A 124,831-nucleotide genomic window follows, 5' to 3' on the forward strand; every position below is an offset into this window, starting at 1 on the left:
CACAACTTGTAATTATATTGAACCTGTGCACTGTGGTTTACTTCAAGTCATCCCCCTTCTCTCTCTCTCTCTCACACACACACACACACACACACACACACACACTATTGTGCTGCTGTAAATCCTCGTTTGCAGATAGTCAGCAACAAAAAATATTTAATTCAATCAGCAGTTTCCAGAAATTAAGTCAATTAAAATGAATTAATTGAGTATTTCTGGTCTAATTTTGAAACATTTTCGCCCTCATTAGGAACCACAGTGCTTTTGACTCTGAGTGTCATAACAGAGAAATTGACTAACAAGCTTTTGGTTTCAGTGTTTCTCATTCTTTAAGAATCCCCGAAGAATCTGAGGTTGCTCTGTTGCTTTATCACAGCGCGGCTGCTCTGTTCCCTGCTTCAGTATGCTCTTCACAGAAAGTATCAGCAAATATCGAACTGCAACTAACAAATCCATAACATTATATTTATCTTCTACAGTCTGCCCGCCGATCACAACAGCCCCAACTTCACCCTGGATCTCATATTTTTGCAGAGACCTCTATAGCTGAGAGGAAAAATGAAACATATAGGAAAAAATGTTACCTGAATCATGGTGAAAGCAAAGCTTTCTTTGGAAACAATGACACTCCTATTGGGAGGAATGATTCCACATGCGGGAATGTGTTCTCACTCTTTAAATGATTCCAGACATGCTGCTCTCCCTATCGGCTTGTAGGCGGGTGCAAGGGCAACAAGCATGCACGTGCATGAGCGCGCGCACAAAAATACACACATGCGCTCCCACCCCTCCCCCCAATCCACCATAATCATACTGACTAGATATTTCAGCAGTCAGGGCTGAACTGATCTGGAGAAACTAGGAGGCTCTTAAGCGCAGCATCACTTTTCACAGAATTGTTATGACCAAGAGACAGTTACACTGAAAATGTAAACCCAGCTGTTCTGCCACCTCTGTGTCAGAAAGAAGTGCTGCCTAAGTGCCACCGCTGGAGAAGGCAATAGATCAACGTCACTCAAAAATGTTCTTTTATGTTATTATAGTCTACCAACAGCTTCCCTTCCTGAAAGCCAAGATTTGGTGTTGCTTAACAGCCAACTGCTGGGCCGAGGAGGAGAATAAAAAAAAGGGAGGGGGTTTCTGGGTGGTGCCAACTTCTTTTATTAAGAGCAGAATTTAGGAACTAAAACAGCTCAAATGGCTTGAGATGCAGACATGAGTACATGATGCCATTATATTTTATATTGGCGGTGGATGGCTGACTAACCCAAAGAAAATTATCACCCAATTCAGAAACTCTCAGCTCAAAAAGCGTTTTAGCATGACTAACTGATTACAACTAGCTTTATGACACAGTGAGTGTTTGGACTGACACCTAAAGAGCACGCTTCCTCAGGAGCTGGAGCCGGCGGGGGGGTTTATACATTTATACATTTATATATTTATTATTCCATTTATACATTGCTTGATGCAGAAAGTGAAATAAAAGGCGCAGGTGAAAGCTGTCGTAGAAACAATAAACGCAGTGAAGCAGATTATGGATGAGACGAACAGCTCCAATAAGTCATAACCATAATTACCAAGTTGTGTGTATATATATATATATATGTGTGTGTGTTTTGGGTTTTTTTTGTTAAATGTGGTTTGTATTTTCCAACCATAAATTCTGCACACGCGCAAAGTGGGGAAAAAAAAGCACCCCAGAGCTGCCTAAGAATGATCACCTTTTTAAGTTTTCTTCAGTATCACAGTGATCCAGATATATTTTTGTGGTGCCTGTTTGTTATAAAAGGGGGAAAAAAACAAAACAGTCTTGGCTCAAGTTTCAGCCCCCAGTGAGAACTGATTCCTAAACATGAAATATGATTACAAAGCTACAAATAATAGCAGTTTAGAAATCCATACATTTTAAGTTGAGTATCAACGCAGAATCTTGGGCTGAAGATTGTGTTTGCATGCTGCTCTTATGCAGGAGTGTGTAAAGATGCATTTGTCGGTTTTAAAAGTGCTGGTATGTGTTGTGTTTTCCGGCTCGATTCAGCTGACCTGATCAGACAAAACGATCAGTTACTGATCATGAAGGTGACGCCGACAGCTCATTTATCACTGCTGTTAAAGGTGTTATGAGTAGATCCCGGTGTGAGCCTGGTGCCCCGATGACCCAAAGGAAGGCAGTAGACCGGAACAAAATGATGATGTAAAACTGGTATGGTTTTCTACTTTCTTAAAGAATGATGGCTCTTGATCGGCTTGCTGCAGAAGCTTGTGGGCGGACGCATAGGCACCGCAGCTTACAGCAACATGGAAACAACGCTCCGTCCAGACGCTGGTTACTGTAACCCCAAATCAGCTCGCTGGAAACCGCCCAATTCATACAATGTGGGAGGTGATGAACGTGGAAAAGCAGCGAGCTACTGTACTGCTGATACAGCTCTTTACCTTTTCCACTTTAAAAGTTAGGCCGGTGGGAATATATAGCTCTTGGCCACAAAGATGAAGCGGTTCCATGTAGGATGTCTTCCAAAATTACTCATCAGCCGGATTTTATGGTTTTATTCAAGCGTTGCATTGTTGCAGTGCCATCAGTGGAAGACGTAGTCAGACTCGCTGCAAGTGGAACAAAATGGCCCATTCATATTCTCAGTGTTGTGAGTGATATAAGCGCAGTGCTCAGTAAACTATTTCATCTGTTTTTCCATATCTGCAGCCACAGTTCTCTCTTTGGTCCTCTGTGGAAGCACACACAGGCCTAATCAAGAAATTAAGTCAATATGGTTTGTATTTTAACCAATTTTTTTTTTTTTTATTGTTATTATTGCTTTGACGTAGAGTGACATTGTCTGCTGGCCCAACTCTCTTCCATTGCAACACATCGAGCTCTTTTGGCCTTGACTACGGTATACTACATTTTATAATCTCCGCCAGCGCACTTTATTTTTCATCAGCCTTATCCGTGTCAGACAAAGAAGATGAGATACGGAGAACAGCAGTCAACAGAAACAGTAAGATGAGTGGAACGAATTTGAGCCAGGATTGTTACGAAGTGCCAGTGTAATTTCAGCTATTTGATCTTTTTCCCTTCCATAGTGAGTGTGGAAAGAGATGTGACTAAGCAGAAAAACATGTATCCAGGATGAGTAATTTGGAAGCAAAGTCATGATTTGAATTCCTGATACATGAAAGATTTACCTCACACTGTTTTCTAATGTTTTTTTGTTTCTTTTTCATTCAGCTTTTCAACAGACAGTTGCTCTACATGGACGGTGACTCTGTTGAAAATCTTAAAAACCACAAAGTTGTAATTCAATTCTTTTGGCAACGGGGACACCTATATCAGTATTCATGGTACCCTCTCAACCTCGTGGTAAAAGTCGAGGGTCCTTTACTTGCTGGTGGCATCAACGAAAATTCAGTGGATCACCAAAGCCGGTACGGTTCATGTTCTGCGGACTGCGAGTGGGAATCCATCCAGTAGATTTGTGTTTTTCAATTTTGGATGCAGTTGTTGGTCGGTCGACACTCTGTCATTGTCAACCATAAAATGAAAGTGCATTAAAGTAGTTTGGTTTTCAGTTCCAGCAGTAAGTACATGATTGAGCTCAGAGGTTTTTCTAATTCTTTTTTCATACAGTGTCAATCATGGTCTTACTTTTTCGCCCTATTAAGTTTCTCTATATTCGGAGCAAAGTAAACCACATGTTCATGTTCATTCGCTGCGTCCAGCTGTCACACTGTGCCAGTTCAATCGATGGTCAGAAGTTGATTTATTAGCGTTTGTTCTGGGTCTGAATTGTTCGCATCATACTTTCCACTTATTTATATGCATAATAAAAAGCATGGCTATCCTTTCATGAGAAAACGTGTAACAAGCCAAGGCAGGTTTTGGGAAGACACCTGGAACTCAAATTCTTACTGTTTTATTCCCAGTACTGAGTCCAGTAATGTTAGAGTAGCCTTGAACAGCTCATCCAAACAGCTTCAAGAGCTGCTAAACACAAGCTGAAATTAGTTTAATACCAAGATGCCGTTCAGCACACAGCTGGACTCAATAAATATGCCAATATATATTTGGATGGAACTGTTATCTTAAAAGGGTGATGGCTGGTTGGAAAGGGAGTCTCCTGGGTGACTGTGTTTACGACTGGAAACCCCTGCTTGCCTACCCACTCATTAAGATGTCAGGAGAAATATACCTGTTACAATAAAAAGTTAGGCAGCAGTCCTATCTTCAACAACATATCCAACATATCAGTGGAAGAAAAAAACAAACCAAAACAGTGGAAGCTGTAGAAAAAAACTGTTTCTCTGTGTCAAAAATCTTTGCCAAACTTAAGGAACCTTAGAGGAAAGTTTATCGGAAAGCTGCCGTGGCTATTATCAGTATTTAGACGCACTGTCCCGGGGAGGAGATGCACAGTGCTGCTGCAGTTTGTGCTGTTATCCCCCCTAACTTGGTGCTAATACACCAAAAACTCTAAGCAATGTGACAGGAAAGGCAGAGGAGAACATGGGGGAGAACTCAGCAAGTGTCGAGATGTACTGAAAACAGACTCGCAAATGTTTAATGAGGAAGGAAGTGCATTAATGTTTGTTTTGCTGCAGGGATTCGTGTCTTCACTGCATTTTAGCGAGAAACTGAGAGTGTAAACTTGCAAGAAAACTCTTAAAAGAGTTTCTGTTTTACATTCGCATACTTCTACATAGAAGCTAGACGCCTCCTGGCACTGCTGAGCCGCAGTGAATGGATATCAGCACACAGAGGGAATTATGGACTAGAAGGATTGTTACTTTAGAAAATATCTGCTTGATTTGGCTGAGACTGTCACCGTCTAATCGCTGCGTTGGCTTTGGCTGAACTGCAGATGGGATTTTTTTTTTTTTTTTTGCACAGAACGATGCTGATTACAAGCCACATTTGTAGAGCCCTCAGAGGAGAGGAAGCCAAAAGTGCCTACTCAAACTTGACAAGGAACACCTTCTTCATCCAAGCGGAGTTGTGTTTCTGACCACCAACAATCCCTTTTTGTTGGTCTGCATCAACTCCTCGGAGAAATAGTTGCGTTTCTAACTTGCTAAGCGTCGGCCAACTTGATCTGGTTGCTTGATCTGCTAGCTGGGAAGTTGCTGTCTGCGTGACCTGTGGTGTCAGCAGCGGGCCTGCGGTCGATTCGTTAAAGGTGAAAGGCCGAATCCATTGGAGTTGGTAGATTGATTATCAAAACTGAGACGGGAGAGCTCAACAAAACGTTCCAGTTAGTTTTTATTTATGTTGTGTAGTGACTTAATTGTGTAAGGAATGCACATCAGTAAATCCGACTTTGTGCTGCATTGAGTTACACCCACATGTGATGACTTAAAGGCGCTGATTTACTGTTTACCTCCTTAAATGTAGCCTAATTCCCAGATCCCGTCCTAAAGATTGATCTTCTTCAGCACACACAATACCGAGAGTGTGTGAGAATTTCTCATGCGAAACAACTGCTATTGTATAAATGTCAGATTGAAACCGAATTCTCAATATAAACAATTTTTATGCAAAGCATCAAAGATGACACGGAGATTTATGCATGTCCGCAACAAACAAGAGTAATGAAAAACACTCTTGGCCTGTGAAAACAGCAACTCTCGAAGTGCTCCAAATCCAATAAGGTTCACGAGTTCAGGCATCTTCACTGCACAAGCCATGTGCCTTCCTCTGCCAAGGCCTCTGCTTTCCCTTCGGGCCCCCCCCTCATCCCTTTTGACAGTAATTTCTCGTCATCTCTCATCAGCTGCTCCTTCTCTGCAGCCACTCTTTGACTTCATGTCTCCTAATTGTCAATCTGCTTTAAAGCTGAAAGCCCGAAGTCAGTGGTTCTTCAGTAAGCTGCATTGTTTGGCATTCTTAATGTCCCCCCCCCCGCTCCTCTTCCTCCTCCTCCTCCCCCCTTCCAAGTATGATAACAGGACATAACTAAGTGAGTTTTGTCTGTGCCTGGCTGTTTGTCAGCCCCCCCACATTCAGTGTCAGCCAGTCCCTCTCTGCTATCAGTTTTTACTGCTGACGGCTGGAAAGAGGGCTCAGGGAGACTTTGGCTCATGAAATATGAGATGCTTTGGGCATGTTTAGATTATAACAGACCTCTCCACTTAACTGGCCGTAACACTGTTCACTGCTGAGAGGAAAGGCATTCATCAAAACGGCTTGACAAGAAACATGAAAATAGGATGGCCTCTTTTCATCTCTGTCACTTCCCTGTTACAGTCAGAGCCGGAGCACAGCGATATCTAATCTCTACGCTGGTAACTACCGTAGCCACGCTCTGAGGAACTCGCACCTTCGTTCAGAGCCTATAGAGATTATTCAGTAAATTAGTTTTGAAAATGTTGATTTATTGAGCCATACTAGCTGTGGGGATGGTAATGGGGTAATTACTGGCTGAAATTTGAACTCTTGCATGAATAGCCATGAAATTTGCCGCAGATCTTTGTTTCCAAGAAGAAGAATCCTAATAACTTGTGAAGTTTCTGCTCAGCGTTGCCACGATATTGATGTTTGTGGCTTTGTGTGAAAAGTCTCCAAACTGAACTGCCCTTCCCAATATTCAGCCTTTTATCACCCCATGGTAATATGCTGTTAAGACAACTTAAGGCTTATGTTGTGTAAGTTGGTTTTTCAGATAATTTTTTAGATTGCAGTGTCTGTTAAGTCTCAAACTGAATGCTACCTTTGTGTATTCTTGACTGACAATTTTCCCCAACCTGTTAATTTGGCTTTCAATAACCTGCATTTTACTTCCTTTGTGTGCCCTTGTTGATTACTTGTTGCCATTTTTGCCAGTCTGACAACAATTGGTGGTCCATCCCCCTTCTGCTCCACTGACATTGTTGAGGATGATAACCTTTTGACTGTTTATAGCCCAAAATCCACACGCCACATGCTGCCATGCTTAAAATAAATTTACTTACACACTCATTATAGCAAGCATGAGTATTGTGGTATGCAAATCAGGACACTTCATGTGTGTTTGACTTGTCAAAGCAGACAACAGCGCATTGTGAGGTATTGCATGGCTCGTTCAGACGTTTGTCTAGTTGTTGTTGTAATTCTGGAATAATGAAGTCGCTCTCCTCTCTGCTCAGCTGTGTTGAACGCTAAGGGATGACTTTGCCCCGTAGCGCCAGGTGACCTTACAAACTCTGAAAGTGAAAGCACACCTTTCCAGATCTTAACAATCACCCACTAGGTGAGGCTGTCTGGGCACCACATGCACTTATAATAAGCATGCCCAGACAAACATACATTCCACTCAGTGGTTATGCGGTCTGCTGTGTCTAGCGTACATCCCCCCCCCCCCCAACCTACCACATGCTGCCTTTTAGCTGGATAATTCATAGTAACTAGGAGATCTTGAGGTTGGGTCGAACTTGTGATTTAGCAGAGAACATAAGAGTTCAGTGGAGCTGGTAGATACTTTGCTCTTATTAAAGCACGTGAGGCATATTGAGTGGACCAGAAGACCTGGAGTCAAGGCCACTCTCACCACACCGAAGCAGCTTTGAGCCCCCCCTAAATTTCACTGAAGCAAAGTGAAAAAGGGTGCTTTCCCACATTGATAAGAGTTATGATGAAATACTGCTGTGCCTTCGGTTAAGAGGTTTCCTGGACACTGCACCATGTATCACATGCATCACAAACAATAACAGTTCTTTAGATGAGGTCCTGGAACAGGCGCCGAGGTACAACACTGAAAAAGCAAAGGCCTATAAATCTCCGGCGGAGTGTAGTAGTCTGCTGTTTGTTGAAAGCTGCAAGAAGAATTTTGTTCTGAGACTTGAAAGAATTCAGATTAAAAGCTGCCCCCACTAGAAAAATAAAGCGACGGGGTTTATAAGACATTCTTGTTTTTATAGCTGCATTGGGCTGAAGCATACATAGAGTAGATACTTATTATAGAATAATTATACAATGTCATCTTGGTGCACATTTGGCAGTAAATGCATCAGTCATAATCATATGCTTCCAACTACAAAGAAGACAGCTCAGGAGACAAGTCTTCCTGAAAATTGTAGACTGTCCGTGAAACAAGAATCTATAAGGAGCAGTTGGACGGCTGTCAGTACATTTTGTCAGCCGTCCAAGCCTCCACTTCAGTTTTCATCTCTACCACTTCAGCAGGGCTTGTCGAATTGAACCAAACATTTTGGGCCACGATCCCAGAAAGCAACATGGACAAGAGGGTCTGCCATTTTCTGCCAAACAATTGAACAAGGCGGGGGAAGAAAGAAAAAGTCTACCAACTTACAATATGCACAGCCAGGCAGTTTTTTTTCTCCTGCCGAGTATTCAGAGAGCCGTTAAACCAGGTCACAGATAAATCATGAGAATAACACACAGTATCACAAAATTAGCTGCAGGACTGATTCCACCCCAGTTAACATTTGAGTCATCCCGGTTGCTCATGTTTTGTCTTTAAGCATGGTTAAAGAGCACAATTAACTTTTTTTTTTTCTTTTAAAGATTAGCAGCCAATTTTCCACCCATTATTACTCTCTTTTTGTGTCTGTCTCAGTATTTTAGCCTCACTCCCTCAGTCATTTCTCCACTTTAGTGGACTGGCGGAACTCCAAGATTATTTAGTGTTCTGCCATGAAATTTCAGCCCCGGAGGATGAAGCTTAATGACTTCCCTGAGTTTTTCTGTCACACCACCAACAGGTTGAATTTGTCTTTTAGCCGGTGAAATATCTTAACTTCGACCAAATGGCTCCGGTTGTCCCCAACTTTTCCCCTTGGTGCCACCATGAGGTTAACATTTGTGTGAAATGTCTAAACAGCGATTGGTTCGGTTGCCATGAAACTTTGGCACAGATATTAATGAACCTCAAAGGATAAACTGCCAGCGATGTCCTGAATTTCCATCGAGCAACAGTCGAATTTTTATTTAATTTCTTTTTTTTTTTTTTTTTTTCAGCGCTTTAGTTCATAACCACGCAAAACTAATGACATTCACATGAGTCTTGGCTGCATTTTAGCATTGTTGCTGTGCAGTGTCTCAGAGCCATTAGCATAGCCGCTGACACTCAAGCAGTGCCCGAGTTCACAGAGATCTGTCAGCTCACCACAGCTGCTGCCAAAGTGCTCATGAGCAAAAGGTGGCCGACAGAAAACCGCGGTTTTGAAATCTGGCACCAGATGTGAATTTGTTTAAATGTACGGATTCTCAGCAAGTGTGCCAGAGTGAATAAATGTTTAATGATGAGTCAGACCACTGGGCCTGTACACCCTGCAGTCGAAAACAACTAATCAAACCCCCAGCTGTACACACAACCACCTGGAAAGGAGGTCCAGACACGTAGCCACTGATTTGCATTTTTTAAAATACTTGAACAGTATTCAATATGACTTTTACATCATTATAACATGATCCGATGTATTATTTAATTAGCCTCAACTGCACAGTGTTGCGCTGAAGCTTTATTTCAGCCTGCTGAGTAGCAGTTACTAATCCAGCTGCTGGTCTCTACCTTACGATAAAACACCGTGACCGTGGACAAATGTTCCAACGGGTCGTTTGGTGTTGTTTGACAATGGCTGCCGTCACAATGTGAAGTCCGCCTTTCATCGGCGCACATGGAAAACCAAACCAAGGGTTAGGGTTAGACTCTATAGCTACCACCTGTGCTTTCAATCATTTGTTCCAGTCATGTCAAGCCATTAATTATTTTCAGGCCTCAGGAGCCCTGCTATCCAAAAGAAGATGAAGAAAGAAAAAAAAAAAAAAAAAAAAAAAAAAGGACTTGAGGAAACTCCCAGAATCTGGAAAACATTTCCTTTTGGCCACTGAAACTTTTATATTAGCCATCGGGCCATGTAGGCTCAATCTTCTCATTCTTAGGCTTTCAGGAAACTTCTAAAATAACAGCTCCACCCGACTGCTTAATTTTCATTTAGCGTGTTGCATTTTGGTTTGAGCCCTCTCTCCCCCGTATTCCTCCTGCTCTGTTCTCTTTGTGGGAAAGTTTAGTAAACAGTGAAATTCCCTTTTTATCTATTGTCTTGTTCCGATATAAATATTTAATGCTTTTTTTTTTTTTTAAAGGCGTTTGAGGGTGTCTCTGGTTATGTATTTGGGGAAACTACACGGTGTCCTGTAATTAGGCTGCTGTGGGATGAAGTGATGCTCCGCTTGATGCCTCTTCCAAAGCGAGGAGGGGGGAGGGGGAGGAGGGGGGAGGGGGGAGGGAGGGGGGAGGCGGGTCCTCAGACAACTTTCCCGGCTGCTGATTTGATGAACGGAGGATTTTCCAGTGTCAGTATCTTTGCAGCCTCCTGTCGGTGCGCAGCGCAGTGGTTGGGTTTGCGCTTTTTTTTTTTTTTTTTCCTCTCCTCCTCATGAGCTCCTTTCACCTTCAGTCTGAGAGGAGCCGGGCTTGAGGGGGGAGCGAGCTGAAGGGCCCCAGTCTGGCTGTGCGATTGGCATCTTTTACAGCTTCACACATGGCGTTGTAGTATAAGCACACTTCTTCTTTTTTTTTTTTTTTTATTTCTTTCCTTTTGTGGACTGTGGAAGGGACCGTTTTTTTTTTTATTATTATTATTATTAGTAGTATTTTTTGAATCACAAAGTCGCCCGGTTTGTGTAGCTGCAGCTGCGGGCGCTCATCATGGAGATGCAAAGGTGGAGCACCAGGTGGAAAACGAAAAGGTGGCTATGGGACTCAACGCTAACCGCTTTGGTTACATTAACTTTACTACAAGCTGCCAGTGTCAGAGCAGGTAAGAAAAGCTCAGTGCCATCCCATCCCGAGGGGCTGCCCCCCCCCCCCCCCCCCCCCCCCATCCCATAGGTGTCAGTGAACTGAAGAGCCCCAGCTGGCAACTTTTATTCCAATTATCGTGAGGTAATTGAACGCACCATTGCGGACCCCTTCCCTGTTTTTATAGTAATATTAATTGGCTCCAGGTCACGTGACTGCAAACTTGCCTGTAACTTTTTTGAGTAGCTTTCGTTGTTGCCCCAGTTGTGTTTACATTTTTGTTGGGAAACTTCAAACTTTACAATTCGCCTAAAGATTTGCAATGTGTCCAAATTTACCAATGATTTATTGTAATATAAAATACATATTTATTATTTTTGGCCGACTGACTCAGATTCCCCTGGGTAGGTGAGGTCTGTCCTCCAGGAGAGAGAGGCTTTGTGGTGGTGAAAAAAATTATGAAATGAAGCGGCTGGTTAAAATGACTGTGTGGTTTTCACCTCACTGGAAACTATCCTTAGTTTGTTTGCATCTCACTTCATCACTTGGCAGTCTTTCTGGAAAGGTGTGATTAGTAGTGGATACTTTTTCTTTTCCTTTTTTTAACCACATGCCAGTGGAGTAAGAGCCCAATAATGCATTCATATTTACAAAAGCCATTAAAATTGGAACAAGATATTTCTTATTTGGCCTGAGAAGCTGCGAATTGTCTTTGTGACAGTCCATACAGACTCACAGTGTAATGGACATTTATATATATACAGACATATACACTTAATACTGTGGAATTCTGGGACTGAAATTCATATTGCGGCCTGAAGGATGACCATCTTTCCACATTATCTGGGCTCCCACGGGGTCCAAGAAGAGGCGTTGATGGAAAGAAGAAAAAAACCAAAAATCTGGAGTATTTTTTTCTACTTTCAAAGACATATGTGGGTCACATTAACTTTTATTTTTTCCTTTGACTGTGAAGGCACAGATGGATCCATACTGTGCTGTGGCTTCATTCAGGATAAATGTGTGTGTGTCAAAAGTTGGGTGTCTGTTATGATGCCTGCAACTTGGTTAAATTTGCGGTTTTGACGTCAGTTTATTGTTCAGCCCTCTGAATACTTAGAGCCACAGCTGTAATAGAAATGGCTTTTTTTTAAATGGCTTTATAAAAATCTTAATCCAAAACTGAAAAAGAATAGTTGGCTATTAGTGTCAAGTATTATATCCTGTGTAGACATTAACTATATTGATGTCCAACCCCATTTTGAACCATCATCATCCATTGATGAAAGTCCTCTGATGCTTTAGAAGAAATGCTGCAGCTGAGGACAAACTGCAAAGAGCTCCCCTTGAGTCAAAAGCTCATTAAAGCAAATACCATAGTGGTATGACTTGCCCACCGCCCATCTTACTTCACGCTGAGTGATACTTAAACAAACCATAATTGCATGATGTGCTAGCAAACATTTACAGGCTTTCCAGTGTATTTTAATTGGTGCCTATGCTGCCAACTCTCAGTAGATGGCAGTGACACGGAAAAGACCGACAAGACATCCCAAGATGCTGCTGCAAGACCGCAGAGCCGCAGAGGCATTAAGTCAGACTGTCACGGATTTAAAAGTTAATCACAAATCTAAACTGCGACATTAAGCTGTACGGCTCTGATGACTTATGAGATGGGGGAGACCTGGAAATTTAGCCCATGCAGGTGAAAATGGTATTTAAATGTGCGAGGGTCTGCCGGTGAGATTGCTTTAATGATTTTAACAGAGGCTTTCTCGTGTCACCACATGCCTCACCGCCTCGGGGGAAATCACTCTCCTTTGTCATGCTAGTAGCTTGTTAACATGGCAGATAGTATATCACAAGCCCCCAACAGCAGTCAGCAAGCTGTGTCATTAAAAATAAGAGAGGATGATGAATTACCCCTCAGACAAGACAGCGTCTGAGACGGCGCTGGTACCTTTCAGAGAGCTGTTCTCTCTCTTGTGGTTTTTATCCTTATGATTAAAATGAGTTTTGGTTGGAAAGATGGGAGTCAGGATGTGTTGAGTATATAGTACGCTGGCTCAAACTCCAGCTATTATAACTCCCTGCCTAGTCATTTGGGGTCTTTAATGGTTTGGGGATATTGCCTGTATTTTCGGGGCTTCTGTGAAGCGATGGCTGTGGAAGGAGTGGGGCCGAAGAGTTAGAGTGATGTGTGTGTGTGTCTGATGGTGGCGGGGGCGGGGGTGGGGGTGGGGGTCGGTCCAGGCCAATTCAGCACATCTGGAATATATGAGGCCTTGAGGTATGCAGTAATGCAGAAAGGCATTCTCAAACTCACAAAGAGACCTTTAGTCCAAGTTTTTTCTTTCTCTCTTTTTTTTTTTCAGAAACCAGTAGCTCTGTACTTGGGACAATATTCAGAAGAGGCACAGACTATTTTCCCTTTTATGAGGCATTCGGTGTAAGGTTTAAAACTTGGCATATGGCACTTCACATTTGTGTTTTATTCTGTCTTTCAGTCAGTCTGGAAGTCTTCAGGACAATTTTCTCAGTGTCAGTCAAAGCTTTTTTTTTTTAAATCCTTATCCCTCCCTCAATTAATAGAGGTTACTGTAGGAGTGAATTTAACAGAAATCAAAATAAAAAGACACTCAACTCTTGCTTGAGCTCTCTGTCATTCAGCTTGCTTGACGTTTGGGCCCTCAGCAGTTGAAATGGATTAACTGTGGCATCGGATGACTTTGAAAACTCGAGACAAAAGCCTTTACTATGTGCTTAAATCAAGTGAGTTTGATCCACCACTCAAGATGTTATTTCGCTCCTCAGAGGAGAAGTAGCTACAGGGAGGGGGCCTTCTTAGTTTAGTCTCATGTATGTTTTAGTTGGGGGGGGGGGGGGTGTAGTGCCAGTACCATAATGGGTTCAGCATGTGGACTTATAGCTCCACCCCTCAGACCCCCTCCTGGTCACGAAAAGTCAACAGGAACCGCACAATCAGCACTTCATGGCTTCACGTGCTGCACGACGTACAGAAATGGAAAATGCTAGCAGTCGCTTATTTTCTATCATAAAATTATTTTATATTGAATTAAAAATGCTTAGAGAAGTGCAGCTTTGTGGGAGTTATAGGAACATATGGTTCTTCCATTTATGTGCTAAGGGTTTTGTAACACACTATTTCTTTCCATCAGATTCCCCCAAGTTCTTTCTCACCACCGGTTCCTTATTTTCTGTCTCTGGGTCGTGTTTTTCTGCCGAGTCATACTGTTTAATTGAGTATTATAAGGCTGATAAAGAGATTTCCTGTGAAGCAGACTTCAAGAGCTTCTGTCTGATCCCTTGGAATAGTTTTTCCCACAATGCTTTCTTGCCGGTATCAAACGCATGAATCCACATTTTTTTTTTTTTTTATTCCAAGGGAGATTTTAACATTAAGCCCGTTATCAGCCAATTCTGAGAGCCCTTATCATCCCTGTGGGACTTTAAACTGACCGTTCAGACGTTGTTTATCATTCCTGGGCCTTTCAAAGGGACACATCCCACCTCTTGAATTACTGTAAAGTCAGTTGAGTAATTCAATGTCTGTACACGGCTGTGCCGGTTGCTGTGGGCGTTTTTTTTTTTTTTTTTTTTTTTTTTTTTTTGCTTTTATTTTTCACAATAAAACAAATAGCTTTTACTACTTTGGGTTGCACTGTGTTGCATTTGGAGTGCAAATATTAACCGTTAGCCATTTTGTTTTCTTTGCTCTGGACCTCTGCGCATTTGTTGTCTTTTTATATTCCCATTTCAGTTCAGTAGGAGAGTTTCTTGCCACTTTGTACGGGGTGTATTATAACAAAGAATTTTGTCTCCAGAGTATTAGAACATGGGGCAATGCCACTGAGTTACGAATGAAAAGTAGAATTCCTGAGTAATAATATGAATCCTTGCTCATGTTACCACGCTCGGTGGTTTTGTTGCCTTTGCCTTATTTGGTTTGGTATGACCAGTATGTAATGGAGGCTAACGTTAGCCGGTGTTTTATAACAAGTTATAAATGTAACTTTATATTCATTTAAACTTTAAATATGTATCTGCTGCTGTCCATCTTAGATAATTAGCTCATTTTGTGTCCACATGTAATTTCTTTCACAGTGTTATTTCTATATTTGAGCAGCTACCATTGTCCCGTAATTGTAAGTTTCGCACTTGGTGGCTAGTCCTCAGCTGAGATTACATACCTGCTTTAAAGCGCAGGGTTTGGAATACCTAAAGACTGCTTTTAAACCTTACAACTGGAAATTTAAGTGTACAAATGCAAACTAGGTTTGAGGTGTTGTAAGGCTGTGTTAGAATATTTTAATTGTGAAAATCAAACGGTGAGCAGTTTACCCTGTATCGGAAGAAGCAACAAGGAAATGCACTCTTTGGCCCCCGTTTCCTTCCCTTGTGCCATATAAGCCATTGGATATGCCTGGACAGGACCCAGTGAGCTGTCACATTGATGTGTACTGTCAAAAAGAAATCCATCCAATCCATGTTTATCATTCGGAGTGTGAACGAGCACAATGAATATGTTCCTCCAGCTGACAGTTGAGTCATTTTTTAAAAACCACATTGTCACATTCACTCACCAAAAGCCAGAATCAATTTATTCAAGCCTCCACTTTTGTCATGAACAATTCTGCATTCTGTCCATTTACCGTTGTATCCATTGCGGCACCTATGATGATGTTGAATTAACAGCGCAAACTCATTGTTAAAAAAGCAAATGCAGCCTGAGGCATGAGAGGCTGGCATGCTGTAAATCACAAGATGTTATCCTCTCTCTATACTGGCTTTAAATCACACATTGTCAGGCATTTTGAATTCCCCAAAATCACACTACAACTGCTCAAGTGCCTCAGGCATTGAGGGAGATAGGGGTTGGCAAGCAGAAGTGGTTACAGGAGGTTGGTGAAAGGCAGCAACGGGGTAAAGGGCAAAACTCTAAAGGATGATGACAGATTCTGACAATGGCTGGGGAGAGACCACGTGAGATGGAGTGTTTATTACTACACCACACTGTAGTTTCACCCCTGAATTACAGGCCCATTCATAGAAAAGTGTCCAGTAGTGTTAAGAAGCCTGTAAAGCGTCCCCCCCTCTGTGTTCTCCTTATTCCAAAGACCCAGTGATCAGGGGCAATGAGTTTTATCATCCCATAGATGCTGTAGCTTTTGGCTGTGTGTGAGTGTGGTGGTGGGGGGGGGGCTCCAATCATGCATGTTCAATGCTTCCATGGACATTTTTACCGTTCCTCTGCCAAGGTAGCTCATAAATGAACAACTGGTGGAACTGACAGATTTGGCCAGCAGGCCCCGAACAGACAAGGGCTGTAATGGGCGTAAATGTTGACTTGTAGTAAAATGCCAGGCCCTATTAGTTTCTGTGTTAACTGTTACAATATGTTTACAGCGTACTGTGATATTACAGCTTTTACAGCAGGTAAATTCATCATGGTTAGTTTGAAAAACTTTGCCTTCCATAAACTCATTGTTCACCTTCATTTAGTTTCATTAATTTATATTTGCAGCATTGATTACTTTTATTTATTTTATATTAAAGCAACATTCACATGATGCATTCCTGCCAAAAGATGGATTTACCTCTTTGTGTAAGAAATGACTACAGACTTTAATCATCTGATTTCTGATTAATGAAATCATTTTTCTAACTTGTACAACTTTATTTGAATGCAACAAACGGGAGTCTCTCCAAACAATCTGCTCTTGTAAAATACACCAAATAAAAACCCTTCCCAAATAGTTTGGTGCTTTGCAAATGTAACGAAGTTTTGCAGAATGATTTGTTAATTTAATCAATTCTTTCACTCCGCCTCTGCAGCTGAGCCAGTGGATGTACTGAAGGTGCTAGACTTCCAGAGCTCTCCCGAAGGAGTACGCAAAACAACAGGCTTCTGCACAGCCCGGAGAGGATCCAAACCCGATGTAGCTTACAGAGTCGGAAAACAGGCTCAGATCAGTGCTCCAACCAAACAACTCTTTCCAGGTAACACCTCACCTCCCAGTTTACTGGCATTTACAGAGATGCTGTCACTCCACACGGTTTACCTCATAAGACCCTGCATCCTCATATGAGGACACTACATTTTGGGTTCTCTTTGCCATTATACTTAATTTGGCTCAGCTTAGACCTGTGTGCCTTATTCGTGGACACTTGGGTCTATCATCCTGTGGCTGCCAAAGCACATTACAGTGATGCACAAGGGTTAGGGCATGCACAATTTTCAACAGGGTCATTTTCTGCACTGTTCAGGAGATAGTTAGCTTTTTTATTTTATGGCCTCTGTCAGGGTTTTGAAATAAGATGGCTTATTATAAGCACTTTTATCTAACATCTGAATTCCATTTGAGCACATTTTTTGGGAAATTAAAGGATCTCAGAGATGGGCATGTCAGTGTACTTTGTGGGGTTATGAATATGTTTTTGTTTAAAACCTTGCTGGTGCAGCTTTTACACAGGAACACTGACTTAATCTCACAATAAAAAGTCACCCTGTTTTTAAACAAGCTTACAGCTGCTCGAATCAACTCTGAGGTGTATGCGAAATGCTAATGTTGGCATGCGACATGCTCACGTTGCACAGATATATTATTTATCATCTTCTTAATCTCAGTTTAGCATGCTATGATAATTAGTGCAGCAGATTTTAAGAGGAATGTAAGAAGTTTTGTGTGTTGGGTCATAAACCCATTTTGACCCAGAGGTGTTGCTGCATCAAACGTGAAAAGATCACAAAATTTAGATCAATGCATCCGAAGAGGAATATAAATGTCTGTACAAAATTGTATGTAGTGGTTATGATATCTGACTCGAGGCCAAAGTGGTGAATTCAGTGCCTCAAAATCATGGCACTGACATGGTTAAAACTTCAAGTAAATCATTGTTTGGATGAAGCATCGCTGGCACATTTGTTTTCCCGTCTTGTAGACCGAACTGAATAAATAAATAAATAAATCTGCAATGTCTTAAATGAAACCTTCCCTCAAAGCACCTGTCCTTTGTACAATGCAGTGCAGACGTTCAGCAGTAATTTTCTAGAAGACACCCATGTCTACAATAGTGTTTCTGTCAGCTCCAAGAGCCCAAAGGGGATGAGGACCGCTTGGCACGCAGTGTCTGAACTCTCACGTAAACATATGACTCAAGTAAGAGGCGCAACAGCAGATTTTTATTTGATAATTTGGGGAAGGACTACAATTTATTATTAAAAAGAGATGTTTTGCAGAGCGATCTTGTCAAGAGAGTGTTTTACCTCAAGTTTCATGGCTGCTAGCCTCCAATCTGCCGTCTTTGGCTGATAGCTGTATCGAGCAGTGCTTTCATACTTAGCAGTGACTCAAAATCTGAAATCTCAGAATCTGAATCCTTATTTATTTTACCAGGCAAGAGCGCACTCGGAGAAACAAAAAAGCTATTTGACCACATAACCACTTTGTTTGCTACTTTCTGACCCTCTTTGCTACTCATCAGCCAATGCAAAGTTATATAATGAACCTCTGTCTCTACTGGCGGGTGTAGAAAAGCAGTGAGCCGCAGACCAATTCAAATTTTCTATTTGCTAGTTTCCAGTCTTGCCAGTTCCCTTTTTTCTCTCTTTTTTGTTTTTTAAATGTAATTATGAAAATTATTGTATTTAAGTACATCATAATAATTGTACTCACATTCATTGTTAGTTGTTAGTTCCTTATTTCTGAGGAAAAATGTCAAAAGAGCTCTCATGTTGTTTTGCTCACTTGATACTGATTTGGCAAGAAAGTTGTTTAGAAATGTATTATAAACAGAGCGTTGTTAAATAAAGTGTCCCAGTCCACTGAATGTGTTGGTCTTTTTGAATATGGCCTAATTTCAAAGAACTACAAGCAATACAAATTGGCCTGTGCGATTTTTGGCTTAAGCACTTTAAGCACTTTGAATCAGAGAAATTCTGAAGAATATAATTAAACTTGAGAAGCGAGGCGTTGTTGGTGCCATGGAGGCAGAGTTTCCCCAGAATGAGTCGACTTTTATTTGATCAGGATTAGTTTGCTTTTTTGTTTTCTCTTTTCATTCAACCAAAGTATTAGGGCGTTTTAAAAAAACATGATATTTGTTTGAGTTGTTGTCTTTACAGCTCTCGTAAAATTAATGAGGCTACATCACCACTGTTGAGTCTTTTTTAGGGAGTGCCAAGGTCTCTCTCAGCTTCCTTAATAAACACAGCTCTAGGTCAAGCTGTCTAGACGTTTGTGTTTAATGTGAGGACAGAAAGTTAGAGAGCTCATAAACGTGCCGTCAATCAATTTAGTCGTTACATTACAATTGCCCTCCTAATGACAGCAGTAGATTGATTTATAAACGGCAGGGCACAAGGTGAAATGGAGTCTGCATAAATATGGAGTACACTATATTAGAATTGGCTACTATATATTTGATACAGACTATTAAAAACGGTGGAAAATGCTATGTTTAAACTTTAGCTTAGCACAAAGTTAGAGCATGGTGTTGTTTAAAGGTAACAAACTTTTTCTACCAGCAGGACTATAACAGTCAGACCACTGTTCCTCCAACTTAAAGGAGGAACGCGAGGCAACCTTAGTCAGACGTTCCCACGTGTGTGATTCAGGGCCACAGTGTAAAACCTCGAAACGTCTTCAGCTCCATACGGTGTCTGTTAGCTGCTGCCCACGTACCAACCCAGCTCCCCGCTGCTTGTTCCATCTTCAGGGGGAGTCTTCCCAGAGGATTTCTCCATCCTGTTTACCGTCAAGCCCAAGGCTGGACTCCAGTCCTTCCTGCTGTCCGTGTACAACAAGCAAGGCATCCAGCAGCTTGGCGTGGAGGTGGGCCGTGCCCCCGTCTTCCTGTACGAGGACCAGCATGGCAAGCCCGCCCCAGAGGAGTACCCCTTGTTCCGCTCTGTCAACCTCGCTGATGGCAAGTAAGTGGCCGAGCGGATCCCGAGATGGTTTGGACATGTTGGAAGTCGGGTGTGAGTGGCAGATTTTTGTGTATTGATTTTTGGTGATGAATTTTAAAATCCCAACTCTGTTGTGACCCCCGTGGAACGGACCACAAAAAGAAAGCAGTATATTATATTAGTGAGTAGTATTGTGACTAATCTTGATAGCCGTATTCGACGAGAAAAAAAAACAGCTTAACGCATTTTCTCAAGATTTCAGACCATACTTAACTCTTCAAGCCTGGTAAACTGACACACAACCCTGAGGATTTATTATCAGCATCTGTTTGTTGGGTTATTAATGCCATATGAAACAAGCCAGACAGTCAAGGAAAATAAATTGACGACAGCAATTTGATGACAGCCTTTTCTTTTCCAGATTATTTACAGCAGTGGTGTACTGATACACAGTAAAAGGCAGGCTCCTCATAAATTTCTGTCTGATGATGTTGAGGGAATAGTAATTAAAAACCGCCCTCAGATAATTTTCACAAATGTGAAACAGTAATGTTGTGAAATGATTCCATATGGGGATGTTTGTCTCTCATAAATTAAACCAGGGAAAACAGTACAGTCATTACATTCAATTACAATCTTGCAAGATGTGTAGCGATAGTGCGCCTTGACACGTTGGACTTCAGGTTCAAGTTTACTGTCACAGGACTGTCTTAGGAACCCTGCTCTTGAATATATTATATATTCATAGGCATTCCCTGATTCTCTCTATCATTTAAATTCAACAGAATTTCTCTGCATACTCAAATGTATGGAACCTGTAGATAATCAAACTTGCTTGCTTGCCTCTCAGAGCCATATGGAGAAACTGGTACGGCTCTGCTCTATTTGAAGCTACAGCCAGCAGCTGGTTAGCTTAGCATTTGATAAAGACTTGAGCCAGCTGGCTTGGCTCTCAAAGTGGTAAAAAGCAAAAAGAAAATATGTCTGCCAACACCCTCAAGTTCAAAATTAACACGTCACGTCTAATTTGTTCTACTGGTTCAAAAAGTTTCATGTAGAAATGGCAGTTTGTGGTTTTTCAGTTTTCACTTTCTTGACAAACACACTAACTGCTGAAAGCATTTTTCATGAGATAGATTGTATTGATTATATTGATTGATTTTAGCCTTTAGCTTGAGAACAACTTTTTCCTCTTCATTTCTATCTTGTCCGTCGGTCTCCAAAGCTTTCAGAAGTCTCAGCTGCTCAGCTAAACTAAAACAATCCGTCTCTGGTGCAACACTTGGATTATATTTCTGACTTCCTACTGTATGTTGCTCCTGTGCTGCCCAGATGGCATCGCGTAGCTATCAGCGTGGAGGAGAAGAGCGTCACCATCATTGTGGACTGTAAGAAGAAGTTGACCAGGCCGCTCGGCAGGAGCGACCGGGCCGTCATCAACACAGAGGGCATTACTGTCTTTGGCACCCGGATCCTCGATGAGGAGGTCTTTGTGGTAAGACGGCTGTATTTAGTCCTTACACTTGCCTGGATTAACTTTTTTTTTTTTTTTTAACCCCATTTTTATCTAAAAAATAATGTACGTTTGCTGTAATACTTCCCCCAAATGTATCAGTGGAGACGGCTTCAATATGTTCAATACGTTGATATACTGACAGTGCCAATGTAAGTTTTACATCTTAATTTTTGCATATTTTCTTAATGTTAAAATGGCTTCAAGATATCTCCATCATTTACACAGGCGTGTCTTCCGCAAATAGCAGGCAGGCATTCACTACTAGACTGAAGTGATTATGTTCTGAGGGAGATTGGACAGCATACCTAGATGTGGGAGACTGCACCGCTCTGGTTAAGCAGGGGTGTAATTGAAAACATATTGTGTATCTAACTTTCAATGAATCTCATTTACCATTGTGGAAAAAGACAATTCTAGTGTCTAATGCTTCAAATTGATACGCTCTAAGGCCGACATTTTATTTGTCTTTCATTAACTTGTGCGTACAGTTAATGGTGAATTTTATTGGCCAGAACAACAACATTGGTTTTGTGTACTTGGCAGGAGCTGTGGGCAGTGTCGGTGGAAAGGCTACTTGCACAGTGCTTTTTTTTTTTTTTCTTCTTCATTCTCCTCCTCCTCCCTCAGCACTGGTTGGATTTGATTGAATAATTGACTTAATGAAAAAAAGAGAGACCCCCAAAATCTTCGGACACTGTTTTATTTAAGATGCATGAATTTCACTACTGTTTGCAAGCTCTTTTTTTCCTTCTTCTCCTGTACTGACACAGAATAAGGCCTGAGGTAGCGATTATCAACCACAGGCTGGCAGGTTTAGCCCAGGTAGCTTTGAGCTGAGTGGAAAATGTGAGCTGAATGTGAGCTCAGAAGACAATAGTGTCTCTTTGATGTCTGCATGTGGAATGCCTGCTAAGTAGAACAGGCTGCAAAATGTTTGCCTGCAGGTCAGAGATGACTTTCCACAGCGGAGCCACTTGGGTGCTGCTCTTCTTCACTGATTGAAGTTTTAAGTAACCAGATCATGTCTCTTGATTATAGAGGTTAAACCTGTGTATAATCAGATGCCGTGATTAGACAAGCTTATATTCACGTTCTATTTTAGTACATTGATATTTACTAACTGCATAACTAAAGCACAATGGGCACAATGTGAGCAAATTATTTTTATAGCAGCACGAACAGGAAGGAATCACAGTTAAAGCCACAGTGGTTAAAGTGTAGATTGTAATTAAGGTAATTAAGAGCTGAGGGGAAAGGATACAAGTAGCACATTCATGAAGCCTTTTCTATTTTTAATGCTGATTTGAGACCAGCCATTTGACTTTTTGGGAGGGCACTTTGTTTGAAGGTATATTACATTAAATGGTGTTGAATTGTGGAGTAATTTGTTTTGTTCTTTTCTTAACAACCTGGAGAAGAGAAAATGATTCTGTCTTGTTCCAAGACTCGAGGCTTTTTGCACATTGCAAGGTGGTTTTAATCACCATATTACACCATAATAATGCTGCAATGCTGTGGCGACTCAGATCTTAAGATGTAATTATTTCCATTCAGGTTTAATAATCTTTGAATTGGTTCTTGCAAACTGGCTACTTGTGTTTAGTGCTGCTAATGGAGGAAAACTATTACTTACTACCAGGGTGTTGGTTAATTACAGAAAAAAAAAGGCTTGTAAAGTAGATGCAGGACATATGTTTAGTGTGAAGTTTGCTTATACTTTGGCATCCATTTCAGAGAGGATATGGAAACTTTCGGGAGTCTGCTAGCTGGCTCTTCCTTATAAATCCAGCGAATTTGAAACATCTCTGCTAACAGGTCTTTGAGTCCGATTCATCCAAGGTCCAATTACCTTTAAAATTTGTATTTATGTCTAACTCTTACAGAGATACATCGAAGCTTTGGCTTGGATATAAAAATGTGAACTCAATTTATGTGCAATGGTGTATAGCAGAATGTCTTAACAATTGCTCAACTCAAAGAACAGAAGAAAGGAACGTTGGAGGAAGTTTAAGTCGTTGTTTTGGTTTTCTTGTCTGTGTATAGATTAAATAAATAAAATACATCATATTCCTTTGTGAACTTCTTGGGCGTGACCAGGTTCATTTTTGCACTTTGGAGAGTCAGGCAAGCTGTTTTCCCAAAACGGTTTCCTTAGACTTCCAGCGTGCAAGTTCAGAGTCATCAGAGGATGGACACCTGAAATCTTCATCCAACTCTCAGTTAAAAATTTACCTTTGACTAAAACATTGAACAAGGATGATGTAGAACTATCTCATGAGTTGTAAGCTTACTTGCTAAAGCTGCTTTGAGCTTTGAATACTCGGCTACCTTACTGCAGCAGAGTGCATTAGCAGGTGTCAAAGTTGGAAGCACAGAAAGAGTGAAGGCTAGGGGAAAATATGATCAGTGTGTGCTTAGTCTTGGCTCAGATTTCACAGCTGTTTAAGAGATATGCTCAGTGACTGGGCCTTCACATGCAGCACCCCCCCCCCCTCCTTTTTTTATTTTTCTCCCTTCCTTTTCTTCTTTCTTAATAAAAGCCACAAGACACCGAAGTGAAATCATCTCCCTCTCATTTTTATGCAAATCCAAACTGTAGACTTAAAAGGACGGTCTGTTATTCTCTGTTTGTGTTGCATCTCAGCACGTGTCTTTACATGTGTGTTGTTGTTGTGCGCCCATGAAAGTGTGTGCGTGCGCACGCCTGGGAGGAGGACATAAGGAGCAAGAGGCGAGGATAGTTTGTTTATGTGTCTGTCATTACTACATCGTGGATTGTTCCAAAATGCTGTCCCTCAAGCAGGATGAGTCTTTGGCAGAGCAAGCCGGCGAGGCTCTGATGGGCTCTAGGCCTTACAGTGAATCATTGTTTATGGTTGAGTTGGCAGGAAGGGAAAAACTCAGACTGTTTCTCATCTGCTACAGCCACTTTTCACTCTGCAATACCTGTCACAAAAGGTTTCGGTCAGGGTTGTGTAGCATAAATATAGTAATTAATTCATATTTGAAGGAGTCCATTTGATAGATTCAACATGTGTTTCAATGAGCATAAAGCCACTTTCCTGACTGTGGCGCATTGTTTTTATATCAAATTATACATGTATGTGACCTCCATGTGTCTTCGTGTGCTGCGGTGACCCCCCACCAACTGGTCTCAGCACAGCCACGAAGTAGCAGAGCCGAGGTGGTTCTTTTGTGAGGGGGAGCTGAAGCAAAGGCATGGAGAAAAAGAGAGAGAGAAGTAAAGCAAAGGTGTGCAGACAAGCAAGCAGATGGTTCAAACAGTTCAACAGCTTTTTGAGCTACTGGCAAGCAAAAATGTTTTCATATTCGGAGGGTGCGAGACGTTTGTGTGTGCCCCCAGTGCTTGAAACGAAACTTTATCCCTGCACTGACCACAAAGGCTGCATTTGATAAAATGCTGGAAGAAATCTGGACAGTATTATACATTCTCCCTCTTCTTTGGTTCTTGGTTAATTGTTGTCCTTGTAAAGTTTTGAAATTCCATCTGTCTATTTGTTCTTTTAAGATGTGTTCCCTTCCCAGAATTTAGAAAAGAAGAACATTTTTTTTTTTGTCAGGTTCTGTGCAGAGGTTGGAGATTAAATAAAGAAAATACAGAAAGTTATGGCTTCAAATATTTGGACAGTATACATTTGGACAATGAACATCTCTCCTGCCAAAACATCTGCAGGACTAACGCTTCTGATTTGAGCAGCCGCGGTCTGGCTGATAGTTCAGTGTCGCAGGCAGGTCACGGTGACAGCATTAAAGGTTTCCTTTGAACTTTTTCTTCATCGGAAAGTAGTTGCAATGAAAGATGTTTTCGAGGTGGTCAGCGCGATCGGGACATTGTTTATGAAAAGGTCGGCTGTATTCACACATCGATATTGTCATCACTTCAGAGAATTTCACATGTGGACACTTTCTCCTAAATAGAAGCAAGTCAAAAAATACAACTGAAGCATATAAAAATATGCTTTGTGGTCGTTGTGTCCTTTCTCTTCCTCCAGCCTCTGCCTGTGTACAATTGTGTCTTAGTGGGTCAGACTGCAGATGCTTTGAATATATTTCCAAGTGTGTGTTCTGGGTGGATTAATATCCTCCAGCTGTTCCTACAGGCAAAGTGACCTGCTGTACCTGGACTCAGCCAAGAACATCCCAACCAAACATCCAATTATGCACTTACACGTAATTCCGTGTGCATTTTTAAAACGAAGCATTGTTGGTGTATTATAACAATCATAATCAGACTGACGTCATCTTCATCATCATTTATTTGTCTGCAAGTTAATTGTTTTGCCTATAAAATCCCAGAAAGTAAAATGTCAACAAAAAAATAAAAAATTCCAAGTATAATTTTCCAGAGCCCAATTTGAGGTCTGAAAGTATTTAGTTTTGTCTGACAAACAGTCAGATACTCAGTTTTCAAGGCTATAAAACAAAAGCATATCTGGACATTTAAGATGAATTTTCTTGTCATGTAGATATGACACACGTTCACATCAGACATATGAAATTATCTTCAAGGAAGTGCAGATAGGCCTTAAATTTGCACAATAATATTACTACTTAAAAAAAAAAAACTGGCCGACTTGCCTCCAAGGATTTGTGCTCTTGAGAACATCAGTCAATTAAAGTCATTAGATGCGTTACATGCGAGAAGAACAGCGCTGAAACGAAGTCTCTGGATGGGCTTTTGCCAACTCGAGCAAGACAAGGGCGAATTTCAATGCAGCCTTGCGAGGACTATGATCGAAGTTGTTTCACTTCCAGAAAAATTACGCTTTGTCAAAAAAAAAAAAAAAAAAGCAGCACAGACTTGATTTTACAGAGCCAAACACAGATTATGTCTTTATTTACGGCCCCGTAATTAGTCCAACAAAAGCAGGATGGGGAAAGCCCCAGTGCTTCCTGTCATCACTGATCTCCGGCGGGCCTTATCTGCAACTCATCAAAGTTTTGACCTCATTTGTAAAGTCGGTCACGTGCCTGCTGCTGGTGGATGAGGTACTGCTCACCAGATCGCTCTCCCCTTCACAGTTTCTGAGCGACGTCCAGATGTCGGTATCTGATAGCCTGCTATTAATACAACACCAAAGACTTATTTCATGGTTCAGACTGTAAACTCCACCCAGTGTTTGGTGGCCATCCTTCTGCGGGTTATTTCCCTTAAGTGTGTTGTTTGGATGTCAGATGGGGGATGAAGGATGCTCCTCGCAGCCCAGGATAATCAAGTGGCATTTGAGGAAAAATAGCGGTGTGTTTATTTCTAGGACATTTATGTTACAGTATTTTCTGTCCTTGAGGAAAACGGCATGCATACTTGAATTGGTCTGGCTATGGGTGAAATGTAGTTGGATGAACGATTCCAGCTCCCTTTATTCAGTTTGATCAAACAGTCTCATCATTTTATGTACTTTTTTTTTTTTAAGCTACAGTGTGAGATGAAGGTCAACATGTGTATTTAGGCACACATGCACGTTGGACACAGGCCGTATGAATAGTGGGCCAGACAGATGAGTCCCATTGTGTCTGTGCCGGGTCTGAGTAGAGCCAGGACATCGTCGTAGATCATGACAGGAGTTTTGTGCAGAGGAGGAACGTCGGCAGATGCCAGAGAAATGCTCAGCACAATGCAGACAATAACATCAACAAAAGCACCGAGATGGAGATGCAGTCCAGGAAGACACCGACTGTAAAAGAGGAAGAAAATAACTGCCTGGCTTTATGAGCGGGCTAAGTGTGTGTGGTCTCCCAACGATCCCTGTGTGATGTTGTCTTATTCATTGTTGTTTTACACACTTAGTAATGACTGAACGCACACTTAAACTAATAAGGGACACTGAAATGCAGACAGAGGAGGAAGCAGACAGTGGCCTTGCCAAAGTTCAGTGTCTTTAACTGTCCTCTGTTTCTGGCTCTGGCTTTGGATTCCACTTAAACGCTCTAAATTGTAAGAAGAATACACACTATGTGGAGGCTTTGGTGCAGTCGGTAACTTGGGACTTTCTGTTTGTCATTGTAGTTTGTGTTAATTGAAGTTGAGGTTCAGATAGTACAGGGTGAACTCAGATGGATATTTCCCCCCCCCCCCACCTCTGAGAGTTGGCTTCAATAACCAAAAAAACCCAAAAAACTCCCCGCTCATTCACACCTGATCTTGTTGGCTCTTCCTGGGAATTGATTGCCTTTTTCAACGGTGGAGGAAGAGCTGCTTTTGCTCCGCTCACCCAATTTATTCTGCAATCAGGGGATTGTACTGGCGACCGATCATTTCTGCCACAACCATGTTTCGTTTTCAGTCACGTGGTATTATGCTGCTTTCCTTTAAAATTCCCGAATCAGACAAGCGTTGCTAAAGATTGTGATTGTGGATATGTCCATTTGAACAATATGCACTGTTCATATTATAGTTTGAACTACTCGGTGGGATTCTGCGACCATTTCACACGCCTGGTACCTCGCAGACTGGTGGACGGGAAAAAAATACTCACGCAGTGTAAACTGCGAGGTGATGTCAAAATCTATAACATTCGTTTACTTCTTTGTTTTCTGGCTCCTCCGAATGGAACTCATTAAAGCGTGAACAGCTGATTACTTTCCTGTGCTGTTATTCCACGTGTTGAATGTATTTCTCTTTGTTAGGGTTGTTTGCGTTGTTCAATACCCTGCTGGGATCTGCTGGTCACAAATGACTGGAGTGCACGGCCGTGGATATCAAATGCGTTCCAGAGGTCTAAGCTTGTACAGATGTTGCTTCCTGTAATTTAATGCAATCTTGATGTATGTGCTGCCTCTTTAGGGGCCACCTTGATTTTACCCCTTCACCTTTGCTTTCCAATCCACCCAGCAGTGAGGGATATTTTTCCCATTTTATTTGCCCTCTGAAAAAGGTCATCTGAGGTGCCCATACGGTCGGTGGGTATAGATAGCATTCCCCACATCAGTGGCATAGCAGTTCCAGGTTTAGAAATTCCTTCAGAGATGATCATGGAAAAAGAGCCTTTGGCTGATGGACGGGTTTGGAGCAGGGATCTAATTTCCTTTTCCAAAAGCTCATGAAAAACAGACGGCCTGAGATAAGTAGAGACTTTGGTTATTTATCTGCTGTGTAAGGCGACTTGCCGTCCCTAATGGCTGAGGGAGGGGGGGGTGCTGTGCTAGAGGTCTTTCTTAAAGCTTCCAGACTCCCTCAAAGCATTGATTTATTTCATAAAACTATATGAAATTAACAGTCAAGAGACTACTGCCTCTGGCACTCTGCAGCATCTGCCTTATTGTTTTATTGTCACATTATATTTTCACCACGTTGATGCATCAGGCGAGGATGAATCTGTGAATTCTTTATGGACGTTAAACATTTGGTTCCTATTTGTAGTCACCAAAGAGAAAGAAAAAAAAAAAAGAACAGATTGTGTGGAGAAGGGCTTTCTGAGTATAAGTGAAATGGATGTATTTTGGATGTAGAGGTGAAGGAAGCTCGGTCATGTCCACTTTTTGCAGACAATTACCAGTGATTGACTGCTGAATCTGCCGAAGACTGGGGGATGGGGTGGGGGAATAAAACAACTGTGAGTTAAACTGCAAGTACAAAAGATTAACAGCTGTGTCATCAAATATAGGTAACTGTGATTGTAAAATGATAAGTCCCATGGAGAATATGCAGTCTAATTCATTTCACTGTCTGATTAGATTTTGAAAGAATTTGACAGCTACATTGTGGTTGTTTTGCTTACAAATTGCGAGGCAGAGGGGTCAGATTTGCTTTGATTCGAGCCTCTGACTAACTTTTGAGGCCATGACTTTTGGGTATTGGAGCTGTTTGCCAAACCAAACTGGAAAGAATTTGATTGCGCCGAAATGACGCTGAATCACACAAAAATGAGGGTCACAACGTACATCTATAGCATGATACATTTTTCATCAGACACTCAGATTTGATGCTGAATGAAATTGAGAGGAAAAGAAGACTCCGGTTTGGGGAATTCGCAGCGGTGATAAACAATTCCCCATCCTTGACTGTGTAGTCTGTGAAATTTGTTGACATGATTTCTGCTGACATGGCTGATTTTCTTTTCCTCCTTCCTCTTCTCTTCTTCCAGGGCGACATCCAGCAGCTGCTGATAGTGGCAGACCCCAGGGCAGCCTACGACTACTGTGAACACTACAGCCCCGACTGTGAAACCCCCAACCACCAAGACACCCCCCAGGCTCAGGAACCTGAGGGGGTCAGTATCTGCAGGAAGGGGGATGGGAGTATGAGGTGTGCATGGGAAAGTACGGAGCGTTTTAGCGATAGCTGGATTTAGAGAGGAGGGAGTGAAGTGGGGGAGGAAGAGTTCATATGAGATAGAGCGTAAGAATTAGAAAGGATGATAACAGCAGTTTGGAAAGAGGCCTTTGGAATTGGGTGGTGTTGTAAAAGTAAGAAAATAGTAAGCAAAAGATATCAACCCAACAGAAGGCTTGAATGGATGAATGTGACTGAGGACAGACTGTGGTTTGCCAACATGTAAGAACCCGTAAACTAAAATGCTACTGTGCTGATTTTTTAGATACATATTTCAGGGTTTAGGGTTAGGGTTAGGGTTCTCAGCCCCATTTTGAACAGAAACCATACATCATCATCTGTGACATGTCACATAGTCATAGATAACTCTCTGTACTGTCTGGTTTGCTGGTGGAAACATGCTGACCAGTCAAAAATAGTGTTTTCTTTGAATCTGTTTGAAATGTAACTTTAATTGCCAAAGTTTCCAAAGCATCACTTGTAGCCTCTTTAGCCAAATATAGTCCTTTATGTCAGGTCTTCTTTCTTTCTTTTTTTTGGTCACACTTTTTTGTGTGTGTGTGTGACTTTGCTGGTTCAAGACTTTCTGTCAGCTGACATTTTCCTTCAGTATTTCACTAAATAACTGATGAGCTCACTCTGGAAACTTTTCCTTTCTCCCTGCCACAAAGTCTGAGCCCGCTTTGGAGTGGCCCAGTGATTTATATCACTAACGAGTTCTGCAGGCTCTGCCCAGACTCCCAGGAAAATTTAAGCTTTCCCTTCCCAAGCTAGACTTCCAGTACCTGGAAAAGTAGACTTTAAATCCCTGGTTAAAAAACTAACAGGGAAAAAAAAAATCAAGAACCCGTACTCTTGAATTTGAAAATATTGGCTGCACAGTTGGTACCATGTACTGGAAAATATTGTTTCATCATCAAGTTCTTGTTCAGCGCCAAGACAAGGAACTTGTCAATTCTAAATAGACAGCAGGGAGAAGGATGAATTCAAGAACATTGTAAACCTGGTTGACTTCTGTACACTTAGAACAGGATTTTTTTTTTTTTTTTTTTTTTTCAACTCAGTATTTTTAAGAATTTATGTCCTCCTGCGCAACTGAAAAACATCCCTTCCTTGGAACAAATTGCTGTTGTAGAAATTTAAGTCTCAACAGAGAGCTTTGGTGGTTTAAAAAAAAAAAAAAAAAGTGTTTTGAACTTCAATGCAACAAACCTTTCACTTCTTTAAAAGCCCGGAGCACGACTTTGACCTTTACCTCAGAAGATGCTCTTTGACCTGAAGCACGCTGGCGCTGCAGTTGTGAGCCATATGTCCCCAGCTGGATTAAAAGAGGAAGATGAAGTGCTACAAGTGAAGGAAGAGGGAGCTTTTTTTTTTTTTTTTTTTTTTTTTTTATAAGCACACTTTAGTATTTATGCCTTTCATCCAAGCCAGTGGTGAAGACCTTCAGCTTAGCCAACCTCTTCAGCACCGTAAATCTAAATAAATCCTATTTTTCTCTGTACTTCTCTTTGACCTTCCCCCTGTCAGTCAATCTATTTGCTCTTGCCAGGGCTCTTCTCCTCTATGGCCCCTTTCACTCACTCTATCGTGGCCACTGAATACAGGCCAGGTCATCGTTGCAGTAGGCTGCCAATCTTGTATTATTTTTATGAGTTTAGCAGCTACCCAGGGACTAATATTTTTCCCTGCGCTTGTACAGCATTGCATATCAGGGCCTAGTCTGTTAACTTAATCCATTTCTCCTCTGTTTTGACAGTAGGAGAACAAAATGGAGAAAAAAAAAAACTGCAACCACTTTATGGCAAAGGGTAAAACTGGTTAATTGGCAAAAATACATAATATGTTGAGGGAAGTGTAGAAATCGTTGTCTGAGGGATTTGGGTATTTGAAAGAACAGTCTGACAGTTTGGGAAGCAACCAAGCACCCCCCTGCCTCTGTATTTTCTCTGCTCCCCATAATTTATCAGCATGCAATGAATCAGGAGAGCTTAAGCTTTCTGTTTTTAAAGGGTCCATTAATGAAACCCTGGGGCCATCGTAGGCGTAAAGAATTAACCAGGAAGAGAGAGATACGTTTTCACTGGCATCACAGTAACGCTCCAGCATCCTGTTGTAACCAGACAACCATAATTTCTTTTATGACAGCCATGGAGCTGTGAAGGTGCGTGTGTGTGTGTGTGTGTTGTGTTTTGTAATGTTATTAAATGTATGCTATTTAAAATGTGGGAATGTGGAAATGACATGCTCTTACATGCCATGTAAATAATTTACAACATGTACAACATTTACATGAAGAAACTAGTGAACAGATTGCCCCCCCCACCCCCCCCAAACCTTTCTTCCTTACAGTACACTACTGAATATGATGATTTCTATGACTACGGTGAAGAAGAGGTAACCAGCGACGCTCCCCCGACTGAAAAAGCCAAGACTGAGGTGACGAACACTGTTATCATGGCTCCTCTCATGAATAACAAATACAACTGCATCATTCCTTCCTGCCAACACTTTTTTCTTCAATGTCAGTCTGTCACCGCCTCTGTCTTTGCCTCTCTTTCAATGTTGACATTTACTTTTTAGCTAAATATACGCTCACTAAATCGACTACATGCCTAAATTAACATCGGCATAAAAATGTATGAAGAGCAATAAGTCAGTCTTTTACTTCATTGAGCTCTTTAATGCAATCATTACGTGTTGAATTTAACCATGTTTAAATGCATAATGCCTCACTTTGTGCTTTGCCCGCTCTCATTTCAGTCAAATGTCGATGCACACTACTACACGGGTGAGTATGACTACACCACAGTGGACGGAAGTCAGCCTGAAACGCCAACTGACACTGGAGCACAGGTAACTGAGAACAGATTTAGTTGTCTCTGTCCATGTTTATGAACCATGTAACCATTTTATAACTTGTTCTGACAAACAAGGTAGATTACAGTAGAAGAGATTGATCATTTCAGCAGCGGTTCAGAGAAACAGACAAAACAGTGTGCTACACAGGAAGTATCAAAATTGCCGTGTCACAGGATGTATAAAATATTTGGAAAAACAACACAGTCAATACAACAGATGGTCAGGATATTTGGGAAATTGAGAGCTGTACTTAGTACTTGGACTATATACCCAGTTTCTAGAAAAAAAAATCTAACAGCTGTTAATAATTGGCAGTTGGTTAACAGCCGCATTTGGTACTAAAAAGAAGAGTTAACTTCTTTCATTTTATAGTATAATTACTTCAAACTTTCCCCAGTTGGATGGACTTTTTATTGTGTGAAATTCTCCACGACTTGACTCATCAGCTTGACAGTTAACATCCAGATTCCTGTTTTTAGATTGCTGCTTTACTGTGTTAAAATCGGTTTGAAATTTCAGTAACACTGTAGGGAAATCAACATTATATTGATTTATATTTTTTTTTTTTTACGATTCCTCTTGGAGGCTGAAACCCAACAAGGCATTACTAACATCAAGCAGCTCACGCTCCTCAACTTCCACGTAAAACCATGTCCATCAAATGGAGTCTGGATAAAGACTGAAGGAGAAAAACTTTGTCAGTTAATGAAGCATAACCGATGGAAAATCGGTAGACAGACGCATCCCCCCTGTTTCTGCCATATTCTGAATTTGGCAGATCCCGTCTTAATTTGTGCAAAACCATCACATAAAACGCAACGTAATGGGGAACATCCGGGGGTTAAACTAAAACAATACGGCTGGGTGCTCCGCCAGCCAAATGCCTGCCAAACACATTGTGATGTACCTTGAGGTGGACAACTCGGCCTCACTCGGTTTGAGACGTTACAGTACATTCATTCAAAACGACAAGCTGCAAGGCTAACCACAGAAACATGTGCTGAACCATGTTGGATCACTTGTCTGATGACTGATAACTGTGATGTACTGGAAAAACTTTCAGACAGTATCACAGGGTCAGATTGCCTCGAGACCAAAGTACAGTTGGTGGATGCTTTGGTTAAATATGTGGTGGTATTTAGTTCTTCTAGTTCAGTTAGAAAAAACAACAAGGTTTTCAATCTTACTGTGATTTAATGGGGAAACATTGCTCCTTTTTTACATCGGGTCTCTGATGATTTGGCAGAAGATGTTTGTGCATGTGTAACATTTGCATTTGAGCTTTGACTAAGACTCCGGCCTCTAAGATTCAGACGTGTGAAGGACCTCGTGGTCTTAGAGCACAAATATGTCAGTGTATGTTAAACATATTGTGCCATATTTCGCTGATTACTTTGTTCAAACACCTCCAGTTCCTATTCCTTAACAAAACAAAAAAACAAAAAAATCCTCAAAAAAAAATTTAGTCTAAAATTTGTCGTTCATTTTAATGTTAACGTGAGTGCGTCATGACAAAACATATGTATGTTTTCTCTGTGTGGTCAAACTAAACTAAACATTCCGATTTCACCTAGTTGGTGATCATTGTTTTACTTCAGTCACTGTTCACATGGTTTCATTTCACTAACCAAACCTTCATGTTCCCTCCCATCATAACAACCCCTGCCACCTCCTGTGCTGTCTGGACTGATCCCAGAACTACGATGGTGAAATCGTGGATGATTACATCACCGGTGTGGAACAGGTCGGGGCTGATCCGACGGTGGCTGTGGAAGCTGCTGCCCCAGTGGACGCCCAAGAGAAGGCCGAACCTGCCACTGACATATATGAGTTTAAGGAGTACGACCTGAAGGAATACGACAACAAGCAGTTTGTAGAAAAGCCCTACGACTACGGCGACTATGGCGATTACGGCCACGTCGACGCAAAGCCTACATCTGCAACTTATGACGAAGACATTGTCGTCGGCGCTCCAGCTGAGACAGAAATCGGAGAGAGCAGTGTAAGTGCTGATGTTGTCCACTAGAACGGTATGGGGATGGTGGGGAGAGATACAGAGGTGGTGGTCAGGAATGTGGGAAGATGGAGGTGATGCTGATGGGCTGTTTACCCTTTTTGTTTGTTGTTTCTAATGGGATCGGGTCGTAGCCTGCAGCGTTCAGGACGCACATTCGCTGGACACAAACAAAACCTGGAAACCGCAACCGCACACCTTGTCTGTCTAAGCCTCCTGGTGTTAAACAGATCTTGACCCCGCTGTCAGCACAGACATGTCACCTCCATGACCTTTTGGTCTCACTGACCTCTTTTATTTATCAAAGACATACTTCTCCCTGGTTATCACATCACCGATCTGTGTGGATTACCAGATGACAAACCAAGTCTGAGAACTTTTTTCTTTTCTTTTTTTTTTTTTAAATCTCATCCAGATAAATGTCCAAAAAACCAGACAGCCATATTTGCTGAGCCAGTGTCTATCATGGCTGGTTTCCAACCTCCTTCCTTGCCTCAGGATCCAGATCCTCAGAAGCAGGAAGTGACATGGTCTCTGAGTGTTGGCTTGAGATCTGTCTGCTTCGGGGTAATCTAAGCTGGTCCATTAGTGCTCTCAACTCTACCATCTCAGGACACCACAGTCCTCAAAAAGAGTTTCATCTTCAGGCTTAACTGTATGATCTGGTGGGTTTTGGACTCACTGCTGTAGGTGGTTTGGGAATTCTTCACATGTGAAGTCATTGTATGGATAGTGTCAGGTAACGACCTCTGCATTTGTGCACAGTTGGGGTCTTTTTTCCTTTTTTTTCTTCACTCCCTGGCTTTTAGGAAGCTTAATAAATAGGACTCAGACCATCTAAATTATAGCGTCTTGCAAAATTATTCTTGAGGTTTATTTTTCCAGCATGCAGAAGAAGAAGAGAAAAAACGTTCTGCCTTGGAAGCTACCTAAATCCTTCTAAGCATGCCCACCCGTCAGCATTTTGCCGAGGTTTTTTCTGGAGTTAGGTAACTTTTTTTTTTTTTTTTAGGAGAAGACATCCAGAGCATCACACAGGGCATCTGTTGCTCATTGATTCCACATTTTTCCATTTTGTGCCTAAAAGCCCTTGGGTGTGCCTCCTTTGCGTGAATGTTGGCCTGATACTCTGGGGGGGAAAAAAAAAACCTCACCTGGTCTATGTTATTTCCACAGGTGAGTGGAAGCCAGAGTTACCTGGGAGAAAAAGGAGAAAAGGGGGAACCTGCTGTCATTGAACCTGTACGTGACGTATACAACCACATGTGTCTTCAACCTCACAATTTAAAGTTTCAAGTATTACAAACAAAATTATCCAATACCTTGTTTACTACTAGCTCAGTATTAAACCAGCTAACGTATTCCCTATAGGACATATTTATAGTGAACAAATGTTCAAATATGCAGGATTTTTTTTAAAAACTGGCATTGACTGGTTTTCATATTATCTAAGAGTTTCCAACTGTTGCACACAAAGATTTATGAGTCCACAAAAGTCTGAATGTGATTCCCTGCATATTTTCTGAAGAATCTGGTTTCTTTTATCAGTAATTTTGAGCAAATATTCCACTGTAAATTGATTTTGGCTCACATTTACTTTGTGTCCATTTCACATCTCAATGCAACTCAACTTTAGGATTTGTTTACTTTACTGAGGCTCTTACAACCAATATAAGCTGCCGCTTCTGATGAGAACTCTCATCTTTGGTCAACAGACAAAATTACCGCTGGCTTCACAAAAGGCCACAGTACATATGATCGTTTGAGGCCCATCCTATACGGTTTACCACCAAAGTCTAAACAAAGGCTAAAATAGCAGCTTCACTTAATGTCTGTCCTCCCATACCATCTGTACCACCACAGGCTCCCATCCAAATCTCTGACCACACACACATTATAGACTAGAGCATCAGATAGTGAAGCACTGCGAACATCTTGAGATTGAAGCTATGAGTAAACTCTCCAACCTTAAACCCGGAGCATCCACAGAATCTCCTTTCTTCCACATATTCTTCATTGGATGTGGATTTACAGGCTGCCCTATAATGCTACTGTATCCACATTTTCCTTTTTCAGGGGATGCTTGTAGAAGGACCCCAAGGAGCCCCCGGCCAAGCAGTGAGTATCACGTTCTCCCGCACTCCTGTCTGCTTTCCACAGATGGAGAACAGCTAAAGAGGGAAAAAATGTCTTTATGGAAAGAGCGTCAGTCCTGATCGCCAGTGAAGCTTGAGTTGGGGGGGGGGGGGGGGCGAGAGAGAGTCAAAATGTGAATATGTGCATGAATGTGTGTATGCCTGTGTCTGTGTATGTGTGAGCACAAAAGGAGGGGGGTTGGGGGTGCTTTTTTTAATTTGAGACTTGTTTCTTTTTGAACCCATGTCTTTTCTTCTGTCTTTGTTGGCCTATGCATCTGAAGTATTGGATAGACTGACTGTGGTGGGAATGCTGGCTAGCAGCAGTTTGGGAGATAATATGCTAAGTGTATGTATGTCTGTGTGCGGTTTCAGGGTGCTCCTGGTACCCCAGGACTGCAGGGTCCCCCAGGTCCCCCAGGAGATCCTGGTGAGAGGGTGAGTGAAAGCAGGCCTCTTTTCACAGCAGAGTAGAGATGTTTTTGAGGAAACCTGCTTCCCATTCTCTCTTTATCATAAATATGAAAAATTAACAATGGTTATATGTCTGAAGAAGAAAAATTGCAATTATACTAACGTCTTATCAGTTGTGTATCAGCCAAAACCCATTTTCACTCTAAAACTGACATGGAATTGAAACACTAGCCTCAACCTGTGGACTTGATGTGAGGAAATATATGTGTATATGTACATTCAAATTCAATGGCATCGATCAATCTATCCGCCCATCCATCCATCCATCCAGCACGTATCGATTGATATATGCCACTGAATTTGTTATCCTGCTGCCTTACCCTTTAATGGCACGTTAGCTGTGAAATACTGTTCCGGTGCAGGGGAATAAATAATACAATTAGACACAGCTTGCTACTGCAGCAGTTGGGGGAGATTAGTGGGGAGTGGTGCAAGGAAAGGGGATGCCTATAAAGCGTCAATATACACGGTTCTGACAAACAGCTGTATTGTTTTGCTGCCGGAGTTACGAGAAGTTCAAGGAGTTTGCTGTATAATGTATAAAAGTCCAAACTTTTTCCCTCAGCACTGTGTGTGAATCCACTCATTTATGTGACTGAATGGGTGACACAGTGTAAGTGCCCGTCCCCTCTAGAAAACTGAACCTCAGCTTGTTTTTTCTCCCCAAATGTGCCGACTGCCATGCACCCTTCTTCCATCACACTTTTAGAAGCTCTATTGTGTCTGTGCTGGTTTTAACCCTCTCTTTGCCAGCTACAAAACACGCCTCCTCCAGCACGGCCAGCAGTACAAAAGCCTCATTGTTCCACAGTCAAAGTGATCAAAAAAAGCATTTTTTGTCGTCCAAAAGTCTAACCCCTCCCTTCATTTCCTCCCATGAGAAATAGCTTAACTGAGGAGCGACAGGGGAATTAAAAGTGACTTGTCTCTCTAGTCTTGTGGTTTTCCGTTGCGTCGTATCCGTCTGGACTCAACGGTTGATTGGCCCATTTCTTTCATGATCACCATCTCTCTCCTTTCCCCTGAAATACCCCTTTCGTAGCCATGCAGGATCATCATTAACGCTAGGTGCCGCTATGGTTGCTGTAACAGCAGTGGATGGGGGAGTATTTCCCACCTCTAGGAAAAGGCAGATGGGAACACATGGCATCAATTTGAGCCAGCAGTCTGGGATTGTGGCACATGACAAGAATGCTAAATAGATCCCAGTTTCTTTGAAAACACGAGGTACCATTTGATCTGAGTGATGATAAGGTTTTGTCTTTATGAAATCAAACTCAATCATATCAGATTATTATAATTTAACACTCTTTTCTTGCTGTCATTATTCAGTATGAGTAACATCAACGCAGCAGATTTGTTTGTAAAGATTATTTATCCACATGGTTGAAAGAATACTAGTCACACAGCAGGCCCAAGTGCCCCCCACAATGCAACCCAGATGTTTATGTTGAATGACGGTGTGAACGGCACAAATCACACGGAATTTGATCAGATTTTTTAAAAACGTGTTCAACGTCTGAAAAGCCACGCAACCCGTAATTTCTGTCATAATTGCGTGCAGGTGGGAGTCACAAAACAAAAACAAACATGGCAGAATGTAGGTGGTCAGTGGAGGCACAGTGAAATATTAGACCTCATTAAATTGAATTAATAATTTAATTTATTCAGCCTTTAATTAGACCGATGATGCTCACATCTGTGGCCCCCACGTCTGTTATTTCTGACCTCTTTTTGTTTATTTTCCTACACAGAGCGATGCAGCTTTTGCTCTTCTGGGAATGCAGGTCACATCATGGCCAGGATCAGTTCGCAATGGAGATTTAAGAGATTTAAAAGACAATGTGAACATCTACATAAAAAAAGATCTAATTTAGAGGAAGTCCAAATCGAGCCCTAAGGCTTGCGGCCGGAACGTCATCGAAGTGAATTATCTTCACCACTTAATAATAGATTGCCATGAAATTCGTGGTCCACAGAGGATAAATCCTAATCACATTTAGCTTGGACTTCTTCTGCGCTTTAGTTCCTAACAATGTCCTTTAAAGATCACGGCATAACCTGGCATGATGTGACTGAAGTCTCACCAATCAGATCTCAATGGACACAAATTACAGTTAAAAAACAAAAACAAAAAAGAAACTTTTTATTTTACTTAATCTCCCCTCTGGTCCGACACTAAGGCCAAACATCTTGTCCCCCATTTTGTGGTTAGGAGCCAAGAATAAGAGAAGTCATCAAACTGTTTTATTTTCTGGAAGCTAATGAGCATTATAATCTCAGAGGGTCTTGTCTGTGGATTTTTAGCCTTGTTATAAAGCCAGTACTCACCGCAGGCGATATCTGCGGGCCAGCTTAATGGAAATACACGCTTTGTCTTTGCTTGTGATTGAATTCCCACTCGTATTCTTCTCAACAGGATTAGTCAATTATCTGCTACAGTTTGCTTTGTTTTCACTTATTCCACAGAAAGGACCTTTCTACTGAAATTACTGCTGTAGATAAATAAGGGCTTTACTGTGTGTAGATTAGTTTGTCATTCTCTGCCCCAGTGCTGCTGTTGCTGCTGCCCTTGTCACTTATTTTTCTTTCTTTCATTTTACACAGCTCCTCCAGGGTATTATAGAGGGAAAGGCAAATAATCTTGTTATCGTATGGGAAAATATTCCACTCGCTTATTAACCACGTCTAATTAATTGCTGATATTATGTAAACACTGTGGGCTGATATTCCTGTCAGCCAAATGGTAGCTGATTTAAATGAAAGCAAGTCCTTTTGAACAGGATTTTCTGAGATAATGGGAATTTTATAGCCCTTGGTTTGGTTGTTGACCTCAGCTCCAGCTGTTTTAGACGTTCACACTGAGGCTGCATGTATTTGTGTTCAGAACAAAAACCAACCCTTTCTCCACCCTCTGTCTTTCCAGGGTCCTCCAGGGCGTCCTGGTATTCCTGGCTCAGACGGTGTCCCTGGGCCTCCAGGTACCATTCTGATGCTTCCAGTAAGTCCTGCTGTTCTCCTCGTGCCCGCTGGGTTGTGTTGAATTTCCCTCACATACTGTGCACCCTCCATCACAGGCATTAGCCCGTGAACTCACTTCATTTAGTCCATTTACCTCACAGCATCGCCACTGGGCCAAAGGATCACAACCTTATTTTCTTTGGGTTACAAATCACTTAACTTGTAAATGTCAGCCAGTGCAATGGAGTGGAACCAGTGACTGTGGCTTTGAAAGGCTTGGTGACACATTTGTGTGTGTGTGTGTGTGTGTGTGAAAGCTGCTGCCTGTGCTTTTGTGCGATTGCATGTATATGTATAAATGTGCGTTTGCGTGCGTGGCATGGTGACAGCTTTAAAGGTTTAACAGAGCACAGCGTAGATTTGAGCACACGCCGGGGGAGGCCGTTAGATGCCTCGTTCTGTTAAAAGACACGAGCCTCTTTTGGTTTTAACTGTGTTTTTTTTGTGGTTGACAGTTCCGTGCAGGCGGCGAGGCACACAAGGGACCTGTGGTTACAGCCCAGGAGGCTCAGGCTCAGGCCATCCTATCTCAGGCTAGAGTGAGTATCAACGGCAAATGTGACCCCAGCGCACCCTTCTCAATTTATATGACACTTTAAATATGATTTTGTATCTCTTGGGTTATTCTAAATAGCTGCACGGGGCAAATTGTTTAAAAAAAAAAAGTGTTTGTAAAAGAATATGTTTAAATGCTCCAGGCACTTTAGTGGCAAAGAAAAAAAGAGAATCATGATTCAAAAGTCCCCCTCATCCTACAAACTGTCCAAATTCCAAATTATGGACCTATGTCATCTTAGCTAGTATATAAACCCACAACAGATGTTCACACCCACTCAGGGGTTCTAATATCCAATGTGGTGTTGAGAAACAGGTTGAAACACACAGTGTTATGCACAGTATGACCTATAGCAGAACACGTGGAGATGATTAAGTGGGGCACAAACACTAGATATTCACACATTCACAACACTCGGTGGAGCTGGATGACTGCCATAACTGGCGTTAAGTAATGTCTAGAAAGCACTTGTCACCTTCCTGTATTTGTTTTATGTTAGAGGGTTGGCACCAAGGAGGAAAAGTAGAAAACAAAAAGATCAGGAATGTGCCGAAAGTGAATTATAGGGAAACGTTGTAATTTTTTATTTTATATATATATTCATATTTTCAAACTCCCAAAGCTCCGTATTAATTGGCTTACCACGATGAACATATGCTAATGTGTGAGTTTAGTTTTAGTGTAACATAGAGCATGAGTTGCTTCAGTGATCGGGCTGCAAATATGTTCCAGACAACTTTTTGGCAGCAACACGCTGTGGTCAACCATGAACAGAAACAAAGACGAGAGTGGTAAACTGCGAACAAGAACAAAGTGAAGTTTGCACACTTTAAGCCTCCATGCTTTACAAAAGCTGAAGAGGATGCTTTTTATTAGCCTTTTCTTTATTATTTGCAGACCCTTATTGGTGTTCAGTCTAGTTAGATTGAATGAATGTTGAATCAATTAAAATAACAGAAATTTTAACTTCATTAGAGGGAATATATTTAATATTAGAATATCAAAACCAAATACAGACAAATTCTGGTCTTCATATTCATCACCAGCAAATAAGACAAAAACACCTTTATCAATCAGACCACTAAGAACATAAACAGATGGCTTCATAATGTCTTTACTGGAACGCAAAACATATTTGCTAAAGCCTTGAGGAAGAAACGTTGGTTTTGGATCCGTCCATTTGTATCAACGCTGTTCGTCAATCAGTGTTTAATGAGCTGTTTCTGTCTGAACCACAGCTGGCTATGAGGGGCCCTCCAGGGCCAGCGGGCATGACAGGAAGATCTGGTCCTGTGGTGAGTGGCTTCTTACACACACCACTGATCTCCTTACCATCCCTTCCTTTCATAAGAGATGAGAAACACAGAGGTTGAGATTTATTTTTATGTATGGCCTCATTGAAGACGTGCTGATTTTCTAAACATGTCTGTCCGCGTTTGAAAGGGAAGTCCTGGTGCCGCCGGACTGAAAGGTGACAGTGGTGACTCTGGACCACAGGTGAGAAGGCTAAACAAGTCTGTGTTTTCAGATGTAATGATACATCCTAGTTGTTCTTCCTTGGGTTAACTTCTGTTTTTCCACTTTTATTCTGTAATGCTGTACTTTGATATTTTTTCTCCGTAGGGACCCAGAGGTCTTCAAGGTGGAACTGGGCCTCCAGGAAAAGCAGGAAAGAGGGTGAGAGTACTTTAAACTTTATTACAGTCATAAATGAATCTCATCCAAGGAACAACTGCGTTCCAACAGAACAAATAAGTTTAAATTCCAAAATTTCTCATATTTCCAAGTTCATGGATAAATGCTACAATGCCCCAAAAAGAAGAGCTAGTTTAGTTTAAAACATGGCCTTTTTTCAAATAAGTCAGCTGCTCTCAATTCTTGTGTTGAGTCAATCCATAAAGTCATGTTTATTTAAACATGAGCCATTTAGAAAAGGGCTAGCTTCCCTTTGTTTACTCTACACAACCATTCAATATCATCGACTATTTTTCTGCTAATGTGTTTTCCATGTGGCCCGTCGTGATACATGCGTGCTCTTCAGGGTCGCAATGGAGCTGATGGTGCTCGTGGAATGCCAGGAGAGGCAGGACCCAAGGTAAAAGATGCACCAGGTTTCAGAATAAAATGAAAAAAATCTGTGGAATTGATTTGACAAGTGTATTTTGAAATCAAGCGGACTGATCGATGGAGCTAACTCTTTGTTACTGCGCTCCTTCAGGGTGACCGAGGGTTTGACGGACTCCCTGGTCTTCCTGGAGAGAAGGGGCATCGAGTAAGTATTAAGGCAGTGAATTTTTGGGTCTAGCACAAGAAACAAGGTCAAAGTACAAACATCCCAAAAAAAGATCCTGCAGTCTCTTTTTTTCTAGTCCAAGATCCTCATTGATCACAGGCTTTGCTGCTCTGTACCCAGTCCTTACAGCTGCATCAAGGCTGATTGGTAGTTCAAACGCCACCTCCCATCCGTCTCATGTGAACTCCAATGTTGACAGATATGAATTCTGAAGCAGTGCAACTCATTAGGGTGCTTGACCCAGTTTCAAGAGGTGGGACTAACTCTTTGGCTGCCAAAGAACCACTTTGGCTGCCTTTAACCAGGCTGGGAGGAAGAGTGCTGAGTTTGGTGTTTGCGGAATTTGGGCCTACGTAGAGAGTCAAATGAGAGTGGAAAGAGATCACACAGGGGTATTTCTGGACAAGCTTGTGTGCCTTATCCTATACTGACTAATTACAGGGCCACCAGGGGTACACCCGTGCTTATAGAGCACTATAAATAGTGGAAGTCATATAGGTCCATGCCAATTGTGGTGGCCATGCGTACTGTAGATGAAAGGCAGCTTTGATGCCCATTTTTGTTGCTCTTTTTTCAGGATCATCTGTACGTTGTCTGAATTTTTAACCCACCTTTTTTTTTTTCCCAATAAGTGAAAATTAGGAGGCTCTTTTTCTGACTTAGCTGCAGAGACCAAGCTTTTGCCCCGCCACTCCCAGTCTTTGTTGATATTCCTTTTCCTGTGATTTTATTTTTTTCCTCCTCTCTCTCCAGGGAGAACACGGTCCTACAGGACCTCCAGGACCTCCAGGAGATGATGGTCCAAGAGTGAGTGGTCCCTTACAACTTAACCTAGTTATCAAAAATCCTTTGCCATCCCTAATAAATCACTGTTTTCCTTTCCAAAGGGAGAAGATGGCCAGGTTGGACAGAGAGGTGTGGCTGGAGAGAGTGTGAGTACACTTATTATCTGATAATAACACAGTAAGATTGGACAGTTAAACCACAGCTTGTGGTAAAAGACAAGAATACACTGAAATATATGACCATCATGTCACACCTATCCTTCCCTACCACAGACCTCACCCGCTCATTCCTTCCGTTATGTTAATTCTGGCAATTTTTTAAGCACATAACTTCGCCCGCCTCTCCTCTTGCAGTTGTAATGACATTCCTGTCTGGAAGGGCCATTGCGTTTGTAATGTCGGCCTTGCCAAGATGGAATGGCTCTGAATAATAGATCAGAAAATAGAACAGGGAAATGTGTTGTTCTGTCATTACCCGTGAGAAACTGCCATATGCTGCCTACTTCTGTCTAAATGGACCATAGAGCTGCATGAAGAATTGCTTGCTTCGTCATATCCAAAACAACGCCGTCCTTTTTAAAGAAATAGTTGCATGCTATTTCATCACTCAGTCCCTCTAAGATAAAAGAGCTCAGTAAGTACACTGATTTCAATTGCAAGACATAAGAATTTAAGATAAGACACAACATAATTGCTCATTCCCTGACTTGCACCTGCAATTACCACACATGGCCTCGTGAGGTCAGTATTTTACATACCCAGGTCCATCCACCCAAAGGAGTCAGCCCTTTAGATATTTCCATCTTTCAAGACACAATGCACAGTTTGAGTCATATTTTTGTATGGACTCATGTTCATTTATTATCCAATACATTTTCTTTACTTGTGTTATACAGGGTCCTCGAGGTTTGCTTGGCCCCAGAGGGTCTCCGGGTCCTGCAGGACAGCGTGTAAATACACATCCTATATTATTTCATGTTCAATACTACCTCTGCTTAGTGTTGTAATGTAAGAGATGGTAACTGCTCATGACACATTTTGATCTCCTCAGGGTCTCCCTGGTCTTGATGGACAAGCTGGTCCCAAAGGAAACATGGTGAGACTTCATGCTTTGGTTTTTTTTAGACCACCCAAGCAATCACTGCGTGATTTGACCTGCCCGAGACTGACTACAGGTCAGTGACATTTAACCCCAATGTAACATCCTAAGAATGGAAGTCATGGGTGGATTAAAGATGGCGAATGGTAACAGCAGTGTGTCATCCTCCTTTTCCGTTCTCAGACCTCCCCCTTAAAAAGTAGCACGCTGAACTGAGTAGACTGTGATTGAGGGGCGTTAAGAGTTTAAGGAGTGAAACAGAGGAGGCTGTCCGCCCAATGTCCCATCACGCATTGGGCTTCCTGGAGGGTCCCAGTGGGATGTTTTAGATGAGGGCAACTGATTAACTGGTCAGGACAGTTGGACGAGCCCACACATCGTCTGTGGTCACTGAGTCACCAAGCCAGAGGAATAAACAGCTGTTGAAAAGGACTCAACACAATAGAAAGTTGTTGTGCCTCTCATTAATTTCTCTGGGCTTAGTATTGATTTCAGCCTTGTCTTAAAAAAAAAAAAAATAATAATAAACTAAACATCAAGGTAAACCCAAAAGTAGCCGAGCTTCCTCTATGCTAAAGCCTGTAATATATAGATATTTTTAAGGCACTCCCTGCAAGTGAATGATTTTACTGACTACATCTGTATCCTCAGTTTTGAAACTCAGACTAAAGATTGCTAAACCAAGCAGCCTATTATTCCCTAAATGCCGCATTTGTATTTAGTGTTTGTTGTAACAGCTGCAGTGGGTTGCTTCATAAGTGTCTTGTGTGTTTTTGTATATGTTTAGTTTGTAGCACACTAAATCTCAGCAGGAACACCAAACGGCTCAACCAAACCATTTCCAGCCAGTCCCATTACTGTCGGCCTGTGCCCAGATGTCTCTGTAGCTTCACAGCATGCATTTACAGAAAGTAATTCATCACCAAACTACAATTCCCACCGGTCATCAGATTTAAGGGATGGCTCTGATGGGGAGTACGCATAACTTTGGATAAGGCCAGATAACAACAGCTCTGCTTTGTCAGTCAGTGGATCACATTCCTGCCTTTCCACCTTTATTGTTTTACAATCCTGACACATATTGGATAAAGACAATCCATCCAGTCTGTCCAAACAAGGTGAACCAGTGTTCCCCCTTAGCCTAACACCACTGATTAGACATTTACATTTGAATTCACATAAATTCACTGAAAGACGCACCAAAAAGTTTTACCATTAACTGGCTCTAAAGATAAATTGAGAGGCTTTTTTTGTTGTTGTTATTGTTGTCGTTTTGTTTTTTGCTGTTTTGCTGCATTCATTAAATTTGTCACGCAGTGCTGTTTTTTAGCAGCTGTTTAAATTTAAAGCAGTTGAAAAAATACTTAAGAATAAGTTAAAGCAAATCGTGTCTTGCTTTCCTCATCTGCCTTTCTGTTTCTCTTTGTGCAGGGTCCACAAGGAGAGCCAGGACCTCCTGGGCAACAGGGCATGCCTGGTCCACATGTAAGTTTGTTTTTGTTGAATTTTTTTCTCTCGCTCTCTTCTCTCTTTCGCTATCTTGTCTATCTTTCTGATCCTTCTATCTCTCTTGCTGTGCCTCCCTCTCTCTCGCCAAACCCCCTCCTTTTCTTTTCTTTTTTTTTTTAAATCCCCTCTTTCCTTTTTTTCATACTCCTTTTTGCTACGACCAGTTACTGTGAATTCAGGCCTGGTACATAATTCACACCAAATTAGAGCATAGACTTTTCATTACTGTTGTTTCTCTGCTGCCATGAAAAAGAAAAATATCATCTCTGTCCTGCTGAGATTAGGCATATTGTGCTCATTTGATTGCATTTAACCAGATTATACGCAGCAGGCGGTAGTGAAGTGAAAAATATTCCATTTTATAGTCATCTTTAATATAAAACAGCACACCCAATATTGCAGCCAGGGGTAAATGACCACTGCCAGGTGAGAATTTCAGCCCTGCTGACGCTTACCGCCTGGACAGGATGCCGTCATTCCCCTGGAAAGTATTAGTAGGAACCTTTTCTGATGTTATACAGGTTGAATAAATAACTTTTTCTTTTTAGTTATACCTGGCCCGAGACGGATCGATGCCTTCCAGTGAAGGCACTGAACCGTAGGAAAATAACACAGCTCTCTTATTTTAAGAGTTAATAACTTTTTTCCCCTTTTTTATTCTTCATTAGTTGAACTTTCTAAACAACTGTTAGATGTGCGACTTTAAAATGAGTCCTAGAAAATAATGAACCAGCCTTTGTGCGGTCGAATGAACAGATATTATGAGACAGCTTGAAGTAGCCAACCAACAATAAAAAAAGGTTGGAGTTTTAGGGAAAGAAGAGGAATGCTTTACAAAATTGGCATTTTCCAGAAACAGTCTAAAACAACCCCTCTGCCTTCATTATAAGAATAACAACACATATATATCTCTTTCAGGGTCTTATTGGTCCTCAAGGTCCAATTGGGCCTCCTGGTGAAAAAGTAAGTAAAAATGGAACCAGAGTCATCACTTCAGCCTCACTGCAGCTCTGCTGTCCCGATAAGTGAATGTTTCAGTCAAAACCTCATAAGTGATTCTGCAGATTCACTGCTGTCAGAGCTGCAGGCCCTTTTTGCCTCCTCTGCACAGTATTGATGGCTAAAACACACACAAACACAAATTCCACAGATATACACACACACTATATACTTTTTAATATATGAGTGCTCCTGCATAAACACTTATTTTCGGTAATGGAAAGTGTTAGTGGTTTTATCGATCCATCGTCTCACATGTCAGCTATTCTGTCTTTGTAGGGACCTCAAGGTAAACAAGGTTTGGCTGGCCTGCCTGGTGCTGATGGCCCTCCTGTAAGTAACTCACACCACTCCTTTTTCATTGTTACTTCATTTAGACAAAAAACACACAAGCACAATTGCCACCATATGCACTTGCTGATAGATTATCTCTCTCACTGCTCCAGGGTCACCCTGGGAAAGAAGGTCCTCCAGGCGAGAAAGGAACAGCTGTAAGTAGAACACATTTAAGCTTTTCATTTGGAGTTTAGAGTTTATAATTATCACAAGTTCATAATTACATTTTGTTCTCAAAGGCTCACAGGCAGTTTCTATCAATAATTATATGTAGCATTTATAGCGTGCCAAGGGAGCCAGGTTTAATATGACTTTAAAATGAAGATAGCATCAGGTTAATGGTCTCAGAAATGAAATACAATATAATGATTTCTTTTTTTTTCTCTGGTGTGAGATTTTACTGTGAAGAATCTTGTTCCATACTTAAAAACCCAGTTTCAAAAAACGGCCATCACAATTTATCATTGGCATTCGGAAAACATATGCTTAAGACAAATTATTAAAACTGTGTCACTGCTACATTTAGCAGCAGGGGCCCTTTGCCAAATTCCCAGTGCAGGCAAAGCTAGAGCAGCCTATAATGCTGTTGGGTCCTACCTGGGATATGGATGTACTTTGAACCATCTGTCTGTTGGTTTTGTTTTTTTTACTGTCCCCAGTATTTGTGACATGTGAAACATTTTACACGATCAGACAGAGCAATATAAAGTTTTCAGTGGTAACTTCAAAATCATTTGAATTCTGCTGAAAATCCTCAGTGAACGTTACCTAGCACAGTAAAGATCCTAACTTCACTAATCACAAAACCATTTTCTTCACCCTTTTAGGGTCCTCCTGGTCCTATGGGATCCATCGGCTACCCTGGGCCCCGTGGTGTGAAAGTAAGCACTATCTCGGGCATGCATTACCACTCTGCCATGATAAATTTCCACTTTCTCCCTGAATGTCATCTTGACTATTTTTCTCCCTCTGTAGGGTGCTGAGGGTATCAGAGGCCTTAAAGGTGGCAAAGGAGAAAAGGTAAACACCTCTCCGGTCTCCTCTTTTTCTTTGACATGGCTGACAAAATGTCATTCCTCCAACTATGGACCGATCAGAGTCGTAATTCTCTCTCAAATGAAGCTTCCTTTTGAATCCAGCAAGTGGAAAATCTCTTGAAAGGCCCATCAGGCTGGCAGTTAAATCATCATGCCACTGAGCCGTAATGGAGTGTGGAACATTAAACTAGAATGAGGCTGTTTGTAGGATGGTTTCAGTAGAGATTGATCTGGTGCCATTGTTTTCTTGGATTGCCGGGGTTGAGCATAGCCTGTTGATAGCTCTGTGCCAATGTATGGAGTTTTCCTCAATTGTCAGAAAATTTGAGCTCATTGAAGATGATCTGGAAAAATTCTGAATATGCTGTTAAAAGATACGATGAGATTAGCGTTTCTTCCTTTCCTGTCCTGTTCCGTTCAATTATCTGAGTGGTTTCAGTACACTAAGTGTGAGTAGTTTAATATAATTCAAGAGACCATGTGTATGTGAATAAAGAGAGAATTTTCTTGAAACTGTGAGGGGAGCAATTTAGAATATATCAGAAACTGCATTCTCAATTTCAACCACCAGATGTCAAGAGAATAGCATACAGGGTGGAATAACTTCAGGTCTGCTACTGTGATTGAGTCGCTGAAGTGGCCAGTAGATGTCAGTATTAATCTGCCCCACTGTATCTGCATACCGGTATCAGCAGGAGAGTAAAACACTTATTAAAACTCCTTATCACTACTACTGTTACTTTGTTTCTGAAGCAATCAGGGTTACGTGTTTTTGGTGTGAAGAGATTAAGACCTATTTTTGTCTCTGTGATACCGAACAACATGCTCATATCAAACAGTAATACTTGTTGTCTCTTTCATCTTCAGGGAGAGGATGGTTTCCCTGGCTTCAAAGGAGATATGGGTCTGAAGGGTGACAAGGTGAATCATCACGTCTAAAGGCAAAAATGATGCTGGTGGAGAAAAAAGCAAAGGTAGACTGGTAAAGACTCGTTTCTTGTGGGTACATTTATTTTCTTTGCATCCAGGGTGAAGTTGGCGTACAAGGATCGAGAGGAGAGGACGGTCCTGAGGGCCCCAAAGGGAAGTCGGGACCTGGTGGAGAAGCTGGCCCCATCGGATTAGCTGGAGAGAAGGTATACAATAAAAACCAATATTCACCTTATTTTCCTCATCAGTTTAACTAACCTATTAAAGTTTGAATAAAATGTCTGACAAATGTGCTTTAAAGAGTAATTAAGTTCGAATTTATACATGTAGATATTCACTGATTTTTCTGTATAGCTGTAGGAAAACAATGGCTGCATGAGGCTGGTGGGGTGAGAAAAACAGACCAGAAGAAGGACTGTTCTTTTCCTACAGTAATGGGGATGTCTTAAATGAACTGAACTGGAAAGACACGGGTCCGGGGAGAACTGTTCACCACAGTTTTGTAGCTAGTTTAATCATTTGAAGTTTTGATTTTCTCTTCCTCCCCTCAGCTCTACAGCATTCCAATTTTAATTGGCTTATGCTGACAGTGTTTTTCCACCGAGGCTATCTCGCCACAAAGTATCTTCCTTTTGTTGTGCAGCAGTATTTATGCCGTAACAAATTTATATTAAAGGTTACACCAAGATCTCTGTGGATCAAGCCACATCATAAAAGTACAGCTACGATGGCAGGCAGGAATAATGTTGACAGTTATTGGACTCATTTTGCTCTCATTCAATTCAACATTTTCCAGGCAGATGAGCTAATCTCACCTGTTGCAAACACAAAATTTAAGTTCCTTTCCATCTCAGCTCCACATTAGCTGCTACATATCAATTATATTTTTAATTTCTGTTGACATCTTTCTCTGGAGTTCTTTAAAACGAGACCAACAGTAAAGCAGAAGTATAAATTACCTGCAATAGAGTGGGAAGTAATGGAATCATAATCAGATCTGTATAAAAATATGACTTGGCCTTTTGTTTAAAAGCACAAAGGACAGTTACATCGGAGTTCTGTCTAAAGTGGCTTCAGTGGACCAATATGAATCAGATTTTGGGTGAAAAGCAGAAAAACCTTTGCATGGATGATGTCATGTTAATAAATGTGGCATTAAAATAGAAGTAAAACTTGGTTGTTATAAATGTATTGCTTTTTGCAAGGCTTGTGAACTTTGCTGCAGCCACAAGTGACAAAATCCCAATTCAATGTCTTTATGTTCTCTGTCTTTGCTCCTTTTTAGGGAAAACTTGGAGTCCCTGGTTTGCCTGGGTACCCTGGAAGGCAAGGGCCTAAGGTATGTGATGCACAGGCTTCCTCTATGTTCAATGAGGAGAAATTCTTGCAGTGTATGCTCCTATTCACTGGAAAATCAGAGATCAGGGCCAGCAGAATGCAGGCCCATTGTGTTGGTCACGGGCATTTCAGAACAGAAGCTTTTTGCCGCCATATTAAAGGAAGGGCCATGTTTGTTTGCAATACAAACTAAGAAAGGAGACATCAGCGTGTGTGTGTGTGTGTGTGGCATGTGCATACATGCCTGAATGTCTGCTGTTTTTCTGTATCGATCCTCTTACTGACTCTCTCGTCTTTTGAAGAGGTCTGGCTGATCAGCATTCACTCATATCTGAATTCTTCCCCCTTGTGCCTTTCTAAAACTTGCTGATTTGCTGACTAACCCTGATGCACGCAAACTCAAACCCAAGCGGACATCCTCTTCACTCCGTCTCCCCAATTCTTATAAGAAGCTTAACTTGCACAGTCACCTGCTGGAGTCATCAGTTGTCCTCCTCCCTTAAACTCATCCCGACATTATCCAACGGTTTGGCATTCTTTATGCTGTAGCGCTTTATGCCGTCGTGCCTCGGCTCCACTATCAAGATGTGCTGCTGCAGCTGGTTCCTCTCTGCTGCTGTCAGCACTGACAGCTTGGCACCGATATGACGGGTCAGATACACCTACTCACAACATCCAGATAGGCAAGTCTCCAGCTCTGTGTGTTAATGTCAGCAGGATCTGAGCTGAGCGTGGCACACACATTAATAATAGACTCAGGCAAATGACACAAAGTCGGGGAAACACTGACGAACTGAGGTGAGACAATCTCCATCCATTTGGATCAGAATCAGAAATACTATATTAATCCCTGGGGGGAAATTCTGCAGTGGTTTGAAATGACTTGTTCCGCATTGTTGAATTACTACATATTTCATAATTGAATGAAGCAATTTACAAGTGGAATCAGCATAATGAATATGTAGCTATGGCTTGCTGGAAAAGGAGAGATAGCAAAAACACAAAGGATACTCTTGTGTTTGTCTCCATAAACAATTCTCAACAAAGGCTGCCCGCAAAAGTTACAGATGGAGTCTTAAGTCGTACTTTGAGACCAAATATACTTCAAAGAAGTGTTTTTGGAGAGCAAGAAGGGGATGCAGGCATCTTGACTCTGGCATGGTACAAACAATGCTGTAGTTTCTGCTTTTCCTCAGCAAAAAGGCATATAAAGACCAAATCCTCTGCAATTTCAAAGGTCTCTACAGTTTGGTTGACCTTCAGGGAGTCGTGCTATTTAAGAGATGAAGAGCTGTTGATTCCATTGCATTGCAAGTGTATGATCTTAATGCGAGGTATCATAAGTGCGGAACATTTGAATGAACTCATTTAGATGTTGCAGGTGAGGGACAATGCTAAAAGGTCGTACTGTCCCCACGAGCAGGTTCAGGGTCAAAGCCCTGGCTTGTTTGCCGCCTTTATCCCCGGCCTATGCATGAATCCCTCCACTGGCTGTGTTTTTGGCTGCTACACCCCATCACTCTCGGTTAACAGCTTTCCCACACCGTTAATTCTGGATGCCATTTGCAATAGCTTCAGTGGACTGTCTTATCTCTGTGGCACAAGTCAGGCTTGTCCAGCACCGGCTCTCCTTTCAGTTTACCATAACTGCACCTCTGTGGAAAACAAATTAAGCAGCATAGATCTCTCATTCCTGCTGTCTCACCGTGATAGGCTGTTTACCTCTTGCAATTCTGCCCACATCACCTTGTAGAGTTGCCCTTGCTTCGACGGCACACTGTTATGCCGTGTATACATATGCATGTGAGCAGTAACGAGCGCTACAGTTGTGCATTGCATTAGGGAATGTTCGAAAGACAAAACACAGAGACAAAGAAAGATTTAACTTAAATCGGCTGAATAAATACGGAATTTATCAAAACTAATGTTGCATAAAGTGCGGCCATATTTGTAAGCTGCTTGCTCCCTCTTTTGTTCATCCAGTAGTGATTGCCATCCTAATATTTATTTGACTGGCTCCATCATGACTATCAGACGGCGCAGCCTGCAAAAGCCCAATCACTAAATTGCTGATGGGTATCGAAGAGGAGCTGCTGTTTCCACCTCCTTTGTCTTTATTTGCCGCCTGCCCCCGCCACTGCCTTTTCTAACTTCCTGCTTTGCCTTATAACTGTGCAAACAAGCTAACAGCACCTCTGTGTGCCTCTCTATGTGTCAGAAAGTCTCAGGGGCACGAGGAGGGGAACTATCCCTTTCACTTCATTTGAGACATTTAAGAATGCTCATTTATCTTTAGGAACTCACAAACTATAAAGTGGAACATGATAAGAATTTGCTGGCTGGTATGGCACTACTTAAAGGATGTTAGCGCCTTTAATTGGTTGTGGTCAGTAAAGCACGAAAAAACATTTCTAAGTCCTCCTCAACTTTGAAAACATTGTAACTGCAGGCGTCTCTTTATTTCATTCCCTCCAGGTCCTTAATGTAATGCCCAATCCTTCGCTTCTTTCTCGCTCGCTCACTTTTCCTTTTATTTCCTCTCACAGGGCTCCAATGGCTTCCCTGGATTCCCCGGAGCGAATGGCGAGAAGGGAGCAAGGGTGAGCAGCAAAATTCATTATCCTCTCCCCCTGTTACAGCCATATACACTCAGGCACTATTTCCTATTTACCACAAATCAGGTTGGAGATAGATTAGAATACCGAAGCACATGATGGCCAGTGAGTATAAGACTCACATATTGTATTTAGACATTACTGTTTTGAGTCTAACTGGTGACCCAAAGGTAAAAAAAAAAATAATAATAATAATAATTGTGCAATGGAAGGGTCTGGTCTAGTCTAGGGGGGTCTGCTTTTCCGTGCTGTAGCCCAGTCCATCATTCACTCTACGGACAATTTACAGTCACCAATCAACCAGTTGACCTAGATGTGTTTGGGCCGGGAACTGAACCTGCACACTTCTTGTTGTGGGGCGACAGCGCTAAATTGGTAGATCAGCAAACCTCCATCTGTATTTTCTGGATCACCCCAGAGACTAGACAAGACCCCCCTACAGAGTCTGGATCCCCACAGAGACTAGACCGGATCCCTCCAGAGACCGGTTCTTGTAGGGCCTCTTTAACTGAAGGTATCTTTTTAAGTAATCTTTTGACGAAGCTACTTTTACTTGTATTGGAGTAATATTTGAGAAGTATATGTACTTTTACTCAAGTACTGAAGTTGTGTGCTCTGTCCACTTATGTGTGTGTGTAGGTTACAGCAGCATAATGTTGCCAATATTTTTGGAATAATTAACCATCACAAACTTGGGTATTGTCATATTTTGTCTGCACTCTTTTGGGAAGACTGGCTGCAGGGATTGTCTCCTTTTAGCCACTATAGAATTAGTGAGGCCTGGTGAGTATAAAGGCCTCTCATTTCCAAAGAAATTGGACGGAGCTGAATTCAGGGCTCTGTGCAGACCAGGTTTTTCAACAATAATCTGGAAGAACCATGTATATATTGTGCCCGCTAGGAAAGGCCACCATTGTCTGAAAGCTGTGGTTGGCTGTTTCCCTTAATTAGAACCAATGAGCCAAGCCTAAATCACGAAAAGCCACCCAAAAAAAAACAAAACAAAACAAAACACGAGAAAACAGAGATGTCAGGTGTCTTGTGGGTTACTGACAACTCGGACAGCTCTGTGAATGTTGCCACTCACTGGGTCCAGTTGAAAAGGGTTAAAAATGAAAAGGATGAGACAGACAGTTCCACGGTGGTGAGGAGCGTTATTACTGATGAGATGAGCTCTTCTCTGCTCTCAGACAGACGATGAGAGACAGACACCCCTGGCCCCATAGTGCTAGACCTGACAGGTAGTTCAGGCTGTCAAGTGCCTGTGGGCAACCACTTACTGGCTTAATTTGATTATTTATTTTTGTCCAGATAAGTTCAGATGGTTCTATTTCATCTCGCACTCGACACTCCTTTGCTACAGTGTCTGCCTCTTGTTTGAGTCTATTTTATTATCATTGAACTGCCTTTGCGCAAACTTCTTTAGAGACAAAAAAAATCAAAAAACAAAACAGTAGTCATATTGGCTGATGGTACAAGGAATGATTTTGTTCTAAATCAAAGCTTTCATTTTTCTTTTTCAGGGAATTGCTGGCAAAGCTGGCCCAAGAGGGCAACGTGGCCCAACGGTAGGCAATTCAACTGTCTGCCAAGACTGAGCCATCCATATAAATGATTTATTGTGCTCAAATGAAAATTTCTTCCTTTGTGTTGTTCCTTTGTGTTGTTGTATATTGGCTGTATTTTCCAGGAAATATGCACTGGATGGCAAATTGTAGAGCCAGACAGAGAAGGCACTAAACACTGATTATCTGCCCTTTGTGTTATTACTTTCAGTTTTGGTTTTTATTGGTGTGTTATTTATTTTTGTTTTGTTTGTTTGGTTTTTTTTTTTGGAGCAGAGAATGGCACCTTTTTGTGTTCCTGCTGATGTACTGACTTATATACTGTGCATCTAGGGTCCACGTGGTGGGCGTGGGGCCAGAGGACCAACAGGAAAACCAGGCGCAAAGGTGAGCACAAGGATCATTTAGTCAATATGGAGCAGTGGGCGACATCACTGTCGAAAAAAGTGTACGTTTATTTAATAGTGAGGTGTGGTGTGCCTCAAAGAATCAGTTTAGGGCCACATATATTTTCAGTGTTGACTAGTGTGCTCTAGTTGCTAAGGTGCAGCTACAGTATGAAGCATTATTGCACCAGTGACTGTTTCTAGTAAAATAATGTTGAACTGGCGGGTAGATCAGTTTTAATGTTAAAAAAAAAAAAAAAAAAAAAGAAAATAGTAAAAGCAGACACAGAGTAACTCTAAACTGTGATATTGATGGGAAAAACCAGCCATTTCTCATTTATCTGTGATCAGAGAACTTAAGTGACTTTATTGATTATTTCAGTTCTCTAAGAGGCAGTGCTCGACAAGATTCTGAGTTACTACTGTATGTTGTTTTTGGGATTGTATCGTAAGGTGTGTGTGGATGCCAGATGTTATCTGCTGGGCCTTCCTCCGCTAATATTGTTACAGTAGCTAATCAGGATCGAAACAAGTGAGCACACACCTGCTGCGAGAACGAACAGAATCCATGATAGTGAACAGATTTATTCGCTTACCAGCAGACGAAAAAGCAGCCGAAAGCATGAAATCTCAAATCTTTCTGCTGTTTATCACAGGAAACGTGACAGTCATATACTATATAATTCCTGAGTGTCAGACCTTTTAGAAACATGTCCAAATACACTTTCTGTAAAATTTCTCTCTGGGTGCCTCAGTTATATTTTATTCACTCTTCGTATTCTGACGGTTTTGACACGTTTTCTTTGTGCCTCCTCTCCTTCCTCAGGGCACCTCAGGCAATGACGGACCCCCCGGCCCACCAGGAGAGAGGGTTAGTATCAGATATTCTTTGATTACTGCCTTTTGAAATCTTGTGACAGTGAAGGTGCATCAGGTCCGCTCTAGTTGAATTTTAACTCAAAGTGCATTGCGGCTGTTTGTCACATCCAAAATCCCCCTGCTCCAGCTGCTGACTCCACTAATTTCATAGCTAATTTGTGCAGTTAAAATCCTAAACATCTATAATGAAAAGGTAATGAAAGTTATTTCTCCATTACAATGGCAAGAAAGCAAGAATTGCCACCTAAAATCCAATCAAATTTCAATTCCAAGTTAAGGCCATGTTGTGTTTCTCATCTCTTCTCTCGGCTCACTCCATTAATTTTCGGCTCATTTAAGGGACCACAAGGACCGCAGGGACCTGTCGGTTTCCCTGGACCCAAAGGACCCAATGTAAGTACCTGGTGTCAAATAGTCTGTGAGTTAGCACCATCCACGACAGGCCAGCGCTGACACTTTTCGCATAAGCTTTTCAAATATTAATGTACACTTAAAACATTGTGTCTTGATTTTATTGAACACCTTCCTCTTTCCTCCCCAGGGCCCACCAGGCAAAGATGGACTGCCTGGTCACCCTGGACAGAGGGGGGAGACGGTGAGTGGGGAGGTTCATCTGGGAATGTATTGTGTTGAGCCATTTGACCCTGAAAATCAAGCATCAGCGCTCGCTCTCTCCCGTCTCCGCCTTTCGCCCTCTCAGATGTGTTATACAAAAAGCAAAGTTTGGTCAGAGAGAGTCAATCTATCATACGAAATGTGTTCGTTGGGTGGAAATGAAGCAAGTGTAATGGAAAACAGAATATAGGCAACAAAGTACAGCTGAGCAGACTTTGAAGATTGTCACAACAGGTCGTGCCACCAAAAAAAAATTCAATATCAACAGGATATTTTGGCTATTATTTCTCCCAAAAATAAAATTTTATCCAGTGTAGATAATCTTGATTCCGATATGTCATTCATACTTCTCCTCTGTATGACCTACACCCTGTACATTATGTATAGTACGGTGCATACTGTCAACAATATCTCAATTTTCACCCTCAGGGCTTCCAAGGAAAGACGGGACCTCCAGGACCTGGAGGAGTGGTTGGACCTCAGGTACAAATACAGAAGACGTGCTTGTAGTCGTGCTTGTGCTCTCGTGCCTGTTGTTGGGCAGACACTGAGATTTAAGTGTGTACCATAACAAGTGAATTAAAAAAACAAAACAAAACAAAAAAAAAAAAAAGCAGGAATGTACGCACAGGTGGTGCGTATTGAGCTGCATCAAAAGCTCTGTGTAGATCTTTTATGCCTTAGGTGGTATTGAAAGTGCCTTTAGAAAGTAATGAAGCATGGCCTGAAAATAAATTGTGCTATCTCATTAAGATTCATCTCATTACATCACTAAGTCAAAAAAAAAAAAGAAGTTTACTATCATCACCTCCAATCCTAAACTTTGCTTCTGTAGACGGAGGTTTATAGTTCTCTCTGTGCTCCCATACAGGGTCCAACTGGAGAGACTGGACCCAGCGGAGAGCGAGGACACCCAGGCTCTCCCGGTCCACCCGGTGAGCAAGGTCTACCTGGAGCTGCTGGAAAAGAGGGTGGAAAGGTAAATGAGCGCGCATGTTATGTGTGCTGCAAGAGACAAAGTTCACCAGTGATGACTGCTCACACGTGTTCAACTGGATGCATTTATTTATTTTTTTTTTTTTTTGACCACGGCAGAGATAAATGTCCAGCCTTCGTTTTTGTCCTTGGCGGCTTTTGTATTCATGTGTTTCAACTACTACAGTTTTCTAACCGTTTGCTGCATATTAATGTGAAAGATGTATTTTAATGTTATCCACGAAGAAAAGACTGAGCTGCAACAGCTGATGTCTTGAACAATGTGCTTGTGTTTAATTCTATTATTATTTTTATGACTTAGATCAGCATTAAACATTTCCAAAGTCTTATTGAGGTTTTATACACTCTTCCTGTCAAAAAAACAAATGGTTCCAAAAGATTAAAAGTTAGTTCTTTTTCCTTAAAGAACAGTGGGCATTAGTTAACGGTATAATTGTGTTTTGGAAAAACTCAAGTACAGTGGAACCGGCACTAAAAAGGAGACTTTGTTGAGTATCCGGTTTATTCCAATCTTTATTATTCCTTCGGTGGTTGTCTGTTGAAAACTGGCACATCCCTCCCAGTTCGTCCATTACTTCTTATTCCCTCATTATTTTCACACATAATTAGGTATAATTTCAGCTTTTATCAAGCTACGTTTTATTTCTCTCGTTGATTCAGCTCCCCCAATTGTTTTCTCCCAAAGCCGTTCTGCGTTTTATGATTGCATGTCTGTGACGTGAGAATGTTTCCTCTGCAGGGTGATCCAGGTCCCCAGGGTCCTGGCGGCAAGGCAGGACCTGCTGGTCTGAGGGGTTTCCAGGGGGCAAGAGGTCTTCCAGGGGCCATGGTAACACACAGACCACCCACACGTCAACATGGGCACTTAGAAGTGTTTCATCCCACATCCTGAGCACACACCCGGTTGAATTTAGCTCCAAACTCCAATTACCAGACTAACAACCTGCTGTTAAGCCAAATGTCAGGCTTGGCAGTAGGCCTGACTAGAAGGTGCAGAACTGGCTGACACAGAAGTGACGGAGAGGACTAATCCAGACACAATATTAACGCACTTTGTTAGCATTTATCTCAGCAAGGTTGAAGTAGGTTATAGAGATTTCTAAACGGAGGATCTTGAAGCATTTTAGCTTGTAAATCTCTCCGTTATCAGCTGTAATCTGCAGTTCACTTCCCAGGCCCTTTGCTAAAGGGTTTCCTGTTTTGATTTAGATAACAAAAATCAAGCCCTTCGAATCTGATTCAAAGCCCAAAAAGAACTTTTAGAGCATGCAGAGCAGCCCTGCTGAGTAACCCAAATTAATTTTCAGAAGGAGCGGGTGTGGTTGAGAGAAAGTTCAAGGTGAGACGAGGAAGAAAGGAGGCGAGTGGGGCTTTTAGAGGCTGACAGAGGATCAACTCGAGGGACTGTTGAAGCTGGAGCTCATTTCAAGGCTGACCATTAAGAGAGCGCACGACAGCACTGGCCAGACTTATTACCACCGTTATGTTTGTCCCGTGTGTGCAGAGGGATGGCTTTCTCTTCATAACAGCACACTCACACACACTCACACACACACACACACACACACACAGGCAGAGTGCAGGCAAGCAAGCAAGCGAGCAAACACACACAGAGCACACATCCTCCCACTCTCTTACAAAATGATCCCATCCAGTGACACACAGATACAAACATATGTGAACCTTTTGTATGAGCAAGAGAATAACAAATGAGCTCACAGTGTTTGTTGACAGGATGCAATGCAGATTCAAAGAGTTTGTTTTCTTGGATCAGCACAGAGCAGTGCGCACACATTCATACACACATAATTTAACCCATCTCAGAGTCTTGAAGAAGGGCACAGTAGCGATATACAAGCCAATAAATAACTTTTTGTGCGTCCAGCAACGAAAGCTCCTTCCAGCCTTCCAACACACACTGTGGTAAAATCTGGAGGCCAAAGTGGAGATTCTGCTTGGCAGCTTCCGCACCTCCTGGCTCCATTGGAGCCCGTAAATTAGTTATTGTAATGAAAGTTCCTACTGCCTCTGGTGAACTGTGTTTTCCATACGCAGCTCAGCTTCAGGTGCTGTGAGGGTTAGCAGCACAGGTAGCATTGCCATTCAAGGGCAGGGATCTGGCGGATCCCAGTCATAGTCGTCCAGAGAGGGATGGACCAAACCTGAACTCGTGGCCCACCGTCGGCTTCATCCCCTCTTATTTTCATCTCCATTTAAGCTCATTTAATGTCACCTTGCGTATTAATAATATAAATATGCCTACAGATAAGGCTATGTCCTGACTTATTAAGAAGGGGCCGTTTTCCCACATTTGAAACTGAGCTGCAGTGAAAAGACGCAGTTTTTCAAGCTTACTATTCTGTTGATTATTTCTGTGCAGTGGCACCAAATCTCAATTATTATTGTTATTTTGACATTTCTTGTCTGAATTTGAGGATGTAAGACAGACAAAATTTTTGAATTTCCATCCACCAAACTAATTTGCACAATGTGACCAACATTGCCTGACTGCTGTAAGAGCTTGGTTCACCCAATATTTCCTCATTCTTAACCTGAAAGGGCCAATCAATGATTTAAGCAGTTAATTGCCACAAACACTTGATTAAAAAAAAGATAACCCAAACCCTAGGCAATAAAGTGTTGCCTTTCTTTTAAAGGCTAAAATTCTAGAAAAGTCAAACATTTGTTGGTTCCATCTTCTCAAATGTTTAATTCATCCTTTTCTTTGCTGTATAATAAACAGCGTTAGTTAGTCAAAACAAGACATTTAAAGACCTTGCCCTTAGGTTTTCTGAAAGCCGATGGACATTTTGATATTTTTATAGACAAACAACTAATTAATTAGGAAGGCATTCAGCAGATTCATAAATAATAATAAACAAAATAAAAATAAGCCAAGTTATAGGCATCCTCACCCATCCAGTGGCACTTGACTGTGAATATGGATTTGGCTTTATGTGCTCAGGTTCCAAGTTGCATCTGGTGAATGGGATTTGATTTGCGGTGCTCACAGTGTTGAAATATTACACTTAAAAAATTTAGCAACGGCATCTCTTTCCAGTGAAAGCGTCTGCTGGCGGGATAATCCAAAGACCTCACAGTCTCTTTGAGAGAAGTAGTGGATGAATGGACTGCTGCTAGATATTTTAAATGTTTTGGGGGTGTTTTTTTTTTTTTTTTGCAAGATAGCAGCACAACCAAAAATCCTCTCAAGTCTATGTGAAGGGTATAATTTGCCTAAACTAATATAGCAAACCCTGACAAATAAAACCAAAGATAGGATGTGGTCTATATTTTGTACGTGTGTGTATGTTTTGGGTGGACGGACCTTTAACTGACCTGCTGCCTCAGTAGAGCTCTGATAAGGTCGGTCGTGAGCACAAATTCAGAAAATAGGCACATCTTTTCTCAGGATGAATCTAGAAGCTATGCTCGTAGCAGAGTTTAAAAAAACTTTACTTGAGCGTCTTGACATCTGATTGGAAATAAATTCAATCAGCGCTCATTGTATGTTTTTGTAGTGTTCACAGGATCACTCATGTTTAAGTGGAAAGATCATTTCTTAATCATGTATAGATCCCAAATTGCTACTTACGCCCTTCTCTTTTTCTGCATCCCAACCTGCCACGCACATGCCCATATACCAGGATACACATATCCACACACACAGGTTCATACAACCATGCGCATGGCAACAATTAAAGGCTCATTTGACAGCTGTGATTAGCACTCTTTGAGCGGAATTGATCTGCAGCCTGCGGTGAGTGAGATCTAACCCTGTCATGTGCTCTGCTTTCAGGGTCCAGCTGGCTTAAAGGGTGGAGAAGGGCCTCAGGGTCCACCCGGCCCCATCGTAAGTACCCTGTTGCTATGGTTACCTCATCTCTCCTGCCACAGTGCTTGCAGTGAAAAAGTGACTTGTGCTTTTTGAAAACGGAGTTGCACATGCTCTGCTCTGCTCTCCTGTGATTCAGCTGCACGTGCAATGTAAACTGTAGCGTAGAGGTGGCAAAGCAGAGCACGGTGCCCCCCCACAAAATAACATCTTTACTCATTTTCAGTTGAGATCTCATATCTCATGGACATTATAATGCCTTAAGCACTCACAGGCAATATAAGAACATCTGTGATCACACATCTCACCTCTCATTCTGATGTTTCTTTTCATGATGCCGTGCAGACGATAAAGATTTTAGTTTCATAGTGATGAACTTGCAGCCGTTTAAACTCAGTGGCGTGCGAATGTGTGTGCTATAGGTTGATGAAATATGTAATATGCCGCTTGAGTTTTTACGCCAGCTAAGACGTATTCTGTGGAATAAAATAAAAAAGGAACGTCCCCAACAACATCACCTTGAAGCATGAGCTAATCACAGTTTAACTGCCTAATTGAACAACAACTCGTTTCATCCCAGTTAGTTGATGTTTTCTGCTCATATTTAGTTGTTACTATAGCAACTGCTGGTGGGACAGATGGCGGAAGGTAGTGTGTTATTGTCAGCCTTTATTATTTTTGTATGAGCACTACTTTTAGAGAAACTTTTCACTTAGTTGATAGAACGCTTGGGATTTTTCTTCTCTGTAGTTAAAGGTACTTGTATCGCATCTTCTGCTTCACTGATTAACTCCAGCTCAGACTGATGGCAACCCTTTTAGATGCTTTAGCTGCATTCATACATAGTGCGATGTCACATCTGACTCACTTTAACATAGTTTAGGACACTGAAAAGGCTGAGGGGTGGCAGGGTAATCCATAAATAAGTGGGGCACTTTTTTCCTGCCTTTGTCTCTCAACCCAGCCTCACGAGCTCTGGCAGTGAATCTGTACAGAAAGCTGACTGACAGGCAGCTTTGAACTGTCTGACATTTTGTTCAAGCGTTAACGCAGGCTCCCGATAATTGCCCCTGCTCACCAGTGACAGAGCATCACCAGATTAGATGACAGCGGATATGCAGAGCACGGATGAAAAGATGATGAAAGTGAAAAGAGGGGCTTTCTCTGAAAGAATGCAACCCTTTCCACTGCGAAATGAGATAGTTTTCTTAAATTGGCTTGAAACCGAGCCATTGGCTGAAAACATGTGATAGACTGTTTTGGTGGGGTTTTAGAAAAACTCTTAAAAAAAAAAAAAAAAAAGCCAATGCACAGTGCCCACGCACACAAGAGATCTGATATTTTCCTCCATCGATTTCCTGCCAGATATTGAGCTGCTGTTGTGCTGTGAGAAAGTCTGTGAGCGCTGGGTGTGCGCCGCAGCTTCGAAGTCTTTTCAGGGGGTTGTGTATATGTGTTTGAAGAGAAAGAGAAAAAAAAAGCAACAGAACAGAAAAGATGACTGAGAAAAGTTAAGTGGCGGACTTTGTGTGTCTGCATGTTTTGTGTTGCAGTTTTTGTTTTCTAGCCACAGAATCACATATGTTGGAGAAGAGGAACTGGGTGAATTAAGGAGGTTAGAAACAGAAAAGAAACGTGTGTGTGTGTGTGTCCGTGTCTGTCCTGGGGAGCAGGTTGGCAAGCTGGGCTTGACAGTTTGGAGCTTGAGGTGTGTGTGTGTTGTCTGTTGTGTGTCACCAGGAATGTCTGCCTGTCATGAAATGGGCCAGGCACATGAGTGCCAGGTGGCAGCTCTGTGTGTGTGTGTATGTGTGTGAGAGAGAGAAATTCAGGGTGACTCTCTGGCCTGGTAGGATGATGTCATAATGACATGCTGATCAAAAATGTAGTCACATTTTATGTGACCTAAGCTATCGGGATGGATGTGAGCAGCCACCTGGGCAGAGAGAAGAGCCGGGTAATAAGACGTGCTAATGTGGGGGAAAAAATGGCGAGACCTTCCACGAGGCCTTGGCAGAGGAAAGCAGCTGAATCATATTAGCTAGATAAGAGTTTACTCATCAGCAGTTTTCATTCGAGTAATGCGGTGATGCTGGCAACTACTGTCTGATTTTATTTCTCTGAAATCATGGTTTTCATTATTGCTGTTGCAGCTTCTTGGATTTAATCGAAACTTCTGCAAGAAAAAAAATGTTTGTAAGCAGATCAAATATTTTTCTAAATCTGGGTGTTCTGTAGAAATTGCAAATAAAAAAACCTAACTGAAGGCAATGAAACCTATTTATTCAGTTGTGCTTGTGCCTTAAACATAACTGACAATTTAGAGGCTGTAGTCTCTGGAAAAGCTTTTTTCTTGAAAAGGTTCTTAATTAATGCAGCCTCGCTAATGAATTCGAACGTTTCATGGTTCATTTTAGACCAAGCACACTTCCCGTGGCTTTCATCTGCTCCACACTGTTCGCCCTCTGCAGGAAAATTGACTTTTAAAGTTAGCTGCCGCGTAATGCTGCAGTGAGTGATAGGTCTTTGTTCTTTGGTGACAGGGTTCTCCTGGAGAGAGAGGTGCTGCTGGCCCTGGAGGTCCAATTGGTCTGACAGGACGCAACGGCCCCCAAGGACCACCAGGCCCAGCCGGAGAAAAGGGAGCACCCGTGAGTTTTTCTTTGCAACACCCACTCAGTCAAACACTTCTTTCATTCTGCATGCACTGTGAAGTTCAGGACAGCGACGATTTGACTGCCAATTATGTGACACTGCTTTATTTTATTTTTGTGGCATGTTTAGGGGGAGAAAGGTCCCATGGGCCCTGCTGGCCGTGATGGTATTCAAGGTCCTGTTGGTCTCCCTGGTCCAGCTGGTCCTCAGGGTCCCCCCGGAGAGGACGGTGACAAGGTGAAACAAAATTGCATTGACTAAAATACTAGAAATTACAAGTGAATTGAGAGAAGGGGACATCTTTCACGACGGGGGCAGATACAAAGATAAGAAACAGATGTAGACTTTTTATTCTCTTTACAAAAATAAAATAAAACCCTGCTAATATCAAAGAAGAGATAACCTGTCTACCACTGGCAGCGTCTGATCACAGATGTAAGGGTGCATATCTCTTTATTTCTATCTTGTTAGTTAGTTTCAAAGAAACTATATTTGGCACACTAAGGTGATTTCAGAGAAGCATCTCTTTTAATCCTATATAATTATATATATATATATATTAAGACAAGCAGTATATATAGAACATTTTCACTTGTACAGCTTTCTGTATCAGTGAAAAAATTTCCTGCCTTTGCTATGTGCAGCCATTAGACATTCACAGTGAACGGCGGAAAAAGGGAGCGAACCCTTGGATTTAGTAACTCCGGTTGCAGATCAGATCTGCTTAAAGTCTAGGAAGAAGTCTTTCTGTAGATCTTCTTCAGCTTTTGCTTTTGAGATGTCGGCTATTGAGCACTGCCTGCAGCAGGTGTGTCCTCTTTATCTGAGGTCATCCTGTTGTAGATTTGCTTTCAAGTTTAGTGTTGCTGGTCTGCAGTCACCCTCTATTGTGCTTCAGCGGGTGGACAGCCACCCTGATGATATCCTGTCAGACAGCTTGACACACTTGAGAATGAACTTTTCCATCAATAATGGCGACCTGCCCAGTCCCAGAGGTAGCCAAGGTATAAATCACTATGTACCGTATACTGTACTTCCATGCTGGGAAAAAAATGCCCTTTTACGCCACACTTGGTGCTGCATGCTCTTTACAAAAAAAAAAAAAACATTGCTTGAAAACATTCACTCATCGACTTGTGAATATATATGCTAACCAGCTCCAGTAATTCCTTTAAGCCTTAAGCGTTTACTGGACTTCTTCTTTATTGCAATCATCACTCTGCTTTAAGTCTTTGTTGTTGTCTTAGCTTGACACCCCCTTCTTGGGAGAGTAGCCAGAAAACTAAATCATCTATATTTATAGAAACTTTGTGTGACTGTGGACTGAATATCTAACCTCTTTCAGATTGTAAACCTTTCAACTTTACAGAAGTATTCTGAGACTTCACTTCTCTTTTTTTTTTAAGTTTCTTGTGAATGTTTGAGAGGGTTTGTAAGTCAGAGCGCCTCCAACCCCCAACTCCAGCCTGCTTTTTGCTGATATTTGGCCACCCCTGTCTCCAAATAGCTTTTGTGGCTGTCATTAACCAAAGGGTTCTCAAACTGTCTCCACCCAACACAGTGAATGTTTGAATGATTTAATACGGGCAAGCACAGTAATATCCCTGTAGATAGGAAACCAGCTATGCACTTAGTGAGGCATTAGTCACCACAGCTTGTCCACCCCCGGATAACTCACATCTACAGTTGATACACAAAGTTCTGCATCTTTAGATTTGTAATCATCACACCTCTCCGATCACAGTCACATCCTCCATCGCGCCACTTCGTCAATCACAGTGCCGATGAGGTTAGAGAGAAAGCCAATCAATTAATTGCAAACACTTGCCAGGACTCTTTGTGGGCCAATCAAATTAGAGTCTCTCTGGGAATACTTACTGCCTAGTCATGGTAAAGGTGACGCTTTAAGATATTGGACTTTGACTAAACATGGGAGCCAAGAGCCTTTTAAGATTGAGAGCAGGGATGTGAGCTCTGTTGTTTGTATTGCACCACAGGGAGAAGTTGGTGGACCCGGACAGAAGGGAAGCAAAGGAGATAAGGGTGAACTTGTGAGTCATGGTTTTCTCTCTTAATTATTTTTTATGTAACGTTTTTTCAATGTAAGACACTGACTTTTGAATCCAAATCCTTGGTAAACAAATAATGAGCATGAATCTTAGGTACTGAATTCTCTAGTGGACTGAATAATTTGAATAAACATAGGTTAGTAGGCAATCTTAGGTTACCTTGCCCTAAACAGTCTGCAGGATGTAAGAAATTAACTGAATTGGTGTTGTGTTTTCTAAATCATTGCTTGGTTTCTAATGAAAATACCACAGAGTTCATACATTTTTGACTGACTTAGCCTCTAGTCACAAACTGTAAATATTGAAATCTATTTTTCTCCTGTCCTTCAGTTAGACAGCCTGTCAGAGGATGAACAGATATATTGTCAGGTCTGTGCTTTGTCAGACTGCAGAGCTCATTCTTCATTGTGTTTTCAGGGTCCACCGGGTCCGAGTGGTCTCCAGGGTGTGGTTGGAGCGCCTGGCCCAGCTGTGAGTATCACTTTCTCCATCACTGCCATCTGATGTAGACTTTTTCCCTGATGAAATATTATCATGCCCTTTTTACAAAAGAATGCCTTTTTCAGAAATAAAACATGAAATGAAAAGAGGTGCCCCTACTTGGAAAGCAGTGCACATCAATGTCCTTTCCAAATGCCAATGTCAAGGCATTCTCTAACCTTTATTGGGCCAATAGTGATATTTTTTTAGTCTCACTTCCTTTGTGTCAGATGCTGTCAAAATGTAATTGTTATTTCTTTAATTTTAGCCCCAGGCATGTTATTAGTCATGACAATGAAACTGCAAATGAAGTTTGAAATATTTACTCAACTTCAAGGCTTCATGAAGTCAGATAAGGTGGAGATGATTGTAAGCATGAAATGTACCAAAAGCTTGTGGAGACTTACCCATCCGACAGTCTTATGACGCAATGACACAATCATCTCTCTTTTGGCCAAACTAGACTCTGCATTGTGTCGCGTCTGCAGGTTTTTATTCATGGCGATGGCGTGACAGCCAGTTAAGTGACCTGTTAGGGTGTTAAGATAGACCAGGAAAACTGCACACTCTGCTCTTATTGGTGCATAGTTGGTGCATAGTTGGAGACCCCTGTTGTAATAAAGCAACTTTATTTATATATATATATAAAAAAAAAGCGATGTTTTATTCGTCAGATGGGTAGACATTAAGAACCGTTCTAGCCAGGTCAGAGATACATTATGCAAGCAGTATTGCTTTTTTTTATTGTTACCTCTGCTGTCCAAAAATCCTTGGCTACATTCCTTACTCATTTAAAAAATCCCCTGCTCCAACATTGCACCAATTCCATCTTAAGCTTTTCCTTGAGTAGAGAAGAATGAGTAATGTAACATAATAATATAATTAATTCCAATGCAGTAAAAAGTATTGATTGTCTTCTTTTTTTTAATTGCTTTGCCATATATGTATGTATATATATATATATATATATATTTTTTTTTTTTTTTTTTTTTTTTTACATAGGATTAAATCCACCTTTTCCAAAACAATGGCAATGGCACCCAAACCTGCCAATCATTTTAAAGTATTACCTCACATGGCACCAGACCGCGCTGAAAAGACCACGTTGTACGATACAGAGCGTCATCTACTCATCCATCTCATTAACACAACGGGATAAGCCCTGCCTCTACAATAGCTGATGGCCTTGGGGCAACTAGCAGCTCATTGCTGTAAATTATCAGGCCTTAACAACCATTCTAGCAAAAATTCAGCATCTGCACGCCTCTGTGGGGGCTAGAGTAGACCTGGTGAGACGGATTGCCTAGAGCAGGTAGTGCACCCAAGCTGAATAACAAATTATTTAACAGTTGTTTGTCCTGGGGAGTCAGTCTGCTCATGTGTATTCATATCTTCATAACGACTCGTGCTGCATAGTTTCAACATTAGCTGCCCTCTTTTATATTTCCGCATGTCCCAGTGTTGTTAACACTTCTGGGCATATGTAGTTCAACTCTCAGTCCAGGAGAAATGTTGGTGTTTGTAGGGAAAACAAATTATCTCATTTTCTTTTTCAGCCAAGGCCTAACAAAGTTTAAAACAGCCCAGTCTCTAGTGCTTTTCTTTTCAAGATGCAGCTGTGTTGCATTGGTTAGAAAGTCTGTAGGAGGTTAGAATTGATCTTCATCTGGGTGTGGTGATTGTCATTTTCTACAAATCAAGTTGTTTTTTTTATTTAGTAACATCTAATTGTATTTAGAATCATTTCTAAACTATCACTTGGCTGGAGGAAAATTTATACCTCTGACGTAAACCGTTGTGTCCAACGTAACTTGAGGCAAACAAAACTCCTAAAATAGCCTGTTATATATTTTTTTTTCCTGGACAATTGGAAGATATATTGAGTTAGATGCTGTTCAAGTGACTCATAGATTACGCCTGCCTGGGCACATGTGTGGTGCCTCCGGGCCCGAGCATCTCTCATACCCACAGGTCTGATGGAAGTGTTAGTGCTGAATCATATCTCATCCTATTAAATCAGCTGCACTTCAGATTTCAGAGAACAGTGAGCCAGTTTTTCAAAGTATATTCCTTTTTTTAGAAATGGAACTTTTACTTTCATGACTTTCATTGCATGCTTAGCTTCACACATTGTCAGCCCATTAGATTAAGGATAAAACTTAAACTGAAACAAAATATATTGTGATATTATTTAGTACACACTTATAACTTCTTCCTTATATTTTCTTTCAACTAAGTCTGGGGCCATATGAGGTTTGGCCTCCTAATAATAAACAATGCAACATCCCACATAAAAAAGACAAAAGAACATTCCCACCATATAATTGACATTCTACGTTGTTGGACCATTTGACTGAGTTACACAAGCCAGGATTCATGTATCAGTGATAACTGGTCAGGGATGTCATCAGTCAGCCAAAATAGTGGCACGGCAGTTGTGCACAGCTCTGTTGGGGCAGTCAGGTATTTTTGTTGTTGTTGTTGAACACCTCTCTAAACCTAAGTCCACTTTGTCTCCAACACTTTCAAAGTCGTACACACGCTACCAGTAATCACCAAACACTTCCATCTAAACTCTTCTGTAGTCAGTGCCAGCACCTGAGGCTGCCAACATGTCCCAGGGCTCAGCTAGAGCTCCTCTAGCTCTTTCAACTGCTGACATGCATTTGAACTGAAAACTCCCAGTTTGTCAGCACTTCACTCTTTCCCTGTAGTCTTCCCTTTCTCTCCTCTGAAGCCCTGTGCACCCCTCACTTCACAGATGAAGTCAGCATCTTTCACATACACTGCCTACCATAACCCCGGGGGTGTACTATACTTCTTTCTGCTTCCCCAGATGAGAAGCTTTGGTAGGACGGCTGCTTCTTTCTCCAGGTGGCCTAGTAATACGGTGCACCAGTGGCTCGTGCTGGTGCCTCGACCCTTTTTCCTTTTAAATCTCTCCCACGGGTTCTCAGATCAAAAGGTTTACGGGCTGAATCTAATCTCTAAATGGTCTGAAAATCTAAATGAGTGTCACTGGCTGAGATGTGCACTATTGGCCTGTGCAGAGTTCATGGTGAGAAAAGCCCGACATGGAGGAATGTGTGGGTATAGAGAATTGATTGGTGGATGGATGAAATATGCCATAAAATGACCTTCAGAAAAGGCAGTAAGGTAATTGTCCATCCGCAACCAGTGCTAAATAGGGGCATCAACCCACACACTGACATGTGAACTTGAATATCCTCAACAACCTTGAGCATGATAAAGGGGGCAAAGAAATCCCATAAGAGAGGACAAAAAAACCCCAACATACAAGTGTTTGTTGACTTGCATTTGCTAAACCTCCAGCCAGTGAAGATAAGGATAAAGATGTTTGGGTTGTCCTCCCACAGGGCAGCGACGGTGAGGCTGGACCGAGGGGACAGCAGGGTATGTTTGGCCAGAAAGGAGATGAAGGACCCAGAGGATTCCCAGGTCTGCCGGGACCCATCGGGCTGCAGGTTAGTCGCAGTATTCATCCTCCAGATCGTCACACAAGACATGGACCATGTCGAATGCAGCGCAACAGGCACACACTGTTAAACCCAGCCAGAGAAAGAACAAGCTCCTCCATACCCCATAAACCAACATTTCATTTCTCCTCACATCATTTACATCAAAACAGCGCATAATTTATTAATGCAGCCTTGGCTCCTAATAACATTTTGTATTGTGCCTGGGCAAATAATGCTTTTCCCCCTCAAGGACTGTCCTTAGCATAGACAGTGCAAAATAAATAAATAAATAAATCCATCACCATTGCTAATATTTTGCATTTGGCATTTTGCCGCAGCGTTAATGGTGGAGAGGAGATTGCCGTCGGTTTTTCCTCTCAGTCTGCATCATTATCATGCAGTAAACTGCTCCCCTGCAGTGCTCCAAATAAGAGAGCAGCTGCTGTGGCAGCTGATATTTGATCAAATATTTTAATCAATGTATAGAATAAATGTGTTAATCTTTTACAAATATGCCTCACATTACACATATTAAAATATACATATGGTGTGCATAAATACAGTATGAGCATGCTGTATTCATTGGCTAAATGACTTAGAGAAAAGAGGCCGCACTTCTCATGCAACTCGAAAGTCCCGACGTAGTTAAAAGTTGATTCGGATATTAAAATAGACCAATCGCTCTCCTGTTATACTGCAAATATTCAGTCAAGTCACGAGGTCTCCCTGTGAACAGATCAAAGTAAATAAATAAAATTGACCTATAATTATTTTCTCCTGCCTCAGCACACATTGATCTATGGCTCTTTATCTCATATTCAATGATCGAGGTTCACTGATTCATAGATCTGTGATTTTCTCAAAAAAAAATTTTTTTTTGTTAGTTTGGGGAGCGAGGGAGGAAATAACTTCTTCCTTTTCTTCCCCTCTTTTTCTCCTTTGTCTTTTACTTTTTCTTTTCTCATAAAAAGTTGCAATAACAAACAATTAAACACAACTTTCCTCAGCTCAATACATGCACCATTTTTTAAATGCAGATTCATTACTTAGTGAGGTGTGATATGACATTTATGGTGGCTAATGTAAGAGACAGGTTGGTGCATATTGCTGTTTTACTGCCATTATGGAGGCAGTTCATTGAGGGCTCTTGTGCTGCTGCTGCCACATTTTCTGTTATAGTATCTGTGTGTCTTGCTGGCTCAGTTATCCCTTGAGGTTACAGTGATTGTTGTTCAGTAAAAGTTACAAAGCCTTGCTTTTATTTTCTGTTTACTTTAACCATACGTCAGGTTTCCACTTTCTTTCCAAATGATGTGACAATAGCACTAAAGCGTACTTTTAGAGCAATTCTCCCCCATTGTGCTGCTCCATTCATCTCTCCCTTCTTCAAGACTGTAACCGAGTGAAAGAGGAGCAAAAGGCAAGAGCATAAAAGCAAATGAGCTTGAGTTGAAGAAACTTGCTTGCCACCGAGGCAATGAATAAAGAAACAGCATACTTGAGAATATCTCAAAGTCAATTATCCAAGGACTCACTGAGGATGAAATTAGAGCAAAACCCCACTGGTCAATACGGCCAGATAACAGAGTTATTAAGTGCAATTGGCTTTTAATTGGGCGTAATGCACTCCATCTCCACTCTTTTAATTATGTTTGGCTAAGCTGCCCTTCAGTAGATGGCAGCAGCCACTGCAAGCTCAGCTATTCAATGCAATTATCTGTAGCATTAATGATTTTTGACTGTGGGGACTGAATGGCTTTGTTTTGAAAGCCCTCTGTCATTTGGGGCTGTGTTTGCTGTGGAATATAAGAGCGCTCTCTGCGAGGGTGAATGCTCTATAGTGAGGGGATTAAACGCCTACGTATCGATCTGAGTACTCCAAGTTGCCCAAAGCTTCTGTGAGACATCAGGCGAAATGCAAAGTCATGAGTACGCAATGATTGGTTTGCTCTGACATGTATGAGAGTTGCATATGTACTCGGACTGGTGAAATTTTACCCACCATACACTTCCACACTTTCCAGCCTTCCTATCCATTAGTTCATAAAGTTTACAAAGAAAGCCAACAATTCCAGCACTGATTAAGCGCCTGTCACATCCAGACTTTATACATGAAATAAGTTGATGCTTCATTTATTTTCCATTCTTTGTACCCGCATGGTTTATTACTGGGAGTAAAGTCCCTGTCAGAGAATGTTATAAATTATCTTTCTCTGCCATTGCAGGTACAGTAAATCAACAAAACAGACGGAAGCTACACATATGTGACCTCAATGATCGATACCCATGTCATTTCAGTTTTACAGTGACTTATCATTACCGCCGCTTTCCACCCACCTATTGATTATGCATGCTCCATCATTGGGGTTAAACTAACACGGCAAACAATAACTCCAATTATGCCGACAGACAATAAGCCACAATCCCGAGTGAGAGCTCCTTCATTTTCTTTGCACCTTCCCAAGTTGTATTCAAACTGTTTTAGTCAAGCTTGATTGAATCCTAGAACTGGATAATATGCACTGCCTGCACTGTCCCCTTTGTTTCCATTTTCCCGTGGACATAGATGGATCGAGCGTCCACCCAGTAATTTACACAGGCTGATTATACCCAAGCCTCCCATACCCTTTAATTACAATAAGTGTCCTGTTTGACTAATTGTGTGTTTACACTCAAAGGCTCTGCTCATATTAATGCATTCTTCATTACATTGCATTCTAAAGCCCACTATTGAATACACATCATGTGAAAGTACCTGTTAATGAGCATCGGAGATGCGTTTGTGCTCCTGTGTGTGGGTTTTCTAATGTGTCGTCTCAGGTGCTACCTCATACGGCCTCTTTTTCTTTTTCCCCTCCCCCCCTGCTCTAACAAATATTTGTCCTCTTCTCAGGGTTTGCCCGGCCCCCCTGGTGAGAAGGGAGAGAATGGAGATGTCGGACCAATGGTGAGCGCAAATCTTTGTTATTTTCCTCCGTTACTCCAATTTGCATTGTTTTCACGTACAGCCCAGTGAGGTGGGAAATTGTTCTGAAGTTTTGGCTGGTGGCGGAGTAGTCTGGCAAATCCACCAGTGACTTCACAGATGTTTCTGAAGTCTGTGGAAGATGTTTTACACATACACACACACAAAAAAAGGAAATATATAAATAAAAAATTCAGCTGGTGAAAACTTTGCATCCCCTGTATCCTGTCCCAAAGAATTTTTATTTATTTATTTGTACTGCTGCTTATTAATTTTGTTTTGTAAACTTCAACAACAACAAAAGTTCTGCCAGTGTAGCATGGAGGTGCAAATATTATGTACAGATATTGTATAGGGGTTTGATTTTCTTTTGACATACCTTCAGACCACCACTGAAGTGCGACAGACGCAGACACACAAGCCTGTATTTCTGCACGCATCTGTGTCTGACTGTGTTGCCGTCGTGTTTGCTATGCTCAGCCACGTCTGAGTATTGTGTTCTCGTCTCAGGCTTCATGTGTTGACAAGAAACACACAGTTTGTCATTCACAGACCCAGTTTCTATAACACAGCAAGTGTCGTCAAACAGCCCGTCTCTCAACAAAATCAAATCTGGACTTTCTTACTTCGGACTACTAATGCTGCTCTCCCTTGCGTAGCTGCTGTTTTTGTTTTGTTATTTTAAATCAATATAACTTCAAAAGGAAGGCATAATCAGAATATGAAAAGAGCTGCATGGTCAAACCTGTTAAAAAAAAAATACTATTACAGCTTCATTTGAATTTGTTTGTATGGCGACGTGTACCTTGGTGTAATTTGTGTTTTCCTTGACAGGGCCCACCTGGTCCTCCCGGCCCTCGAGGTCCTCAAGGTCCCAGTGGGGCCAATGTAAGTTTGATTATAGTTATTAGTTCCAAAAAGAAGAAAGAAGGAAATGAAATTGTTTATTTACTCAGAATAAAAAAAAAAAAAAAATCATATTTTCTATGATTCTTATTTCTCCGGACAATCTAATGAACTAATGCCGCTATGATCGATCCGCAGGGTGCACAAGGTCCCCCCGGTGGTATTGGTTCAATGGGAGGTGTGGGTGAGAAGGTAAGAACCTCACCTAACCTGCACAGTGATTTCACATCCACTCAGTTCACACTTCCCAGCGTTGGCAGATAAATCTTCGGATAAATTTCTTTCCTCAAAATAAGCAAAAATGATTATCTTTCTGCCTGAGGAGGAGGTTTTTAGTATCATGTAATACAAAGTTCTGGATTGTTTACCGCTGGATTGTTTCACTGTGCCATCACAGGGAGAAAACGGAGAGGCCGGAAACCCAGGACCTCCCGGAGAGCCTGGTATTGGGGTAAGTAGTCCTATCATCACTGAGAGGTGAATACAAAGGAACTGATTTATACATGCGTGGGCAATAATTAGAATTCATGGCAGCCAACAGTCTAACACTATCCAGCAGTGTGCACTTGTGTACAATTGTTCCAGTATGCAATTGTAACTGTGGGGTTTGTTCCACCTCTGAGTGTTTTACCTCTGATTACTGTTGGCTGATGCGCAGAAGTGCTCCCAACCTGAGGGCTTTTCAGCCAATAATTAGCTCAGCCGCATTTGGATATGTCCACTGTTGGTGGTGTCATGAAACTAACCTCCTGTTATGAGATGCTGAAGCCAGGATATTTCACAAGTTATAAGTTACAAAGTCCCCCAAAGCGCCGCAACAGTGTCCAACAGTTTTATTCTTTGATGTCTCCAAACAATCGTGTTAAAGGCCACAAAATTCACTTTCTAATTTAACTTCATTTTCACTGGGCATTGCATGCGTCAATATGCATAATAAAAGGCACAAAATCAAAATCAGGATTTAACATATTGTGTTTGCCTGCAAACTGCCTCTGTTTTTTTTTTTTTTTTTACTCTTCTGCGGTAATATTTAGGGCGGGAGAAAGTATTCACAGTCGGCATCCCAATGTTGAATGTCTCAGAGCAGAGTAGTGCCATCAATCCTGGCTAAGCAGGAAAAATCTGCTGTGTACACCAGAGAGACTTTACCTGAGTTATAATGCTGCTAATAATAATAAACTTTATCTATACAGCGCCTTTCATAGCATGAAATGTAGCTCAACAAGCTTTAATGGAGGAGGCACTAAATCAAGACACCAGATGCTTAAAGACAGGAGATATTAAAGCAATAAAAGACAATAAAGCAATAAAATGCTGAACAAAATAAGAGCAGAGAGCATCATGGAGAGATTAAGGGTGTGGGCCAGTCTTCCTGCCTGAGTCTGAGCCCATCAGGCTGATGTATCCTTCTGCTGCTGCACAGCAGTCTACAGTGACGGATGGCGCGGCCGTTGCATGTCACATCGAGGTCACTCTCAAAGGTGCCATGCTGGCATCAGCCAAAGAAGTGCTCAGCTCTAATAGGCCAAGCAACGGTTCAGGGCTTATAATTATATTTCAGCTGCCGCTCTGAGTCACAGCCAACACCTTAAGGTTCCATGTCTGTTATTATTCGACTCTTTGTGTAGTGCAGGATTAGGGTTTTAAAATGAAACTGTAGGAACAGATGAGCTTGGAGGTTCACTTCAGCTCTTCCAGCTACACTTTGAGCTCTTAGAGGTTTGTTGGATGCTCAAATGTTGAGACAGCAGATGTGATAATAACTCTGCTGCTGGCGTCAAAGCCGGTCTCTACAGTCCTCAGTCGTCGTGGTGACAAGCCAGATATCCGTTTCCTCCTCAGGGCCCCAGAGGAGAGACCGGAGAGAAGGGAGAAACCGGCCCACCAGGAGCTGCAGGACCCGCCGGTGCCCGCGGGCCCCCCGGAGATGACGGCCCCAAGGGTAACCCTGTACGTCGGCTCCACTGACCCGTATACACACACACACTGCTGTCTGCTGTTGTTTACACGCTGTCAAATATTTAAGTGAAGATCAGCCCCTTGAGTGTCTCAATCTGTCTGCAGGGTCCTGTTGGATTCCCAGGAGACCCCGGTCCCCCTGGTGAGCCTGGTACTGCTGTAAGTGCTCCATTAATCCCTCAATCACTTTAATATTGTTGCATCACATTTAAGGTATTATACCACCAGTAATTTTTCTTGCATGTCATTAGCTGTGACGAGAAACTATTAGCACTTTTAGAATGAAGGAAACTATAGTTATATATGTGTTATATTCCTATGTTGTGGTTAGAGTTTATTTTTTGAGTTTTATGATCTTTTGATTTGATTTGAGTTAAATCATTCCAAGTTCGTCTCATTCGTGTATTTTTATTTTAGGGTGTTGACGGTTTACCAGGTGACAAAGGAGATGATGGAGAGGCCGGTCAACCTGTAAGTCTGATCATGAAATTAAATTCTAAAAACTTGCAAAGTAGGCACATTGAAATCGTCAGCTAGTGACATTCTGCGCCGAACGCTTGGCGTTTCTTTTCATACTTTTTTTTTTAGCTTGGCACATGATAATTTGAATTAGCGACATTCTGCCAATCTTTTCATTTCAGGTTTTCGCAAAAATTTTAAATCAACGGGGGAAAAAAATGCAGGATAAGAGAAAATGAACAAACACTTTGCATTTTACTGCAAAACTTAAATGCTGAGCTACTGAAATGTGCAACGCTTGCAGTGAAACAAACGTAGAGTCTGCAGAGTCTAATAGGGTCCAGTCTGTGAAATCACTCTTTGTAAATGAGGAGATGTCTCATTATATAACAAAGCTCTTCAGTTTGTGTGAAGTGTTCTATCTATTCAACTTTAGGGCCCTCCGGGTCCATCTGGCGAGGCTGGAGTACCAGGACCTCCTGGCAAAAGGGTGAGTACACGTCCAAAATGATGTATGAGATGATACTTTTGTTCAGCTCTCAGCATTTTCTCTATATTTAAACTCACGGTGCTTTTAAAGACCCCAATATATTAACCACTGTAAGGTGGAGCGCATTTCTGACTGTATGTGCTCGTACGTATGAATTGATCTCCCAGTTCTAGGAGGGTAATGATGTCCAATAATGACATACTGAGAGCTTGACTGGCAGTAATGTGAAAGCGGTGGGACTGCTACTGCTGCTAATGTCAGGAAATTATCCTGTCATTTCATATTCTGGCACTCTGTGCCCTTTCCGTCACATCAGACTTCAGCTGAGATGATTTCATTTCACGACTGTAGCATTTTTTTCAATGCCCTCCATTTCCAGTCATAATGTTGAACAGTTTGCAATAAAGCATGGCATTAATGTAGTTTATGAAAGGTTGGCACAACATGGCGATTAAGAGCAGAGATTGATATCCAGTGAATTCATCCTGTTTGGTGCTTCAGCAGAGATGATGATGTGGAACAACATCAATAAACTTTACTGCCATATCTGCATATTAATGCATACAATGCATTTAGTACGTAGATAATGCATATCTATATGTTATTAAGGATAATAAACAGATTTTCTGCTTGGGATCATGAACATCTATGGTGAAATACATCAACTGTAGGCGTTCTACTGACAAATACACAAATAATCCTGTTTATATTCATACTTAAATGCCCATATATTTACATTTTACGTGACTTTTTATCTTAAACTACCTCATTACATATTTTATTTGTTAAGATGTTGTTATATTCTATTTACTGCTTATATTCTTATAATGATTTCACTTTAATAAAAACATGACATTCTTATGTAAGTATAAAGAGTTATAAATGCTAATATATCTAAATTGATTGCAAAGGATTAAATTTGCTTGAAACCCTTTAGAACAGAACAGATGGGAAAAAAAAAGGAAAAGTAAAAAAAATAAATAAATAAAAATAACTAAACCACTTGACCACCTACAGACTAATGAGGCATCGATACGTCGAGATGAATGCCATCTGTAATAACATAACTCACTGTTGCAGCATGAATCTTTAAACTGATATATTCTTACATTGTGTTGGCAGTCATGCTTGCAGTAAGCAGAGGATGTGAGTAATTCTTCCAGCTCTGTGAGTCAGGAATCAGCCACACGCTGACATACCCTCACCGTGGAGTGAAATGTAACTATAATAGCTTGTCGTGACCACGCTGTCTGTGTGACGATGTAGTCCTGCAGAGGAGGATTTACCTGAGATAAAAAGATTATCTGTCTCGCCTAGATTTTGTCTTACCAGCCCAAAAAAAAAAAGTTCTCTTTCAGGCATACGATAGCCTTGTTTTTCATGTGTTGAATGCAGTTTGGATTTTTAAAAAACCGCTGGTAAGCACTCTTTAGCCTCGGAATTTATATGCGGAGGGGCAGAATCCAGGTGAATGCGGCTACAGAACAAATTAGACCCCAGTTCCATGTCCATTTTAATGGACCTTGTGATATGATTTTTCATCCACTCTGCGTTAGTCTCTTTCTCAATCTCTCTTCAAAATTGACTCGGGTTTTGTGTTCATTGATGCGTGTGGCTACTCAACCACATTAGCACGCATGCACACACGGGTGCACACAAGCACACTGCATACACATACACACACACACATTCAGGTCACATCCGCTAATGCACATACGCAGTTGCCAGCGTTCCTAACCTACATTGAAGACCGGTGGCTTTTGTTTGGCCTGTTTGAATATGGTTTCTAATGGCAAATGACAGCCCGCTTACAAGGTTTTGACCAGAGGCTGTTTGGTGAAAATTCTGATGTGCTTTTAGCACAGTATGTCTGAAATGTAGAACAATTTGCTCACACTGATGTTGCGTGGCCCCGAATAACCTCCTCTTTTTAAAAATGTTCAAGGTGAGAGGTTCAGCCGGGTCAGTTTCCACCTACATGAAGCTGAAATGTTTCCATTTCAGACTAATTCCCTGTTTTGTTCCTTTTGAATTGGTTGCAAACATGAGTGTGTTGGTAACAATGACACATTTGTTGAAGTGTTTTTGCACGAACTTTTAATCGCATGCAGTTTTTCTTCTTTTTAGGGACCTGTTGGACGAGCAGGTCAAGAGGGGAGACAAGGCGAAAAGGGATCCAAGGTGAGTAATGTGATCTGTTTACATTATGCTCTTCAACTCAGAAATATTAAGGTGAAACTGTCTGAAATGTGATCCAACTAAACAAAGTTTGGATGAGTGATACTAACATTTTCTTCTTCAATTATTTACACTCTTCAAATCATTTGAGAATTTCAAGGAGTGTAATTCAGACCAAGTAAACCACTTAGCTGGCCCTCAAAGTGAAAGGTGTATAATTTATACCCATCTGATTATAGCTGTGATCTCTTCTTTGCATAACTCTGACCTTGCATAGCAGGTTAGCTGAACAGGACAAGGTATGAAATTTGCCTTCAGGCAACATAAAATCTTGAATTTTTCACTTGAGAATGAATAAAATTACATGGACCTTAACTGGGCAGGGTTTTATTTCCCCCCTTCCCACTTGTATTCCAGTAATGAATACTGAAATTGATGAAAAAATATTCTGGGCCATATTTAAGGGTAACATTTTTAATGTGAACATATTTCATCGCACCTTTATTTGCGTCTACATTTTAACTTTAAGTGTTAAGTAGTGGACTTTAGAATTTGTTAAATAGTTGGTTGTAAGACTTCTTTGTGCTTTCATTAACGGTTTCAAAATTCTCTGCCCGAAGCTGTTTTCATTTATTTTTTTTTTAAATACACATAAATGTCCAATGAAACATAAAAAAAATGCACCTGATAACAGATGTCAGGTTGATAATCTAAAGGAGACAAGACCGCCCATTCAAACAATTTTCCCCCTCCTCCGCTTAGGTGTTTTACTATCGACCATTGAGCCCAACAGACATAGCAGTTGTGCTTCTTGAGGCAAAAGGCGGTTTTGATTGCTTTGTTAAAATCCATAATATGTTTGTGTCTTTGTAAGCCGTGAAGCGATTGTTTGTCTCCGGATCAGATGGGTGGAAGGAATGCAGACAGATAACCTGACAAATGTCTGACGAATGATTGAGTCTTTGTTCTGTTCCCTGTCACTCGGCATCTTTTTGTTTCTCGTCTCTGCGAGCACACAGTCGGACAGACGCACGCACACACACACACACACACGTGAGCTTCGCGTTGTATCCACATTGAGGTAAAGGATTAGAGTTGAGTTGATGGAGATGAGACAAAGCCTGCGTGGTGATTCTTGAGTGACATCTCCAGGAACTAATTGGATGTCAGAGCAATTTAATCCCCCCCCCCCACCATCACCTCCTCTCATCCGAGGCATTGTGACATCTCTGGAACTTCAATACATGAAAACCACTGTCAGACAATAGATTAAGTTTGATCTGTGTGGATATTACAAATCCTTCAGTCCTTCCAGTCTGAGGTTTTGAGGAAAGAAAGCTTTGCCGAAGAGTGAGCAAAGTGAATCTCAGAGGTGACTTTGCTGTAATTACCAAATGTATGAAATTCCTGCTCTCATTATTATCAGACACATTTTACTTGTGCATTAACACACATGGGAGAAGGATCACAGCCTTTGTGGAGTCATGGAAAACAGTGATTGTATATATGATTTAGTTTCCTCCTGTAGGTGTTCTGTAAACCACGAAAAAGGGACTAACAATGTTTCTTTTCTGTTTTCAGGGAGAAGCTGGAGCAGAGGGGCCCGTTGGAAAAACTGGACCTGTGGGACCTCAGGGTCCTCCTGGAAAGTCTGGTCCTGAGGGTCTTCGTGGAATCCCAGGCCCTGTTGTAAGTAGACTTTGGTGGCAGTATATATATAAAGTAAACATAATTACCTGCTCAGTATTAAAAATACCATTCCAAGAATGATCTTATTATCAGTCAAATGCTGTAATTATTCTTTCTTTTTTTTTTTCAGGGTGAACAAGGACTCCCTGGTGCCTCCGGTCAGGATGGCCCTCCTGGACCTCTTGTAAGACACAAACTAAAATTCTTCTTAATAGACAGACTTACAGCGTAGATGTAAAATATACAGTACAGCAGGAATGTGCCTGTCGGTTGTTTTGTAGGCGTTATATGGCCTAGTATTGTTTCCAGCAGTTGTTTCAGTAGCTCTGCAGGATAGATGCAGACTAGTCACTTGGAAGAGAGCGGCGCTCTTTGCCGGCTGTCACTGTAAAATAATATGAATTTATATTTGTGCGATTCATGCTTGACAAACTGATTCTGTCCCTCCGCAGGGACCCCCTGGACTTCCTGGTATGAAAGGTGACTCTGGATTCAAGGGAGAAAAGGCAAGACATTATTATGATGCTAATCTCAAATTGCTTTACTGTGTATTTCTCATATCTCCTTATGCGCCTTATCTAAGGCTTCCAAAGTAAGCAAACATCTAGGCCTGTTGCCTCTATCTCATTGTTCGCGATGATGAAAGACTCTGCTCCGCGAGGAGCTTTCACACACTGATTTAATGCCCTGAATGAATATGTATGACTCCAATGATATCGTTTTTGTAATGGTCATTGGTTTTAATCCCAGCATGCGGCAGTCAGAAGCAGATGGTCATAACTCTGCTCAACAGCAGGTGTGGAGACAGACCTCCATTGCTAAATATGACGACCACAACGAACACACAATTATTTACTGGCAGAAATAGGACAGAACCCGGGTTGTCTGTCCCGGCGTTGGGTATAAACATGCAGGGGAGTAAGCATATTTATTTTAATTTTGTTTCAAAGGACAGCCTTTATTTTCTGCAGGTGATGAACGGACAAAGATCCAACTTTTGTGGATATGGAAATTAATTCTTGTCAAATAGATAATTAGTATAAATACTGTTTTGTAGTCTGAATTCATTTCACTGCTAATTTTGTTTCACTTTTCGTTCTTTATTTTCCTCTCTTCCAACCCCAGGGTCACCCAGGTTTAATCGGTCTGATCGGACCCCCCGGTGAGCCTGGAGAGAAGGGAGACCGAGGTCTTCCTGGACCTCAGGGTACTGGAGGTGGCAAGGGCGACGCTGTAAGTCAACCTCCAAAGCAATGAATGAATTTGAATATATTGATGAATGTGCACCAATACATATATAAAAGCTTTCAGAAGGGCTAGCATTAAGAGCATGTAATGGTCACATGAAACCCTCATTGTATTACAAATAATTTTAAGTTGAATTTACAATTTAAATAAAAGTTCAGACAATAGTTTGTCCCAAATTATTGGAAGAGCTTTATCTTTTGTAATCCAATTTAAAAAAAAAAAAAAAGATTTTATATGGAGCGTAAAATGAAGTTGTTCTAACTGTGAAACATTTTGGACAAACACAGCCATCAAATATCATCGTATACCTTAAATAGGATTGCCATTAACATCACCTGTCGTCTGTTCTCAGGGTCTCGGTGGTCCCCAAGGTCCTCTCGGCCCTCCTGGTCCCCCTGGTATTCCTGTAAGTGCAAATTTTAGCCAGCCTAACTTAGAATTGTTCACTTTTTTTGTTTTTTAACATCGTGGCTGTTGTTCATCATCCTGTATGTGCTTGTCAACAGGGCGCTCAGGGACAGAAGGGATCCAAGGGATCAACTGTAAGTCATGTTTCCATCTTTCACAGTGTGTTCGTGGATCTTGCTAAGAACGGATTTCCTCGTAATCATGTCAGCAACTCTTGGTTTTTGTTTTGTTTTGTTCTCAGGGTTCAGCTGGTCAGAAGGGAGACCCTGGAATGATTGGACCTCCTGGACCTCCTGTAAGTCCCCTATTTACTCTCTTTTTCAACTTGATAGGTATCGCAGGGATGGATCGAAATGGGCAACAGTAACTTCATTATCTCACAGTCAAACTGTGTACTCGTCAGTGCTAGAATGATTAGTAAATCATGAAAAAGTACTTTCAATTTTTCAAGGAACAATATTTGCTGGTTAAGGTCCGTGAAAATTTGCACCTTTCTGTTTTATCACTGTAAATGATGAAACTGTAGACTGTCGCTCAGACAGAATAACCCAACCAAAGCAGTCCCCTTGGAGAGTTTTTGATGACTGCCAACTGGCCACTAATTTTATGATATCTGAATAGATACTTAATGAAAATAGTAGTTCTTTTTAGTTCTTCAGGATTTCGTTTGATAAACACAGAAAAATCAGTTCGACTTCTTACCTTCATGTGTCAGGGTCCACCTGGTGACGTCATCCAGCCACTGCCGATCCAGCAGTCCGCCAGGAAGACCAGACGGCAGGCTGAGATGCAGGGAGATGAGGCGCTGGCCGACTACGGCGTTGACGGCCTGGGCATGGAGGGAATGGAGGATGTCTTTGGATCCCTCAACAATCTCAAACAAGACATTGAGCGCATGAAGTTCCCCTTGGGCACCCAAGACAATCCCGCCAGGACCTGCAACGACCTGCGCCTCAGCCAGCCTGACTTCCCAGATGGTAAGACTGAGAGATAACAGGGACGACAGATTTCTATCTGTCCAACTGAAAAAAAAAAAAAAAATCCAGAAAGAAAGAGTAGCTGGAAAAAATTTTCCTTTACTCATCTGAGTCACCGTTATTTCGAATGAGCTCACAGCAATTAAACTTTGAAAGCGACAGCAAATCATTTTGCAAATGCGTTCTTGTACCTCCCAAACTAGACACAAGCTGCTCTGTCAAGATATTCACTTCATCATAATGTAAGACCAAGAAAAGAAGCCAATTCTTTCATTTTCCATCAAATGTTTGCTTATATAATGATGAATCAAATTTCAAAACCATTGTATTAATTGCAGTCCAATCCACTAATGGATTTGAAAAGTTCTTAACAGCTATAAGCCAAAGCTACAGCCTCGATAGGAATAAATAACACTCTTAACTTCCCTGTTGACGTCCTCCCAAGTAACAACCCCAACAATCTTACCAGAGACGATGTGAACGCTAAATAACTGCAGCAGTCTGAACTCTCTGGAAGGCCGGAGCTGTGCCTCGTGCCGCCGCCTTGTTTGTGTCTTAAACTGTGTTTCTCTCTCAGGTGAATACTGGATTGATCCAAATCAGGGCTGCATAGGAGACTCCATCAAAGTGTTCTGTAATTTCACCGCAGGAGGAGAAACGTGCATCAATCCAGATAAGAAATCCACAGGAGTAAGTCCTAGACACCGCTAACATCTGATTATTACAACACCAGCCTTGTCAAATGGGGTTTTGTGGTAAAGGCAATTAAAAGAGACATGAATGTGGCAGTTTTTTAATTTGCCAGTTTGAGAAAATTAGAAAAAGGATTCCTTCTTTTTGAATTGCCGTCAGCACTGTTCAGAGTGCTGTACAGCAGTTGTCATAAACTCACTGAATTATGTATTTTTATTTTTATTTTTTGCGATCATTTTTGCAGGTTAGAATATCCAACTGGCCCAAGGAGTCTCCAGGTTCATGGTTCAGTGAATTCAAACGTGGCAAAATCGTGAGTCATCCCTGACAACTTTTTCTTTTCCATTTCCTCCCAGTCGACACTCACATCCATTTCAGAAAGTGTTCTATTTTGCAGCTTTATCACTTTGTCTCATTACTAGTAACTCTTTCCCACCAATCTGTCTTCTCGTACATCTTATCCGTTTCATCGCTTCTATTCTTAATTTCCTTTCACTCCGACCTTCCATGCAACCATACCTCTCTGCATCCTTTTGATTGCTTATAACCCTTCTTTCTTTTAACGCTTGTTTGTATCGTTTCCTCTTCTGTCTTTTCATCATCTAGTTGAACTACGTCGACGTGGCAGAAAACACCATCAACACAGTGCAGATGACCTTCCTGAAGCTGCTGAGCTCCTCAGCACGGCAGAACTTCACTTATATATGCCATCAGTCTGTGGCCTGGTACGATGCCAAGGCTGACAACTATGACAAGGCTCTGCGCTTCCTGGGCTCCAATGATGAGGAGATGTCTTACGACAATAATCCCTTCATCAAGCCGCTGACGGATGGCTGCTCGGTAAATATTCATTTTCTAACTTTCACTTGGCAATTAAACTTTTTGCTATAACCCGTGAAATCCCAGTAATCCTAACAAATGTGTAAACTCTTCTCAAAAAAATGTTGTACAGTAATGTTTACACAGACACAAACCTGAAGAAATGAAGGGATCAAAAGAAGTAGAATCTGATTTTTAGCGTTTGCAGGTTGTTATTAACCGTTATTTAACGGTTTGTCATTGGTGTGGAAACTAGAGCTCAAATGATGAGATGATTAACTGGTTGGTCGATCAACAGAAAATTAATCTGCAACTTCTCCACCCTCTGGAATGGTAATATTGGCTTTAGCGCTTAGTCACTTTGTATTGTGAAATTAAAAATCTTTCATTTTGATTTTTTTTTTTTTTTTTTTTTTTTTTTTGGGAATTAATCTAGAAAATAATATGCAAATTAGGAAAATGTGAAATTGTATGTTATTCTTTTTCTTACAATGAAACAACAGCTGTAGAAAGAATTTCTTAAATTAAATCTCGACAGTATGCTCACGCTTTGCCTGAAATGTGACCACAAAAACGAACAAATGAATACTAATCAACTAAATACAGCAGGACACGAAACACTACACTGAGTATGTAATTTCTTGGATTCATGGATGATACTACTCTTTTTTACTTATAAAATATTAAATCCACGCTGAAGAATTATTTTCCAGTCCTTAAAGAACATGTTCCAGTAAAAGCCTGTCCTCTCATTTGTCCTCTGTGCCTGTAGCTGAAGCAGGGCTATTCGAAGACCGTGATGGAGATCAACACTCCCCGCATCGACCAGTTGCCCATCATTGACGTCATGCTGAATGACTTTGGGGAATCCAACCAGAGGTTTGGCTTCGAGGTCGGCCCCGTCTGTTTCCTCGGCTAGACACGCCCCTACTCCCCGCTGAAGGACAGGGTCAGAGGGTACATATTAACACCCACACGCTGAGATCCGACAACCTTTACCTTCTCTCCCTGCCAAGCAAAAAAACCCTGTGTTTTTCTTTTGTTGCCGAGAAGATTCCACTCAAGCCCGTAGGAGAAGGAGAAGAAGAAGAAGAAGAAGAAGAGTGCCCCCAGGCCCTGTCATGAAAGCGCCAACCAGGGGAATCTACTCCTCGCCCTTGTAGGGCCAGAATCACATGACTTTAACGTAGTAAATGGGAGTGACATCAGGAAAAGGACATTTGATGCCGTGGCGGACAGTGGCGCACTTTCAGCAACAGAGAGAGGATCCACTCACCCCGAGCCCCACCCTCCCTCGTCCTCCCCCTCCCCTCCACGCCTCCCTCTCTGGATGCTCCAGGTGCTGCTCTGAATACAACCACAGAGGTGCTTTTGTGCAGAATCACAAAACACTCAAGGTGCTAAAAAAAAGTGCTTTTTGATAAAACTGTAATTATTATTATTATTTTGTACAATATTGTTCCTTTACGAATCCACTCCAAAAACTTGCATGTGACCCCAGCTCTTAAAGTTTAAGTCAATATTTGGTTAACTATATTACAAATAAATCCTATAAATATATTTGATGTTTCCCAAGAGCAATTTTGAAGAGAGATATTATGTCTTGTGAAAACATTCATGACATAATTTGACAAAAGCTCCAATTTGTAAGTATAAATTAATCATTTTGTAAATAATACACCTTTCATTATTTGACTTTCATGAGAATAAACTAAACTGGAATGTGACACTTAAACTCAAAAAGCATTTTGTCTTTTCTTCATAACATACCCATTTATTAGGAAATGAAGCCATAATAATAAGATGAGATAATAATATAAATATTGTAAGAAAGGGCTTTTTCCTCCAGACAGACTTTATTCACCCAGATGTTATACCTCATTTTTGTTTTCTTTTTTTTTTAGTTCGTTTAATTTGTTTTTAATGTGGACATATTTGGCTCCTCAACCATGTTAATATGATAACACAATCAAGTCTGAACATTGCTTGCGGTGGCTAACAAAGGGCAAAGATATTTTTTGTGTAGTTTAATTCATCCAGTTGATTTTCTTCTTTGTAACAATGAACAAAATGTTTTCATGTGCCTTGAATCAAAAATATTAAAACTGGATTCTGAAAAGTGTTGGGTTGAACGTCTGTATTGTTGGCTGAGTGCTAAAAAAAAAAGGTTATTGCTCTTTTTTTTTTTTTTTTGTGATTCTGCGCTGCCTTATACATATTACCTTCCTTCGGCATGATAATTTAAGATTAAGAGGATTAGTGGTTTCAAGTGTTTGGGCTCATGTGACTGAATCTGCTGAGCCCAGACGCTGTGATCTCCTCCAGTTTCTTTCTCTGACTCAGATTTGACTTTGATCAGGATCTGTCTGCCATTTCCACCTCCTCAGCTTACAGCTATGATAGCCTAGACTTCAGAGCCGCTTACGAACCTGTGTAATTACAGTATGTTTACATCCTATGTATACCTGAAATAAATGTTTGGTGCTTTGCCAAATGCACATTGCAATGGTTTGCATTCACTTACAGATTATCCTTTATAGTGAGGGAATGAGATTAATACAATTGATGGATTAAGCCAAAGGAAGGGTTTGTTTTTTGTTTTTTTTTTACACCATCTATGTATTTTGAACTATTGAGCCAACACGGCATGACAACAACACTCCTTAGGATTCCTAATTGCACCACCAACTCCAGTCAAGCCACATGTCAAACAGACTCCACAGTTGCAGCCCTGCCTCAAAAAATGCCATTATTGAAGGCCAATTAGCCAGCGTTGGTGATACTCTGCTCAGCCTTTTGAGTGGCTGCAGTCAACTATCTGCGCCACCTGTGAGAGTAAGCAACCCCATCAATAATAAATTCCAATTAAAAAACAAAACCTCAACACAAATTGTCACTTTTCTGTGGACTACCACTGAATCGGTTCATTTTATGATGTTTTCATGAGATTCATTCACATATTCATACTGTTTGAAAAAAAGAGAATTTACAACCATAATACACACAATAGCAGCTCACACTGGTTTTGTCTATTCTACAGAGTCCCCAGAAATGATTATCATTCCTTATCCTTTGAGTTTCTTGCTCTAGCTGTGGCAAGTATGAAAGAACAGATAAATGCGCACCAGTAAAGCACACAACGCATCATGTTTTGCGAAACAGATGTGACAGAATGGTCGCAATATGAATTTTCCTCGTATCAAAAAGTGGCAGGTTTCTTGTGCATGTTTTCTGATAGAAATGCTGAAAGCCTCACGTGGTGAATGTACAGTTCAAGGATTAGATCACAATGAAGAAGAATCTAATAAATAAATGTTTGTACTTAGAAGGAATTCTTTTTATATATATATGTGCCAATTAATTTCCCAGCTGCAGACAAAATTGGCTTCAAGCACTTAATTTCTGACACATCTATGACAACAACGGCAGAACTCTGGCAGCACAATAATCCCTCTGTGTCCACATATTTCCTAAATGTTTCCAACAACTGTGTGTCAGTCGACACTTCTCCACGTCACACCCGACTGAATAAAACATGTAATGACAGACTGGATAATAAACCACACTGTCGAAAAACCAACAACATATTGTTAAATATTTATATAGCCTGTAATGCCATGTTGTCAGAGAGTCATCAACGTACAGCATGTTAAAATTGTTGTCGTGACATTTCATGTAGTGCCACCACCGTTCCTTTTACATTATTCAGACAACAGACAAACAACTCGACACCTTAAATGAAGTTTCTGTTTTAAATTTGAGATCTATGAGTAAAAAAACAAAACAAGAAAGACAGCAGTGTTTGCAACATGCACATTAGCCAACCTTAAACTCATCACGTTCATCTGCCAGATTTCAGCAACGCTTAACTGAAAAAAAAAAATAAAAAAAAAATGTGTTGACTCTCGTGAGGTCTGTTGAGGTTTTGCCGTCAAAATCTAGAACTGTTTTCATTCTGCTCCATGAACCAGTACATCTGTTAGTGCAGTCTCTGTGCACTCCTTAAACCTGCATGCTGGCATGCATGAATCCTGTTCAGTCAGGGAAAGCACATATGGTGATGAGTATTCACAACGTCTGTGCCCCTCACAATTTTTGCTTGGGCCGATGGCCACTTTGGATGGTCATCATTTTCTTTTTCTTTTTTTTTTTTTTGCCTCCTCATTTTGAAATTAATATGGGGCCACCTGTCTGAAGGCAGAGCAACATGGTTCACTGTTCGCTGAAACTGCTTGCCGAATCCAAACAAGGAAAGGCAACGCAAGCTGGAGTTGAGTGAGAGTATGCTGCTGGGGTAAGAGGCTGCTCGCTAACGCTGAAGCTATCCACTCTCAGCTGGTCTGCAAGTCATAGCCGATCTGCTGGGACACCCACTTTGGTCAACATGGTAAAGATGTTCTGTCAAAATCTGCCATAGGCTGCACAAACATGTGAAGAGAGAAGAAGAAGAGAGAGAGGTTTTTTTTGTGTTTTTGTGTGTGTGTGTGTGTGTGTGTGTGTGTGTGTGTGCAGGGGGGGTCTCCACTATTCTTACCCATTTCTCTAACCACTTAATCTTTTTCAGGGTCAAAAAGGTCTGAACCATATCGCAATCTGATCTAAGCCACAGGACCAACATGAAGACACAGATATCATGTTTAAGGTAATTCATTAAAGTTCCTGATATTCAAGGAAAAACAAAAATCAAAAAGTTCTGCAAATTAGATTTTGAGCAAAATATGGCAGCGAGCAGCTATTTTCTCTTCTCAGTTCTTCGTTATGGTCCCTGATCGGGTCCTTGTCTGGGCCATATCCCTCCTGTTCAACCACAAAGGCACCACCCCACAGGTGAGATCGTACGAGCCACTCAAAATTAGCGTTTACGCAAAACTCACACTGCAATTTTTGCCAGTTCCCGCAATGTTAATGCAACAATAAGAAAACTATTTAAAAGAAATCACATTAAAAAAAATCTCACTGTTTTTCTTGTTTTCAGCTAAAACATTTGCCCTCCAACTGCTCTTCACCAAAATGCACAGGGACCAAGAGTGGGGAAACTGGACAATAGATAATGGCTGTAAACGTTTATTCAAGCAAGAGAAGATAGAGAAGATCATAAAGAAAACTTGTTCAAAATAGCCAATGTTGTTCTCAGCTTTGCAGAGAGGAACATCAAAAACAGCTTGTATTGATTGCCGTCTCTTTTGTAGCAAGATAATTGCTTGTTATCTCGGTTTCCTGGAAGCACAGAATTCCTACGGACACAAAACGTCTGCTCTGTGTACAGCATTAACTTTTTTCAGTGGCCTGTTGATTTCTTTGTGTCTCTCCGGTAAATACATTTTGGAAGCAATTTTTCAAGTCTATTTAAACTGCAAATGATACCCCAGGCTCATCATATGTCACATCCAGTTGGAAGTGGAAGGAGCCACAAAGCAAGCAGAAGCCACTGTCGGCGCTGGAGAGATATTAATCAGTAATGCAGGTCATGGCTTACAAAAAGCCTTTGTTCGAGTGAGCCAAGAAACTTCTGCCTCCTCCTGTCAAAGACACTTCTGGAGTTCAAGTATTCCCTGTTCAAACAGTTTCGGTGGGAAGCTCTCCAACAGCACGGTGCCTCTTCGCCCAACCCATCACTTCATCCTAACCTGCCGCTGACTGCTGATCTGGAGAGGCCATGGGAACACTTCTCCCTCGCAGGTCTCCATTTTGTTCTGGCTGCTCTTACATGGGCATTTCCCAGAATACGCTTAAACAATGACTTCCCCCCCACCTGATCTGTGAAACCATGTGTGCCCCCAACTCACCTAACACACCACAGCTTTTCATCTTCTTGTATCCTCACTGCTTTTTAGCGATCTGAGCAAACACAAAAAGAACAATCTTGCGGGTGATTGGCATTCCAAAGCGGATGGTTTCTCACCAGGGGGAAGGTGACTTCTTCAGTCAAGGACATGCTCCGGCTGCGGTCTCTGAACAGCCTCTTGGGGGAAATCTGAATAGTAATCTGTGCACAGAACCTACGGCTCAGGCCCAATTAATTCAAGAACCGTTTCGGTTCAGCCATACCAAAGACAAGGGAAAGGCAACTATCAATTCAGCGGGTTATCAAACTGCGAGGTGTGCCTCCCTTGGTGGAGGGAAAGATCCAGCATGAGGCAAAAGCAATATTGTTCAGTGGTAAGTTATTGTATTTCTATTGATTTGGCCGGGTTTTCAACACGGTCAACATTTTAAATTGTAGAAGAGCATGTGACACACAGCTCATAGAGACAGTTTAAGATACATCTGCAATTTGCTTCTCTCTGAGTCAAAGCTTAAAAAAAACTAACCTATGATACGTAATCAGCGGAAATTTGGATGAGTATCAAGTAGTCCAGAAAAATATTTATCATTTCACAAAAAAATGCATTATAATTTTGAGCAATAGCACAACATTTAAATTAATGAGGAGTGTTAAGACTCTTAATCCTTCGCAATCTTTTTATAAACGGGGTGATCTCATCATTGTGAAATATAAACTCACTGATGCTTTACTCCGTTTTTCCCCAAATGATTGTGTCACTCCTCCAAATGCTGCGGCCGATGTTCAGAAACAGCATTGGGAAACAGTGACAAAGAGAAATTAAAGAAATGACAAACAATATTTGCCTCAAGCAGTCTTTTGAAAAAACAAAACAAAACAAATGGTCTTCAAAACAGGCGGGAGTCTGAAGGTTTACGTTCACACAAAAAATTGCCAGTCAGCTCTCATGAAGCTCAAAGCTGAATAAACATCCATGCGTCTTACTTCCTGCACAGGCAATGAACTCTACTTCGATGCTTGATGAGCACTCCACGTAAGATTTAATACTTCATCTCAGTTATTGTGAGCTTTGAAAACATTGTTTCATGTTTAAGTCTGTGATGGTTTTGGCCTGCGAGGAGAACAATGAAAGAATGGAAAGCTTTGTTTCAGTAACATGACAGATTCGTAATTCCCTTGATCTTGGAAATCAAGAGTCAGGAGCTGTCAGTTCAGTCAAACTATAATACAACTTTGTTCTCCTTTAACAAATATTGTGTGTGTAAAGGTTTTGATATGTCATATTTCTGTTGCTGCCAAAATACAGTGGAGATGAGTAGGATTTTGTTTGTAGTGGCCACAACGCTGAAAAATGTCATTGAAACTTTTGCAATTTTCATCTTTCCAGACACAGTGCCGCTTATTCCCAGACTGTGCTGAGATTAGTTTTCATACAGACCCATATCTTTTGTAAACAGCTCCAATCAAAACTGCCAACAGCAAAGTATTTGGATGGTTGGATATATAAAGGATCATTTATTCCTGGCAAATACCAAATATACAGAAATAACTGCTCCCGCTCATGACAAAAATACAGAAAAAAAAAACTGTAGGTTTATGGTATGTATGAGAGTGCTATGTCTGAATTTTAACTTTTAAAAGTCATTATATCCTAATTTATACTTAATCACTCAGGATTATCCTCTGAAATCACAGCTCACCTTGGCCTCGCAGCTATTTTCATCTTATTACGTTGCTGTCCAGTCAGTTTTCAGCAAAACTGTTCTGAAAACCCATTTTGTACTTTATCTGCACGGCACTGAACAGCCGACAGAAAAGGTGAAACATGAGCTGTAGAGTCTAACATTTAGTATTCAGAGCTGAGATGGCAGGAACCAAATAGAGAGCTAAAAGAGACCTCCCTGAAAAATACACATCTTTAAAAAAGTAAAAATAATAATAATAATAATAAATCTATTCTGAATTGGTTTATTAAATATAATTTGCGTCATAACACACAAATCATTTAATATGCTCACTGATATTCAGTTGGTGTTGAGTGTTTATTTTTTTTAACCAGCAGGTGACGTCACGTGCGTCACGCCTCGGTTTACGGCAGCCCGGCGTGCGTCAGGTGAGGTGTGTTATCTGTTGTTGGAAGCACAAACACAGACACAGACGGCAGAGAGACCGGAGCTTCGGGATTTGGAGGCCTCACAGGAAGCGACGGATCACCGGCAGCCACATCCACCGGTGTGTCAACCCAATTGGTTCCGGTTCCCCTTTACGCTGATTTACTGCTGAGTCGTGCGTAGTTGCTAAGTTACCGTACGTACGTAAAGAAGAAACGCAAATAGAAACACCGCTATAACAAGCCAATGTGTAGGTTACTGGTATGTTATTTATTATATAAAAAAATAAATGGAGAATGCATTTGTTCGGCCATTCATTGTCAATCTTTGTGTAAATGGGTGCCAGCTAGCCTAGCTGTTAAGTAAACCTCACTGCCAGATCACTTACACTAGTTAGTCGCTTCGAAATGGACTGCTAGCTAACTGGTTAGCTAACTGGTTAGCATGCACGACTGATGAATTGATGACATTATTTTGATCCATTCAGGGAACACTTAAAATATTTTTTCCTGAAAGCCTACACATTATCTGTTATATGTCCATAAAAAAGGCTATAGGTCTACATAATTGTCATTGTGATGATCAACCAGTTAAACTGTAGCTTATACACAGCAAAAATTCAGCAAAAAAACATGGTATTTATTTACTCATAAAAATTAACAAATCAATAGGCGTGGACTCGGAGCGATGAAGAAGAGGTCACGTGGTGGTGCTGGAGCCAATCCCAGCGTGAGCTGGGTGTGACGTCATTAGGTCAGGTGAAATAGCTGAAATGTGCGCGGCAACTGTAGATCTGTATATGTAATGTAATGTATGAATATGTATGTAATGTAATGTAACACTAATGTATGTATGTAATGTAAAGGTATGTAATGTAAAGGTCCATTCCCGGTGTGGGCACCTCAACGTGTCTATGGAATTAATTGGTTGCGAGTAATGGACTGGGCTAATGCAGATACGGCGCCCCTCCCAGGACCTAGGCCGAACCACACCGGACCGGTGACGGCACCCCTCCAGGAACGGACCGAGACGAGACCGGAGACAGGACGCGACCACAGACTAGACCAGTAAAAGAACCAATCATTATTTGTTTATGAAGGAAAAAGGGTTTAGTTGTGAAGGAACTAGTGTTTTCGTGTTTACTGTTTCACTGTGTTTAGTGAAGTAGTAAAGTTACAAAAGTTTTTTACTTGTTTTCTTCCTAATTGTACCTAATTACCTAATTGTAACCCCCCCCCCCCCAAACAAATGGTTTGGCCACCGAGCCTTCGTTAAGCCCCGCCCCCTTGGTTACTGTTGCTATGCTAGCCTGTTGTCTGTTGTCTGGAGTTCGGTAGGAAAATGTCCAGTCAGGAAAAGAGAAGAATAAGAAAATAAAGGGTTGAGGAATGTTCGATACAAATGTTTTTTAAAAAGGTGGTGACGGTGGATTTGGGACGAGAAACGAAGAGCAAGGTAAGAAACAGGGCCGTTAGCTTGTAACGTAAGCTAACTGGACAGCTCTAATGCTAACGTCCATTAGCCTAGCTTGTATTAAAGCCGACACAAAACGTTATCTGTGACAGAAACAGCTGAGTTTGGGAGCTTCATCAGAAAGGAGAGAGACAAAGAGGGCTCCAGCTGTAGTCAGGTAACAGAGAAAGTGACATGGGGGGCAGAGGAATTTATTTAACTATTTGGCTTTATTTCTGCACAAAGATATTGACCGTAAAAGTAGAAGAAGTACGGCTCAGACACAACAACACACACAAGGACCGGGGCATTACTCGTTGTTAATGTTTTGTTTTTGTGTGTGTGTGTGTGTGTGTGTGTGTGTGTGCAGGCAGACAGACAGACCTGTATTCTGTGATGAGGAGTTGGACCGTTTTGTTGTCAGTGATGTCCACAGAAGACATCCAAACTCTGGCTACAAGCTAATGCGTGTTCCAGGTAATAATACTGCCACGATGTATAATGAAGAATGAGCTGGTCGTTATGGAAAAATAATCCAGGTAGGATGAGGATTATACATCGTGGCTATATTCTTAACTGGAACACATACAGACATGGCCACGATGTATAATCCTCACCCTACCTGGATTATTTCTCCATAACGATCGGCTCATTGTACATCATACATCTGGAATTTGGGGGGGAACCGAATCGGTTGACCCACCGGTCCGCCGCAGTGCCATGACCACACGTCTGATGCTGTGTAAGTCCCACTTTTGGTGGCGAAACTGACTCCACCAGACCTCAGAAGGTGAGCTGTGGTCTCTGGCACCAAGACCTGAGCAGCAGATCCCGTTAAATTGCGAGGCGGGCCACATCCCACAGATCCTGGATCGGATCCAGATCTGGGGAGCTCGAAGCAGAGCCCCCATCTTGAATTGGTTGTCATGTCTCTCAGACTGTTCCTGAAGCAGCTGCCACCAGCTGGGAAACTGTGTTTCCATGAACGGGCTGCAGTAATGCTTAGTTTTGTGACACAGGCAGGACTTAAGGCCAAAGTATCGCCCTGCCTGCTGTCAGCTGTCTTTCTCTCCACAGTGCATGGTGGTGCCATGTCTTCCCCCAACTGTCAGCATGATGGAGAGAAAAGACAGCTTCACGCACAACAAACTGCATCCACCCTTTTAGCTTTGAGCTGCGGCAGCTCTCTCTATGGGTTGGACCACCCAACCCTTCAGTTCACACATGCATCAACGCTCCCAATGCGCCCCCGTTTTCCAGAAACATCTAACAAGAGACAATTGTCCAATCGTCCTGCTTCCACTGTATCAGTTTAAAGGACACAATGCCGCCTTGCTGTTTTTTGTACCCCTCACCTGTCAGTGGTCATGATGTTATCGATCACAGGCGAATGGTTACATTGGCTTTTCACAAAATTTGTACTCATCTTTCTTTGTGTAGCCAAAAATATAGATGTAAAATAAATAACACTGGGAACAATTCTAAAGAGAAATTAAATAGATAACAACCAAAATTAGCCTTGAGCATTAAAAAAAAAAAATCTTCAAAACAGTCACTGTCTGAAGATTTACTTTCATACAAATAATCTTTCATTAATCTCAAAGCTCAATAAACAGTCTTCAGTTCACTCAAAATATAATTTTTTCTTGATTTAGATGTAGAAGCTTCATGCAGTTTGTGTGTGTGTGAAGCGCTATGTCATATTCCTGCTGCTACCAAACCACAGCAGAGGGGAGCTGGATTATGTCCGTAGTGGCCACAACTCTGAAAAATGTCATTCAAACTTTTGCAATTTCCATCTTTTGCAGACACGGTGCTGCACCGAATTTAATGTTCTATCTCTAAACATTCCTGAAACATTTCTGCACAGAGCTGCCATTATGAGGGAATGCTGCTTTGATGAACGGGGTGTAGTTAGTATGCAATGCATAAACTGAGCCACAATCTGAATTTGGGATTGATAAATTGGAGGAGATTCTAATGGAAAAACAAAAAAAAAAAAAAAGAAGAAGATTTTATTTGACTGCAAACTTTGTTCAAATTCACAACTGTGACGCTGGACGTCAAGCTTGATTCAACTAATGTGAACTGCAGTTTGAGCTTTCTGTGACCAAGTTGAACTTGATTATTATGTGATTATCATGATTTAGAAAAAAAAGATGTATTAGATTGAACTCTTGATCAAAGCAGAGGGGGAAGAAGAATTTCTGGCAGAAAGTATGTGTTTCGCTGTGGTGTGAGAGCAGCATTAAAATGAAATGAAATTCAGTCGATGGAGAAGAAGCCTGAACTTCTGCCTGGCTGGACTCCTTTGGACACACAAGGCCAATGGCCTACGGGAGCTTCAGTTGTTGTTGGTAAGGTTTGATTTCAAAAGTTTGACTTCAAAATCTCACATTTTGGTATTTCATATTTCAAACGATCCTGCTGTTTCATGCGCTCTTTCTCCAGGGTGCACGCGCAGAGGGGGTGGGGTGGGCTCCGATCTGACGCCAAAACCTCATTCTTATTTCTCAGCTGCAACTTAAGTCGCCGCGCAGCTGCCGGCTGTTCCTCCTCCGCCTCCTCCGCGTAAAGCTGCGAGCTGGATTCATTAAAAGTCGAGAGAGGAGCGAGGCAGCTGGATGATGTCACATCCGTACAGAGGAAAGGTCCCTACGCTTTAAAACGGATTTATTTATTTTATTTTATTTTATTTTATTTATTTTTGCTGCGTGCGTGCCCGCAAACTTTTCTCTCTTTTTTTTTTTTTTTCTTCTTTTTTTTAAATTGTCCTCCCCTTCGAGGTGACGAGAGGCTTCTCTCCCCTAGCTCTCCACATGGCGTGCGTAACGGGGACCGGCGGATGGATGCGCCCCCCCTCTCCTCCTCCCCCTCCTCCTTCTCCTCCTCCTCCTCCTCCTCTTTCTCCCCAGCAGGAAGCCACGGTTGGTGCTGCTGCCAGCGCGTAGTGGACGCGGCGGCGGAGCCGGAGCTGGTGCGACCCGAGGCGGGCACAAACTTGCGTGACAGTCGGTGTTGCGGTCGCGGAGGCTGCGGCGGCGGCGGCGGCGGCAGGATGTGGTCGCTGTCCGTGGTGCTGAACCCGCTGCTCTTCCTGCTGCTCTTCGGTTATTGCCCCTCGGTGGTGAGTTTGGATTTTCTCTGAGAAAGCTCGGACTTAACTTCAAGAACAACGCTGTAAAATCTGTAATCTGTAATCTCACATCGGTGCAGGAAAGTTCAGGTCATTAGGAGGAGGAGGGGAGGGGAAGTGTGTGGGGAGGGGGGGGTAATTAATTAATTAGAGGGAGCTTAGGGCGGGTGGGGTGAGAGAGGGATGGTGTATTAACAAAAACAAAAACCACAGAATCAGTCGTTTCTGTTTCCCGGAATTATTGCTTGTTTGGCTCATTCTTTGTTGCTGTCACTGAAGACAACGTATGTTCCAGTTCAAACAATAAAAGTGGCACTAAATATTGGGATGAAATAAAATATATACATACATATATAATATATATTGAATGTAAAGTAGTGATGCAGGCAGAGGCAGCCTCAGCACTCATGTTTATTGCCTACAACCACATTGCTCTGATATTGATCCTGGAGTATTGCCAAGCTTATAAGTCACTTTTAAGGGAGAGTTCAGTCATTGTCAAAAAAAAATAATAAATTAATAAATAAATATTACTATTGGGGATTATCGCTGATATGTTGCTGCACGCCATCCAGACAGCAGAAGCAACGCTAGACATATTGAATTTGTTTCATTTGATCTCTTTTACATTTTAATGGAATTGAATCTGTCATCATTTTTGATGTTTTTTTTTTTTCTCATGCTACCGCTGTTTCGAAAATGTAACGTATAATGAGAAATGTTTTATCCTCCCAGTTTAAGCCTCTGAAACGGCAATACATTTGGGAGAAAATTGCAATTTAGGAGGAGCATCTTGCCTATCACCAAACCATTTAGACCAGAGCTGTGGACGATTAGGTTCATCCCAGCCATGCAGAGTGAAATCCCTGAGCAAGTGTTTTGGTTTGCCCTCCCAGCATCGACTGGAAAAGTGGTGTATAGAACTAATGCTGTCAGTTTGTTCAGGGAGGGAAAAAGGCTGCGTTGGTGCTCGAAACTGTATTCAGTTCTGTCAGAAAGTCTAAATGAAAACGCAAAACAAAAGAGGAGCCAGCTGTCTGAATAATTTAATGAAAGAAAAACTCTTTCTATTGAGTTCCCCTGCAAAAAAAAAAGAAAAAAAGAAGAAGAAGAAGCCTAGTTGGAGAGTGCATCTGGTTTGGCTGAGCTACAGATTTTAATGAGGAAATGTGGAAGTGAGAAGAGGGGAAAGGATGTGCGTCACTCAAGAGACAGAAGAGAAAGACAGTTTTAACAGATTAGTGAAACTGGCTTCCTTTTAGGAGCCTTTCAAAGCGAAGTAAGGGAAAGAGGGGCTGAGGATGTTTTTTTTTTCCTCCCCTCTTATATCCCATTCAGCTATGATGCTGAGAGAGGCTGATTTTAGCTACAGTCATGGTGCACCAAGCCTTCCAGTCTCCCTAATAATTTCACGGACTACCACAATATGTCAGACATGACCTCCAGATACTTTGGTTCAGCATCACTTTTTTTTTTTTTTATGCTGCTTTTCTCTCTGAGCGTAGGACTTCAGAGGGAGAATTTTTTAAATGTGGAGGTGAGATTATTATATCTGGCTTTAGGGTCTTTTTTTTATCAGATAGTCGTATAAATACCAGCTATGTATGACGGCATCAGTAGAACAAGCTTTAATTTCTACATTACAAACTCTACAAGCAACCAATTGGAAGGTTGACAAAGATCGGAACTGCAGTGCTCTGATAATGCCAGAAAAGATTTCCTCACAATCTGATAACTGTAATTTAGAAAGTAAGCTGGGGGAAAGATTGAAAGCTCAGGAGACTGATTGTATAGAAGATTTCTAATTCATTTAATTATTTAAGTGACAGGAAATGTTGTAGAATGCAACAGTTTAAAGAAAACAGATTCTGTATTGCAAAATAGCTCTTAATGGCAAAGGCGAACATTTCATTTTTAAAATGCACTTCTTTTTATGGCATTATTGCAATATGAACTCATAACTTGACATTTTTGTTTTTGTTTTTTTGTTTTTTTTTTACCTTCATGAAACAGCCTCTCAGCTGGTGACGATGATGAGTCAAAGCTTGCTTTCTCTCCTTAGTGTGATGTCTTCGACTGCTCAGATGGGGCATGATCTTTCATGACTGATTCCAAATGCTCTTTAAACTGCTCATGCTGACAGGCGAGGATGAATGGGAGGAGGGAAGAATGCCTGCACTTATTAACAGGGCACATTTATAATTTTTTGTGCCCACTGGCTTCAAAGGAAAATATGTCTCACCTGTTATTTTCTCAGCAGAGAGGACGTAAAACAAAATCCAGACATTCATTGGTTGTCTGCCAAAGAGGCGAGTAGAGTAGAAGAATTTACCATCCACAGTCAAAGGTTGGCAGCATTTGGCTGAACACTTGGGTTAATTTCCCAGGCTACACAAAACAGAAATATTGTTTTAATACTTACTGTCTTTTTGTGTCTGATACGTATCAACTTTTCCAGCACTTGGGATGTTTTAATCAATATTTAGTGCAATGCTAGTTTTTACGCACTCTGGACAGTGCTTGATGGTGTCGCATTAAAATATGCTGCACTGGCTTATGATGCATCACTTTATGTTCTTTAGCCTTTATACTCTAAAGCTGTGGAGCATATTGAATGTAATAAAGGATGGGAAAAGCTCCCACAAATCAGCTTTATCTGCGTCTTCCGGCAGGACTTTCCGTTTAGGCGTTGGAAGGTCTAGTGAGGAGAAACAGAGGAATTTCAACACTGGGGTTATTCATCGAGGCCGGGAAACACTGTTTATTGTTGAAGAAGAAATTCACAGGAGACCATATACTGTGAGCGCAAGAATATCTTACAGCAAAAGCAGTTTGTTCTTTCAAAGCCCATACTTTTTGTAAGTCGGTGAAATTGGTTGGTGTCAGAGCTTTAGGAGCATAAGGCAGAAAAATGGATGGCCCATGAGGGAGTTGGGGGGGGGATAAGAAAACCATCATTGCTGCGTGCCGCAGTTTCATTGATAGCGATATCATCAGCGTTAACTTTATTTGATGTGCCTGTAGATGTGTGTGTGTGTGTGTGCCGTGTTTTTGGGACTGTGCCTGTGATTCTGTATGCAGACCATCAGGCCAAAGGAAGGGTGGCAGGTGTACAGCTCAGCTCAGGATGCAGATGGGCGTTGTATCTGCACAGTGGTGGCACCTGAACAGAATCTGTGCTCCAGAGATGCCAAAGGCAGACAGCTCCGCCAGCTCCTGGAGAAGGTGTGTGCACACAGAGCCGCACGCGAACACGTTTCTGTTTATGCAACACACACACGCACACATGCACACACCACCTTGCACATTTACAGTAAGAACTTGGAACACCTGTATTCATAAAGACATTTCACATTGATTTCTAGTATTATTTGTGCATCTTTGTTGCCTTAATCCTCAGAGAGATTGCACCAGCCAGGTCCATAACTCTATTTTCCACCTCTGCATATATTACATGGGTGACATCAGCTGAATGGCTGCTTGTGAGGATGAGAATGCTTTTCATCTCACTTTAACACGACTGGAGTGCCCCCGTCTGAACCATTCAAAGCTAATGCTAAAGTTTGGAGCATAGCACTGTCTGGCTTTACAAATTTGGTTGGGAATGCCATTTCTAACAGGGTGTGTTAGAATAACATTCTGCCATAATTTTTTTTTTTCCACATCTACTACCGCAGAGTTAAAAACAAACAAATACAAAAACAAACACGCATTTTGGATAAAAATCATACAGTGAAAATTTGCTCTGAACATAACAGCCAACATCGTGAACTGAAGTAAAAACATCAAATTTAATTCCAAATGTTATTTGGGTTTTTTTTTTTTTTTTTTGTTTGTTTGTGAGTGTTGCTGTTTTTGTTTTTTGTTTTTTCAGCATGGCATAAGGGATTTAATGCTTTATCTACAAACAAACGACACAGAGCTGGAATCACTTTCCTAAAGTAACACACTGTAGCCTACATTTAATGTTGTATGCCAAAGGGAATTCTCCGTCATTCACTGGGGCCTTTGACACTAATGTACTAAGCTGCCGCAGGGGCTTCAGTGGGGCCATTTTAGAATCCCTCTACCAGAGCCAGACAAGTATGCAGAACACAACGTGCGGGTGTTATGCCACTTTGCTAGTGATGTGCTCCAGTATTGTTGCAATTCTAGTCAAAGAGACAGAAGAGAAAGGGCCGTATTTCTTCTTGTTCAGATGTCCCAGAAACCTAGTGAGCTTTTGTTAAAGCAGAAAGACGCCCAGTGAGGTTTCTGTGTCAACTAAACGCTCCACATCTGGCAGATTCAATAGTTTATCCATGACATTTGGAGGGGGGGGGTGCCATTCTCTGTGATCTATAGCTGATAAAGTGATACATAGGTCTAAATACTGAGAGGAGGCAACAGCCTCATGCCCGTCTAAAATGAATGTGAAGCTCCATCCAGCTCACACGCTGACTGATAAAAGACAATCGCAGTGGAGGTCAGAATGTTGATTTATTCCTGAGGACGTTGGAGCATGGCAGGATACTGAACGGCTGAACATGGAGGACATTTTAATCCCATGGTGGAAGGAAAAATCAATGCAGTGCTGTTTCGTTCTTTTCAAAAGGTGCAGAACATGTCGCAGTCAATTGAGGTGCTGAACCTGCGGACACAGAGGGACTTTCAGTATATCATGAGGATGGAGAGCCAGATCAAAGGCCTGCGGTCAAAGTTTCGACAGATTGAATCGGACAGGAAGATGCTCGTCAACAAAAACTTTCAGGTATATATATATATATATTTTTTTTTTTTTTTCTTTTTTTTGCTTTATGTTTAAGCCTGTGAGAAACATCACAGGACAGCCAGAGGAAGGATATCTTCTAAAGAGAAACATCTAAAGTGATAAACTTTCAGACTTGATCAGAAGGATGCAGGTCTGTGGCTGACTGGCCAAGGACAAGGTTGTTTTAAGAGCCAGGCAGGCTGTGTCCAGCATAGAAAGCAGTGAGTGACAGCAAACTTCTTGAATGTTTCCATGATGTTTATTCATTATCTACTTGTTTAAAGGCCGGGGAGACTTTGAGTAGCATGTGTATAAACAGATGTGTGATTACAGTAACAGTTATTCTCCGTCACGTGTGTGCACAGTATGAAAGAGTCTAATTCTGAGATTTACTCATTAAAGTTGTTGGTGATGGGAAATCAGAAATTTGGCGCAAAAGTATTAATAATGTATTTTCACAGTTGCAAGAGGACTTTAACATAATTTGGCATTGTATAATTGACATTGCCCTTGCATTACACTAAATAGGGCAATTACTACAATAATTATCATTAATATCTACCCATTAGAAAAATTATGTTTACTCTTAGTGGAATTTCTTCCTCCCGCTTTCTCTTTTGTTACAGAAATCTGAGCTTTCACCTGATAAACCTTTCAAATATTACCATTTTGTTTTGCCTTGTTTAATTTAATTCAAACAAGAAAATAAAAATCTGCTGTTTTCCCCCAAGCAGTGGTATGTTGTTATAATAATCATTTAATGAGAAGCTGAAAAAGAGTCCGTCTTTATGCAAGTATTGACTCACTACTATAAGAAGATGCAGGTATTTCAATATCTATATATTAGTGAAAAAAGGTCTCAGAGGTGCAAAGATAGCTTTCAGTTTCCCTGAATATTATTTTCCGCCTCAATTAAAGATGTTGGCAATGTCCCTGAAAACATCCTGGAATGGCTCCACTGAAAACAAATGGAATCATTTTGTCACAGTTAAGTCAAGACATGCCTTTCCGTGGTGGTGTGTTTTTGGTATTTTCTAGGAGCTAAAGGGAAAGATGGAGTCCCTGCAGCCGCTCATCCCTGTCCTGGAGCAGTACAAGACAGACGCCAAGCTCATATCCCAGTTCAAAGAGGAGATCAGAAACCTGTCCGGTGTGTTGATGGGCATCCAGGAGGAGATGGGAGCCTACGACTATGAGGAGCTGCAACAGAGGGTCTTAAACCTGGAAAATAGGCTCCGAAACTGTATGAGCAAACTCAGTGAGTCCATTGCAGAGAATCTCAGCTGGGGCACGGTGACCAGAGATCAGTCTAGGGCAAAAAGATCACCAGGCATATTTCTTGCAGATTGATACTTTAGATACATAACTGCTACTGGAGGCAGAAATTATGTTAGTGGTCTGACTGTTACACAGTCACGTGACAATTTTCCAAGTCAAAATTTACTAGCGGTATCATGGAGTAAAAGTGCAGCCCTTACACAAACCTTTTTTTTTTTATCTGTTCTTCAATTGCCATTTGCAACCAGCCACTGAAAAGCTTTGGTTTGCTGCATACACTCAGGTCGAACTCAGCTAATAAGATCAATTCTGCCTCCCGAGTATCTTTGACTCTGATAAAGGTTTGCATAGCTCAAGCCCCAATTTGCCAACTCCCAGGTTGTCAACATTGATGAGGCCTGTCAAAGTGTCAGCCTAAATTGCTAACATATGAATGCTAATGGGATTATAGATGGATATCTGTTTGAGCTGGCGATTATCACTCAAACCTTCATTATGTTTGAGCTTTTATTGAGTGAAACTGCAGTTAAGGACTTTGCAAAGTGCAGGTGATGACCCACCATCGTTTGGCACAGTTCAAGCTTCTGGCAAGATGTATAAAGTGTAACTTTGACTACTCCTAAGACCAAACCGTGTGGGATAAATGTTCAGCTTTGACACATGAGAAAGAATTGTATAAGTTATTGTATAGTGGCAATTTCTTGTTATCCTCTCTGTCTCTGTAACAGTGAAAAGAAATGTGGAATTCACAGATGCTGCTCGCAGAACATCCAGAACCAAAACCTTTTTGATTGAAAAATGAGCCACTACCGTATTCAAGTACTCCAAGAGCTTTCAGATCTATTCCAGTTTATTCAAACTGTAACACTGGCTTTGTTTTATTGTGGAGCGAGAGACAGAGGAAAAAATGGGAGCATGAGATGTTTGTGCTGTATGTGACCAGAGTTTTATATTGTGTTCACAGCATGTGGGAAGCTGATGAAGATCACTGGGCCATTGACGGTGAAAACATCAGGCACCAGGTTTGGAGCCTGGATGACTGACCCACAGGCCTCTCCCAAAAACAACCGGGTGAGTCCAGCTGATGTACTATTCTCTATGTCGAAATGCTTTGAAGCAACACCGAGCAATTTAATCATTTACATCCTGCTGTCATGTCACCACGCTCCTTAAAAGCTTCTCGTACATTTCAATGCTGAGTTCAAATGTAAAATCTGATACAATTTGTGTATTTTAATCTGGTCTATTTCTTTGTGCATAAAACTTATTATTATAACTTAAATATGGAAAAATAACCACATTTACTGCAAGAGTCAGAATCTGTTTTGTACTTGACGAGGAACCTTCAGCATAGTGTTCTTCAGAATAGGTAAAAAGCCAGTATGTGCATCACAAGATGTTCTGCACTTGGTCAATTAAAAGCTGGAGCTGTCTTAGAAAGAAAGGATTTTTGTTTATAGTGTGTTCAGGGTTAAACTGCGTAGATACTTTCATTCCGCTCATAAAAGCATTTACAAAGCTGTTTTTTTAAACATACCTCTGTACTGCAGGGGCCAAGTGGCAGGTTTCCTTCCAGGAAATTCAAACAAGTTGCAATTCAAGTTGAAAAAGGAAGAAGAAAAATAGTCAGAAAAACAACATCCTTGACATTGTGCATGACTACATAACATTTTTATTTGCTTTGTTTTGAGCCAAATAGTTTGAATGTTTTGAAAAAGTCATTATTCGTAAAACAATATAATTTCTTTTATGTGCCATAATTCTTTTTAGCCTCCAACTTCTGCGCCGTCTTTATGTGTTTTTGTTTTCTGTTTTCGTGTGTTCCTGTGATGTAATCTGTCACCATTTGCACTTTTATGTTAAAAAAAATAATTAAATAAATAAAATTCTGCCCATATTTGCTGGCAGAACAAGACATTGAGATAGTGTATCTCAGTGAGATCTAAATAAAATAAAATGGCCTATATATGACAGCGCTGTGTATCAGTGGACTCTGGGTTTACCTATTCAGCTACGAGCAGGTTGAATGGAGGCTAAATGAGCTTGTGGTGTCATCAGAAACTTGAAAGAAATGATTGATGAGACTGTAACCATAAATAATCGATAGTTACAGTGAGAACGTTCTGGGTTTGAAGCCTGGACTGGGGGCCTCTCTGTGGCCCGGCAAAGTTCCCTCCAGAAATTCACGTTAGGTTAATTGGCGATTCGACATTGCCTGGGGGCGTGAATATGAGCACGACTGGTTGTTTGTCTCTCGATGTCAGCCTTCGGCTATAAATAAATTTAATTTCTTTTTTTCTTATCATCTGGGGATAAATGAACTAATTCTTGCAGCTTGTCTTTGAAACCACAGAAAATATTAATCTTCATTTTATTTAAATATTTTCCGTAATGAAAGACAGGGGGAAAAGTTTTCATTCCCAATTATCGTCACAGTGTCTGTTCATGTTATTCTGACAGAACATGAACACAAAAACATCAAGAATGTCACTGGTCTTGACAGGATTAGAAACATTTTGCAGCCATAATCCTTGTTTTGTCATTTGTGGTGAACTCTTCTTATGTCCACATGGTAAAGCCCGGGAAAGCACAGCAATGCATCTTACCTATAAGAATATCTGCTGCTATTTTAACACTCTTTTGATCTGATCCTTTGCTCCAGTCCATCCATCTAAAAGGGAGTCAACCCGCAGAAACCGCAGACTCCCTCGGTTCCCGTATGAACTATTATGAAAGAGAATAAAAGTCCATCAGTCACCATCTGGCCTCTAAAATTGTTTGGACACTGGCTGTTCCCTGGGATGAAGCGGCTGTCATCTGCAATTTTTCTTTTTCAGGAAACACGCTGTTTTCTTATGTTTTTTTCATTTTATCATATAGAGGATCAAAACTTTGTAGAGATATCAGAGATGATTTTTTTTTATTTACAGCTGCTTTTGAACAACCAGTTCCTTGTAAGTGAAAATCACAGGATTGTCATGTGTGTTGTGTTCATCACCAGGTCTGGTACATGGACAGCTACACCAACAATAAGATAGTGAAAGAGTATAAATCCATCGGGGACTTTGTGGCCGGAGTCGAGTCGAGAACGTACAACCTTCCTTTCAAATGGGCGGGAACCAACCACGTGGTTTACAATGGCTCCCTGTACTACAACAAAATGCAGAGCAACATTATAGTGAGGTACAGCTTCGAGACGGGCCGCGTGGTCACGCAGAGGGCTCTAGAGTTGGCAGGCTTCCACAACGTGTACCCCTACACCTGGGGGGGCTTTTCGGATATCGACCTGATGGCGGATGAGCTGGGGCTGTGGGCCGTGTACGCGACCAACCAGAACGCTGGGAACATCGTCATCAGCCAGCTGAACCCCGACACGCTCCAAATCTTCAACACGTGGAACACAGAATACTCAAAGAGGAACGCCGGCGAGTCTTTTATGATCTGTGGGACACTCTACATCACCAATTCCCACCTTACTGGTGCAAAGGTGTACTACGCTTACTCCACCAGAACGTCCACTTACGAGTACACAGACATTCCTTTCCATAACCAGTATTTCCACATGTCTATGCTGGACTACAACGCCAGGGACCGCACCCTCTACGGCTGGAACAACGGCCACCAGGTCCTGTTCAACGTGACACTTTTCCACATCATTAAAACTGAGGACACTTCTTAAGCGGAGGAAAGTATGAAAAATAAATAAAATTGGGTGGCTTCACCTGAATGTTCTGATGAATTGTATTTATTTTTTTTTAGTTTATTCCATTTTCCTGATTAGTTTGGTGCACTTTATGTAAATTTATTAATTGACATGTCACTGTTCTGCCTGGCGGTTCTTAGAGCTACTCTCCATGTGGGAATGTGCCTCTTTCCAAAAAAAGAAATGACAGCACAAATTAAAACAAGTCCATGGCATTATGGAACACTCTGTCGATGCACATTTTGGACCAAATAATGGCACTTATACTTAGCAACTTTCAGACACACAGAACAATGAACTGAGAGTAATTTCTGCAGCTCTCTTTTCACTCTGAAATGAAAGCTTTTTCCAAAACGAAGTCTTCATATTTATAATGATTTTCTCTGTATTGCATTTATTCATGCCCCTCTAATTTATTCATATTTTGTCTGTGTTCACTAATTGTTCTTTTTGTTTCCATTCTTTCTCTGCCATTTATTCATCATCATCTTCAAATTTATTCCTGCCTTTCACTAACTCCACTTAGCTTTCAGTTTGTCTTTGGACTTTTACATTTAAAGGTTTGACCTTGTACAAGACAACGAGAAATGTGGTGAGCCAAAATGAACCTGTACAGTTAATGCACTTGGCTTTTTTTTTTGTGTGTGTGTCGATGAAGATTCTTAATCATCCAGGTCATAGGATATCTTTAAGTACTAAGTCAAAGTACTTTGGAGAACAGTGAATTCGGTTGCCTTTTACTTGGTACTTTCAGATAATTGCTTTTTTGTAACTTCAGCAACAGTTTGTATGCCTTATTAAGTGCAGTACGTTCTGTAAGCCCAAGGATAACAGCTCTCGTGCATGAATGTTGGCTATCCTAATAGCATTTGTACTGTAACTCTACATTTGTGGATTTTGTATTTGCACAGCATCCCATTCTCCTACTCTCTAGCTATAGTAAAGACCCATTTATACAGACAGCAGTAGATAACTTTAACAAGCATTTGTTGGTGTAAATAAGAAGTTATACATGAGCTAAATAAAACTATTGTTTTCATTAAATAAGCCTTGTGTGTGTGTTTGTGTTCGCAGGTTCACAGATTGGCTAATGTCCGACCTCTGCTGCTTAAAAGAAACACTGAAATGAGTCAGAAGTGAGGTAATGGCACACTATAATTGAACATCAGGTCACTTTATACCCAGATGCGAACCACAATATTCTGCCAGAAAATCCTGACTTCAATGTTCTGTAGAAAAACCAAGGTGACCCCCCCCCCCCACCATCTTTTCCTGCACTTTACCCATTTTACATCACTGTTAGTATTGTCAGTGCTATAATCGCATCGAAAGATATGAGCTTTTTTCCTCTTCTTACTCGTACTGAGGGCTTCTTTGTGACCTTGGTGACAATGGCTCATAAAAGCTTCAAGGTTTGGTCTGTACGTTAGTCTTACTGCATCTTCAGTACTCACTGTAACTGTATTGCTTTTAGTATAACTTTAAATGGATGTGATGTTCCTGGTACATTAAGGCTGATAAGTACTTGCTCTGTTTTAATGTTGACAGTGGCCTCCAATAGCAGTTAGCAAACAAGAAATAAATGCCATAAATGTCTTTATTTAATCATGCCTATTGCTTTTAAAACAGACTGAACATGGTCTTTGTCCAGGGCCAAACAGGAAAAAAAAACCTATTGTATCTATCTGGGACTCCAAATGCATAACACTCCATAAAATAAACATTTATGCATCATTAAATAACACACTGAGAGACAACAGCTTGAATAGCAGCATGTCTATCACAAAAGATAATCTGTTTCTGAAGATAAACATGTTCTGGTGAATGTATTATACTCATTAAAATACTGACACAAGCATCAGAAAAGCAGAGAGCCTCTGTGGTGCTCATTGTGAACAAAACTTTCATGGGTTTTTGACCTAATACTGATGATCTGGTGTGGTTCCACAAAATGCCTTTTTAAAATCCCTTTAAAATGGTGGAGTCATTTATCATTGGGCTTCACTAAATGCAAAGGCATTTTCTGTGCTATGATATGATTAGTGATGACATTCAGGATCAGAATGGTATGAAATGAGCCATTAACATTTTCTTTAAATAGGTGGCATTAACTTTCAAAGGTATGGGGCATTCCTTATCAAACTTTTATAATACTGACTCTATGCTATTTTACATGTAATTTAAACTTAATAAAAATTCTGATATTTTTCGGAATTATATCGTTCTGAAAGCCGTTGCAGAGATCAATTAAGTGTTAGTGGGATAATACAAGGATTAACAAAAGAAAAAAAAAAAAGGAAGAGGAGCATTGAATGGGTGCAAACTTATATACCACATGATAAACCCCTCTTATTAATGATGCTCGGACCATTAAGTTCTGGCTTGCAGACTTGAAATTACAAATAACACCTTTAATTTGCAGCCTGTTACTGACTGACTAATGTTCTCACTCAGATGGATGAAAACTGTACGAGGGTGAATTAACACAGCAGGAAGACAAGAATATTTGCAATTCAAAGTTTTACACCCTGCTACCATCCACTTGTTCTAAAATAAGTAAGACAATTAGCGCACAAAGAAGATATTGCATAAGATAAAAATCTGATGAGGATTCACTGGTTAAAAAAATGTGATTTTCATTGTCCTTTAGGAGATGGAGTAAAATCCAAGAATAGAAGTTAATTATGAAGCAAACACACTTGGCAAGCAATTGGATTTGACCAAAGTATTTTTGTAAGGTTAATGAGGAAGTTAGATCTTTTTACACTATCCGAAAAAGCAACTTTCTCAGCAATTTAATGTCACAGTGAATCTGAAAGTAAATCTTTGCCCTCAAGATGATTACATTGTCTCTAAGCTTTGTGGCAAGTGGTGTTGCTCATAATAAGATATTGACTAATGAAGGAAAAAAAGTGGGATGACATTGGAAGTAAACCAAACTTGGTGATGAATTGCTAAAAGAAAAACAGAATCTTAAGAGTCACACTTATGTTGTGTGTGTTGCATTGATTCATGTGAATGTTGATTTATTCTTTCGTGGAGTACACACACACAATACACACATGCACATACGCATGCACTTGGAGGACATAGAAATATTTAACCGGCGGGCTTCACGTTCAAACTCTCCTCAAGGTCAGATCAATGCAGGTCAGCCAGACAGGAAGCATCTCAAAGGTCAGGGAAGCAGTCTCACCATGCCTTTAGCAGAGACGGTATGGATCTCCTGAGATATCGATCCCCAGAGAGCACTGAGGCTAAGCACTTCCTCATGTAGCAGCTCACATGCTTCTTTCGGCATCTTGCAACATAAAATTCTTGCATTTGTGTAGGTTTGAAGTCTTGTACAGCCTGACTCCTGCACCAGATGTCAGAGTTCTGGTAAGTATTCAGACAAAATGAATCCAATAGTGCACATCTGACATGTTAGAGTCCCACATCTCTTCAGGCAAAAGCAGTATGACCAGAACTGACTCTGCTGTTGGCCAAAATTTCAGTTTTTCTATCATCACACTACTTAAGTGGAGCGCACTTGTTTTCACTGCTTTATTTAAGTTAATGCTTTTGTGCAACTCACTCTTTTTTACTTGTTTTTCACAGATAGAGAGAAAAGACCCACAAACACATTTACCACATAGTGCAACACAAAACACCATTTACTTGGTTTCTAAAGCTTTTCCTATTAAATTGATGATCCAACACTTATGGAGCACACTTTTTTCCCTCAGAAAATACGCAGTAGTTAGGGTGTAATATTTTATTTATTTTTTATTTTTTTTAAACGTGTGATTTGTGCCAAGACTTGGCACCGTGAGGTTGTAACAGTCTAATGTCATTCTGCTGCAGCCAGTATGGATCCAAATGCTCTGAAATGTTGAATCAAAGTGGATATTCTGGCTCTATTTGGTTAACTTTTTTTTTTTTTAAACAACTTCATTCGCTGAAATCCCTTGGTTCAGTCTCTGCTACTGTGTTGATAAAGAGCACTTCTTCCATCAAAGAAGCGCTTGTATCTGTTATGTTCACATCAAATGTGTTCTGCTTACCCTATCAGTGTGGTTTAATATGATCTGGGAGTCACCTAAAACCAAACAGCTTGTATAAGATGATTGTACTCTTGGCATCCGTTTAAATGGAATCAATTGAATTAAGCGTTTAAAGACAATGCTTGCAATATTTCTAAAGCCAACAGAAAAACTATAAAAACTGTACAGTGATGAGCAGGCAACATCAAGGTTAATCCTGTCCCCATTCAGTCAATTTGTGTTGCTCGGTAACAGCTTGGGGTTTCATTTTACTTCCTGTCAGCAATTGATATTAACAAGCACAGTAACAGGAAATCAAACCAGGCCAAATTAGGCTGCTGATTGTGAAGCAGTCCATAGAAATGAAACAGAGGCTGTACTTAACACACACTGCAAGTTTTGCGATGTGAGCCAACCCATCACCCTAACATAATTACTGTGGTCCATTTGATGCCATCCACTGGGAGCCCTTATTTATCCTTATTACCGTGTAACGAACATCTGTTGACCAAAAGCGTGGATGAATTTGGCTTTACAAACACAAGAGGATTAGAATAAAATCACATCAAGTGTCTTTTTACTGTGCTTCAGCTCAATTACAAAGCCTATATGTGATTTTCAGTGATAGCATGTGAGTCTACAAATCATCCCAACAGCTGGGAAATAATAGTCTGACAGTAGGAGGACAAATTTATCTCTTTGTTAAAAACTCATATTCACATGTTAATTGCTGGATTTAAACAATTAAAAGACACAGGCATGGCAATATTTCCACTTTCAGATGGATGTGATGGTGTTTGGGGAAAAAAAGACAACAGGGGAAAACAAAGACATTCTATTGTATTTCTGAAAAGCCCTTTTTCAGCTTCTGTGCCAATTTCCAACACAGGCCAGGGAAGAAAACATCAATTCAGATTCAGTTGTGTCAGGTATTTTCTTATGCAACCGAGACACGTCTGAGAGCAGCGGCAAACAGTTTGAGGTGCACATAGAGCTGCAGACTGAGGTCTCTAAAACAAGTCAACTGTGGTGATTGAAGTTAGTAACGTTAACAGCTATTGACAGAAGAGATCTTGTTATAGTCCGTCTTTACATTTAAAGACGGACTATAACAAGACAACATATAGTCTCTATCAAAGGCCTGAATAAAAATGGAAATCCTCAGATTGCTGCCATACTTTGACAAATGGAAATTGTTGTTTTAAGTGTCAGAATAAATCAAATCTCTGCTTTACTTCGGTGGTGTTTTTGTTGGTAAGATACGAATATGTACAGCTGGGGCAGTCGAAGCGTAGGAATTCCTATACATACATATAAAACATAAGAAATGTTAATGTAGTTTATTTATTTTGGCAAATCACACTCCACTCCACTGAAAACATCTGCCACCGAAGACAGGAAGTTGTCCTTTAAACACACAACCTTCAAATCCAAGGGGAACCAATTAATTGTCCTCCCCCCTGTGGATTTGTTAGAGCTTTGTTGAACGTACCTTACGGAAATTAAATACAGAGATTTCTTGAGATAGTAGATATCCTGCAGATGACACACAATTTAAAGTGCAATTAAAAAAACCTGCATGATATGTGACCTAGATGGCTAGGTCACAGATATATATATATATCTATATATCTATATAACTATATATTCAACCTCTTTCAGAGGGTAACAAGAACATATCTGCTATTTTGGGAAATGTACAAATCATCAATTTACCTCTGCTGGCTTGTAATCTCAAATTGTTTCCAGTAATTTTTTTAAATCACTGTGTTAAATCTTAAATCGTTTAATTTTTCTGGATTTCCCCACTGACTTTCGGGATAAACTCAAATCGGTTGTTTCTTAAACATTTTCTTTTTTTTTTTTCCTTTTCTGTTTGTTTTTATTTTAGTGATTATAAATAAAGGCCTGTTTCGCGGGCTGTTTGTTCGGATGACGTCATGGAAAGTTCCGGAAATGGCAGGTCCCAACGGGCGGAAATTGCGTTTTTTTTTTAAAGGGGGGGGTGGTGTTTTTATTATTTTTATTATTATTCAGCCAGGTATTTTAATAAAATGCCAAAAAGTCTTTAATGCCATGTTGTGTATCAGAGGAGGGAGTGAGGAGTGGCGGCGTTGGGCCGAAGGTCACCGAGTCGGGGAAGAGGACGCTAGCTTGCTAGCGGCTAAGGGCCGCACCATCATGGCGCCGGTGTTCAAAACGGAGCGGCCCGGGAGCGTACGGTGAATCTGCAGCCGGCCTTCAAGGACAGAGGGGGAGGAGAAACTCCGGCACAGGTGAGCCTCCACAGTCCTTCAACATGTGGCTGTTCAGCTGGCTTACAGTCAACAAACAACCATGTTTCTATTTATGTTCAGTATTTTTAAGATCGTGTGCTTTTCATCTGGCAATTTAGAAAAATGATTAGGAGGGGGAAGCACACAAACACGCACAGCTCGCTTATTAAATTATAAAAACATCACTCAGGGAGAAAGTTAGCAAAAAAATATGATCTATCCAGGGGACAGTATCTTTTATTTGAGCCCAGGCTCCTCCAGGTGATCATCCCAGATGGGCTGTTTTTCTTAATTTGCCTCTCAACACAGAGAACAGGTTCCATGTGAGATCCACCTTTTGTTTGGATTTTGTTTACTTCAAACTATAACATTTTTTTTTGTCAGAGAGGTTTTTTTTAATTATTATTTTTATTTCTATAACTCTCTCTGTTTAATATGTGGAGTTGGGCACAGTGTTTACCATTAAGCCTAGTTACTGGTGAGTTTTTCTGCCTCTCTCTCTCTGTTTGGTTTGTTCTATCTTTGGTTATTTCTATGCTCCTTTTATTAATACTGATCGATGTCCATTGTGTCTTATTTGCCACAATGGAGGCGAGGCATGGTGTGGTGTTGCTGGTCGTCCCTTTCCCTCCAGTTCCTGAACAGCTGGGAAACCAGAGTCTTGGTTATCTGCCCCTAACAAAATAAGCCCATGGTTGGCTTGAATATGGTGTTCAGTAATGTTCCATGTTGTTATCCTGTTTGTTTAAAACAAAAAAAAAAGTGCAGAGACAATGTGCAACACTAAGTTAACAGGGCTGTAAAAATCCCACCAATAGATCCTGTTTGCAGCAGAAACTCCCACACGGGGATGAAGCACTAAACTGACTGGTGGTGGAAATATCATCACTGAGTCACTCAGTCAGGGACAGTTCAAGTTGACCCAGAGGTTAAAAAAAAACAAAAAAAAAACTAGCATTGTGGCAGAGCCGAAAAAATCATTTCTTCTACTTGGATGATGCCCAGTATATTCTCAATTCAGAGCAGAGTGCAATGCTTATCTTGGTTTCCTACAAAATATCGTTTGTCAGTGGTTCAGTCCCAATCTTAATTCAAACTGCCTTTTCCTAGCAAAGCTTGACAATAACCTCTGGAAATACTGCTTGGGAAAATTTTATTGCTTTGTCTGTATCTGTTTATAAACAGGACAGACTAATCTACTATCAACAAAGATTTGATTAAAAATGTCAGCACCAAAAATCTTCAAAGACTTTACTTTAGGGGAATTGTAATGGTCAGAGGATGTCACCACAGTTATAATCAGATCATTCAGTCTGTCTTTAAAGTTTCAGATACAGAACATAAGAGCAAACACCCCTTCAACACATATTAAAAATCAAACAACATATCTGTACTTGTACACACTTTGTTCATTTCTCCACAGCATTGCTTTGTAATCCCTCTACCAGCAACCAAAAAAAAAAATAAAAAACAAAAATAAACCATGTACTCATAAGCAACAAAAATGTCAAATCCCTCATTGCAGTTTCAAACAATCAAAGCTACTGTAATTTTCAGTCTGTCCACCACACTGAATTACTAAAACCTGAGGCAAGAATCATCTGAGATTTTCAGATATTTCATGGAGGAAAATAAAATATGGATTGGAGAATGGTTTTTCTAAGACTACGTCTGATTTAAGATGAAATTGAGATGGCGTCAATAGATTGAAACAGATAGATATTAATACAAAAGCAGTGGGAGATCTTGGTGTTCATCACCAACTGTGTTCATTTTGAAAGTCACTTGTTCTCAGCTTTGCATTTCTTGTATTTGGCTGCACTCGTCTGCAATCATCCCTTATCTGTGTGCACAGCAGCTAAGGGTTTGTCTCTCTGAATGAATGGCTTCAATAAACCTGTCACGGCCCAGACTTGTTGACTCTGTACTGACTCAGGTTACAGGGATCCATCCTTTTTATTGGCTTCAGTTTGGCTACGGCTTTACCGAGTGATGTTCTGCTCACACCTGACAATGCCACAAAGGCATCACGTCACTTAATATAATTTACTTCTTTGTTGTTCTGCTCAGTTGTTGCTCTTTTCAGTATTATCCGCTTTAAAGAAAGTCACTGCAGCATAATAATTATCAAAATATTTTCTTAGAGTGCCATCACTTATTCTGTCATGGGCCTTTGCTTTATCAATCATTTGGTGTCAATATATTACTGTCATCGCGCATCATTATATTATTTGCATCACATAAACAAGCACTTTTAATGCTGGGAATGTCTTTGTTTTTGAACTAATGAAACTTGGTATCTATTGTCTAATTTGCTTTCAGATGAATGTGTTTTCCAAATGCTCTAAATTTCAGACTTGGCTCTCCAAAATGCTCAGACTGCCTATATTCAGTAATGACATTTATTTTGTCAAAAAATATTCAAAAACATCTTTCCTACCATATTATACTTTTAATTATTTGTGTAGTTATTTGTCATTGTACTGCATCATGTACAGTCTGCGGTGTATTGTAAAGTGACATTTATTGTTTTTATATTTTAGGACTTGCCTGAACTATCTTAATAGAACTAGATACAAAGAGACATTTTTTCTTGCGTTTATTGTGTTCATACCACCCCTGATAATACCATTATATGTTAACATATTGTAGATAGACAGTGGTGTGAATCTGGACTACTAACCATCACTGATTCCAAATGCAATACATGTGATGGAAATGAAAATACTGGGATGAAATAATGTTATTAAATGTTTTTGCTGCAGGGAATCAAACTTTTCCCCGCTAAACCAAAAATAACATTACTATTGTCATCATTCAGTGTTGGTCTTTGCACACATTTTTCTGCAGTTGAAGCTATTTACATCCCTCCTGCTGCATTCATCTTTTTACGCTGTATAACTTTGTGTTTAAAAACTGTAAGTAACAATGGAGGCAAAAAGAAGTCAGACTGTGTTGAAGTCTACGAGGAAACAGCCTCACTTCTCACTTGATTTATTAGCTCAGTAAAAGTTGTATTTTCTTAATTGCCAGTCTTCTTCAGTCCAGTTCATAATATATTTTTTCAAAGTTAGAACATGAATTTAGCAAAAGCATTTTGTACAACGAACTAAGTAATCAAGTGTAGAATAAATAAATGGAAGGACAAATTTCTATAGATCAGTAATTGATAGAAATGATCCTGAGTTTGTAAAAACAAGACCTGCTTGCATTTATTATCAGAGCTCAGGTTTACCCTAGATTCCAGGAGAGATTGCCAAGAATTGCTCTAAGGAAGCTGATAGAGTTAAGGTTGCCCAATAGTATTACTTCAGTGTTGTTATTATTTGTTGATTTGACAGTTAATGTGATTTGAATTGATTTATGTTCACTAGTAGTAGATTCCACCCCCTGTTGCTGCTCTGTGGAATGGACTTTAGTCAGAAAAGGGAAAGAAAATGTTAAAATTAACTAAACAATTCATCTGTAAGGTGAAATATCACAACACTTAACTTAGTGCTCTATAGCACATTAAGTAGGTCAGGATGTGGGTCAGTTAAACCCCTGTAATATTAATGTAAAATCTACAGCAGGGAAAGGTCACATATTGGATCAACCTGCCCTCCCTTTTTCCCCCCAGAATTCGATAGATGATAAAGAGATGATGGTTGTCGGGTCCTGGCAGTCGTAGTCGGGACATTAGTGTCTACGTCCGTCAGAAGCACTGCACTCAGTGATCTCTGACTGACAGCTAGGCATGTCAAGGCATAGATGGACAGGTCCCTCTTCCAGATTAACCTCCCACTGCTCAAACTGCCACTTACAATCATCAGCCCCCCCACCACACACACACACACACATCTAATCCTATATTTTGTCAGGGTCACTCTATTTTCTCTTTATTTTACCTTTTGGCTGTTGGAGCTCTGCTGAACAGGTTTTGAGGGAAAGGGTATAAACTTTAGGATATATATTTTTTCACTTTTTCCTTGCTGCTGTGGGATTGAAATTTAGATAAGACAGGAAGAAGGAGAAGCAGATAAAAAGTCCTACTCCTATACTATCACCTCAGAGGTGCATTATGTAGCTGACTTTGCCTATGCCTCCAATCCATATGCTAAACTAAGCTAATTGCCTCTTCGCAGAGAATTGCTTCTTCATATTTATTTTAACTCTTAGAGAGCCAGCAGTGTACGTTTTCTCCTCAAGATTCTCAGTGCTGTGAATGTAACCAGGGAAATCATGTTGTGTATTCACTGTGGTTAAAAGTTCATAGTGACCTGCAGTAATCTAGAATACGAGTGACTGTAGACACCCCCCATTATTGGTTTTGACATTAATAGGCTAAAAGAGGGGAGGGCGGCATCACCTCCATTGTACTTAGCTCCGGCACTTGGTTCTGTTGCTGTCAGCCTGGTTTACATTCTGAAAAATTGAAGCACACTGTGAATGTGTACACCAGCTATTTCTATAAGCAGCTATTGTGGTTGTTGTATCCCAAAAACGGACTGTCATCGTATTGTATGATGTAGTCAAGTGTGAGTACCTGACTCCTTATTAGTATAAATGTGCATATTTCCATCTTGGTGTGCCTCGTCCTGATTTTTTCCTTTTAATGGGCCGAAATCGAATCAATTTCAGTGTCCATGAGATAATCACATGTATTACCAAGGCCAGTGATTCAATTTTGTCCTTTTAAAAAGAAGCTGTTTATAGTTCAGTTTCAACAACTACTGCCATGATACACTTTTACATTTCTTTCATACATTGAATAGGGGTTATAATATCAAGATATCATATCACAACTCAAGCTACTGCTCACTGGTCTTAAAAATAGGATTATATTTTACGTAGTGCAGATTTTGGAAACTAATTGGAGATTATCAGATGAAATTCTACTCTCGGTCTTCATGTGTCAGCAACTGGAGGATTGGGGGAGTTGGTGCGTGGGTTCTGGTTGATAGCATCGCCAGCTGGGGAAGAAAAGAAAAAGGTAACAAATTTGCACCTGTAGCTTTCAAGACACTGGTAGACAGTGTGTTGTTGGGAGACAATGTGTGTTGAAATGCCGTGATATGAACTACAGATACAGATAATACAGATAAATGAAAAATCTAAATATCTTTTCCTGAATTGAATCCGTCGACAATGAAATAAGCAACTAAGTGTCCAGTGTTGTGTGAAAGTATTAGGCACTAAAAAGTGAAATGAGGATGTTTGGGTTTTTAATTTGCACTTGCACACAGGTAGGCAGCATTTTGGAGAAATCATCATAGTTGTCCTGCAGATTTAAATCTTTCTCATTGTCGTCTATCAGCACTCCATGATGCTGAGAGTGTAGACCTTCTGTTGTTATTCTTCTTGTTGCCAAATGTAATCATGACTCTAGGACGATGCTTTACAAAAATCAAAGAAACAATTAATGATATATATCCAATAGGTGATAAGAATCTAAACATTTACTTTTGGAAGTGTCCCTTCCTTATTAATCTCAGACTAGAAAATAACAGTTAATGGATTTGCATGCAGTAAGAAACTGTTCATTGTTAATTTATCAATCTATTTATTTAATAGAGATTGAAATTATTTATCTACTTTTCACTCACTGGACATCATGGGACCAAAAGATAAACCCCTTTTGGGGTTCAGAATATTTCTCTGAGGCACTGTGACTTACAGAGCAGATATGTGTCAGCTGCTTTATAGTCCCCTCTTTAAAAAAAAAAAAAAAACATTTGATGGTTACTCTTCCCAGAAATGAGACTACAATGACCTGATGATTTGTTCTTCAGTTAAGGCTGTTCAGATAAAGCTATTTGGTACACAAAGACATCAGTTGATACGAGGTGTTCTATCAGTATTCAGTTTATTGTGGAGCGCTTTTATTAAATTGCCCAGACAACTTTTAGACCTCCAGCAGCAATGCTCCAACTTTTAATTCGAAAGTCAGTGTGCAAACATTGGCAGACTGCACCCAGGAGTTTTAAGTTCTCCGTTATAAACGTCTTCATAGACGATTCTTTCCTTATACCTGTGACCTGTGGCTTTGGCAAAACAACGTCTTCCTGACATTTTTCATAATCATAATCAATAGGGCAAGAATAGCACTTGAATGTGAGCAATGTCGATCCATCCGTCTCAATCATCTTTTCCTCTATTATCCCCGGGGTCGATGGCAATGCCTTTTAGAGGCACCAAAAAAGTTATTTACAATTCTCCCCAGGGGAGTAGCAACATGGAGCTCAGGCACTGTGAGGAAGCTAATGAATGTATTTGTCATATCTCTAATGGCTCACTATATCATCACAGCACCTTGGCTTGAGATTTATGGCAAATGCAAATGCAGTGTGTGTCGTAGGATTCTTTAGTTTCTGCCTATGTGGCTACGTAGATGAGGCACTTGGGAGAGCATTAAATTGACAGCACCAGCCTTTTCTTGAGCCCAACTTGTGAAAATGTTGTCACCGTGCCATGATAAAAGATTAACACACAAACTGTGGGAAGTTGGTATTCACAACAGCAAGAGTGCAAGAATGGCAAACTAATGATGAGTCATTCCTACTATTGATTAGAATGCACTTATTTCCGTCTCTTAGGCCCACACAAGGCCACATACCCAGACCAACGATCTCAGCTTACCCCAAAGTTGAGCTGAGATTTATTTATTTATTTATTTATTTTTTTACAAATATCAACTCCAGAAACTTTCTCTAGCTGTCCCTTTTTGCCTCACAAAATCTGACACACCAGCAGAACTTCATCTCCTTCCATTAAGTCTCGAGTGACTTCATTTTGAGGCTGTATTTTTTATTTTTTATTTTTTTATTTTTATCTACAGTATGCACTCTATATGCAAATGACCAAGTGTCTTGGGTTGTGGCAAGAACACTGCACTGCTGAAGAGGAGGAAAACACGAAGGGTTCACGATCATATGAAATATATTAACACTGATTTAAAAAATGACAGTAATTAGTCTATAGATAACAAATTTTCCATTGCTCCTTTGTAATTCAATTCTTCACTTGTTGATTGACTCTAGGATGAGTGTTCAAGTGTGACCAATGAAAGCTTGAGCCAGCAGCATATTTCATTTGTATGTTTCCAGAGTTTCACAAGCACATTTTATGCAGCGGGAATAATAGTGTGTGGGTGCCAAAAGTATTTGCACAAGATTTCTCAAGGGCCGCTCCTGCAGCCTCTAAGGAGACAAGAACACATGCACGTACTAGTCGGGAAGATTCAGGCTTGCTGCACAATTCTGATGCACTTTAAAAGCGCACTTGATCAGCAATTCCTTCTATGAACCCACACGTCCCGCAGACTTCAAAAGACACCTTCTGAAGGTTGGAGGCACAGAGCTGAGTAGATCACAGAGGGATGTCTCAGCAGAAGCACCCCACTTTGTTGGCATAAGACATTATTGTGGCTTTTTTCATTTGTTGTTGTACTTGTTTGTTTTGTTTTTTTTTTTTATATATATTCTTGCTGCCCTTATGTGGTTTGTTTCCGGGTCATACACAACACAAGTCTTTGACGGCTCCATAAGCTCCAGGGCACAGCGCCCGCTGAATGAAGCAGTGTATCAGCAAAAAACAAAACAAAACAATACCCTGCAGCTCTTCTACTGTAAACTCCAACAACCCCAAGTTTGATCCAGTCAGCACAGTAACTGATCGATAACCAACAAATGACTGATGATCCCAGTCTTCTCAGGGAAAATGCCATGATTAGGTTAATTTAGGAAACAGCTGAGCTTTTGCTCAGTGCCCGCTTTATCGACTGGCGTGCTCCACTCTAACCTATTTGATTTTATAACAGTGTGAACCTATGAGGGCTTGTCTCAGTATGTTTAGTAATCCTACCGATGCATTTGGCTATCAAAGCATTTTTTATGTTATGTGTGTGTATCAGAACCTTTTGAGGATGGAGTCCACATTTATTGATAAAGGATTGATTCAAAGGAAGAGTAAGATAGCAGGAAGTAAGAAAAGCATTGACTTAGCAGAAGGGAATAAGGTTTTCACCTTTGCTTTGATGCGTTTGAAGATTATGCTGATGGACACTTGCAGATAATGCTGCATACATCTATACGGAAAGCTGCCTGAATGCACAGTGATTGAAAGCTTAAGAGTGGAATCAAAGATGCCAATTTTTTTTGTACCTCGGTTCCAGAAATGGGGTCCAATCAAGACCTTTTCCACTTATTGTGCATGTGAATCTGTATTTCTCTGTTTCTTTGTCAATCTCTGTCTTACTGTCTCACACTCTACACCGCCTTGCTCATACTTGCGCATTAACTTGCAAGAGTTTACTTTATATGTATTTATATTAAAACATTTTTCTCCACTCTCAATATAGATACTCCTATAATCTTCTCTGAGTCCAGCCTTCAACCATGCCCCCAATTAAACTTATGACTCAAAATATCCACCACTCCGGATCACAAACTAAATAAATGACTAAAAGGACATTAAATACTGTAACAAACAGAGACATATCCTGGCCTCATGCAGCCCTTGTGTCATGCTTTAAAGTAGTTCAGAACGAGGCTGTCTATGCAAAATAAAACTTGCAATCAATAAAAAAAGGACTTCTAATTTATTCTACTAACAAAAAACACCAGTTTAATAAATCATCATGATATTTTTTTTTATCATTACAACTTCCATTTATTTTGTTAAACTCAGCATAAGATCATTGACCTTAAATTTCATGAAGTCATAGTGATTTTTACAGTTCTCAAATAGGTCTCAAACATCATCATCATCCAGCCAGACCTGGTTTGAGACAGCTAAGCCTTCAAATCTTCAAAGAGACTGAAATAATTGTGACCTTTGCCTTGTTGGGAAAATTTCATTGCTTTTCGTGTCGAAGTATTAAGTATAAACCTTCCTGTACATTACCAATTTGGAACTGTTGTCACACAGTGTTAATCTGTGAGCTTCTCCATTCGGCAGTACATTTCCTCACTCTAATTCATCGATGGCAGTGTGTCTTCACCATGCTTATGTGAAATTCAGTGTGCTTTCCACAATATATCCAGAGACTGAATGGGCATATGATTAACAAATAATTAGTAATTTTAATAATTAACATCATAAAGAGATGAACAGGAATAGCGTGTGGCAAACTTGCAGGGTTACTCCAGCGATTTAGTGATGGGCCCAGATTGAACTCCATTGTGTCGTCAAACTCCAAAACTTTTTCTTTCTACTTTTCATCATGCTACTTGCTGCTGTAGCTTCTTTAGTTAAATGCTCGCGGATCGATGATGTGAATCGAAGGCTTTTTTTTTTTTTTGTTAAAAATGTGCAGAGTCCAAGCTAATGTTATGGAACTAAACTGTGTTGGCAAAGCGCCCCCAGGGCCTCGAGGGATGTTATACAGCTGTGAGAAATACTCCCTGTGATTCCACATGTGAAATTGGGGGAATAGCTCCATTTGACATCATCTATAAATGCTGTTTTTACCCTCTGAATCACGTCTTCAAATGACTCCAGCAGCAGAATTCTCCATAAGGTATCTGTCTGACTCTTAAACACGAACAAAGATCAACATTTGTTGAGTTATGTCGGTTACATTTATATGACATATTTAATATAGAGGATCATTTAACACATCTAACATAAAAGCGGGAGATTATTTTAATTAGAAGCTTGTCATGGCAGAGACAGAATCTTACAGAGCTCAGAACAGTTTTATTGGTATTGGTATCTGCAATGTGGAATGGATTTTGCGATAAAAGCAACTCATCACATAATTAACTTCATATGTATTGATTTAAGGCAGCACGCCTTGGATCAATACACAGTATGTATGTGATTAGGAGGAACTGATGTACTGAGCAGGCTGAGCAGTGCTTATTAAGACACTAGTCATCAGTTCGGTCACGTCACTTTTTCCCCTCAACACTGAAATACTCGTGATGTCTTAGTTTAGCAGAAGCTCTACAGATAGCATTTCGCATTGCATAGAATCTGTTGAATGAGATGTTTCTGCAGCTGATTATCAATCAGTGGGACAATGAGAGCATCACGTAGGCTGATAATTGTGATAACAGTATTAAAAGAAAAACATATCATATTTTTCTCCTCAGAACTGCCGTATCACCGGGGGTTTGCAGCTACAACGGTCACCTGCTGTACACAGCACCAGGTGAGTCTGACCACAAAATCTTTCATCTGAAAAGTGTTTCAGTAAGTGCATTCACAATGTATGGTAATATTTGTTCATTTGTTTTGTACAAAAAGTTTTGTAATTATTTATTTTTTTATTTTCACAAAATCAATATTCAGGGAGCTTTTCCATTAAATTAAGTCTCAAGGATTTAGGCTGCAGCAGTAAATTATTTTTTATTCTCATATTTGCATTTATAATTGCAGTATTTCCCCCCCGGAAATTAATAAAGAAATTTGGATTCTAATATTCAAAGGTGCCATTAATTTCCCTTTCTTTCTGTAGCTATAGCTCCACGTGCAATTTTTGACTTTCCTAACACAGAATATGCCTCATTAAACTTCATTAAATTCACATTAAAGGCATTTAACTGACAGTTGTGACAGAGATGTGTCAAAGTAAAACAGTTATTAAGTAAAGTTAATAATTAAAACAAGAGGAGCTGTGGAGTCTGAAATCAGCACAGATTTTTTTTTTTTTTACTAGTCCCAGCAGATTGACTTCTTTCCATAGAAAAGACTTTCATTAGAGGAACAGCTGTGTACTGATGTGTGGTACCACGTTGACCTGATCCCAAACCCATCACTTCCTATCTCTTGCCAAACAGGGAGGGTGTTTCCATCATTTAATAACTGACTCTCAGTGGTGACTAAGTCAGGCATTTCGATTTGGCTTTAGCTGTTTTGAGTATATTCAATTTTATACTTGTATATGCTTCCCTCCCGTAATACCCCTCATAAGAGAATTTAAGTACGTAAACTCAGCTCAGTGAAATGCTGCTTTCCTGCTAATGTATCAGTAGCAGTAGTCACATTTAAAATTATAGTCATATTTCAGTAACTGCAGCTGCATTATGAGAATTACTGTACGAATGCCTTGTGTTTGACGGCTTTATTGCTTTTTAATTGGCATAGTTTGTTTGGGAC

General features: G+C 40.9%; 2 protein-coding genes across 3 annotated transcripts; both read left to right on the forward strand.

Annotated features, from left to right (window-relative positions):
- Positions 1–10,495: 10,495 nt before the first annotated feature.
- On the forward strand, positions 10,496–87,736 carry col11a1b (collagen, type XI, alpha 1b). Of its 2 annotated transcripts, XM_029524474.1 has the most exons (68): positions 10,496–10,758; positions 16,596–16,760; positions 19,479–19,692; positions 21,004–21,166; positions 29,293–29,418; positions 31,833–31,919; positions 32,244–32,336; positions 34,039–34,344; positions 35,533–35,598; positions 36,433–36,474; positions 36,867–36,929; positions 39,892–39,966; positions 40,442–40,525; positions 41,781–41,837; positions 41,986–42,039; positions 42,166–42,219; positions 42,584–42,637; positions 42,761–42,814; positions 43,589–43,642; positions 43,723–43,767; positions 44,517–44,570; positions 44,672–44,716; positions 46,151–46,204; positions 47,147–47,191; positions 47,507–47,560; positions 47,674–47,718; positions 48,391–48,444; positions 48,539–48,583; positions 49,468–49,521; positions 49,629–49,736; positions 50,816–50,869; positions 53,415–53,468; positions 55,007–55,051; positions 55,382–55,435; positions 56,261–56,305; positions 56,653–56,706; positions 56,855–56,908; positions 57,358–57,411; positions 57,800–57,907; positions 58,664–58,753; positions 61,724–61,777; positions 64,303–64,410; positions 64,544–64,651; positions 66,412–66,465; positions 66,901–66,954; positions 70,341–70,448; positions 73,336–73,389; positions 74,242–74,295; positions 74,452–74,505; positions 74,711–74,764; positions 76,156–76,263; positions 76,378–76,431; positions 76,690–76,743; positions 77,168–77,221; positions 79,349–79,402; positions 80,981–81,088; positions 81,219–81,272; positions 81,541–81,594; positions 82,214–82,321; positions 82,689–82,742; positions 82,843–82,878; positions 82,986–83,039; positions 83,460–83,721; positions 84,299–84,411; positions 84,659–84,727; positions 85,021–85,254; positions 86,006–86,190; positions 86,287–87,736. In XM_029524474.1, exons 1-67 carry the CDS (start codon positions 10,647–10,649, stop codon positions 86,150–86,152), a joined length of 5,457 nt encoding a protein of 1,818 aa, XP_029380334.1. In that variant the 5' UTR covers positions 10,496–10,646; the 3' UTR covers positions 86,153–86,190; positions 86,287–87,736. The 2 variants fall into 2 exon arrangements, with proteins under 2 accessions (XP_029380334.1, XP_029380333.1); XM_029524473.1 differs by having other exon boundaries at positions 86,006–87,736.
- Positions 87,737–97,508: 9,772 nt separating this feature from the next.
- olfm3b (olfactomedin 3b) lies at positions 97,509–107,424 on the forward strand. The gene is made up of 6 exons (XM_029524967.1): positions 97,509–97,708; positions 100,799–100,942; positions 102,312–102,467; positions 103,506–103,725; positions 104,710–104,816; positions 106,747–107,424. The coding sequence occupies exons 1-6, from the start codon at positions 97,640–97,642 to the stop codon at positions 107,422–107,424; spliced, it is 1,374 nt and encodes a 457-aa protein (XP_029380827.1). The 5' UTR covers positions 97,509–97,639.
- The last annotated feature ends 17,407 nt before the right edge of the window (positions 107,425–124,831 follow it).

The sequence above is a fragment of the Echeneis naucrates genome, chromosome 17 (genome assembly GCF_900963305.1).
Source record: "Echeneis naucrates chromosome 17, fEcheNa1.1, whole genome shotgun sequence".
NCBI lineage: Eukaryota > Metazoa > Chordata > Actinopteri > Carangiformes > Echeneidae > Echeneis > Echeneis naucrates.

What these genes read in the sequence shown, in the direction of transcription:
- col11a1b (XM_029524473.1), top strand. Translation starts at nt 10,647, where the DNA reads ATGGAGATGCAAAGGTGGAGCACCAGGTGGAAAACGAAAAGGTGGCTA. An exon ending in GAGGTCTTCCAGGGGCCATG is followed by an intron (nt 58,754 to 61,723) that starts GTAACACACAGA and finishes CTCTGCTTTCAG; the next exon opens with GGTCCAGCTGGCTTAAAGGG. An exon ending in CCGGAGAGGACGGTGACAAG is followed by an intron (nt 64,652 to 66,411) that starts GTGAAACAAAAT and finishes ATTGCACCACAG; the next exon opens with GGAGAAGTTGGTGGACCCGG.
- olfm3b (XM_029524967.1), top strand. Translation starts at nt 97,640, where the DNA reads ATGTGGTCGCTGTCCGTGGTGCTGAACCCGCTGCTCTTCCTGCTGCTC. An exon ending in TCGGTTATTGCCCCTCGGTG is followed by an intron (nt 97,709 to 100,798) that starts GTGAGTTTGGAT and finishes TTCTGTATGCAG; the next exon opens with ACCATCAGGCCAAAGGAAGG. An exon ending in CCTCTCCCAAAAACAACCGG is followed by an intron (nt 104,817 to 106,746) that starts GTGAGTCCAGCT and finishes GTTCATCACCAG; the next exon opens with GTCTGGTACATGGACAGCTA.